General features: G+C 40.2%; 5 protein-coding genes across 5 annotated transcripts; 4 read left to right on the top strand and 1 right to left on the bottom strand.

Annotated features, from left to right (window-relative positions):
• Positions 1-6,776: 6,776 nt before the first annotated feature.
• Positions 6,777-7,382, top strand: LOC123037391. The gene is made up of 3 exons (XM_044457726.1): positions 6,777-7,083; positions 7,116-7,251; positions 7,286-7,382. Exons 1-3 carry the CDS (start codon positions 6,777-6,779, stop codon positions 7,380-7,382), a joined length of 540 nt encoding a protein of 179 aa, XP_044313661.1.
• Positions 7,383-40,801: 33,419 nt separating this feature from the next.
• Positions 40,802-41,938, top strand: LOC108051385 (histidine-rich glycoprotein). Its single transcript, XM_017133476.1, has 2 exons — positions 40,802-40,885; positions 41,290-41,938. Exons 1-2 carry the CDS (start codon positions 40,880-40,882, stop codon positions 41,740-41,742), a joined length of 459 nt encoding a protein of 152 aa, XP_016988965.1. The 5' UTR covers positions 40,802-40,879; the 3' UTR covers positions 41,743-41,938.
• Positions 41,939-51,092: 9,154 nt separating this feature from the next.
• Positions 51,093-79,777, bottom strand: LOC108051410 (zinc finger protein 697). Its single transcript, XM_017133522.2, has 3 exons — positions 78,998-79,777; positions 66,814-66,864; positions 51,093-54,950 (listed from the first exon to the last, which is right to left on the bottom strand). The coding sequence occupies exon 3, from the start codon at positions 54,762-54,764 to the stop codon at positions 52,347-52,349; it is 2,418 nt and encodes an 805-aa protein (XP_016989011.1). The 5' UTR covers positions 54,765-54,950; positions 66,814-66,864; positions 78,998-79,777; the 3' UTR covers positions 51,093-52,346.
• Positions 79,778-97,662: 17,885 nt separating this feature from the next.
• On the top strand, positions 97,663-99,535 carry LOC108051371 (proton-coupled amino acid transporter-like protein CG1139). The gene is made up of 8 exons (XM_017133459.1): positions 97,663-97,760; positions 97,817-97,870; positions 97,927-98,077; positions 98,136-98,257; positions 98,376-98,602; positions 98,675-98,805; positions 98,870-99,048; positions 99,112-99,535. The coding sequence occupies exons 1-8, from the start codon at positions 97,663-97,665 to the stop codon at positions 99,533-99,535; spliced, it is 1,386 nt and encodes a 461-aa protein (XP_016988948.1).
• Positions 99,536-99,813: 278 nt separating this feature from the next.
• On the top strand, positions 99,814-102,598 carry LOC108051377 (glutamate transporter polyphemus). Its single transcript, XM_017133468.2, has 7 exons — positions 99,814-99,881; positions 99,935-99,979; positions 100,056-100,206; positions 100,268-100,750; positions 100,814-100,992; positions 101,359-102,131; positions 102,192-102,598. The coding sequence occupies exons 1-6, from the start codon at positions 99,868-99,870 to the stop codon at positions 101,900-101,902; spliced, it is 1,416 nt and encodes a 471-aa protein (XP_016988957.1). The 5' UTR covers positions 99,814-99,867; the 3' UTR covers positions 101,903-102,131; positions 102,192-102,598.
• The last annotated feature ends 5,138 nt before the right edge of the window (positions 102,599-107,736 follow it).

Raw genomic sequence — 107,736 nt, 5'->3', positions numbered from 1 at the left:
ATAGAATGCCACTAGAACAATATTTCTGTTTGTTAATAATCATTAAAAATGGTTGATATTGCAAATATCTAGAACACAAGTGTAAGCCATTTTTAAAAGGAAGAAATCACAAATTGGTTATACATTTTTGTGATTTTTTTTCGCCTGCAACAAGATCAGAGCCACCATCAAATGGCTGCACCACCGCATCGCATTGGCGGTACACTTATTATATCATTTTTGTTCTTGGCAAAAATCGGAGGGAATGCAGACAACATTTTGCGGTTTTGTCACAGTAATTGGACATATTAATCTCTGTTCACCTAAACTTTTCGGTAAGGGATAAGGGCAGGGGAATGGGGGGTCGGGGGCTTGTTCTCAGCCTGTTGCCAAGAATTGAAGGCGGCGATGGCGAGACGGAAAAAAAACGTTTGGTTATGCCCAAGGGGAATTTATAGGTCTGAGAGATATATCATTTATTTTGCGTATGCGCCCGCCTTTGTAAGAATCTATAATAGACTATTTGTGACAGAAACAATTAAAAGTTTGCTATGGCAATGTTTATACATAAAGCAAAAGAGAAAAATAAATTGATATACATTTAAAACTGTTAGTTAAGCCTCTAAAATTTGGGTGTGTAAATCTAATGTCTTAGCAATTTGATTTAAAATTTTGCCGAAATTATTTATTTTTATTTGATTTAAGATTTTACAATTTCTTTATACGAATTTTAAAATTTTTGTGCTGCTTAAGCGGTCTTCACAACAATTGAGCTTAAAATAAAGTTAGTTATAGTTATTATAAATATTACAAAGTAAAAGAAAAACGATTTTATGTAGTAAAAGAAATTAATTTAATAGTCGACTTCATGAGACTATTGTCTTAAAACAAGCATAATTTAATTTATTTTATTATACTATCAAAAGGGCTTCCTGTTGGCAAAACCCACTCTAGGTGGAACCTCTCCCGCCATCTACGCTCTAATGTTTTCCCACGCCTCAGACTGAAGTCTGGAGTAATTAGCCGAGGAGACAGCGCCAGCCTAACGATGTCACTTTATCAACGGATTTTCGTATTTCTTTTCTACTGATCTCACTGTCTTTGCGGGGACTCCAGGTTCCCCCGAACGACCCCCCGTTTTCTCCGATCTTCAACTGCAACTTCTGCAAGTTGTACCGCTAATATGGAATACGCCTACTCCCAGAGACCGCGACTCCAAGTCGGACTGAAGGCCAGAAGAAACTTCAGTGGAAGATAAAGCCCGAAGAGGCAGTGCGTCTTCACCTTTCCGGCCCCCTCGGCACCCTCCTCACATATCTGCCCCTTGCCATACAAAGCGGAGCACTTTGCATTAGCGACATAATTTATCTCGCCAACGAGAAGTCAAATGAGGCGAAGGATCCAGGGGAGGATTGCGGGTTGGGACGGGGAATTCTCTCCATGAGGAGGGGGTGTTTTCAGCTGGAGGATGACCACGCAGACGCAGCGGTTCCTGCGACTTCCATCGCCAATTGCACCTGCAGCCTTGCCTCGTCATCTTGCCGCTGTCGTTGTCGATGTTGCTGCGGTGCTGTTGCTGTTGCTGCTGCGGTGTTGCTGCTGCGGTGTTGCTGCTGCTGCTGTTGTCGTCTTCATCGTCGCCTTGGACTTCCAAAAGCCGGCTTCTTCTTACCCACTCTGCATCTGTCTCGCGGTCTCTTTCACTCGCCTAAGAGACCCATGTGTCCGTCTCTTTTTGTCTCTTTTTTTGGGGCGCAACAAGTGCAATTATTAAAAATTCCTGAATTCGCAGTTGGCGGGAAGATGAGCACTGAGAGAAAATTAAAGGTAGATTAATATGGGAAAAGGAAAAATAAAACAAGAATCCATCTAGAAAAGAAATCATAATTTTGTTGTACTTTAAGATTGCATTTGAAAACCAAAATAACTTATTATTTGATTTTAAAATGCAATGTAATGTGTTTTAAAGAATAATTTAGATTTATTTAATTTAAAAACAATTAACAGAAAATTGTATGTAAGTAAAAACAAATTACATTATACACGAAATGAAATGCTATTGTTCAAGGTAAAATAAGACTTTGGAATTTAGAAACGATGGACCCGAAAGAATCCTATAGTGTATTTATAAAAATAATAATTTATAATAATCCTTAAAACACACATTTTGTAAACAATTTGCTGATATATAATTATTGATATTTGAATGTTACTGAAATAAGCTTATAACTTATTGATGAAGATAGATTCTTTTTCAAAACAGTTTGAGCTTCTATATTTTTTTAAAGTATTTTTTCCAGTGCATTGTGGTCTGCCTTGAGGTCTGCGTCTGCGTTGCCGCTGTGTTGCGTGGGGAGCTGTTTCCAGTTGGCGATCCTCCTGCCACCAATGCCTCTGCCTTCGACATGTGCCCCTCCTCGGGCTGCGGCTCCCACTTGTGCGATTCGGTTCGGCTTGGAGGAGCAAGTGCAACTGGAACTCCTCGCCTTGGGTTGGGTTTGGGTTCGGGTTCGGGCGGAGCTGCGATGAGCTGAGCTGGGCTGGTTCGGCCTTCCTTACGCATCAAGTGCGTTGGTTTTCGCATTAATTATGCCGCAAGAATGAGGCAGCAGCGGCGGCGATCGAAACCAGAAATTGATGTGGCAGCTACTTCTGCGGCAGCCTCCTCCCCCTTTGCAACCTCTTCATTCGCGGGGCCCACGAGCATTTAATAACATTGCCACAAATCAATATATCATTTGGCGGACTCGGTTTACTTTCTTCGACTGCTCCTCCTTCTCCTGGTCTTCCCACACTTTGGCTCCTCCACTCCACTCGACTCGAAAAGAAAATCAATTAAAATATCTTTCTCCAGCGCGCAAATAAATTTGCCATAAAAATTCCACTAAATCATTGACAACTTTGTCGCTTCTCTTGCCCATTCCAACTCCATTCTGTTCCCGGTTTCTCCCGAGGAATTAGCATTAACATAGCAACAAAGACGGGAATTGTCAGTGGAGATTGATGGCGCTGGAGTCCCGTTAGAGAGGTAGCTGGGAAATCTGTCCTGGGTCATATTACTTCCTGCAAAAACTGAAGAAAGTCAGCTTTATTGCCCCTTAGGAAATTAAACAACAAAACGCGTCTATGTTGGTTATCAGTTAATATCTAAATAAATTTGTAGTTCCTTTGGTTCTTTATACCTTAGAATTTATGTAGCGTTTTAAAATTTTCGTTCTAAAATGGGATTCGTTACATTTTTACTGTCCTGGGTCATATTACTTCCTGCAAAAACTAAAGAAAGTGGCCTTTAATGCACCTTAGGAAATTAAACAACAAAACCTTACAAATTATGTAAAAGAATTTTCTTTTTAAAATGGGATTTGTTAAGTTTTTAATATAGGTTCTAATGGTTTTGTAATTTATTTAAGCTTTAACTTACATAAAGACATTAAAGGATGGGCAGAAATGAACTAAAGAATAAATATGTAACAAAAGGATCCTTAAAAAAAATAAATGCAACACAGTTAAAATAATTATATGTAAGTAAAAATAAAACGCATTCGGTCAGAAAAATAAAATTAAGTAAATTAAATCAATAAATATTTTTTTTGCTACAAATAACCGTGTTCATTATTCTTTAAACGTAATAAAAGTGCCAACATTGTGTGTCTTAGAACATTTATATCGGTTGTAACTTATCATAAATCTTTAAGACTGCTTTTCAAGTCTACAACTACAGGTTATGAGTAATTAAACCGTAATTACTTTCTTTGTGCGATAAGGCCTGATTAACCCGAAGGTATTCTTGGCTGTTGGCTAATTGATTCAACAGCCAAATGTGATAAATGCCAGCCTCTATGAATTAATTGCCATGGCAAAGCTGCAGTTGCTGCTGTTGCTGTTGCTGTTGCAGCCTTTCATGTTGCTGCTGCTGACTATCGGCAACGCCCAGACAGCTCGAAAGCGACAAGCGTAACAACAACTGCCCACGGGCCAGACCAAGTTCAAGACCAACCAGCAAAAAAAGAAAAACAGAAAAAATAGATGTATAAAAAATAAAATCATAATCAGAAGGAGGAGAGCTGCAACTTGTCTAGTGGCCCACAGGCCGCTGTCCCATTCTGACATGCTGTTGACACACACAGCCCAAGTCGGCTGCCAACTGCCGGACATCCCACATATCTTGGCCAGACTCTTGGCCATATATTTGTCTGACTTATGGGCCATAGCTCCGCTCCTCCACACTTTAGGCCGCTCTCATCCTTGCGGGACAATCAAATCGCAATCACCCACAACATTAAAGCGAATGCAGGGATATGAGATGAAATGAAATCCTTGCCGCTCGCATTAACAGCTCATTGGCACTACTGTAGAGGGTCCAATGTGCCTTTATCCTCCTGCAAATTGGCGCCGCCAACGCTTAACCCTTTCCCTTTCTACTCCCCCCGGGGCATATTCTCCTTTTCCCTTTCTTTCCCTCGAAATAAGTTATAAATTTTGCAACCGTTGATGGCGCATATTATGATATCATTTTACAACTTGTGCAGCCAGGCTCCAAAGGGACAGACTTTCTAGGGATGGGTCAGTGACACGAACTTATTGCCGGAACTTAATTTAAAGGTATATTAAATTTATTATTTATTTTAAATTATGTTCTGAAAAGTAGATGGAAGAACTGTGCATTTATTTCTTTAAATATTTAAGTAATTTAGATTCTTTGGACAATGCGCAGAAGAACTCTTTGCTTTAAGATATTTCGATGGTTGAATTCATAATATTTTTAAGGAGTTTAAGACCTTATGTCTAAAAAGTATGTTTAAGTAAAGGACAAAAACAATCAATTATTTTATCTTTACTTAACAAGTATAGAAAGGTAATGATAATAAAACCCCCTTTTGATGATCAATGAAGAACACAAAAAACATTTGAGTAACTTTAAAAAGTTTAAAAATATACTTTCAATACGTATTGTTTAAATTCAAATTTATATTGCAATATCATTAAAGCAATGGGGCCTTTTTTTTAAATATACAATATTATCACGATCCAATGTATAGTTCTAAAAATTAATAATAATATCATTGTATAAAGGTAATGGTAATAAAATCCCATGTTAGTATTCTTATTATAAATTATTAGATTATTATTTTTGTATAATTTTTTATAAAATGCTTAAGTGCTATTAGCTATTATTATTTTTTCCCTCTACAGTCTGCCATCTCTAAAGAGCCTTATGCAAATGTCTCTGCTGCTGTTGCTGCTGCTGCTGTGGCTCTGATGTTGTTGTCGTGCCTGCAAATTAATGTTGCTGCTGAGTTTAAGCGTCTCCACCAGTCTGTCTTCCCCCCTCGCCCCTCAGTTTGGGGTCTCAGCTGCTGTTCTTGTGACTTCGCCTCTTGTCATTGTGCGCTTGACCTTCCCCCACTTTAAGAATTATTGTTATTATATGCGCTACAGCGATAAAAATCGCAGATGTCCAGCTGCCCCTCCCCTCTCCATTCCTCCTCCGCTGGAGACAACCCATGAAATACGGCCAGGGCACCCAGAGAACCCCGGGGAAACGATGTGCCACACATGCATCTGCAAATATGCATCTCACTTTCTGTCCCTGTTTCTCTGTCGCTGTATTAAAAATAATTATAATTGCTCCCACGATTTTCTGTTCCAAGAATGTTGCTGCTGTTGCTGTTGCTGCTGTTGCTGTTGACCACAGGAGCGATGCAATTGTTGCTGTTGGCCATGTTGCTCCTGATGCTCGTGATGCTCCTGCTGCACATGTTGAGGCCATTCCATTTTAACGCATATTAATTTCAGGATTTTTATACTCTGTTATTTTTATTGTGACATTTGATTAATTGACGACATTTAATTACAGCGAACCCGGCTCTTTTCCCTCTGTGTTTTTCGCCTTCGCTCCCTGCTTATCGCAACTCATTTATCGCTGGAAAAATTATGACGCTGCTGATTGCCAAGGCCTTTATCTGATCTGCATTTCCCCCTCTTATTTTTCTGCCTTTTTTTTCGTTGGCCCTTTCGTGTGGGTGAGTTTAAAATAAAACTCTTTATGGGCGGCAGCCAAATTGATGAGTCATTTGTAGCTGCTGATGATGTGGCTGCAACAAGTGCACAAATTGCGAATCGATGATTAAATATTACAAGACAATAAATGCTTTATCTTCATAGCGGGTGCTAAGCAAATTGCCAGCTGCCAAAAAGGAGATTATGAGCCAGACAAGACCACACACTGCCTTTGGGGGAACAGGGCGTATACGTAATGTGATTGCACTTAGCAAAAAAAACCAAAATCCTTACTTATCCATATTTTTCAGAAAATATTTTATTGAAGCTTAGGTCGTGGTGAAATTTTGTAGCATATAGAACATACTTAAATAAAATAACTGAAAAGCAATTTTTTTATTATCCTTGGCATTTTTTTTATTTTATTTTTAAGACACTAGTAATTATAAATTATAAATTAAAATTAATTTCACCCTCAAGATAATTATCTTTATTTTTAAGTGACAATATTATTAAATTACATATGATGTGCTATATTTTTTTCCTGAGTGTGGGTATTTATCCATTAGAAGGCAAGATAAATGAGGCCAAGGAGCTGCTAAAATCCCAAGAAATGTAAGTTCTCAATGAAGAAGCCACGGCAACCTCTTCGACAATTTTAATGGCCTCGCAACGCATTTATTTTGCAGTCACATTAAGATAATGTGCCGCTTGTAAGGAGGCTTTGAGACCTCCTCATCATCAAATGCATCGCCGATCAGCTGCCATTGATAAACGACAACAACCAAACGGGCAACATGTTGCTGCCACAGCAGCAGCACCACCAAAAGCAGCGACTGACAGCCAAAAAAAATGGATTGTGGCCTGGAGCCTGCGGACCTGTAACGTCCACGCGTTCTAGAACATATCACATGATAATCTTCATGCATCACTCCAACGTCAGCAACATGTTGCTGCTGCTGCTGCTGCTGTTGCTGTTGCACCGGAAGCATTTTATTGCCCGTTCGCGATTCGCCTGCGCTGATTATTCGCGGGCAATCGTAAATCCCGCTTTTGTGGGGGGCACGCGCGATCTTGCAACAGTTGCTGCAACATTGGGAGCAGGTGAACGTTTTCTTTTTTTTTCTCTTTTTTAGGTAGCTGCAAGTCAAGGAGGTGCGAAATGGCAAAACGCCCGCTGGCATTGAATTACCAGACAAAGTGTGGCCAGCCCCGAACATTAGATGATGTTGCCACGGATCGCGCAGGTCAACAGCAGCAGCAGCAACAGCAGCAGCAACCGCACGGCAGCAACACCAAGAGCACGGCAGCAATCCGAACGTGTTGCTGATACAATTTGCTTGATAGGCGCACATTTTTACGCTTCAGCGCGGCTCAGCTCGTGCTATCTGTGCGAAATCTAATACATTTTGTTATAGCCACAGCTCCGATTCGGAAAAAAAGGGGGAAAGGAGCTGGAAAAAATCCAAACAAAGGAGCTCAAATCAGCTTGCTGAAACAGAAGCACCGCATTGCAGGGCCAAAGTCGCGTACGTGGTTAGCAAATTTATACGGCCAACAAAATGGGGAAACGGGTGGAAAACCAGGAAGAAACAAAACTACATAAAGTTGCAGGAGGAAAACGGAATTTTCCAGGACCTCGCCGCAACTGGCGCCAAGTGTGTTTTTTGGTTAACCCTCTTGCTCTGCCAACATCTCATAAATTGCATAATTTTGACTGACTTTTGTTGGCATTGCAGTTTTCTTGGCCCGGTCGTAGGTGCCTTCGTTTAGATTTTCCCGTCTTTTTGGCAGTTTCGCAGAGGAAGCTAAATGGAAACAGAGCCAGCCAAAAGCCCAGCCAGATTTGTACAATTTATTTCGCTTTGGAGACATATTTGCTGCCTTTAAAGATGAACAAATGAAATAACTTATGCAATTTTGCTGACAAGAGATTTAAGAATCAATTTAAAACTTTAAGAAATACAAAAAATAAGTTGTTGATTATTAGCTTAAGGCAATATAAATCAATTTATTTGTTAGCCATTTAGAAATAAAATTGTTGTTTGCCATTTGTTCTACATATAATAAATATATTTAATTGATCAACAAATTTATTGCTTTTTTGTCCAAGGTGAAACATTTAACACAAGCATTATAATGGCAATATATGTAATAAATTTCAACCAATGGAAAAGCTTCTGCTACACAGCACAACATTTATTATTTAACACCTTGTGGAGTGAGAATAAAATTAACTCTAATCTAAGCGAGAGTCACAGAAGTTAATTTTATGGCAACCAAGATCCTCAGGCTAGCATCCTAAGCTCGAAATTACACCTGTTCTTGATTACACATTTAATTGAAGCTTTGGGTATAATTAAATGCCAACCTCTAAATCATTGCAAATGGCTTCGCACCTGACTGGAAGTTACGACTGATTCGAACACATCGCCATTATTTTTATTTGCCAAAGATTGGCGAACATTTCCGCTCATCTCGCCCATTCGCTGGTATTATTTTCCCAGGCCTCGGTGGCAGACACTTCCTGAACAAACACAGAGAACACTGAGAACATTGGCCGTTTGGAAAATCGCCAGTGACAGTTTTATGGGTTTTCAAACTGTTTTATGACACGCCAGCGCCAGGCGCGCGAAACTTGCCCATAATGAGCGACTGGGACAAGTCGTTTTCTGCTGCCTGGCCATTGCTCATACGCCATGTGGAACGCGCCAATCAGACACTTGTCCGCCCACGCTCGGCATCAGCATCTGGCCGTCTGTCTGCTATTTAGTTTTGCAAGAATAATGCGCCCAAAATTGAAATGAAAATGATAAATGTGCTACAGATACAACAGGCAGCCAGTCGCATACTCAGACTCAGACTCAAACTTAAACTCAAACTCAGATTCGAGTGAGGCACGCACAGAGTCCGCGATCTCCAGCCCCATTGCGCAGGCGTTTTTGACAGTTTTTTAATAATATCAGCAGTGGAGTGGAGTGAGCCCCCTTTTCCTGCGGACTCCACCAGATCGGCCTACCTTTTCTGGCCCGTATCACACATATTCAGCGATGGTTGTGCAGAGAAAGAAACCTTTATAGTTACAAAAAATATTACTTTTTATTATTACTAAAAGGATTCATTTATTTTTCTTGCATTTTTATTTTTAGGTTATACACAGAGTACAATTACAATTAAATTAAATGATTTAATAGGTCTCCAATGCAAAAAACACCCAAAATTCATTAGATCAAAACGAGACTCTTGATAAAGATCTTATAGAAATAAATGTTTCGAAATCGATTAAATTTTAAGTAATATATTAATCTGTAAAATAAATCCTACATAGAAAATTGGATAGGACTGGTTTGGACAAGTTATGATTAAGTTATGATTAAGTTATGCTTTGTTAAAAAGGCGAAATTTAAAATTATATAAAATCTTGAGCGCATATCAGAACAAAAACAAAGTATATCGAAATGGTAAATATATTTTATTCATTGCTTTTCACATTTCGGTATTTTAAATAAGAAATGTTTGTAGAATTTTTGTAAAAGCTTATACCTATTTTCTAACCCAACATTTTCCTCTGTGTGGCACTTTTCTCACTCTGCCTGTGCTTTTTATTTAATTTTTATTTGTATCTCATTTTGGCATAAATGGCTGCAGACACGGGCGGAGCAATGCAATCCGCCTCAACTTCTGCCCCTTTTCCCTGCGTATTGCATGCCGCACGACATTTTTCGCTTGGCGGTGCGATAATGAAATTTTCTGACACTTTAACCAACACTTTTCGGTGCCAGTCGGAGCTCCATGGCTCCCAGCACTACGGACCAGCTCCATCCAAAGCCAGCAGGCGGAGCTGACAGGTGGGCAGTGGCTCGACTTCCAGCAGTTGATAAGTCAGAAAAGTTGTTTCCTCATTATGTTGATAAACGCCCAGCACAAAAAAAAAGGAATGTCACCCAACGAAATGAGCCTGGTTCAACCGAAATGAAGTGACCTGCTGCCATCTGCAAATTGATTCGTAGCTTATGCACTAAATATGACATATTTCAGATGAGGAAATTCGGGTGACTCGTGATCTTTGGGATTTAAGGTGGTTATTTGAAGAAAAATATTTATTGTTCTATTTGCATGCGATCTAAATTGACAGAATTGGAGTACAAAATATTTAAGTATTTGTTATGTGCTATTTATGATTTTTAATAATGTTTAGTAAATATTTGATCTAAGATGTGTTCAAAGAAATTTGTTGTATTTTTTTTTCTTTAGTAATACTTTTTATTACAATATTTTAAGGCATTAAAAAAAATGTACTGAAAATATATCCAAGATGGCAGCAATGATAAAAGCAATTTCCTGACCTCTTTGATAATAAATTTAATCGGAAAAATCCTCAAGGACCTTAAGGTGAACTACCGTTTCCGTACTCCAATTCCAATTGCAATTCAGAATCCGATTTCAGGTTGCGGTTACGTGCTTTATTACTTATGAGGTGGTTTCCTCCACCGCCAAGCCTTTTGTGTAATGACATGTAATTAAGCGTTTATTTACAGACAGCTTCGGTTTGTTTAAAGGGGGCGTGGCACCGCTGGGATGGGCGTAGCATGGTGTGGTGGCAATTTAAGCAGGCATTTAACAGACGCAGAGTGGCCAAAAATTGACAGCTTAAAAGCGCCCGACCAGATTGCGAAAAAAAAAGACATTGCAAATGAGTTCACAAAATGGACGGGTCATAACTTAAGCCTGAGGACTTTTAAGGATATGCACTTCAATTTATAAAAACAAAATAATAGACGAATTTCTCTATAAATTTAACACGGAAGGTAAAAATTTAATATGATTAACCCAAAAAGCATTTGCTTAAGTATTTAATTAAGCTTAAAATTAATGATCAATTTCGGTATTTTTATGACAGATTTCGTTTTGCAATTAATCGATACTTATTTTTAATCTGAGTATTAAACCCTGTTCGATGCGATCTGTGGCAGAGTTAAGACAAATTCTAGTGGCCGGGCGTGGGCGAAAACCTCCCAACGTCAGCGCAACGACTTATTTGTTATTATGCTTTAATTTATTTGCCTGCAGTCGCCGATTGCCATGAGTTATAGTATATGCATAAGCAGATCTGTAGTGCATATATAGTGGAGCAGACATTGGGCGGACAGGCGGCAGCCCAATGGAAACTCTGCTCTGGGATCCACGCGCCAACGACATTCGAGTGGTGTCGTTGTCGTTGTCGTTGTTGGTGTCGTTGTTGGTGCCGTTGTTGGTGTCGGGTGTCCGTGTCCGTGACTGTATCTGTATCTGAAGCTGTATCTGTATCCAAATCCGAATCTGGCCTGTATCTGCGTCTATATCCCCACCTCGGACCCGATCTGGGGTTCTTTTTGGTAGGCAGACAGCTGGCAGTCATGTGACAGGCGGCAATAAATCAAACGGCAAACGACAAACGGCAATTGGCTTCAAGTGTAAACTAATTTCCATGTCGATTTATAATAACAACTTGTTAGCATTTTGTATTTCAACTGCACGAGACTTCATTAGTCGGGGCGCCAACGCAATCCCACATGGGAACATTTCTATACTTATGTACAGAAGCGGGGAAAATAATAGCACTAAGGATGATTTTCTAAATTATAACGATTTGGAGTATGTGCGAGTTTTGGACTAATATGAAAGTAAGGATTTAAACTCTGATTTATTTCTGCTAATTTTGGCAAGTATTTTACACTCATGGATTTTGGAAAGATTTTTTAAGTTATTTAGGATTAATGCTTATAATGTTAAGTAAAATAAGGAAAGCTCTAAAAACAGGGACTTTCAAATAAAAATTTTCTTGGGGTATAAACTAAACTAAACTGCACCAATTTTTCGATAACTACACACAAGATTTCTTAAACTTTACACCAGAACGTAAAAATGTGTAAGCAATTTATGTGCAATATACAAAAACTATTAATAAAATAAAAGAAATGAAGCAAGATGATTTCACAAATTCAAAAGCCCTCTTAAAAACCTTTGCAAAACTATAATCCTGACCGCCATCGTACGTAAATACTTCCAGCAGCTCTTTTTGATAACTTTTTTTGGCCTGTTGATTTATGCAAATTTCATTCCTGGAGCCAAGTGGAAGCCGCGGCCAAGATCGGAGTAGATAAATACCCTTCAATCTAAATGTAAATGGCTCCGCATGTAATTGCCACAAATTGCCACTGCAGTGACCAGTTTGCGTTGGCAGAATGTCGCTCGTTGTTTTCTGGTCTGTTCCCAGTGTTCTCTTTTCTCTTTTTTTTTTTCTATGGCCAAAACGGAGCCCAATGGCGATGGTAGTATAGTCTGAGCCATGCTGTTCTTGCGCCTTTTTTAATTACCCGCAGGATGCGCGACAACAGCAAACAAATTGCCTCAATTTCCAATGTTGTTGCTCGTCGTGATTCATGTGACGTAGATGGAGCAGCAGCAGCATCGGTGGCTGCAGCAGCAACATGCAACAGCAACAGCAGCAGCAGAAGCAGCAGACATCTAACGGACTGTGGGCCGCTTCCCTCCCCCGATGCAACTGTAAATAACGCGTGAAGTGGCCAAACATGCGTGGCGGCGGTGGCCGAGACTAACGGGACTCATTGGCCAGTGGGCGGCAAGTGAGCAGCGCCTGGCAACAAGCGATAAACAAACGCCACGCCAAGTGTTGCCGTCAGACACCAGCAGCAGCAGCAACGGCAGCAACGGCAGCAACAGGAGCAACTGCAGCAGCAACATGTTGCCGGGATTGGGCAAATGTTGCGTAGAAACGTGTGTTGCGGCCCGCTAATGATGATGATGATGACCGTGTTGGTGCTGCAGGTAGGTGGTTGCTCTGGTTTCGATTGCCGCACCTAATACACTTACAAAAAATTAGAAGAAAATATTCAAATTTCAATTTCAAAATTATTTTTCGTCAGGCCCCTTTAAAAATTTTCGAAAAATGGGCTTTCAGAAAAGTCACCTAAAACCTACACTTCTAAGCCCATAACTTACAGACATCCGATTTCATAATGGCATATATCAAAATGATTGTGGTTTAATTCTCTAATAATCTGTATCTTCACCTTGGTTTGGATTTTTTGCCGATTTTCCGTCATTTTTATGATGTACTTCTAGGCTCATAACTTTTCTTACAGACGTCCGATTTCAAAGTGGCTTACCTCAAAATAATTGTAATTTAATTCTCTAAAAATCTGTGTTTTTAGTTTGTTTTGTATTTTGGGATCGATTTTCCGTCATTTTTATTTCCAACTTCTCAAAAAATGGCTTTGCAGAAAAGTGGCCTAAAACATGCACTTCTAGGCTTATAACTTTTCCTACAGACATCCGATTTAAAAGTGGCACACCTCAAAATGATTGTGGGTTAATTCTCTAAAAATCTGTGTTTTCAGTTTATTTTGTAATTTTTGGTCGATTTTTCGTCATTTTAATGATGTTACCCCTTTCCAAATTTTCGAAAAACGGCTTTGCAGAAATGTGGCCTAAAACCTGCACTTCTAAGCCCATAACTTTTCTTACACACATCCGATTTGAAAGTGGCATACCTCAAAATGATTGTGGGTTAATTCTCTAAAAATCTGCGTTTTCAGTTTGTTTTGTATTTTGTGGTCGATATTCCATAATTTTCCAAATCTTCGAAAAATGGCTTTGCTGAAAAGTGTCAGAAACCTAACACCAGAATAATTTTAAATGTCAAAATCAAAGAATACTTAATGTGATGTTGAACACAGAATTTAATAAATATTTATTTTAGGCATTATAAAAAAACATACACTTAATTTAAAGTGCATTCGACCAAAGCTGGTAAATGAGGGTGCAATTATCTCGCCCGATAAGCGGGAGATGTTTATGGCTCTGAAAACTGGCAGATCGAAGATAGTGCGATCGATGAAATGACTGATGACCGGCACTGAAAGCTTAGAAGGCCGTCGCCGGCGAGCAACATCACCTGTGCCCCGCAGCAACATCACCTGTGCACCGCAGCAACATCGCACGTTGCCCGCTGACAACTCACATTGTTTGCGGCGCCTTTGAGTGCGGAAAAATCGAGTGCAGATTGCGTTTCCCAGCCAGAACGGAAAATGGAGTCGGAAAAGAGAACCAATTCCAGAGTCACCTTGCGAAAAGCCAGCCTGCTTTGCGATTTGATTTATAGCGCGAATAGATTAAGTTAGCGTATCTGCTGGATGCTGCTTAATTAATTTGTATCTGCTGCCAAATCGAATGCCTTGAAATGGCCAATGCCATCCCTTTTTCCCCTCTGCCGATTCGATGCAGTCGTTTAACATGTCACAGGACCGGCTTTTTCTCTTCCGTTTGTCCGAGGTTTTGTCCTTTGGCAGCTATAAATTTTACGCCTGCTGCCTGTCAGCCGCTCTTATTTATTTATTTATCTGTGCTATACACAGTATATGTGCTGTGCTGTGCGTGAGATTCATTCGATGTTGGCCTGTGTAGGCCAGCGATGTCAAACGAATTTGCCGTTGGCAGGAAATCGTTGTTTTTGCATTCGGGCCAATCACTTAGGCATTGATTGGCCCAGGAGCATATGGTTCATCAATGGGCTCGAGGGCAGATAGCCGAGCTTTTGTTTAGGCGCTGCAACACGCAACGAACGCACGGCAACGGAATCGGAATCCAACAAAAAGCCAAACAAAAACCCCAAACAATGCCCGATTTCGAGCAATCAATCAAACAGCTGCAACAGCAGCAACATCGAAACTCTGACATGCAGCCACTTCCAACAAGTGAGAAGGCTTTTGTTGAGATAACGAATTGGAAGATACCTTCATGCCTATAGATGCATCTATAAATCAAAGGAAATAAAATACCGTTTGGTTTGCAATTTTGTAAAATAGAAACCACATTTTTTTCTTTTTTAAGCATTATGTATTTAAGTATAAAATATTGTTTTCATTAAATAAATAATTTAAGTTAAAGCTTTTACTCTACAATTAGTAGCTCATAAAATGTTCTTTCATTTTTAAGTAGGTACAAGGCTTAAATTATACAAAATATTTAAAACTATTTAAATCAATAATTATTGGTTACTACCTCCATATAAATATAGTATATTATTATTTTACAAAGCATGTAAATAACTTATATGTATACTTTCGATCAATTTTTGGAAAATTAAATTAGTTTTTAATACAAACAACATTTTTTGTATTATGAAAACTTATTATTACTTTATTATTTGTTCATAAGAACATACATACGTACTTCGAATCATTTTAATAACTGATAATAAGAGAGTAAGTAGAATAGTAGCAGTTATGTATATATAACTGCTTAAAGTGAACTCAACCATTCAATATAGAAATTCAATATAGCCCAACATTTAGTTTTTTACAGGGTATGACAACAGCAGCAGCAACAGTTGCTTGCGGTGGCAAGCTGTGGCGTCTGCGCCTATTGATGTTGCTGCTGCTGATGTTGCTGCTGTTGGTGCAACGTTTCTCAAGTTGCTCCTAGGTGAGCAAGGTGTTTCGGCTGGCCCAGTCCCAGTCCCAGTGCCAGTCCCATTCCCACTACAGGTCCCACACAATCAATCAAGCCGCCGGCAATTAATCAAATATCTCCAAACATAATTAGAGACGGAAAATCTAATGAGACCGAAGACCGAACACTGAACACTGAAGACTCCACTCGAGGCGACTCCTTAACCCTTCGCCGGTTGCGGGGGCAGCGTGTTAAATTATGAAAAATGAATGCGTGGAACGCGCTTTTAATTGTGCTAATGTTGCGTTGCGAGTGCCAGAAGATATAGGCCCCCCACCTGAACTCGCATCCCATGGCGATCGCTTCCTGCGGCGATCGTGTCTGGAGTTTTGAGTTTGGAGTTTGGAGTTGGGAGTCTGGACTCTGGAGTCCACTGTCTCTGTCTGCATCTTTGTCTGCCTCGGGTTCAGTTGGAAACTCTGCCCCGGGTTGCGACTCAGACTCTGCCTCAGCTGCCTGTTCAGTTGCCCCTGTGATGTCCCGCTAATCTCAATTTGTAAGTTAATCGGAGGCGCTGCTTGAGTTGGCCGAAAGAAAAACGAGCGAGCGATGTGAAAGAGACGATTTGTTTTTTTGGAAACTCGAAATACCCTAGAGGTGGGAGTAGTTGAGCTGGCAATCTTTGGGAATGGAATTAATAAAGGCTAGATGTTTATTTATCTTAGATAAAAAAGATTACTAAAATATATGGTTATGCCATTATTTAAACAACCTTAAACAGTCGATAAAGGGCTTAAAAATATGAAAACAAAATAATTAAAACTATATTTTTTTAAAGGAAAGAAACCTGATAAATAGTCTTTGAAATTGTGTTGCTCAAAAAAGTAAAACTTAAATAATAAAGAAATATTTTTGTACGTGGATCAGCTGAAATTTAATGTTATATATTACTGTAATTAATAATAAATTGCATATTTTTTTTATTGCTTGTTCTGCAACACTATCCAAATTTAAAATTTATTTAAATATTTGTTGATAAAAAAGAAATACAAAAAATGCATAAAATATACATCGTTATTATTATAGCACTTCTATTTGAATTGGTTATAATATATTTTAAAATTTAAATATATAATAAAAAATATTATCTCTCCTTCCGAATTACAGGGTTTGTTTAGGTCGATCACCTCAGTTTCTAGTGATCCATCCGCTCCCTTTCATTACTTTTATTGTCGCTGGCGGAGGGCGAATGAAATGTTCGATTGTGCGTAGCTTGATTGGGCCCGACTGCTGAGAGGAAATCGGGGCAAGGGACTGGGAATCCTCTGCGAGATGGGGCATGGAGTGTTTGTAGTGGGCGCGTCTTGTAATTAACTCCGCTGGCACATAAACCAGACGGCCAGACTCGGCCTTTCATACATAATTTTTCATGAAATTGGCCGCGAAAGTGGTTGCAGCCCATTGAGAAATGGTTTTCGGTTGGCTGTTCACTCCGCTGGGAAAGTCGACACATCGGCGGGCAGGTGAACAATGGACAGAATCGCTTTCGCAAGCGGCAAAATTTATTGATACGTAACCTGAGTAGGCATATTATTTTAATTAGGCGACACTAAAGCCTCGCTATCGAGGCCGTCAGATCGCGCCAGATCGCGATTGAGAGATCGTCTGAGGAGTCGCAGGCCTCAGACAGAGCCTCACAATCGGTTCGTGTATTGGCAAGCCGCGGAGGAGATCGAGACTAAACTGCAAAAAATTAGCACTAATTCAGCTTTAATTAATAAAGTTTAATTTCGAACTTGTATTAAAAAAGTATTATCCTGAATACAGCCTTCGAACTTGTATTAAAAAAGTATTATTCTGCAATGATTCATTCTTTTATTCCCCATTTGAATTCATATTTAAATTCATGGTTCTTAATTTTGTTTTAACAATAAACCACATTAATAACAAGTATTTTTACAAAAAAGGTTTAGGTGAAAGGATAATTAATTTGGTTAACAAATTAAGTTAAACAATTAAGTTATTGTTTTTAAAAAAATTTAAGTATTGCAATAACACTCTTAATAAAAACGTTGTTTTGATTTCTTATATTAATGACTGTTATCGTTATCGATTCAATAATCTATTATTTAGAAAATTATTATTTAGAAAAATGTCCAACTATTTTGAAACATCATCATTTTTTTTCTTTAGGGCTATTTAACAGACCATGAAATTTCCCCCTTAAATACATTTAAAAACATTTTATTTATTTCTTAAGCCCCTATGATTTATGGTAAGTTCTTAACAAACCCTAAACCAAATTCTGCAAATGTATAAATTATAAAATTAAATTATAAAATAATTACACGAATAAGGTTTGGTTCAAAGGCACCCCAAACTAAAGGTGTAAGTCCATTAATCCATTAAAATTGCATTTGTCTGAGTGCATTCCCCTCGACAACTCTTGCCTTGCAGCTGACACTTGACAACATATCCGATTCCGAGTCTGGGGCTTTGAAATTGCGTGGCAAGTGCGATTTGGATGCCGATCCGAGTCCCGATCCCGATACCGATATTGATTCCGAATACGAATCCGAAACCGATTCAGATTCCGATCCCGATCCCGTCGGCGATGCTTGTCTTTGTTTGGTTTGTCTCTGGTTTGTCACTCGGATTGATATTGATGGACTGACAGAGGATTTCCGCCGGCCAGCTCAGATCACTCTCTCCTCCATCGCGCGGGGATTCCCCCTCCTCCACTTGGCCATCTCGGCTGCCAAAATGTCTGGCCTAGACGGGCTTATATAAATTTCAAACATTTTATTGTAACGCGTTTTATTAAAAGGCCGTAAACATTTATTTTATTTCATAAATTAGAATTTTAAGAGGCCAAGGGATTTGCATAAGAGCATGTAAATGTCACTTGATTGGAACTGGCCTTGCCTTTGTGATCTGGTCAGTAACGGTAGTCCAATGGTCCAATGGCGAACCCAACCCATCCCAAATCGACATAAACATCAACGGCGACACTGAAAGGCGCCGTAAACAACACTAACAACATATTTAATTTAATAATATTAACAAAAGCCGATCGGCGAGCCTGAGAACAGATCCATAAACATCAAAGACTTCGAAAGAAAGAAACTCGGACTTGTTGGCTTCACTTTGCCCGGTTGATTATGCGGGAGGAGTGTCTCTGGGGGCATTAATTAGCTCCGATTTAGTCGCGGCACATAATGCCGATATATCTATATATAAATTTATTATATACCCCTGTGTATCTGTGTGCCACGGTGTCTACTTAGATACACATCGCATTTGACTAACGGATCGAAATGAATGAAATTTGATATGCACAACGAGATAGCCCCAATCGAGCGTGGAGATTTAATGCAGGGACGGGGGTTGACAGGAGGGACTATTAAAATATATATCTAGATTAAATTTATGTAATAATTTTAAAAGTTAATATATTAAGTTTTGAATGTAAAAAGATTTAGACTGCTGAATTAAAACTAGGAATACCTACAGTATATTGAATACTGTAAACGAAAAGAAAACAGGGAGAGATAATTATTTAATTCAATCCACAATGTTTTTGAAAACATAATAAGTAATTTTCCTTAGCCAATAATAATAAAGCAAACATATTAAAAATACTACCTAAAAAGAAATCAAACTGAATAAAAGAAATTATTTCGTAAAATTAATATTTATTTATAATTATTAGATCCCTTTTCAAACCCACCCCTGACCATCAAGTCACTTAATTTATTTATTAAGCAGCCGCAGATAGTCAAGCTTTTGATCAGACTTTTTGGCATTTTCCCCGCTCCGACTTGGCCATAAAAATAAACTTCGATTTTGATAGGGAGTTCGGGCGTTCAGGCGTTCGGATGTCGAAATCTCGTTGTCACTTGCTTATCAGCGTCAGGCCCTTAAGACTCGGGCGTCTATTATTGATTTTCAAATGCTTTTTGGCGCTATAAATCGGTGAGCGATGCCGATGCCCCAGACTCAAAAAATAACAAAACCAAACAAAGCCCGCAGAGACAAAAGAAGCACAACAAACGCCAAACACCGAAACAAATGATGGAGTGACGGGCATTTCTCAGGTTAGTTAGCATAAATAGATGCGCAGTGCAGATACAGATATAGCCAAAGATTCCAGCGAGAAGATCTAACTTCTATACGTGGTATTGTGGGTGAAGTTGCGTGACTCCGGGGAGATGGGGGCACCAGAGGGTTAAGGCGAGGGAGAGAGATCTCAACGGGTCTGCATAATTATAGAGGCATGTGTGCATAAAATTTGTAGCATCATTAGGCTGCACCCCCGGCCAAACACATACCAGAAAAAAAAGAGACCCAAAACCCGGCATTCAACCCAAACAAAAGCGAATCCCAAATAACATTTTGGCTTAAAGGCTTTTCAAATGAATCCCTCTCGGTTTCGGAGTCGGCTAATGACCAGGCTAATCATTATGCCTAAGCTAGATAACGACGGAGTCTGGAGTCAGAAATATTTTGACAGTTTCACGCTCAGCCCGCGAGTGCTATATGATACTTTAATTATAGGCCAACGTTGCGGCTACTCGACTCTCTGCGTTTTGTTAGCGTTTTTTTTTTCGATTTTCTGAGGCTTTTTTCCTTTGCCAACAAGAAGTATAAATGTATAATAAATAAGAACAGGCAACGGGTCAGCGGTGAGCGGACAAAAAAAAATTGTGTTTTTCGAAATTCTTTTCAGAAAAAATATTTTAAAGAAATATTATTTTTCGTTTTCGGCCGTTGCGGCGGCGGGCCCGAGAAATCTTTCAATTAAAATTTGCATAATTGTGGCAGCGATATAAAATTTTGCATGAATTATGTGACTACTTGGGCATTATATTCGATCGACAAAAATTGTAGCTCATAAAATAAATTCCGAAAAATTGACAAAATTATAGTATCGACTCTTTACAACAAGTTCCCAAACTGGTTGCTGTCTTTGTATAACGTGAAACCGATCTGAAGTCCAAATATATGACTATGTCTTTATTATTATAAGCAACCCGCCTCCTTTTCAATAAATAAAACCCATATCCATACTGCAGTTGGCAATGTGCTCAAGTCTTATCTATCGAATTAGCAGCTGAATGGTACCATTATATGCGCTATATCTGGTCGATCTCGACGAGGCCATTAGGAAATATCATATTTTTATGATTGTGGCTTTCCAAAAGCTAATTTAGAAATAACTGTCAAAATTTCGGTCTTCGTTGGGGGTATATTTTACAGCCTTCGAGGGCCCTAAACGATCTCTCTCCCCCGTCAAAGATTTATGTCTCCTCCATAACTCAGCTCATCTCATTCGAGGCTCATGTTACCCAGGCGGAGAAAGACAATAAAATCGCGGAGGAAAGGTCTATGAAATTATGATTTCTCGTACTAATTTCCCTTGTTAATAATAAAAGATTTTAATGCCTTGCATAAATATCGAACGGCGAAAAGGCTTAACCCATTACGAACTAAAAATAACTGAATAAGTAAAGCGAAAAACTAAATATGAAAATATATAAATAATGAAAATGATGTCAAGAAAATAGGTTTTAAAATCTTATTATAACTCACTTACTTTTCAATCTTTTGAGGTCTATTCAAATAGTAAATTAGTTTAAATGTTTGTATATTTTTGATCGGAAATAAAATTCTTAGAATGTTTACTACATTTAATGATTTATACTTGAGAGTAAAGTAGGTAACAAATGACAAATATTTAACTATATTTTTAAGTTTAGCATTTAAATTGATTGTTAAAGACCTAACAAATTTTTGAAACCATTTATACATTTAATCAGATTTACTTTATTAAATATAGTATTTTTAAGAAAACGCACAAGTTTTATGTTAATACTCTCGGTGTGATTTTACTCCTTGTAAAACAACAGTTTGTTAAAATATGAACATATGAACTATAATGTTTTCTGAAATCATATGTTATATTTATAAGATAGTTTTGTTTATTTAATACTTAATTATTTGGAAACCTAATCATTTTTAGCCCCAATCACCGTCGTTTAGTTGGGTGAGGTTAGTGCGGTGCGAGTGGGTTAATATGTTGTTGTTGACCGCTTTCTGCTGCCGTTGGTGGTCCGGCGTTTATGGCCGCCTGCCAGTTGCTGGTTGGCTTAGACGCTCGACCGGGCCAAAAGCGACCACACCCCACCTTATGCTAATTGCGAGGGAGACGGCAACACTCGGGGGGAAAGAGAGCGAGCGAGCGAGTGAGGGTGAAAGGGCCGCATAATCAGTTCATCAGCAGCTCTTTTGGCTGGCTGTTGATGTTGATAAACTAATTTGTTTGATGTCTAGGCTAAATTGCAGGCGTTCGAAGCGAACGTTTTTATATAGAGCAAATATTCAGAGTGAGGGGCAAAAGAGCGTCCAAAATGACCACTAAAATATTGTATGAAATTGACCAAAAATGACAGACAAATTGGCTTTTATCGTTCGGTTTTGTGTGTCGCCCGAATCGGCCATATTAGCTCGTGAATAATTTAACCATCCAAAGTGGAGCTAATGGTGTTAGTTGTCGTGTTTCATGTGTCTATTTATTAACACTGCCTTTGTCTAAACACGAGTGTGGTTGTGCATCAATTTACGATGTGGCATCCCATAAAGAATTGCCTGAATAGCCAAATGAGTTCAATCAGCATCCATTTCAACTGGCCGCTGATAAATTTCATATTTATGCTAATGCACTCCGGTGGTGTATCAAAAATCATCCGAAACCACACCGCACACCACACAACGCACACCGCACCACTTTGCACCACCCATCGTTCGCGCGCTATTCTGAAATTCAAATATCCGTCTGCAATCCAAATATATTTAATATATTTCGGTGGCCTGCGGTGCAGTCATCCGAAGTTCGCTATAAACACGGATAAGTTATATATCCGTCGCTTATTTGGGGTAATCTCATACCGTACATCCGCTTGGAGAAACTCGGTCTTCGCCGGAGGTTAATAAAGTATATCAAAATATATTTTCTACTTATGGTATCTATTTCTGATATTGGTAGATAGTCCCAATCGGTTCGTATTAATCTGAAAACCTTAACCTAATACAGCCATAACTTTAAGTGTGATCTTATCTAAATCGTATTAAATTGATACATGTGTATAAAGATGAATTAGTATAATATGCTGGGGTTATTTAACTTTTCTAGACAAGTATTATATAGTTTTAATAATTTAATTATAACCTACATTTTCTATTTGACTTTCATCAGTACTACGTAAATAATTTTTGTGACGCTTTGGAGTGATGCTTTTATAAAACTCATTTATATATTTATTGTTTCTAATAAATGTGTTTGAATTTGTATATTTTTAGATACATTTTGACCACTTGAACTCAGTAAAAAATCAAACATTGCTTCGTATTTAACTCCAAACTTAAAGTTTATACTTTTAAAATACCCACAAAAATCCCATCCCAATCCATTCCCCTTTTCCAGAGCTTATCTTGAAACATTTCCGATGTTTTACAACCGTTTCTGAGCTTTTATGTTTCCGTTGCGCTGGAAATATATATCTGAACTATATGGCCTCAAGTAACTCGGACATGTGTTTCCCTAGACTCGGCTCATTAAATGTCATTAATGAGATCGTTTTTATCACTCACCGGTCGAGAGGGTCTTTTGCCATATGCTTAATTGTCGGTCCGATAAAGCTTCGATCCCAATTAACGAATCTCGAATGCAAATGAGAAGGAAAACACCCCACTAAAACTAACCCAGTCGAACTGAAGCTAAACTGAATCGAAGATTTTACTGCGCCATTTTTAATAAGTTTTCAATTTGGTTATATTTTTGTTGTACCCCCAAATTGAGTCATAAAACCCAGCCCGTCCAACGGTTAATTAACTGTATTTGAATTTCGGTTTGTGTTTATATTGGCCGTTTTGGGGATTTGCTGGGGATTCTAGTTCGCGGACAGCCAACGGCCAACACCCAATTAGCCCGACTTTATTTATACTAAAGTTTTTTTTTTTCGGTGGGGATTTTAATGGCAGTTATCAAATGGTAACTGTTACAAAAGAGACAGGCTACTTAAAAAATATATCAATTTTTTTTCCTATTGTTTTGTTTTGTTTTTCCATTTGAAAATTAATGTTTATGGATTTTGATTTCGATTTTTGAGTTTTACGAGTGCCGCGAGTGTGGGAAATTAAGGCGCCGCCGCTGGGTGCAGTTAATAAATATTCATTGCCAGCGATCATCAAAAGGTTAATCAAGTCGATTTCGAAAGGATATTAGATGAGACATGTGAAGTGCCCACAAGATCGCCGATCGAGTTCCATGGTCTGGGGGCACACACATTGAAGTCGGGGCTCTGGAAAAAAAAGAGTTCCCACAATGAAGAAGCGCGCTTGTGGCACTTGTGATTTCTACGAATGTTACAACAACCACTGAGGCTTCCTCTTCTCGATGTTGTCCGTTGGCCGATGTGGTTGTTGTTGTGACATTGAGGGCGAATGCGTTTGGTAAACGACGTCGGCGACGTCGAAATCAGGTAAAAACAAAAGGTTAACACAAAAGAACAAACAACGAAAACAACTGACAACAGCAACAACGATTTCGCTTTTGGCCTGGTCCCCAAAAAAAAAAGGCAAGAAAGGAGGTTTAACTTCTGGAAGCGAATCGGGTAATACCCTTATATATCTTTATAATAAAAGTAAAAAACTTGAGTTATATATATAGGCAGTTTGCTTAAAAATACTCTTTATAATAAAAGTAAAAAACTTGAGTTATATATATAGGCAGTTTGCTTAAAAATACTTAAAGTCTGCTTTTCTTTTATATTGCGGACAAGAATTGAAATTATCTCCCTTAAAGGGACAGCTTCACAATTATTAAAATATTGACAAGGATAACATTTTAAAATCTTAAAAAAAAAAATAAAAGGAAAATCTTACAAACAGAAGTGGCGTGCAAAGGTTTGTCCGTTAAGTGTCCGTCCAAGAGAGTTTTCCTGTGTTTTGTGCTGTTGCAGCGGTACTATTTCGTCCAAATTTCTTCCCACAACTACAGTAACCCTTTCGAGAGTACAAGAAAAAGACACAAGACGAGAGAAAAAACTACCGAAAAGCCAAACACCATGACATGGACACCAGGCGGTGGCTCGCAGTGGAAGAAACTCGGCTCAAATCGCCTCAACTTCGCTCGGACTCGGACTCGCACTCCAGCTCGAACTCCTCCAACTTCAGCTGCTCCTCCCCCAAGACCCCCCAGTGCCCCCGCCCCCGGCTAACCCGCCAAAAAACCCCGCCTCCTACATCTCAAGTGTGTGGAGGAGAACCAACCATCGCATTTTGTAACTCATGTGCGACATTAAGTGCTTTGGTTTTTTTGACGACGACGTCGGCGATGGAGAGTTGAAAAACAAAAGGAAAAACTGACCCGTAAGTCATCATAAATGCAAGTTTATGGCCACAATGAAATGATGACGGGACTCGGAATCGGACTTGGAATAGAGCTTGTCCGCCGGAGGTCGTCGGAGCAATCCGCTCTACCTACCGACCTACCGCTCGCCAACCATCCAACGCCGCTTCTACGAAATCACATCAAGAGTTCCCGAGTTCCCTCAGAGTTCGACTTTGGCGGCCAGGCGGGCGTAACTCTTTATAGACTCGCATTTGTAGATGTATCTATTCCGCGGAAATCACAAAATGCTACAAATACTTCTCGTACCCCCCACCATCCCGCTTTTATTTCGTTTTCGGTTTCCCTTGAATAACGCCAACGCATTTGAGGTTGCTGCTTGGTATGGTGTATATATTATGTTGTGAATCCATAAGCGATTCCTTGTCAATCATTTGCCATATTAAGGCGCCTGCCCAGTGGCTGATTCGCCGCCCACTTTTCCCTATCCTCCTTGGCGGAGTTTTGAACGCTCGTTAACCAATTATAGCGCTAGCAGATCGATTTGATGGGACATCAGTCGGGCTCGGCAGATGTTACAGTGGTTCGATATAAAACAGGTGTAAAGGTAGGAAAATAATACAAAAACTAGTGATTTTTGGGATTAAATAAGAAGTGATCATTTAAAATTTCATGTCAAAGCCTATTGCTTTTTACAGGTTCAGAAAAATGTTTTTAGTCTGTTTCTTTTTTGCACGGAACAAAATGCATTGAAAAATCCTAATGTTTGAAGGGTTAAATAAGAAAAACATTAAACAAAAAATACGTACAATTTTAAATCACTTTTAGAGAGCAGAATAAAAAAAGTTTTTCTGTTATGAAAGAAATAAAATAATATAGAATCAATTAAAGGACTTTATGATGACTTATGACTTTTATTTTAATGAAACAACTAATTTACCCGATGCATTTAAAATCAAATTTTCAGTTGAGTAACGTCTTCCAGGGTAATACCTACAAATTAAGAGGCATATTTTTGCAATATCTTTTTTTTCTGCTACTAATCTCTTGACAATCTAATCCTCTGCCACTGTAGAAGATGATTTGGGCTTGTTAGTGTCCGAGATCGGAGTCTTCCAGCGGACTGCGGTGACTGCAATGATGATGAATTGTGTGAATTTAGCACATTAGTCGCATCATCCGCGCAGAAGGACAAATGCAGCCGGTCTTCGGCCCGATTCTTCGCCGGATTCCCCCAGTTTTCCCCCCAAAATCCCCCGATTCCACCCGATTCCCGGACAAGGTAATCATATCGCTGGACTGTCGCTCCGCAAAGGTGGGCAGCAACTAGATCGATGGCCAGTCAGGGGCTCGTTTTAAAGTCATAGTCGTAGTCGCAGTCGCAGTTGCAGTTGCAGTCATAGTCGCGGAGTTATGGAGGTAAATGCATTCATTGTGAGTTGTAATTGCAATTGATCTTGATTACGGCCTCTGCGATAATGTTCTTATTGAGGAGCAGCGAGTTGAGTTGCTGGTCACCGGTCAGCGGCAATGTTGGTGCAATGCCGCGATGTTGCTGCTGCGATGCGATTCAATTGTTGCACTTGACGTGGGACAAGCAGCTCGCATGTTGCACAGAATCGAACGTGCCTCAATGTGTTTTCCTCCATTGATCATTGATCATCCAGATTCAGCCCAAGTGGGCGTCGCTCGCAAAAGGCGGGGGGTGAAGGGGCCGATCTTGTCGGTCCGTTTAATTGATATACAGTACCTGATCTACTCACCCTTTACTTTCAAAGTCCCATTTTCCATCACAGAGAAAAATATATTGCAAACTTATGGGTAAAAATGGTTCAATACCGAGTCAATTATCTCTGACATTTCACATAAACAAAGAACATTATTTTACTACAAGAGTAGTTCTTTAAAAACATTTAAAGAAGTGGTTTACATAATACTGATGCTTTAATTATTTCGTTATTGTGAATTTGTAATTTATTATATACTTACATTTAATACCTGATAATACAGGGTTTTCGGACTAAATAAAGGTTAAGTATATATATATTAAATTAAGAAAGTATAAATATAATAATATTAAAAATATATATCAAATTCATGGTCAACAGAACATTAATACTTTTTAGCTTACTTTTACTTAAATTAAATATGATAAGCGCATATCAGTTCATCACCTCTAACCGATTGTAAATAAAATTTTTTGGCAACTCAAACATTTATAAGTAAAATTAAAAAATATTCTAGTTTTCCGCTGTGCAGCCTCTCGTCGAATCGAATTCAGCTAAATTCACACAAGAGTTCATTAGAGTTGACGCTTGCCTTAAAACTGACACACGTTACATTCGAGCCTGACTGGCGATCGTCGTGGAATTGGACTCGGAATTGGGTCCCTAGTGCAATTTAGTGCGGCTAATAAGCAGCCGAGATGTCGCTGCAACTCAGTCGCAGCTCAAATGCAGGCACCCGACATTTAAAAGTCGGGCTCAATCTGCTGCCGATCGATGGCGAATCAAACTAATCATTCAAAATTCAACACAGGCCCCGACTCTGAATCAGTAGCAGCTCTAAGCCAACTAAACTCCGAGCTACAGCTACAGCTCAAATTGTCATCATTAGGAAAAGGCAATCGCTACCGCCACTGAACCACCGAGCCACTGCACCACCGAACCGCCGAGCCACCACCGAACCACCGATGAGCCACCGCTCCCTGCCTAAATTTGATTTCTTCCTGCTCCTTTGTGCGCGCTTTTGTGCGCCATCAAACGCCGGCGACAGTTTGTCAGATTATTATCAGATTGCACTGGCTCACTTTTGACTTTCGAGCAGCGGCGGTCTAGGAGGAGCTCACCGGGTCCAGTGGCGTCGCCCTGAAGGGATCTGCCAATCTGACCCAGTTCAGCTGCCGGATGACGCCCATGTCCACTGCTCACAGTGAGAGAAATGGTCAAAAAGGATGTTTACCTTTAAAACATGTTGATACCTACATTTAAGTTAATTTATATACAATTTTTGAGCTTGCACATAATTTTCTAAATATTTAGTTAATGATACATAAATACAAGCTTCTAATATATCTGTGATCCGTGATACCTTTAAAAAGAAGAATATAATAAATAGTCTGTTTGCTTTATTCATATCATTCTCAAGTTTTATGAGAGTTTTAAAATATTTTTTGATTAGGTTGAAGTTTTTAATTAATTGTATAATAAACATGTGAGGTTTGAAATGTTAAATATGTTCTTAACAACTGCTCTAATTTCATTAAGATAGTCTGTTAGCTGTAGATGCATAATAATTATTAAATAACCTTTGTTGAACAATCTTTATTTAATGTTTTATAAAGTTATCAGATTTTGTGTTTCAGCTAAAGGTTTTGCTCTCATTTGACTTGTGATTGATTCCACTATGAATTAGGAGAGAAATCTATTTTTTTGACAGGCGTTTATATTTATTAGTCCTATAATAATTGCTATTTTTCTGAGTGTACCCAGCCCAGTCCGCCAGAGAGTCGCCGCTGACTCCGTTGACTGTCAGCGATTGTTTTGCTCCCGCGCATGCGCGCGGTGCTCTTCAAACGAAATCACATCGAATGTCGTCGCATGCGCGTGATCAACGTTGTTGATCTCTACCTGTATCCCGCCCCCCTTTATTGGGATCCCCCCTCACACCCCTTCCCTCCTTCCCCACCACCATGATTCGTGGCATGTCGATTTTGGATTTTGGGTGCACTGAGCACACAAGTCCCTCGCTTCAGGTCGCTTTCGTTTTAGGGCTTTTCAATACATTTTTATGGATCTCTTTGTTGACTGATGTCAATAATACCCTTCGTAGATTTTGGGTGGGTGGGCTCCGCTTGCCGAAAGTTTACTTGTTTATTGTGCTGATGGAAAAACAACCTGTTGGAAGAAAACCCATATAGTACAATATATACATATGTATATACAATGATTTCATAACTATTTTATGGTATCTTAAAGTATTTCATTTAAACATTCTGAAATTTTTAAACAATAATGATAGGCATTTGTATTTATTTATTGTTACCATTTAATCATTCTTAAGTTTTGGAATAACTTTACTTATATTTTGAATTTATAGACCAATTTCCAGCAAAAAAAAATGTATTAATATGTGACACTTGCTAATTAGATTAATCCCTAAACTATGCAAACTCTGAAACCAAACAAGCTAAAGATATAAACATTCCTATACACACTATCTTTACCATAATCTTCATAAAAAAATGACTTCCACGCCTTTTCCCCCACAGAGCATTTCTCATTCGGCCACTCATCTCAATGGAATTCCGATTTCTGTTCAGTTCTTTTGGCTTTTACGAGCTTTTTCAAGTGAATTTCAGCGCCTGATGCGAGAGACAATGGTTTCGGTATTGTTCGGATCCGGCTTCTTTATGTGGGTGGCTTCTGTCTGGCGGTACATCTTTTCCGCTCGCTGTCGGTTTTCCAGTTAACTGCCATCGTTTTAAGCCCTTTTTCTGCCCCTTTCCCAGTCGGCGTATGGGAATCGTTAAATTAAATCGCATTCGTTTATGAGGATGGTTTTCCTTTTGGGCGCCTCAACTGCCGCCTGATGAGGCTCGACCTCTTTTGGGCCTCAAATTTGTCAACTTGTAGTTAGTATATTTCTTCGCTGCTTTTTAGTTGACCCCCTGCCACTGCGGCTGTTGTTGCTGCCCCATAAAATACTTATGTTTTAAGAATTTTACGATGCCGCCAGCGTCTTGTGTGTTTTTCTTGTACTTTACCTTTACCTTTACCTTTTTTGTTTGTATTTTGGGTTTTAGTGAAACCGAAAACTGGCCAGATTGCCACCGGTTTATTTTTTTTGGAGAGATTTTTATGCCTACTTGTGACCGATTTTAACTGATATTGCCTGTAGTTGCTTCCGCTCGATTTTCCCTTTTTGTTTTCGTTGCCCCGCTTTTAATTAAAATTTCATAAAAATGCCTCGCACTTAGCACTTGTCTAAGCGCTGGACTTTCCAAGTGCCCGCGGCTCCCAGTCGCCTCCTTGAGGTCCTCCACCTCCTCCTCCTCCTCCGCCGCCCCTGCCTTTTACCCCTAATCCCCCGCCCTCTTCGAAACAATGGCGGTTCGCGGCTTTGATCTTCGTGCCAGCCTGATCGGTAGCCAGCACCACCAACAACAGTAACAGCACCACCAGCACCACCGCCGCCATCAAGACCAAAATCCACAAAAGGTTTATTATTTATTGTTGGCCCAGAAGGGGAGAGCAGGGGCGGAGGCCAGGGGGAAAGCGGGGAAAGGGGGCAGGAGGCAGGCCAAGGAGGAGGGATCGACAAGTGCAGTCCATGCTGCAGCTGCAAGTTGCAACTCGCAAGTTGCAAGTTGCACGTTGCCAGTTGCCGATTGCACCACGAGCCATGGCTACTGGAAACTACGCACGGAAAGAAAATGATTTACAATTTTAAGACCATTAAAAAATCATTTACTTGTTAAATTGCAATTTTTTTAGATGTAGAAATATAATATCTCATTTTCTTAATCAGTTATAGTTTATTAGCATCCTTTTAACTTTACTTGGAAAGGGACAATACTTTCTAATTTCCTTAAATAATAATACCTAAAAGAATTCTCATTAAGATTTTTTTAAAATATCCTTTCATTGTATGCTAAGACCCTATTGTTATGTATTTTTGGTTTCGTTCTTGTTAATTGTAGCCCAATTTAGGTTGTTAAATTGTAAGGAAATATGATATAAATATATAAAATAGGGTATTTATCATAATAGTATTCTATTTCTTGTTTTTGTCCTTATTAAGTGGTTGTAAATAAATCAAAGAACCTTTATAATTGAATTAACCATTATTATGACAATTTAAAATGATAGATTAGATGAGTGAAGATGAAGATGAAGATACACTATTAAGGCTTACTATAATAGTTCTTTAATTAAAAACTGACATTCTACTAATACCTTTTTCCAAGTGCATAAAGCTCAAAGAAAAACAGGAGCCAAGCGAAAGAAGCCAGCTAAAATCTCGGCGTGCACTGGATCGTAACGCCAGAGAAGGGGGCCAACAAGCGGAAAAGGGGGGCGGGGGGCGTAACCAAGGGGGGGAGATCAGACAAAACGTTTTACAAAACGTTCAGTTTGAGGACGTTCAAATAAATGCACTCAAAAATGCCCAAATGCCCGCAAAGAAAATAAATAAAAATGTTATTGATATTTAGCGAGTGGTCTGGTGGTTCCCCTTGGCTCCACAAGCCCCCCCACTCCCCCTCCTCATTCCACGCAGCGCGTGCTGTTGCATCCTGCACCCGTCGATGGTCCCCTCTCTTTTTTCTCTGAATTCTTTTTTTATGGCGCCCATTGCGGGGCCGCCTTTTTGTCCATGATTTGCTAGATAAACACGACTGCAAGCGTATGCCGCTTTGTTTTCGGCTTTCCATTTTTATGCGCTTGCGGAATTCAGGTAGTAATTCCCATTTTAATGCACCCCTCGCGCCACAGTGGGCCCAAAAAAATATTTATATTCGGCTCGGACGTAATCAATTCCTGGCTCTAGGATAGCAGGATTCCGAAAGTGATTTAATAGCCCCGTTTAGTGGCGATTCCGGGGCAATTATGAATACATTAAAGTGAAAGTCCTAAACAGTTTTGTAGAGCCTTGCTGTTATTTATTAGCAGCCCAAATCATTAAATGGGTGATTTACTTCAAGTTTATGCTTTTTGACTTTCAATTCTCAATTTGATGTACTCTGCAAAAACAAAAAAACAAACATTTTGAAATAAATTTTTATAAATCAAAACTCAGACATATTTGTCTAGAATAGATAGCATTTATTTCAATTATATTATCTGTTGAATGTAGCTTTAAAGAATCAATCATAGAATAGACTGCTAACAATTTATATTTAACCATGTATATTTTAAATAAAATCTATGAATATTTACTGAGATTTAATAAGTAAAACCTTTAGTTTTTTACAAAATACAAAGCCAGGTCATTTAAAAAAGGCACCGCACTAAACAACTAAATCTTATTATAAATATATTTTATCAATCATTTTATCTATTTTAAATTGCTTAGAATAACAACTCAAAAAATATATATTTACTTTCGAACAATAATTAAAAACTATCATGAAATGAAAGTTAAAAAATAAACTCTGGTTGGTTTTATAAACTCAATCTACAAAAGTCTTAAAAAAACTACCTAACCGAACATCTCAATCTTGGATTTATCTAATCGTAAATGTAAGCCCGGCTTAGGCAATTAATTTGCCTGCCCGCGGAGCTTTCAAGACTTAGCCAAACGTAGAGCAGCAGACTTCCTTTGAGCCTGGTTTTATTGCCATATCGGGAGGAACACACGATCTCGTGTCATCTACGGCATTTCCGAGGAACTCGGCCAAGAAGGAGACCTCTTGAGATGCACAACATGCGCAGTCAACAAATTTGCAGCAACATCAACGCCATCTACGGTGGGTGTTGCCGCCTCATAAACATCTATCATCGCACAAAGACCTGAAGATCGTGGTTCGGTGAGAGGGGAAAGGGGAGAGGAGAAAGGGGAAAGGGGGAAGAGAATCTTCGTAGACTGAGAATGGCTGCCCGCCTTAACTGTCAACGACGATTAAATATACATTTGCATAAATTAGCCAAGGTATTCTTAGTGCTTCCAGGTCGAAAAGGTGAAAATTAAAGAGCAGGCAAAAGAAAAGAAATCAAATCGAATAGAATGAAATGGAATGGAATGGCTCGGAATCCACTCAAATGAAATGCGTCGAAATCGAATGCCGTAAGAAATATGCTCCCCAACAAAACTCCAACGAAACTCACCATTGTTGCGACTCGGCAGCAGCTGTCACACAATTCCGCTATAAATTCTTATTCAGTTTGGACTAGCTGTTGATTTCAACACCTCAGATAAGCAGTGCCAGCGGTGGAGCGCCTCTTATTTGAACCACTTCGCCTCTTTCCCCTCCACTCCACGTGTCACCATCTCCCCCGCGTCGGCAAACTCCTACGCCTGCGCATATAAACTGCTTGTAATACGCGGCTATTAATTTAAAATTACAGTTTTACAAGCCCCACAGCATTGAAAGCCGCAGAAGGGAGAAACGAAGCGAAACGGAGCCAAAATATACACATATATGAGATGGAAACAGCTTATTGGAATTTCAATTGGTGCGTGAACGAAGGCTTTATACGCTTTTGATTCTCGATTGGTTTCTTTCATTTTATGACCATTTATTCAGTTTATTTGTTGGCTGTTTTGAAAGCACCTATTTATTTAAATATAATAATACGAAATATGTAGTTTCATTTAAGTATAATAATACCAAATATTAGGTTTACAAGTTTAGAAAAAATCATAACTCCATATGTATTTAAAATAATAAAATTAAATTAGAAATATCTTTTAAACCCCAAAACTAAACAAAATTTTTTGTAACTTTTAAATCTTTTCATCCAAGTTTTCGTCATTATTTAGAAGAAATATACAATTTCAATTTAAATCATATTTTTGATTCAATTTCTATGTTGACTATTATCCTTTAATACAAATCAAAGTTAGTTGTTTTCCCATAAATATAAAAACATATCTAAATTAATTGTTGCACACATTACAAAATACAATTAAATATCTATAGTGGCCATTACTTTACACAATCTAGAAAGTAAATCAAAACGTATCCGTTAAATCACAGAAATATTTCATGCCATGACAGATTGAAAGTACCTGCTGAAAGGGTATAAATAAAAAGAATTAATGGCTTACGCACAGATTTACAAGGCCCCGGAATCGATATGCATAAATGCATGGAACGGAGTGAGTGGCGATTGGACCAGGTCCGAAGACCGAAGACCAAAGACCGGAGTCCGGAGATTGGAGATTGGAGATTGGACATCGGAGACCGGAGGGCAGAGAGCGGAGGGCGGAGGCTTGAAAGAGCTGCCCGAATCTGAATCTGAATCCGAAACCGAGTCGGTGTCTCGGCCACTTAGATGTTTGGGCCGCGATAAGAGGGCTCAAACTGGAGGGAGTAAACCGAACAAAACACAGCAAAACATACGCTTAAAAATGCATTTACAGTTAAACTCAATCAATTTTCAATCGATTTCATTCAACGGCTCGAAATTTATGAGCGGACATAAAATGTGTTTGCCTAGGGATGCTCTACGTATTTTTCTTTTTTTTCTACGAGAGGAAGGGACAAGTGCATCCTTATCGATGGCCATTAAAGGTCCTTTGGCTTCCTGAGTGTGTGTGTGGCATCAGCAAATGCTACCTGTTGTCACCCGCTGTGCGTGGGAATGGCAATTACACGGGGAAAGGGGCAGGGTCACCAGGATGAGGTCACCAGTGACAGCTGCTGCTGCTCATTGATGCAGGGTCAATTAAACGGGCCGTGGATCAGATCGCATCTCTTTCACTCAATGCGGATGCCACTGCGACCTGGAACTTGGAACCGCTAACTGTTAGCCAAAGTCAATTGGCCAATTGCCTGATTGCCCCACACTGCTCCACAAATAAAAGTTTAAAAATAACTTAATAATATATTTAATAATACTTCTATCATTATGAAGGTCTTTTAATTATTTAGCCTACATGTCTTATGTAAATTTAAATTCAGAAAAATGCTGGGAAAATGCTGAGAAACATTAGACTTATTATGAAAAATCTTTAACTTGAACATAATATATAACTTTTATTCATAAGAATCTTAGCGAACAGTTAACAAATTTATTTCTATTCTTCAAAAAACTTACCATATATATTTTTTATTTTACTGAAAAGTTGTAAACCTTTTTGGTTTATTCCTCTCAAACAGAATAATAGACCCTGCATAAATCAATCAACCATGATGGCCAGTGTAATTGGGAGTTGATTTTAGCCACGCACTTGGCGGCTGCCTCTGAAGATCTGCTTCTCTCTCTTTTCGAGGCATTTCAATTGGCCGTTCTATGAAATTAGCACCTGTCTCTCCGCTGCACTGCGACTGTGGTCCAATCCATTTGGAATTCCGCAAAATCATTATGCCCCGCCAGATTCGATTCGGGCTGGTGGTGGTGGTGGGGCTGATTCCGAAAACGCTAATAGAGCAATAGCTGATCCTCGGCCACTCGCTCCACTGGCTCATTGTTCGCGTGTAATAACTCCTTCAATCGATCGCTGGCGATCGCTGCAGATCAATTGCTGCCGCCTATCGACGCCACGGTCATGGCATGAAAATTGCATGCTTTCTATTTCAGATGAAATCAACTGACAATGGGCCAGCGTTCTGCGAGTATCGAGAAGTCGAGAAGTCGAGAAGTCGGGAAGTTGGTAAGTCGGTAAGTCGAGGAATCAAGGAATCGGGAATCTGGAGGCCTCCGTTTCACAACCTCATCCATGGCAAACACTTCAATTGAGTGCGCCTGGGCCATTGTTCTGCAGTCTCTCACCGAACTGACGAACTTTCGCAAACGCTGCCTTTGTGCAATATTATTAACAGCAGCAACAGCAACAACAGCAGCAACAGCAACAGCAGCAACATCGCCAGCACGGCGGCAACAGCAGCAACTTTGAGCTCTCAATCGAGCGTTACAATTTTCACAATCTCACTGCGATTGGACATGCAAGTGGGGCCAAGGAGTTGCATAAGCTAGAGGCCAACTCGGCTCAGTTCGGGCCAAGAGACCCACCATCCCACCTCATCCTCAAATCCTTCTTGGCACGAAGGATACCCTTTGCAAAAGTTCGATTAGTTATTCAATTTTATTAACATTAATTTTAAATTGTCTTTCAGTGTATTCCCATTCAAAAATAATTATTTAAAAAGCGTAAAAACGTTTAAAAATTAAACTATTATCGTAAAAAATATATACTATATAAACAAATATTTTTTCAGAGTAAACAGAACTTAAGTTGTTTAAAAATTAAGTGGATTAGCTATAAGCACCTTTGTCGTATATAAATAACCCTTTAATTATTATCACAATATTCCGACTTAAAAATAAAATAATTACATATACAAAACAAAGGCTTTTTTTTATAAATATACTTTTAATTGGTAGTTATACAATTCATAAACAAACTTTGCTTATAGTGGTTAGGAAAATTCAAAGGTTCTAATTATCTGCGGTTAATGGTTAAAATCTTTATGCCATATACATCATTACTCATCCTCAAATGTTGTTTGGAAGACTCAACATTTGTAATTATCTAAGACTAATAATGGTTGTTATTTCGTTACCATTATTTGTATAGGGTATTTCTGGCGTCGCTCATTAAAGTTCCCCTTGTCCTCTTGTTATATGATCATGTATGAAGATCTGAATCAGAGTGCAGACTGCAACGGAGACTGCAACTGAGACTGAGACTGAGACAATCGCAGCCTGGCTAAAGTTCGCAACTCTCGCCTGAATCTCGAGTCTGATCTTTGCCGCCATTCAAGGTGTCTGCTCCTCCCCGATCTCTTTCGATCTTTCGGCCCCTCTGGACTCCAGATTCCTGCCTCTGAAGATCTGCATTTGTGTGCGGGCATTAAGACAATTTATAGCCGCTAATGTGCCAAGCAAAACCCACCGCACAATTGGCCAGAAGGGTAAATGCACAAAGGAAAATGCTTTAAATAATTTGACTTGCCAAAAAAACTGAATTTATATTTATATCAGTAATAGTTTTAAGTGTCTACATTTAATATGTAAGATATAAAACATAAGTAAAATATGTTTAATTAAATATAATTATGCCTGGCAAAGAAGTTTGGGGATTTTAATATCTTAATCAAAAATAGTTAGTATTTCCAATCTTCTGATATTTTTTCTCAGTGCTTTCCGCGGAGGTGGATAGTAAAAGCGAGGAGATCAGATGGAAAAAAAGAGGAGAGAGGCTGTCTGGAGCAGCTTCCGTTCCGTATCATTTGTCTATTTAGTGGCGGGGCCTGCGCTTTTCCGATTAACTTTTTGTTGAACTTCATTACCTGGCGAAAATGCAATAATCGAGAGGGGGAGCTACGAGCTAATGGCAGATCGGTGCTGGAGGGGATGTGGAATGGGCTACCAACTCTCGGCTAGGCAATTTGTATCGGCATTCGGGGGCAGAGGAACCTGGACACGGGCTCATATGAAGATCGCCTCCGTAATGATTAAAAATCGTGCACTGGACCCAATCGAAAACAATATTCGCTCACAAATTGGAACAGTGCCACGTGAAACACCTGCAAAGGCAGCGATGAGGAGGAAGTTGGCCAGCTACCGAACCAACTCTTGATGAAGCTTCCCAGGAAGGGCAATCAAGGGAGCAGCCAATGAGGCGATTACCCATATTGTTGTCTTCCCATATCTTCCCATTGATGATTGCGAAATTAATTCTGCGGGGAGTATGGGAACTTCACTTGAGGCAAAGGTATAAATGATAAATGAGAAAAATCAGTATGACCAATCAGATATGTTTAATCTTAAAGCTTCTGATTTGGAAGGTGTTCAATAAACTTTTTCTAATCTTTTAAAATAAAATACTAAATGGGTTCAAAATCAATTATTAATATTCTCACAATTTTAAACATAAAAATATTCCATTTAACTTATTAAATAACTTTTTATTGGCAAACAATTTATAAATCTATTAGATCACTTTATAAGTCAGACTTCTGTTTATAAATAGTATAATATTTTTGAGATATTTGATGTTTCCTTTGTTAAGTTCCCCCAAAAACACTCCCTAATTGCTTTATTACCCATAAATTTATTCATTTTCCCTGTTAGTCAGCAGACAAATATGTGCAGAATGATGGAAGTCCCCTTTGATCTCTTCCCTCGATCTCTGTTATTTTGATTGCCATCCCCAGCTGAAGTGTTCCAATTGTCTGAAACTGAAACACTCTCTTGTATTTCTGCTGCATATATGCATATATGCTATATGATTTTGTGTAGTGTCGCATTGCCATTAATTTCGCTTACAATATTAATTACCATCAAATTTCTCATTCTGCTGATTTGTGGTCGAGGCGAGGTGAATGTGTGGCAAAAATGATTTCAGCCGCAGATTCATAAAATATCTGCCCACAATGGGGTGGGCTGTGGTGGCCAGACATTAAGTATGCAAAGTGTATAGCCCCCCCCTTTTCCCCTATATATATATATATTCCCCCCTTTTTCAACTCTTCCCACTCATCCTTGGTCAGGCGTTGCTGTTGACATGTTGCCGTCGCTTGTTGTTGCTGATGTTGCTGACGCTGGCATTAAATTAGTTGTTGGCATCGGTATCGGTAGTGGCAGCTAATGCAGACCACCGCCCCCTGGGTCCGCATTCCGCCTCCTTCCCCCCTCCCCCTATCGCCCCATTCGACCCACTGTGCGCTCCATCAACCGACTAACGATGCACTCAATTACAGCGACCAGTGCGGTGACGTCGCATAAATTATAGTTTATTTATTTTTATTTTCATTTTTAATTTCACCGCGGCGCTGCTCTGCTTTTGTTATGCCCCCTCTCTCGATTGCCAGCAGCGGTATATATAATAGCATAATTATTAGCCTGATTTCGTCCTTAAAACTAGTCATTTCATATTAAACAGTCAATTAAAATTTTGTGAATTCGAAGTAGGATTTCTATGTTATTTTGATTTTTATATCGAGTCTATACTTGAAATATTTCTTGTTTTATGAAAAAACTCCTGGATGTTATTGAAAAATTTTCTGACCGATTTTCTCCTTTTCTTTATAAGGGGTTTCATCATTATTTGTGTGAAAATAGGAAAAAAATTTAATTTTTTAACTGAGAATGCCAATCGGTTGGAAATTTTAAATCGAATTTAAATAGGTATGACAATCCAACTTTTGGCCATTAGTCCCAAGTATTTCGATAAAAAAAATCGAACCTTAAGCTGTTTTTTTCGGATTTTAGTTATACAATTTATTTAACAGACATTATATAAAATATTTTTTGTTATTAAATTTAAGTCAGATAAATAAGGAATATTTTTTTAATTTATATTGAAATAATAAAACGTATTGAAGTGGTTTCCGTTTGCTATCCACTATACTATTTATTGGTTTGTTATAGGTGAGACACCGGCGGCAAACAATAAATAAGTATTTAATTATTTTTATTTACTCACCGACCCTTTTTCTCTTTTTTTGCTGACATGTATACGGCCTGAGCAGATATATTGGCTAACTGATTGCCGAGTTATATAAAACCTACGTTCTGGGCAGAATGTTTCACTTTTATTTTGGCCATTTGTCAGGCGTGCACAAATTGCGATCGCGCTTTTGAACCCCAAAACAAATTCGCATCGCGCTGACTTATTGGGGCACGACACCTGTCTGGCATTTCAAGTTGTTCGCACGTAGCACGTGGGTTCAGTATGCCGATAGCACCTCCCCTGCGCCCTGAACCACCCGATTCCCCCCCCTGGAAACACCACCCCCTTTGCCACCTGTTAACCAAGTTCGGTGGAGTTGGCTTGTCACCTGCATACAGTGCGGCTCATTAACACGGCGTCGTTTGATTGACCAAATTATTATGTAATTAGCTGCAGGCTGACCCACATCTCCCAGCAGGTGGTGCGGTGGTTCAGTGGCTCGGTGGTGCGGTGGTGCTGACTCTTATCAGACTGATTTATTCATGTTTCTTGGTGCTGACTTATGGAACGTGTTTTTTGTCGGCACGTCGGTGACAGGAAGTCAGCAGTCCAGGGACTCGGATTGGGAAATTCGCTGGCGTTGGATTGGGAAATCCATATGTACTAAAATTGAATTATTCCGGCGGGAGATTGTTTGGCAATACTAACTCCATTTTCGAACAATTAAAATACACGAGTGTAAAGCTATACGTTTTTGTTCAGGCTCATAAACTTTAGCCATTTATTAGCAGATTAATAAAATTTTATATTCACATGTTTTTTATTACAAGTTGCATAGTAGTTGCATGGTAGATCAAGATAGTGTACAATCAATTGTGATTTTATGGTCTCTACTAAGCTTTATTTAAATTTTATGGCAGACTTAATTAAAAGTATTTAAAAAATCGGAGTGGCTTATTAATATGCAATTATTTAAGTTGTAGAGAGTTGGTTACAAATGTAAGTTATTATACCAACAATTAAAATCACTAGATAAGAATGTGTAATTATTTAAAATATTTTTCGATTTATTTTTGTCTTTTTTGTTATTATTAGTTTAATTCTTTTATTAATTCAACATTCTATATTTTTATGTAAATCCCTTGCTTGTTTTAGTAATGAGCAACAGGCTTATAAAGATGAAACTAATTTGTTAAGTTAATCGTATGCCATTTTCGGTTAGTCCCATGTGAATAATGCATAACATAATGAGTTCAGTTTGCTACCTTGTATTTATTTTACAAGTTTGCACCACTTCGGCTCTAGGTTACGAAGTCTCTAATTGGCATCTTGTGGGAGTGATCTATTCAATTAGCGTCCAATTGATTCTTTACGCGTCGCTCACCTCAACGCGTCTGTTGATCCTCCAACAAAGCGGTTCCAGGTATTTCTGGCACCTCTTCTATTTGCGATCGCCACCAGCACCCACACACATCGCGATTTTCGATTTTGAATCTCCGAGTTGCGACTTGCGTCGATCACATTTTCGCACCTCCATCCGAGATGTTTGCCAAATATTTGGACTGCTCACGTCCCCGTTTGATTGAAGCCCGGCAAAATGTTGGTCACTCATTGTGGGGCTTTCACTGCTCGGATTGCCAAATTGCAGAGTCTACTCATTAACAATTGCACTGGGGCTGTGGGCCATAAAATTATGACACGATCGGGCGGCACCTACTTAAGGTTTATTGACTGTCGGCCCCTCTGCACTCCCCTTACATAATGAGGGAAGACCCTTCATTCACTCGAACCGCCATTAATTCGGATCACGTCCTCGGCGACAATTTCGATTTCGTTTGAATTTTCTTTGCGCCGAGCCTTCTATAAAACGATAGGGTTCGATTCGATTCAGGCACAGTCAAACGACAACAGTTCAACCGACAAAGCGCAAGCTCAGCAATTGGATAACCCCTCAACTTAAGCAAGGAATCTTTAATAATGAAGGTGAGCAAATTACTTTAAGCCTTAAAGGATTTTAGGGTGAAAAAGCTAAGAAATTTATTGCTTAACAGTTTGTTAAAAAAAATAAAAGTAATAATACTAGAACAAAGATAAAAAGTATACAAGATCAGCAGTGACATAATTTTACCTCAGAGTTTTGTAGAATAAAAGTTTTAAAGTTTATGTTCACATTCATAAAATCTTTTGGATTGTTTTATATTCCTTTTTAAGTATTTGCGAAATTTATTAAGACAACCTTATTTTAAAAGAACGTAATTATTATATTATTTTATCCCATTATAATTGATTTTAATAAGCTTTTGGATATTAAGTTTCTAGAAAATAATTCCCAATTTATATCTATTTTACCTCATGTCTTAACTAAAATTCCATTTTTTTAAATCCAGTTCTTCGTGTGCATCTTGGCTTTGGTGGGCGTGGCACAGGCTGGTCTTCTGCCCCATCTGGATGGCCATCATGGTTACCACCACGAGGAGCTGCCGCATCTGTTGGACGCCGAGATCCACCATTCGGATGGCATCCATTTGGGACACAGTGCCGCACTTGTGCACGATGACCACCATCTGAACCACCACCTGGATCACCATTTGGATCATCATCTGGTGGAGTCCCTGCCAACCACTGTGTACCACCATGAGCCGCACCACTACCACTACGCCCGTCTGCATTCCGCTCCGGTGGTTCATCACCATCACGTTGACACCCATGCCGCCGTGGTGCACCACAATGTGGTTCCATCCCACTTCGATGTCCACAGCCACTCGAACCTTCTGTCCTTTGCCAAACATGCACTGCACAACAAGTACGGCAAGGTCAGGATCACCGAGACCCATTATTGAGAGATTCCAAAAACATCCATTGCCCATAAAACCACTGACTAGCCAAACGCTCTTTTATTGTTAATTTATTAAGCACTTAGTTTAGTCTACGAAAAAAAACTCAAACGAACGGGTGAAAATTTGAAAGATAAACTCAGGATTTTTATAAAAATAAATATTTAAGTCCAATGTAAATACAGACGTGTTTTGATTTATAGTTGTGTCATTATTTTCTTGATTTTAAGTTCTTGCAATAATGAATACCAAAAAACAAATATTTTGCAACAATTACAAGACCACAAATTTTAAGAATTGATTTCACATAATATAAACTTTAAAGAATTTAAAATTTAGTGATTCTTGAAACAGATTAACATATTGATTTTTATTTAATTCAATTAAAGACAAATAACCATCAACAATATTTGATAATTAATTAGGAAAATAAATATATTACTTTTCTGATCACTTAACTGCAATAAATAGTTTAAAAATCGATTTCTCTTACCAACTTATAATTGCTACCTTACACCACCCATTGGTTAGTCATTCCCTTTCGCGATTTTCTAATATAATATTGAATTTATTAAGCGTTAAGCTTTCTCACGGAATGTTCGGATAAACGGGTGAGAATCTGTGAGTTCAGTCAGCGAATAATTGGAAGAGCTTGATACTTTCCCATTTCCCTCCTCCCCCTCCCCCATTCACCACCCCGATTTGGATGCATTGCATCCGTCAGAGCCTTCAACGCGGCCCAGACAATTTATCATCCGCTGTGCGAGCCGAAAGTAATTTACTTGCAATTTAAAGATAAACAGGCGCGATAATGTCTACAAAGCATAAACGTGAGTTGACGCCTACAATCCGAGAAGAGGGGCTTCGAAAAGGGGGCCTTGAGAAGGCAGGTGTGGGGGGAGGGGGGTTCCTGGGGCAGCCATGACCATACATCATCGCGATATCGCTGTTAAAGAGAGTGAAGGTGTTGCCGGTGCGGCTAGTGTTGCTGCGGTGTCGGCGGTGTTGCTGCGGTGTCGATGGTGTTGCTGCCGTGCCTGCCTCACGCCATCCACTCGCTGGGGGAAGAACAATTGCAACGGCCGCTGCACGATGCGGCAGTTTCGAGTTGCAACTGGCAAACTGGCAAACCTGCAACTTGCAACCGGCAACTTGCAACTGGCAACTTGCAACGCAGTCGACCCTGACAAACAAACGCTGAGGGCGTCGTGCTTATGTCCAGAGCTCTCGACTTGGACCCCAGAGCCAAGTTAAGCGCATGCGCAACACGTGGCCGAAACACCACTGAAAAGTGGCTAAAAGAGCTAAAGAGGGAATGGGAACGGGAACAGAAATGGGCACCCTCCGACCCAAAAGCTTCCCCTTTTTCGCAAGTGCAGCCAAGCGGCTTCTGCAATTTTCCAGTCGTGCGCCATGGCAACGCGTGCCGAGCTCATTTTCATTTTCATTGAGCCGCCGGAGCAGGAGGACAAGGAGGTACTAAGCTATGAGGAAATTAGACTCATAGCCAGGAGTTGAGGCTTTCTGGCCTTTTCCCCTTTTGCGCTAACCCCATCCACAGATAGCTTTTCCGACACAGACAGCGAAACTTTATCTAATGCTCTTCTAATTTAATTAGACTAGTATTCTAAGTTTAATAAATTAACGATTTAGATAATTATGACCAATTTCTTAGCTACTTAGGATTTATTTAAAAACTTATAATATATGGTTAAGCACTTGGTACCACTCCTCCAACAAGTTGAACAAATAAAATAAAATATATACTTATATGTTAAAGACTCTTTAAAGGAAGTCTTTTAAGTATTTTAGGATTCTAAATAATTTTTATGGTTTTCTAATCTAAGCCAAAATAAAATATATCAAAACTTCGATTAAATAGCCAATTTGGACAGAACTCTTGCTGTTTATTTATCAATATGTTCCGCAAACCAAATAAATATAAATTAATATGCGACAAAAAGTAAATAAATAAAGCCATACCTTTTTAATTTTTTTATTTTCAAAACCAGTTTGTTTAGCTAAAAAATGGTTTTTAATAATTTGTTGTGAATTATCGACTGAAAAAGTAAACAAATCAATTGATTTCCTTTATTATTTATTTTCCGCTTTGATGTCGAGCTATCTAAAAACTCGATTCCCAGTTGTCTTCACAAAAAATAACAAGTTAGCAGCAATTTGTTCTCTCAGTGCCGCGTTGACAAATATTTTGTACAAATGGCCCGACTCTTGGTGCATTTGTGCACATATTCACGGCAATCTGAATGGACTCTCTGAGGCAGAAGCAAAAAGTCGTGCCACACGAAGCCCCAAAACTGAACCAAATGCGGCACGACTCTTTTTGCGGCCTGTCGTGCGTTGAATGGGGCAACATTGTGTGCCATGGGACGATGATGATGCGTCTTGCAACAGCGAGAGCTCAACACCTGCCAAAGCTTCATAAATTCGATAAATCACACTGGGAATCGTAGAAGAGACTCTTTCTAGGCAAAAAAAAAAAAATAGGCTGTCAAAAAACAGTGATGCGTGAACACCCGCCTGGCTTTGGTGGTTTTTCTGTTGATTTTGAGCCGCGAAGTAGTCGCCTCGCTACGATTAAAGCCAGCCTAGTGTGGCAGCGCTAATGGCAAAGACACACAAGTCGCTGGGTGTTCGCAAAAGGGGTAACAGAAGGGGGGTAAGAGGGGGCAAGGGGGCTCACTCCAGACAATGCCACAGTTTATATTGCAGCCTGTGCCTGGTCATTAGCAGCATTGCAGCTGCAACGTTGCTGCGATGTTGCTGCGGTGTAAGTGAGGTAGCAAACGCAGCAGCAACAGCAGCAGCAACTCCAACTCCAGCGTCGTCTGTTTGGCAGCGTAATTGTGTTAAAAATTACTCAGGCATCTTAATCACTTTGGTAAATATTTTGCCAGAGTCGGAGAAGGAGTTTTCGGATTCGGATTGGGAGACTCAAGACGAACGAACGAGGTTAATGCGCTGCAGCTGCAACAGACGCAGAATGTTGCTGCTAGTTCACAAATCCCATTCGGGCCCCTTTTTCCTTTTCCTTTTTTATTTTTTTTTTGAGGCGTGTGGGTGTGCGTGTATATCGGAAAGCCGAAACATGCAAACTCCACAAACGAGCCAAGTTTTCATTCATGAAATTGCCAAGATTGGCAAAAGAGAGGATGGGGGGACGGGCAACTCAACTCAACTTGATTGCATGTTCGGGCTCAGTTCATTTTCAACAGCATCAAGGATCAAATGCATTAAATACGAGAACGAGACCAAGTTTTTTGCCATCGGATGTTGCTGCAGTAACATCAGCAACATCAAGGCAACGCCAACAACAACAACACATCTACTTACGTGCAGTTCGCCGTTTTATCGGGGCTGCTCATCTGGCGTCCTCCGTCCAGGTACGTCCCAGGTACATCCCCAATCCCCAGTACCCAGTACCCAATGCCCAATACCCAATCCCCAGCCACATCCACATCCACATCCTATATACATCCACATCCAGGGCGGGTGGCGCACCTGCGGCAAACTGCTTTGCAATTATGAGATTTTTTGCGCTTCCTCTGCTTCGCTGCGAGGCCAGCGGCGTGGAGCTATGCTAAACAAACCAGGAGCGGATTCAGGGGAACTCGAAAAAAGGAACTATATTAATAATAATAATTCTAATATAATATTTATTTATATTTTCAAAAGGACACATAACCAATGGTTGCTTAGAACCCAATAAACATAATCACAAAATATAAAAACGAAAACTCCCGAAAAGAATAGATATTGGTGTCAAAAAATGTAAGCATATATATTCCAAAGCGTACTTGAAAAAATTTTCCTTTAAACATAATTAATATCTGATTTAAAATAAATAAATATTATCATACTCCCTGGTACACGAAATATTCAAATATATTATATATTTCCGTAAAGTACTTATTAAAGTAGAATACAGATTAAGGGCTTATTTTTAAACATTTGTTCCAATCCAAGGCATAACATACAAACTGTCTGATAGAACTTTAAGTATTGTTTATTTTTGACCCAAAAAAAATAATTCCTTTTTGTTTTTACTAGTTAAGTGCATTATGTTATTATTGTAATAATACCCAATAATAAACCAAATACATATTTTTATTGAGACATTACTCATACTTTATAGAGGAAGTTTCAGACAAGGCTTTAAGACAGAAAATTGACCTAGCTTTATGAAAATTGTATACATATTTTTGATGAAGGTTCCATAAACAGCAACTGCCGGATTGTGAACATGAGTTTTACTTCAGGGGTAATTTTTATTTTAGGCTGTAAAGATATTAAATGATTTTAAATCGTACCCTCGCACTTTTCTGATACTGGTTGCAATGGAACCTCAAAAAATAAAGTGGGGAACCCACTGCATTCCAGCCCTGATCCGCAAAGGAAGAGGAGGAGTAGCTGCTTGCCAGGTCGATGATGTTGCAGGCAGCTTCTGTTGCTGCTGCTGCTGAGTTGATGCTGCTGATGCTGCTGCTGATGTTGCTGCTGATGCTACACTTTCTCTCTGTACAGCAGCCCGGCATCATAATTTAGACTGCAATCATCATTATCGTTCGAGACCAGCGACCCGAGAGCATTCTTGAGCAAAACGCCCGCACGTAGATATTTTGGAGGAGAGCTGGAGGGGAGTTTCCGAAGTCGGGGAGCCGCTGAGTTGGGGTCCCAGCCTTGGCAACTGTCAGTCACTGAGGATCGGACTCAAAAACCCGGACTCCGGAGCAGTCAGTGAGTCTATCATTCAGTCAGTCAGTCAGTCAGCGCAAAGTTGCCAGCAATTTGCTCAAATAAAAACGTAAAAACGAAATGCAGCAGCAACCCAGGAAGCTGCGCATGCGTCTGTGGCAGCATATAATTGTCTCTTGGGCAGGGACTCGAAAAGCGAGGATCCACTGACGGAGCCACACAGCTGTGCCTGCCACTGTGCAACTCGCTTTCGGTGGTGCGGTGCTGCGGTGGTTCGGTGGTGCAGTAGTGCGGTGGTGCCGCTTCTGCCGTCCATGTCCGGCGGCAATTGTAATTACCGCAGTTGCGCCTCCCGTCCGTCGGGGCCAACGCCTTCGCCAATTCCACACTGAGCAAAACTAAATTTAAATATGATCTCAAACGAAACTGTTGATTTAGGAAACATATTTAAAAGATTAATAAATAAGAATATATTTATCTGCAATCCATAGATTTCCATTAGATGCTGCAAATAATGTTTGTCCTCGAAATAATGACTTTATCTGAGATGACCTAATCTTTAAAAACACATTATTATTGGGGTCACCAATGACCAGAATTAGCTAATCAAAACTCAAATAAACAAATTTATATTAAGGACAGCTCAACTGAATGAGGAATTTTAAATTTGAAATCGGACTTTAATAGTTAAGGACTGTTAACATGTTGCAATGCCACATTTCGGAAAATTTGAGGTCACCAAACCCTATCTTCGGCATATGATAACTTTCAGATCATGAACCGTTCTCACCTTAGCCTTCATATACTATTAAAAACTGGTTAAATACAAGTACCTATTAATGTTTCCGTTTGAATTAAAGGATTCAATATTTTTTTTAAAAATCAAGATTCTATAGGAGAAAATGTAAAGTAGACTCACCTTTTTTCTCAGTGGATAGCTGGACAAATGCGCAGTAGCCTGGCATTTCAGTTACGCCTGCAGTTTGTTATTACGCGCATTATTTCTGCCGCAGCCCTTCGGTGTCCCAATGCATCCTCGTCCTCATCCTCATCCTCCCATCCCGATGTGGAAGCCCCATCCCATCCCCGCCTGATTGCATTCAGTTAAGACTGCAGGGCAGAAGACATTTTACATTAGCTGCGCATTCCAAAAATCCGATCCTCTCAAGCTTTCAGTTTTCGTTTTCGTTTCGTTTATTTATTTTCGTATTTTTGCGATGGAAGAGAAACTAATTAGAGTAGACTTAATGGAAATACTCGTAGTTATTCATAATTTAGTTAAACGTTAGCGTAGAGAGTTCCTAGAGACTTTAGTACAATAATGGATTATGTTTTTTGGGCAGCTAAGGATTCTCAGAGTGTTGAGGGGAGTGAAGAAGGGGAACTTAAACTAACCAAGCGTTTTTTTCACTGTACACAGCACCGTAAGATAAGATTGAACTAAATAGCACCTTAATCGAATTGGAAGATCGGATTGGGGTTGGGATTTGGGGGCTTGGATTTTGGGCATCCACAGGATCCCAAAATGATAGCATAACTAGCAGTTGGAAGTGATTCGATTTTGTTCTCAACTAATATCACAATGTTGCTCGCTGATTCTCTCCACTTCAATGCAATTTCGATAAAATTGTTTTATTTTATATCCATAGCTTATCTTTGATTCTGGAATTCTTAAGACTAGAAGGCAAATGTAAGCTAAGAGTTGAAAAGTCTTTTGATCGATTAGCTATTATAGTTATTGCTTTAATTTACATAGTTTAGATCTTTTGATTTCTGATTTAAAAGTCGAAAAGCGCTATAAAAATATTTCTGAAAGCGATTCGTAAATTTACTTGAGTTAAGTTGAGTGAATAACTTTTTTTTAAATGTTAAAAGTTTTTTTTTTGTTTTACTTTTTAGGCGTTTGTTTGAGTCTAGTAAATGGATTTTTAGTAAAAAATACTTGACTGGATGCGTTTAGCATTTAATGCTTAAAATTTTTAACTTCTTAGAAGCGTTAAGTTGAAAAATCTTATTGCTATGCTTTCTTTTCGTTAAAAATATGTTACGTATTTCTGGTAAATATACTTTATATATATATATGCCCTTGCATGGGCTAACCCTTATCATTTTTTTTCGTTTATCATTAGTCAAAAAGTTGATTTAGCCTGGCAAAAGTCGCTCAATGTACAAGGCAAAAAATTCTATCTTACAATATCTCAATTTTAGTTGTTGCTTAGTTTTTTTATTCTTGTTGAGTATCAAAAATTTTTTTGTTGTTGTTGTTAAGGCACTTCCGTGTGACGGAAATATATAGCACTATATCTAGGTATAAATCTCGATCTATTTCTCTATTTATGGATGTGTATATACAATATCGTTAGCTGGTTTTCTGTGAGCGGTCCCAGCTTAGTGCCCGTAAATCTCCGCCAGGCGAAACAATCACTTGGAGCTGATCCAAAGCCAAACTGAATTATGTTGATGGAAACAATGCATAAACTGGCGAACGGCGACAACCCTGTCTCCCTGTCATCCCGCACCCCTGACCACCCTGGCCAAACTTCAAACTCAAACTCAATTTTCGCGCTACAATTACAAATGACGGCGATAAATTTCTCGAGTGGAGACAAAAGAAAAGTTGGATGCCAGCCATCCCCCTGAATCTGAATCCCTGCACCACCCCCCCACCACCCCGCCCCAGGATTTGTGGAGAGGAAGTGATAATAAACGCACGACACGCGCGCCTTGTTTAGAGATTTATGCGTGCCACAGAATAGAACCGAGTGAAAATAGAGGAGAACGCGTAAAAATAGTATAACCGCGATATCCGACCACTAGATGACCACTTGAACTGGGTGAACAAATATAGGCTAACACAATTTACTGCGGCATAAAAATATTGATAGGAATAAGACATCTGATTTCATCTTTTTCAAGAAAAATTTTACAAGAGAAACATATATTTCAATACAAAATAATTTGATTAGAACTTCAAAATTTATAGGTATTTTAAGGAAAATAAATAAAAAAACTTTCTGAGTTTATGTAAAAGAAGTAAGTAAAATAATAATATTTTAGCTGCAATATTAAACAATGAGACAAAAATTAATTTAAAAATGAAATGCATACCTAAAATGATATATTGCAAATGTTAAAACAAATTATAGAATTAATTATTTTTTTGCAGCTCCTTAAAGTTCGTTTTGATAATAAGGCAAAAACACCACATTGAGGGTCTTAAAGAGTTTGTTAACTAGGTATCAAAGGTCTTCATTTCACAAATATACTCCCCTTTTACTTAATGGAGGGTATTTGAAAAAGGAGAAAAATCCGCTGCAAGCTGCAAATAATGTCAGGCGATGGCGATGTTGACCAAAATGATGCACGACCCGAGCGGATTATGCAATGCGGCATCATCACATCTAGGCCCGGCTAATACAGTTTGGGCCATAAGTCACCCTCCACGGAACCCCCTTTTTCCGCCCCGCCCCGCCCGTGAAAAGTGATGGAGTGCAACATGCTAGCTGCAACACGATGGCTACTTAGCCATAGTTGCGGCTGCCCCTCGCCCTGATTTATTGCCCCAGAGATGCGAAACTCCTCCATTTTCCGCAGCCAACACAATGTCTGTCAATTGGGGCATTTTCACTGCTTAATTACACAAGCAGAGGGCGGTGGAAATTCCGGGGCGGGGGGTGGTTAGGTGTGGGTGTGCCTGGCAAATTCGCCAACTGTGCCACGTCTGCAGTTTCGTGTTTGTTTTGCAACCGCACTTATTAAGGAATTAATTTAGTCATTGCAAAACAAGGTCAGACATTAGCCGCAAACTGCAATGCAGCAAGTCCCACCGCAGAGTAAGCCCCACCCACCCCCCACACAAACCACCACCCATGGAACTCCCACGCCTGGACGGCCTTCTTCGTGTTTCGAGGCCATTAGGCCCCAAGAAAATTTCCATGCGAAGAACAAGGACTTGGAATCGGTGCTCTGCTCCTCCAGCTCAGCACCCCCGCATCCTCAGCGTGGGAAAAACCAGCCGAAAAGCGAGGAGTGGGTGGGAAAAGCGGGGGCTGCGTGCCAAAATGCAGTTTCGTGACCGGCGAAAGGAGCTGACTGCGCCTTGTAAGCGATTCCCATTGCCTAAAAGCTTGTAAGCCAGTTTCCGGCTCCGGCTGCGACTACGGCTAAATCTACGACATCGTCTCCGGCTAAAACACAAAAAATATGCCAAAAGTATAGGTTTTAGGGTAGGCCAAAAAAATGCTTGAAAAATCCACACTGCTAATCATTGAAATAATTACCGAAATGGGTGGACAGCTGTTAAAACGAAACGCTTAAATATATTAAAGCTTGTATAGAAAAAGAGTATTATTTAACTTAAATGCTTCAAAAATGTGATCATTGTAATAATTGCTCTAAAACTTGCTCATAGAGTAGCTTTAATGAAAACTTTCAAAATAAAAATCTTTAAAGTATAAATCATTAAAATTTTAACAGCTCTCGTCCATCCGTTATTGCAGTGCACTTACTTAAAAACATAATTCATTCCATGAAATTATATTCTTAAAATCATAGAAATCTGAAAGTATAAAAATCTGGAAACCAAAAAAATCTGAAAATAATAATAACCAATTGAAATAATAACAAAATGCGTTGGCTTTAAATTCTGTTTTGTTTGACATTGTCCATCTGTGTGTAGACTTTGTTTTGTTTTATTTTGTGAAAAACGTTTTTAACTAGGAGCTAATCATAACCAACTAGAATAACATAAGTTAATAATTTATTTAAACGTTTAGCTAAGAACTAATAATCAATAAGCGGGAGTCGGGGCTTTGTTTCTTTTTTTTTTATAATAAATAACGAAAAACTTCAACTTGAAACATGGAAACGACCCCGAAGGGAATTTCCGACCCCGGGGGGACAAACGGGTTAACCTGTCCACACCTGGGGGATCGGAGAGGGGTGAGGTGTGTCCAATCCAAAGATGGTTTATGAACTAAAGAAAACTTAAAGGTTTTTATTTCATTTCATGAAAACAAAAAGTAGTAAAATAGTAGAAAAGCGAGCATAAAATCAATTACAAAGATAATTTAAATTTAACAGTGTTTTTGTTGAACAAAAAAAAGGAATTGTTTTTTTGTTTGTTTAGCGTTAGCTTTTCTTTTAAGATTTCCATACAAATGAGTTTGTTTTGTGTGTTTGTTGTTTTTGTTTTTTTTTTGAGCCCTAGGGAGAATTCTTTGTCTTTTGTTTGTGTTTTCATGTAGGCTACAATTAAATTAAATAAAATAGAGTAAAATTAAATTAATACAAACTGTTGTGGTATAAGTTTACATGCTGCTGAGTAATGTTACAAATAAATTAAGAGTTAATTAAAAGTAGGAGTACGAATCTAACGCCGACTGCCGATGTGGCATTTCCTATTAGCCTATGTAGCGAGTCTAGCTTAATAATTTCAACGTTGCTCAAAATGCTGAGAGATCAGATCATCGGGGGGATCTGACCGCCTATATATCATGTATATATATATAGTATAGCCTAAGTGTGGAACATGGAATTGCTAGCTGTATCGAAGATCCCGGCTATCTAAACTCCTGGGGGTTCATTTAACGCGAGGGGATCTAGCAACTAGAACTAGTTTAAGTGCTAATACGTTGGGTGGTCTTGAGTGCAGCCCTCTGTGTCTTTTAAAAAATTAGTTGATGGTTCTTTAGCCTATTTAAACTGTAGGTAGTATTAAGGTTCCTCAGTCTTCGCAGAGATTTCCGGTACAAGTACAAACTGCTCTAGTTAATATGTTTTGTTTTGTTGTTTTTTTAGATTTTCTTTTTTGTAGCACTAAGCTGGGCCCGTCAATGGATGACGTTGCCTACCTAACAGGTCATAAATCGCCTGGATGCTGCTGCATATAGATACCGTTAGGCGCTTTCCGTCTTGACCACCAGAGGCATGGGTCCGCCGAGGGTCAGGCCAGGCTGGGATTTCTGCAGCAGTTCCTCCTGCAGCAGACTCATCGGATTCATGGGCAGGCCCATGTTGAGGCCCATTCCCATGCCCATGTTCATGTTCATCTTCATGTCGAGCAGTGGATGTGAACTGGGCGACTTGGGCTCCTCCATTCTATCGCCGCTCCTGCGTGATTCGCGGCTCTCCCTGCCCTCGCGTCCTTCGCGCCCCTCCCTGCCCTCCCGCGATCCGCCCCTGGAGTCGTATCGCGTGTGGGTCCGCATGTGCCTGGTGATCATGTCCCGGCGACATGCCGCATACGGACACTGCGGACACTTGTAGGGCTTCTCGCCGGTGTGGGTCCTCTGGTGGGTGGACAGGTGGTCCGAGCGGGAGAACACCTGGCCGCACACCTTGCACGTGTACGGCTTGACCCCCGTGTGCAGGCGCATGTGGCGGGTCAGCATGTCGGAGCGGGCAAAGGATCGCCGGCACACTTCGCAGGAATAGGCTTTGGCAATATCGTTGGCGGGATTCCGGGACTTGTGACGCGAGGCCATGTGCTTGGCCAGGCGATCGTGCAGCGAGAACATCTGTCCGCAGGTGGGGCAAACGTAGGCCACATCCGAACCCGGCGGCATCTCCTCCACAACGGGCGAAACATCCAAGTTGTATCGCCAGGCCACCGTCTCCTTGGTTGTGGGCGAGGCCACATCGCCCTTGATCACCGGCACACCCACCGTGGTGGTGGGCACCTGCGAGTGGTGCATCTGCTGGTGGTGCAGCGGATGCAATGGCATCTCCATCTTGATCATCGCTGCCGCCGCCGCCGCTGCCGCTGCTTGGGCAGCGTTCATGGCATTGGCATATGGGGAATTGGGCGGAGGCTGGTGATTGGGCGTGGCAGCGGTGGTGATGGGCATGTGACCCGAGTGGCTACTCGATGCCGGGGACAGGGCACTCATGCTCTCCAAACTGCTGGCCGCACTCAGAGCCGGCGGTGGTGGCATCATGGCCGCCGAGCGGGATTCTTGAGAGGATTTCGAGTTGGACTTTTTGTACTTCTTGGTCTCCACCTCGCTGCGCATGCACAGATCCAAAGGACGCTCCTGCGGCGGCGGCATCGGCTTCTTCTCGCCCTTCTTGCCCCTGGGTTTGGGACTGGTGCGCTTCTTGGTGGTTGTGGTAGTGGTGGTGGTGGTGGCCACACTATTGCTCACCGAGGATTCACTGCGCGGTGGCGATGGCAGCGATGGCGGCGGCGAGTTATTGGCCAACAGGGCATGGGGCAGAAGATGATTGGAGTTGCTCTTGCGCTCCTGCGAAGTGGGCGAAGTCTCCGTCTCGGAGGCTATCGAAGATGGGGTGTGCTGCAGGGGCGAGGGATAGAAATCGTGACGCCGGCGGAACACCTCGTTCAGATACTTGGTGTGCAGGTAGTAGCCAAAGAGAGGAGATGGTATCGGGAAATACCTATCATAGGGGCTGGGGATCTCAGTCTTGATGTCCACATGCAGCGGGTTCTCTTTGTTGATTGCTTGATTCTGATCTTGAGGCAGATTGCTCTGGGAGGCCTGCAATTGCAGGGGACTCATGCTGATCCTGGGGCTATCCTGATCGTTATCATCGCTGTGCGACAGCTCGAGATCCTCGCCGGAAATGTCCTCGTTCTCGTTGTCCATTTCCGGTTCGTTCTCCTCGTCCTCGCTGACGGGCTGCTCGCTTTTGATGTACTTGCCGGGATCCTCCTCCTGATCATCATCCTCCTCATCGGGTATGGATTCGTCATGATCCTCCTCATCCTGTTCCTGGTCCTCGGCCATCTCCTCCTCCATTTCCATGGGTTCCGCCTTGCAAGCGAGACCATTGGAGTGGGTCTCATTGTTATTGTTATTATTATGGTGGTGCAGTTTGTCCAGCACCGCCGAGAGTCGCTTGCGCTTACGCTGCTTCCATGGAACCACTATATTGTTATTGGCCACACTGGCCTGGTTGTTGTTATTGGAGTGGTTGGTGGCCACCGCCGCAGCCACCGCCGCCGCAGCCGCCGCCTGTTGGTGCAGGCTCAGCGCCAGTGGCAGGTGGTGCTGGTGGGGATGGTGGTGGTGGTGCTGTTGCTGCTGGTGGTGCTGCTGCAGGGCATGCGGATGCGGATACTGCATGCCGCCGTAGTGGGAGTGAGATTGGGCCGCCGAAGCGGGCGCAGGATACATGTGCGGAAGATACTGCTGCTGGTGGTGATTGAAATTGAGGAGCTGTGGGGGCGGGGCCGGCGGCGGGTGGGGCAGGGGCAGGTGGTGCGGGTGGTGCTGCGGCGGCTGGGGCGGAGGATTGTGCGGATTCGTGTGGTGACCATGCCCCATGGGGTCGGTGCCTTCTGCCATCGTCATGAGGTCAACTTTTTGTGGCTTCAGCTGCGTCGGCGGCGGCGTCTCCTGCGGATTGGAGGCTTCTGGCTGGGATTGGGTTGCGGTTTGGGGGCGTGGCAACTTCAATGACCTTGACGGATCCGGCCCCAAGTATTCCAGCCTGCGTGGGCTGGGATTCTTGCGGGATAACTGGCGAGACCGTGTGGCCTGCAAATAAAAGAAAACAATTTATATAAATTAATTATGGAAAAAAAAACATTTAAAAAATTAACTTTCTGTTGTTAAAATAAATTAATACATGTTAATGTTAATAATATCTGTTAGATATTTAAAATATAGTTAAAAATTAGTTTCGGATTTGAAGACACAAACAACTCACGTAAAAACCAATTCTTTTTCACCAAAAACCTAACCTACAAATATTTTTTCTCCAATGACTTGCATTTTTTGTTCTTTTTTGAACAAGTTAACCAACATTTTACATTTAAACCTGAAATCAATAAAAATTTTTAAAACCATGTATTAATTATTTTTAACACATGAAGTCTAGATCATATTTTGTTGTCGGCAGAATTTTGTGAAATGTAACACCCACCACCATTTCTTTTAAAGAATTTTTGCGCAGAATATAAGCCATTATAGAAGACACAGATCACTTTAGTTAACTATAGAGAATCACAATGGTAATTTTGCAAGTAGGATGCTTGATTTAAATAAAGATTTGCGGAGGCGAAAAATTTGACTCCTTTCGCGAGAAACTTTCGGGAAAAAGAAAGTCTAGCTATCTCGCTTTAACACGCCCATGCAGAAAAGAACCATCTAGGCATCTCTTTTGCACGCGCAGCGTTGCCAGATCACTGTTACTCCTACGCTAAGCTTACAAAGAATTGGGTTAAGTAGAATTCTGTTACGTAGAATTGTGGGGGTTAAGGGAAATTAAATTAAATATACAAATATTTTCGGTAGCAATCAGTCAAGCATCAAAATGCAGCAATTTCCTCGGCATCCGTTTGTGTGTTGGCTTTCAGTCAAACAAATAAATAAGATAAATTTTGTGCTGAAGCTGCCAAAAAGAAATAACGTAACGAGAAGACAGATGACAACAACGGCGGCATTTACGCTGCGTTAGTTTTATGCGTTTGTCTATACGGGTGGGAAAGGGATGCACAGATGAGAAGAGCGTAGTACAAGGGGGTCCTTTTTTGGGGGAAGGATTCCTGGTACAGTCTCCAGACTCCAACTCCCGCTGTGGGAATTTTTATGGTGCTGCCAGCAGATTTTATGGCGCTCAAAGTTTATGGGGCCTTTGGATTTTGGCGCTGCCTTCGCCTTGACCGGCGCACCACCCCCTTTTGGTCAACCACCCCCCTCCCCCTCCTCACCACTCTAAACTTCTGGTCAGCGAAATCAATGAAGGAAAGGAGACAGGATGAAATGGGCGACAGTCCTGGACAGGATCGCATCGCATCTCGCCGTCTGGCGCCAACATTCGCAAATAATTAAAAGTTACCACACACACACCAAGAGCATGGGCGCAGAAGGGGGGCGGTGGTGCTACCGCTACTGCCACTGCCACTTCTGCTACCAAAACGAAAGCAGTTGGCTCGGGAAAAGGACAAGGCACCACAAACGACAACAACAACGAACGGCACGTCTGGAAGGACGTTTGCTGCATTGCGCTTATCCTTGTGATATATGAATATTGTGCACACACGCACGTAGCTGCGATATGGGGTGGTGTAAGGCAGGGGTGGTGCCAAAGGGGGGGGTGGTGGTGGTGCAGCAGGAACAGGAGCAGAGCGAGGCAAAGCTTTGTGCTGTGTCTGCCATAAGCCGTCAGTTTATGGGGGGGTCTCTCAGTAGTCCACTAAGAAAAATATCTTGAAGCTAGAAAACAAATCTTACAAAAATAAAATTATTCTAGAAAAGAGTGTCTCGAATTTAACCATTAAATCTTTATCTTTATATATTTTAAAGTTCAATTTTTACTATTAAAGAAAAGGTTATTCTTAGTTAACCAAAATAAACCTCAAAATGTAAACAAAAGTCAAGAATGAAAATCATTGAATTTAAAGAATAGTTTCCCTAAAATTAATGAAACTTAGAAAAAAATTATAATCGCAATATGTGTGATAAGTGTTTAAAATATAAAACCAACTTTTTGTCAAAATATTTCTTATAAAATCTATGACTGCCTCCTCTTTTTTTCCAGTGCACTCGTTGTCATTGTCCTTCTGTTGGCAATTTGCGCCTACAACTGAGTGGGTCGGGATGTGGGGTGGTCAGGGGTTAAGAGTAAGGGGCAGCAGGAGTCCATGTCCTTAACGGTCACGTGTTTGCTTTACGTGTTGAGAAAATGAAAAGAGCCGGACCCGTCCGTTTCCGAGTGTGCGTGTGTTGTTGTTGTTTTTTTTTTGCAGGACCGAGGAGAGGTGTTGATGGGCCAGCGACAGGACACCTGTGTCCATCTGCTCATCCTTCGGCCTTCGGCCCCAGCCAGCCCCCTTTCACCTTTCACCTCCTGCCAGTTAGTGGCTTGCTATTGCTGTTGTTATTGTTGTCGCATATGTCTGCCCCTTTTGGTTTAATGGAGTGCGTGTCCTTTGTCCTGGACGAAGACCCCCGTATCCTCGTCCTTGCCCTGGCCCCCTTTAAAGTTGTCTCAACTTTTTCGATTTCACAACTTAAATGGAAAACGGAATGAAAGTTTTTTTTTTGCATATCATAATTCATGTTCTATTTCCGGGAATAGGGTCACCACCTCACCTCCCTCTCCATCACCCTAGCTTTTTATTATCCACCCGAAGGGCAATTAATATTCTTAATTAGGGTAATTAAACAGCGCAATGCTGACAACTATGCGAAAAACTTTACACCAGCAAATGTGGCCAACGGCATTGGCTCTTGCTTTTCCTGCTTTTCCTCTCCGCTCAACTTTTTCTCACTTCTTTTGCTGGCCCCCATACACCAGAATATATATGTATATATGTATATGAATGTATATTCATAAAATAAAGTGAACAAAAAGCTGAAAAAAACATAAATTTTCACGCCAGTCGAGCGCCGCGCGTTGGAAGTTCTCTTCTGGGTTCTCCAAGGTTCCGCCGCTTTGGGGCCTTGTTAGCACGCGAAATCGGGGATCGGATTCGCGGAGGAGGTGCAGCAGGGAGAGTGTCGAGATTTTTGATTTATGGCCGGCAGAGTTTGGATAAACACAAATACACATATATCCGTATAAATGTCCATACCCTTGCCAAGTGTTAATTAACTCGCAAAAGAAGTTGCCACTTAAAATCGATGAAGTTGTGGACTGAAAGGGGTTTTCCAATCGTTTTTAAGGGCTTTACTTGGTCAAAAATAATACCTAGATTTATCCTTCTCTTAAGCTTAAAAAATAAATATATAGCTGACTAAATATTGTTTATAGACTTATCGTTCAGATATTTTAAAAACCCCTAATTTTTAAAACATAATTTCCATTATTTTTCTTATTTAATTAGGCAACTAACAAAATTGTAATAAACAAAAAGTGTCTTCTCATATTTTTTTTTTTATAAAAGGGTACCGCTAACTTCGTTATAAAAACCCCCAAAAATTTACTTAATTTCTCCTTTCGTTTATGGGATTTTTTTGGCCAGGCGCGAAAGATTACATAATGTGAGAATGGAAAAGACAGAACGGACTTGTCAGGCGATGGAAGAAGAGATGGTGTGAAATTATGCTAAATGAAGTGTTAATTTTTGGCTACGGGTGGAATGACTCCGCCAGTGGCCAAAATAAAATGGGGGAAAGCTCGGAGCAATCACAGATTTAATTAAGCATTTTCTAGAGTGTAAACATGGCGCTAACAAGTCGCCAGCTAAAGACCAAAAAGAGCGGACAGCGAAACATGCTTGTAAGCAAATGTTTGGCAAAGTGGAACGGCGAATGCCAAGTGCTCGTAAATGATCTGAAAACTGAACGCTGAAAACCGAAAACCGAAAGCTGGAAAAGTGCAAGCCAAGTGCAAAGTGATGGTGCGACTGAAGACGGAAAAGCGCTGCTTAATTACGCCAAACAACGAACAATGAATAACAACCGGCGAACAACGACAGCAACAACAACAACAACAGGGGCAAACAACTAGGAAGCGCATTAAATGGCGCTCATTTGTTGTCAACAATGGCAAAAACGAGAACCCAGATTCGCCAACTCGGCTTTGTTATTTCGCTCTGCAAAACTGCGAGCAGAAAATGTGCAATGCCATGGAAATATGATTCACGGCCAGTTTTTGAGGCAGTCCAACAACCATAGAGGTGACCATAATAATTATTATAATTACGCGACGCACTTTGCCAATAAAACAAAAAAGTTTGAAACGAAATGGGGTTGGCAAATGAATTCCAAAAATGAGTAGGTTTTTAGGACACAAGACAGACACACGATCTAAAAACGTTAAAAGGTCAAACTAGGACTTTTAATTTAATATTATTATATTATATAATTCAAAAAAGTTAATTTTTTAATAAAATTGAGGAATCTTTAACAGTTGAAAACAATTAAAAAAAAATATTTTAAGAACTTTTCTTTTATATTTTTCAATAATTATTTTAATGTTTGTGGTTAGAAGTCGTTAGCTAATAATGTGGCTTCAGCTGTAAAAGATTGATCCAGTTTTATATTTATAATAGTTTATATTTTAAACGAATTTGATTTTCTGATTATTAATTATCTCAACAAATGCCAGAGTTATTCCCCGCGGAGTGACCACTGTATTTGCCTGGCATTTGTCACGCTTATTACACACAGCGAAACTTGATGAAGTTTTCCAGTAGCACCCGTCAAACACATTTTTCCGCCCCCCTCCCCCCTTCTTTTGGGACCCACAGACGCCGCTGCGATAAGCCTCGTGCCATGTGCCTCCTTTTCAGACCCCCCTTTACCCCACTTTATGAACCCCCTTTTCAAAAGCGACGACACTTCGCAGAGCTAAGCTAATAAAATTGCAGAAATTAAAATGTAAACAATTTGGTTGGTGTGCGATTGCAGTTGTTGGTGTTGCCACGCCCCTGTCGGTCTCCCCTGCCCCCCTTCGACTTCGGGGGACTGTGGCCATTAATCTGGCAAATGTCTCTGACGCCATTTAAGCCACACTTCACTGGAGTTTACTTCACTTGTCTTTGGTCGTAATAAACGACATTATAAACATCAGCATTCAACGTGATATGCATTGATAATGGACAGTTGGGTGGAGAAAAATAGAGGGGGGAGGAGGGAGGAGGGGGTTTGTATGGAGCCTCAACTTCAATCACAAGTGCAAAGACAACACCAGCCAACAGCAACAACTCGCTGCCCGAAGGCAAACAAAGCATGACGGGGCAGAAATATGGCTAATAAAATAAAACGCCATTTGCTTAGCCACGACACAACGACAACAACAACAACAGCAACAATCTCAACTGCTCATCAAACGAGAAATAAAAAAATATAAAAATAAAGTGGGGAAAACTCTTTGTACGCCTACAACAATCGTCGCTGTTGCTGGTAGCCAATGACAGCAGCAACATGTTGCTGAGACCGCCCCCCGCAACAACACGAGCTTGCAACTGGCTGGAAAAGCTCTATTTTAATTGTTTTCGTTTGAGAAACACACATCAAGGAGTTTATCGAGAAAGAGGTGCAGGAAAGTGTTGAGTTAAAAAATAGTAATAGTTGTAATCAAATCCACGATCTAAGTTTATTGATATTTCATTCATTTTAACTTCCAATAAATTACTTTTTAGGCACCACATATTTATAAATAAATATAAATCTTGTTAAGTGTGTTGTATTTTATTGTACAAACTGGTTCTAAAAAATCAAACTATAAATTAAAAGCAATTACAGTAGTAATTTCAAACTATTAATGTGTAATATTTAATTAAATTGGAATAGAAAAGTTAACATTTTTATTTGGCAAGCCTTTGGTATTGCCTTTATATCAGCAAGAGATCTTTGATCTCTATTTTGCCAGATGCATTTCTATAGTTTTTGCGTAGTTTCCACTCTGATTTGAACTCTGATCTCTATATCTTCCATTATATTTCTCCCTATTTCATTATCGCCTTGCTCCCCCGCGTGATCATTGCCAATGAGGCGAACTCATTTATTATAACTAGCTTGGCTGCTACTGTTGCTCGTTTGCTTTCAATTGGAGCCTCAGTCTGAATGTGAATCTGAATCCGAGCTTGGCGCACTGCAATTAAAATGATCACTGTAATTTGAAAACTACTGCGAATTGGTATGGACCAAATTTGACGTCAATATGTGAGCTAACTATATGCTAATTAGTTGCCACTGCTACCGAGCTGTGGACTCGGATCATTAATTAAGAGGGGCTCTGATCTGGGGATTGACGTGGTTGCAGGTTGCAGGTTGCAGCCTACGCTACCGTTGGCCAAGTGGATAATGCCAGATAATGGCGATTTCCTGCCACCAGGCCAATTGTTGCTGCCGTGCCAAGGAGCAACACAACAGCAACAGCAACAGCAAAAGCAACACCCGAGCAACATGCTGCCCCTGGCTGACCGCAGCTTAAATAAAATTACATTCAAATTCAATTGTAAATGCATTTTATCTGTTGGTTTTGCTGCTGCTGCTGCTGCTGGGGCTGTAAACTGCAATCATGTTGCACATTTTTCTCTGGCAGGCCGAGGTCCGATCTCGAGTCCCCAGCCTAGAGACGCTGGCCTTTTACAATCAAATGTAATTATTTTTGCAATATACACCTTCAGCTGCTTTTGCAGTTGCCTTTGCTGCTGCTGCTGCAGCAACAAGTTGCTTAGCATACTTCCGTTTGAGCCACAAAAGGCCGCGCCCGAGAACCTGGAGCCTGCAGCCTGGAATCGTCTCTGAACTTGGCTATATAACTCGGTCCAAGGGGGATCGCGTGATCAAAGTCAATTTAGCTGCGATATACAGACACATTTGTTTTGCTGTTGCTGCTGCTGCTGCCGCAGCAACTTCTGTTGCACGTAGGCCGGGCCCAACGATCCTGTCGTCATCTGCTGCTGCCGCTGGTGCAGCTAAATTAAACCATTGCCGCCTTATCGTTGCCGACTAACTGAGGCGCCTAAAAGGGCCACAAAAATTGGGAAGGGGTTGTAGCGAAATAAAAATAAATACAAAACAGGTTTACGCACGGAATTGCAGCAGGTTGGTCACACTCTTTGAAGAGGAACTCCATAGTTTTAATATTCATGGTCTTAAAATAAACGTTAATCCTTATTAGGCATATAATTTCATTTGCATTCATAAGAAATGAAAAGGGTTTAATCAAAAAATAATAAATATTCAAACTGGTCACCCCACATAATTGCAATGAACTGCATATTGGTCACACTAATTAATGTGGTACTTGCACTTTAATGTGCTTAAATTCAAAACAGGTTAAATAAATAAATTACAGCAACCTGGTCACATTCTGTAATGTGGCACTTCCTCTTTCGGTTTTCAATTCTGACTTTGGCAAATGCTTATCATAATTAGGCACACGATTTGCTGCTTAATCGCTGCATTAACATAAATAGCAGAAAAGAGCTGAAAACGAAATGAAATGTAGGAACTAGCAAACTAAAAAAAAACCAAAAATCGCCACAAGCGAAAAGTGTTCAGAAAAATGGTTTCTTTGACCAAACTAAAGATCCCTGGCTCATTTCATGCTAATTATATATGTGGCCGGGCTAAAATGAATGGCTGGAACGCCCGCCATTTTAGCCTAGACTAGAGAAGCGCGCTTCGACTTCATTTGGAGTCGGAAATTATTTAATTTTAACCTCTGGGGGCCAGCAATCATCATTAAGCACGAGCTTCGAATGCCGCGTATTTGTTTTTTTCTCTCCCATTTCAGTTTTTTTTAGTTTCTTCTGACTTAACGTAGAGGTTTTTGGGCAAAAGGTTTTGGGTCAGCGCCAAGAGGGCAAACCTCCGAGTCCGCCCACTCCACCTTCTCCATATCCGTCCGGCCCTCTCCAGTTCGTTTATCAGTCAAAAGTGATCTTTGCAATTAGCCTTAAACGCTTTTTGGCTCAACACGAAGCCCCGAAAAAAACCGAAAGAGCCCTCAACTGGGTCACAGATCCAGCCTGTCTCATCCTCCGCCAGTCACATTATCAGAACGAAATTATCGTATATCAACCTTCGGCCGAGTCGAGAACTGCACTGCTGCATATTTATTTTTAATCATCTTTGTGAAAGCAGGTGAAATTTTTGGCATTTATGAAAGTGCAGCAGCGTGACTCGGTTCAGTTCGGTTCGGTATTCGTATAAAAATTAATATAGATTGCAAGCGGGATACGCAGCAACAGCGGCATCAGCAACAGCAACAGCAACAAGTTGAAAGTTTCTGAGCGTTTTGCGGCACATTTTCCCGTTTCTTTTTCGCTTTGTGTAAAATTTATTATGCCAAAGGCCGATCATTATCGGGTAGCCAAATTATATATGCGCGCGCGCACATGATGCGCATTAAAGGGTTACCAGTTACCAGTTCCCAGTTCCAAGTTCCCAGTTCCCACATCGATCCCCGATCCTCGATCCTGATCGCTGGTGTTTTTTCAGCTCGATTTCTTCTCCTTCTTCTCGGCCAGGTTAACCGCAGGCTCTCTGGGGCCAAAACTATAAAATGTCGCAGACTATAAATCCACTTGGTGCAATAAATTTCTCAAAATGTCAGCGCAGGCTCCCGCATTAATTACAGACTCCGTTCGATGTTGCTGCTTGGGACATTGCTGTTGGTGGGGGCACGGCAGCAACATATAGCCATGTTGCTGGCACGCCAGCAACACCCGCATCTGGGGTCCACTGCTCCGGTAATGTGAGCCGTTCCTTAGCATGTAATCAATAGTTGTAACCACCAAAAGTGCACCACCAACACCACCAGGCAATATCTGAGTTTTCTGACTTTCTGAGTGCTGTTTGTGACCGCAAAGGCAAGTGCAAAGCATTCAATTTTTGCCCCGTTGACTGCAACAAGTTCTTTCAATTTGCGTTGCCAGGTGGAGTCGACAACAACAACTAAAATAATAATAACAACACTACAAGGAACGATAACAACAACAACCAGCAACAACAACCATCCACAATTGCAAACTTGCGCGTGTTTCGGCTCGCATTTTGATTGCCTACAAGCCGTTGCTGTCACTTTGCATTATACGAGTCCACGAGTCCAGAAAGGGGTTTTTAATTGAAGGCTTGGGGGGGTTTTTCCGGGTTCTCAGAGGGTTTAAGGGGGCTTGTGGGTCGCAAGGCCATTTGCGTGCAATACCTTTGCAAAACGCATTAGCAAATGAAATAAATTGTTAAGATCAAAATTAAGGAAAACAAATTATTAGTTACACCATTTGATTAATGTTAAGAAACAGATAGGAAATAAATTAAATAATTTTTATCCATTCAACAAGATATTGAAATTAAAATTCAATTATTTTAAATATTTTAAACATAATATTTTAAACATAAACATTTTAAATATTAAGGAACCCAGAAACATTATTCTTGTGATTATTATTTTTTCAAAAATATTATTATTTACGTTTCATAAATTATTTTTACGCTTTCAACAAGATATCGAAGTTAAAATATAATTATTGTAAAACATTTTAAATATTAAGGAACCCAGAAGCATTATTCTTGTGATTATTATTCTTTTAAAATTATTATTATTTATTAAGTATAGCTCTTATTACAAGTGAACTTCAAAGCTACACCTAAAGAATGTTCGTTTTGTTTTCTTAGGAAATAAAAGGGCACTAAATTCGAGATAACGCAGTTAACATGATAATTTCATGCCGTTTATCATACTATTATCATGTAAGAATTTAAACAATTTTTCTTAAGCTCCAAAGCAAACGTTCCTTTATAAAGTGCAGGTTTTTGAATACCATTTAAAATAATCTTTGTTGTCATTGAAAATTTCAAACAGAAGAAAACTCAGCAGTGACAAGAGATGACCTTAAGCTTCCTTGGGTATTTTTCTTTTCAGTCAACTCGACGGGGAGCCCTTGAAAGTCATTAATTTTCTGTGTCCGATCACAGTTTCAGTCTTTGATTTTCTTACTCGTTTTATTATTTTCGGGGGGAACCTGGCGCGATTAAAGCGCAATTATGCTGTGTTTGATATGTTAATTTTGCTGGATCGCTTGAAAGAACACACAATTATGCTGTGGGGACAGCTAATTTATGCAGCTCGTGTGAAAGATCAGTTGATCGATGGTGGAACTCATCACCGGCAGGTGTTAATTGATTTCATTCGCTTGTAATTTGACTCGTTTGTTTATGGCCCCGTGTATTTACCGTTTGCGTACCGTTTTCTCGAACCAACCGCACTGAATCCAAATCTCAACTTAATTATGTTGATATTGTGGTGACAAATTTCGGGCGCACAAATAAGACCAAAAACCAAAAGACTCCGGCGTTGTTCAATGGGCGCTCGAATGAATGGAACTGCGCCTCCGCTGCGTGCTGCTGCGGCTTTTCTCTCGGCTTTTTGTTAATTAAGCTGTATTTCATGCAGCTGACGGATTTATGAATAAAGCGCCACCACCGACGAGACTTAAAAATCCAAAAACCGAAAACGCGCCAAAAAAAAAGCGAGAAAAGCCAGCAAAAAATTGTGGAAAAAGTCGAACGCAAAAACTGAAAAGCGAATGTGATGACACCCAAAAAATCCATGCAGCAAAACGTTGGGCGTGTCGAAAGAAATCTCTCGCCAGCCGATGGATTTCTTAGCCAGCATCGAGACATTGGAACATTCGGACATGTGGAACGCTATTCTGGCCTTAATCGCCACTGGCCAGGCCAAATCGCAAAGGTCGGTCAAAATCGGCCAATTGAGCTGTTTGCTGTTGTTGGTGCGCTTGTCGTTGACGTCATGTTAATTTTTTGTCTGTGTGTTGCCAACAAATGCCGATTTTTATGGTCAGGTTGCCAGCTTTTTGGAGGCAGCATCAAAATCAGGCAGCAGCTTCAGGGGGCAGCCTCGCAAACTCGCGACTTGCGACTTGCGACTGTCGCGAGCAATTAATCTTCAAAAGTGGCCAGGTCCAGCTGCACTGGCTCGAATCGCTTTATTTTTTATGTTTTTTTGGTCGATCTCGTACGAGACGAAACTTGGCAATCTGTCTACAGTGCTCAGCCTCACTCGCTTTCAATGGCACTCGGCGATTCCTTTGGCGGGAAGGTCGCTCAGACGACGCCCCCGCCAGTGGTGCACCTGCAACACGATACCTGCAAGCACTCACGAAGGAGTCAATAGTTTACTGGTTCCATGCAACAACAAAATTTTTTTAATAATTTTTTTTTACATTACAATAATATATCAAAAAGCTATCGGTATTACTCTATGATTCCTTTTGAGGTCAATCTATTTCTATGTAATCATTGTAATAAACCAATATTTTAAAATATTTTGGATTTGTAATCCGTTTATATTTTAATAAACAAATCGCAATAGTTTTTTATTTTTCGATTTGTAAATATTAAAATTTTTAGATATGCTAAGGCTCTTGATTAAAAAAATTAAAAATTATTAAAAAAAAAATTTTTTTACAAAAACAAATAATATAGTTATTGAAAAATATTGAACAGCCTTCTCTGATCTTATCTCTTATTAATGGCGAAATATGCTTAGATATGCTATAGCTCTTGATTAAAAAAAAGAGTTATATTTAAAAAAAAAGTTTTTTAACAAAACCAAATAGTATGGTCAATAAGAAATATCGAATAGCCTTCTCTGATCCCATCTCTTATTATTGGCGAAATGCGAGTTCGCCAAGAGACGACACTGACTTGTGGCAAAGTTGGACAGCCAGTGGTCGCTCATGATCGATCCGAAGGGGATCCAACGCACACCACCCCCCAACCCACCCACACCCCCGCCCATGAGTTGTCCTCGTCGTACGCATTAAATTCAAAATGCGTTTCAGCTTTTTGTGAAGGTTGCCCGGCCAGGTGGAGCTGCGATCGCAAAATAAAGCAGCCAGGCCAGGGTTGTCATTCGCAGCCAAAAAAAAATAAAATGAGGCACAAGCTGCAGCAGCTGGTGCGCTAAACTTACCTCTTTGATTTAGATGGTGGCCGAGTCCAATCGCTGCAGATCTGGCATAGTCTGGAAAAACAGAAGAAAAGAACGGGGTGGAAAGCGGTTAGAGATTGAAGATTTTGGCGATGATGCTGCTATGTGCTATGACAAATTGTGGCAGCTCGCTGGCAGAGCGGATTTTTCAGCTGCTAATTGCTGCGGTAATTAAAGCAGAACACAGCCGAGCTTGGAGATCATTAATCAAGCTGGAAATAGTTGGCAGGTTGGACAAAACTCTCGAGCCGAGAGCTCATAAATATTTAATGGTCTAGGCAAATACCGATCGCCTGGTTCTCAGACTGCTTGGCGATTTAATGAAAATTTAAGCCAACTTTTAGTAGAGCTACCTGGCTAGGGGTTCCCCCTCCCCTCCTCCCCCCTACGCACACACCCGAAAGACATTGATTGATTGAAGTGTTTTAATATTAGTTACAAAATTAGCCCCCCCGAAAAACAGTGGTTACCACCCACAAATCCGGGCAAATTAAGGGGGCGTGTCGGTCACCGAAAAAAAGGCTATAGAAAGAGATATCAAAAAAAAGCCGCGGCCTGATTGGCAATCGAAGGCAACTGATTGATGGGGGAAGCGTTTAGAATTGCCTTCAATAAATTATACTTATTTTTTTTGTGCTCATTAATACAGTAGCCGCAACAACGGCGATAAAAACCAACAAATGTCAGACTGCAATTGCGGCTTTTGCCTTTTTTGGACCTGACAATTGCGGCTATTATTTGCTAATTATTTAAGCAATTTATAACAAGAATTGTCAACATGATTTGCATTGAATAGGGAGAAGGGGGAGGGGCGGAGGGGGTTTTATATCTAAATAGTGCGGGTGCTTTGTTTTGTCTGCTAATTGGCATGTTGCTGGCATAGCTGCGACATGTTGCTGCTGTCGATTGCCACCTGTTGCAATTAGGCATGCAACATGGCATGTTGCGGTTGCATGTGGCATATGACCAGCAGCAATGTGACCAGTTTTCAACTTCCAGCAGCTGTGCGACCTTAACAAATATGCGGCCCAAAACCAAAACCAAAAACCGAAACTTGTTGGCACAATATGCGAGTGAGTATCTGTATCTGTGCCACACAGCTGCGCAACTTGGGTCCGCTGATAAACTCTGGCTCCCGCTTATCGCACCCACAACAACAGCCAGAAGCCACTCTTATCTCACGAACCTTGGCCTCTTCAATCTTAAATCTGAATCTTTGTGCGTGAACTGGACCAAGGCACTGGAAACTATTCGACAACGCCTACTCACAGAAAACAAAAAAAAAAACCAAACCGATCCGAGCCGAAACCCCAGATAAACATCGTTTTGTGTGCGTTATTGAAATTCGAATTTCAAATGAGCCACGCAACAGGGAAAATCTATTTCAGATTTTTCGTTTTTTTCTAGAGCTGCGGTGGGAATTTATTTTGTATTTTTTTTTTACCCCGGCTACCAAGCTTTTTTGGGTTATGGCATGCACATATCTGAAAACCGTTTGACTTTTGCAGTTAAACTTTCAAATGCAATTAGCTGTGGGCATAAATTACATAGAACCTCGGACTGACCAACGAAAGAGCTGTTATTAAAATGATTGCGATGTGAGGGTGACCACCTACTACAATCAACGAGGCGTGCATGCAACGTAGAAATTGCTGCCTGGCAGCAACATCGCCAGCAACACACAGCAACACAGCAGCGGCACAAAATTAGCAGCGCGTGCTAAACAATTGCCCCAAGCAACAGTAGCTGCCACATAGCTGCTGCTGCAAAAAAAAGAAACAACAACACACACACCCACTCTAACACACCGAGTTTGCATATTGTTTTACCAGCAATATGGCGGCGGCACAGCAGCAACTAGCAATGGTAATTGCAACAATTTAACGGTCTGTCGCTTGGCTCAGCACTTAAGTGTACTTCGGTTGCAGTGTCTCTGGCGAATCTGCAGCTTCTCTTGCTTTTTTCGGCAGCCTACAACTTAATCAAAAACTAATTGCATTTGCATAGAGACGCAAGAGTTGCTGCTGTTGCTGCGTAGGCCCCTTCCACGGATGTGGTTTTCAACGCTTGGCTGTGTCAACTTTCAATCAAAGTCAACAAAAAAAACGAAAAAAAAAAGAGAAGAAGGCAACCCACTGTGGTTTACTTTAACCAAGCCCCAAGTCAGCTTCCTGGCAGCAACCGCAAAAAACACCGGCAACAACTTCTGGCTAGCGGGTGCTGGCCAAAAGCCATCTCAGGTGGTCAAGTTCTGCTCTCCGCCGCTCAACCGTGGGAGCCTGGCCATAAAGAGTAAATTAAAAACACACACATAATACTGAGTGGTATCCCTCAGATACTTGGATACCTGAGCATGCGCAGCTCACATTCTAATTTATAAGGCGGACGCCCGCGCAGGCTACGCATTTCTTTGGCTCTGTTTTTTTTTTTTTTTCTGTGGATCTGCATTTCTGCACGAAAGCCAAAGGCTGGACAGGATTGCAGTCAGCAGACGGGAGACTGCAGACTGCGACTGATGGATCACCGTAGATAAGCGAATCTTGCAGATAATCGCATCACTCACTGGGAGTCGTCTCCTTTGGAGCCTGCTCCTCTGGCAGGTTGCAGGTTCCTCTGGCTTTTCGCTCTGCAGTTGCGGCCCCGGAGACATGCAATAATTTTCAAACAGCAGACTCCAAGTAACTCCGCCAAGATGCATGATGATGCATGACAGTGACAGTGCGTTGTTGTTGTTGCTGCTGCTGTTGCTGTTGCTGTTGATGTTGCTGCTGCGTCTGCTGCTGTTGTTGCATGACATTAAGCATGTTGCAAACAGACGCTGCCTCGCCAAACTGACAATGAGTCCTGCTGCAGCGAATTGTGGGTGCCTCGGAAATTAGCCACAAAAAGGGGAAGGAAAAAGGGGAAAAATACACAGAAAAAAATAACAGAAGACTTAAAGGTGCACTTTTATTTTGAATTAAAAACTTATGTATTTAGTTTAGGGCAAAAGTAGGTTTTAAGCTGAGGAAATGTATTACATTTATTAGTTTAAAATCTAGTTTTACTGATGTATTGCATTTTTTAGCTTAAACACCACTTATAGTTTATGATAAAGACAAGAACACAAGCGTAAAAAATATTTTAAAATTGTTAAATATAAGTAAAATTTTGGTCATATACTTTTGGTTGACTATAATTTTTATATATTTTTCTGATATAGTAAATCCTACTGAACTTCCCATATTTTCTCTCACTGCAGCGCGAAACTTATTTTCATGCTTCATCTGCTTCAGCAGGCGGGTTAAAAAGCAAAAAGGGAATCTTTACAAGCGCAACGAAAGCTGAAATGAATTACAACTTCTACGGCATTCCCGGGCTTTGTTTAGAGCGAAAAAAAAATCAATTAAAATTCATAGCTTTTATGCACTCCTCCATTCGAATTCTTTTATTTATTTATTCTTATTTTTTTTTGGGGGAGGGGGCGGGGGAGCGAGGGAAGATGGAGCTGCTTCTGCCCAAAAAGAAGGGACAGCAGCTGCCTGAAAATGAAGCTGGCGCCAGTCGAGTTGAGCTGATAAAAATCACGCCGATGCAGCATCAACAAACCTGGCCAAGATTTTCTCTCGGCCTTACCTGTTTGTATTTTATTTAGAGGAAAGCGGGGGGAATGGAGGGGGGGTTTTATGTCTAGCCACCGACGCAGTTGCATGGGGCAACGTCAACGGGGCCTCATCATTATCATCATTAAAATGTCAGTTAATAATTTCTACCTACCTCAAAAACCCCCCCAGTTCCTCTGAACTTTTTTGAGTGGTTTACGGCATTCGAAAGGGTTTTCTGATGTTTTTCTTGGCTACCTGGTGGATTGAAGATGGTGTCTGTGGGTGGCCCGCCACCTCCACCCCCTAACCTTATTTGGGGCATTAACACAAAACAGAGAGAGGGAGATAAATAGAAAGAGAGAGCGAGAGCGAGGGGTATATCCTGTCGAGTTCGTTGCTTGAGTCTTTTGTTTTTGGCGGCCGCAGCGGGGAAATGCGAAAAATGCTCAAATTGCAGTGTGCAATTTGAGTGGCCCAAGCAGGTTGCTACTGCTGCAGCTACTGCTTCGAGTTGCAAGTTGCTGTTGCACCTGCAGACAATTGCTAATAATTATTTATGCGGCCCAGGGGCAGCTTGCTGGTCGCCTAGAGAAGAGTGGCTGCCACTTTGGCATTGGCTACTGTGCCACTCCCCAGCCCCTTTTTTCTTGGCTCATCAGGCACTTAATGACCAGTCGACGTGGTCATCGCCATACTCCAGCCAATCCATAATTATGCCTGCACATATATATATATATAATATAGCGATACAGAGAGCTGCATTGGTGTTTTCGGTGGGTGGAGTTACACCACACTCCCCTCCTCTCAGTTTTAATTTAATAATATTTTGTTACTTTATAGGCCGAAGCGACAAGCTTGTTTACAAGCTCCAAACATGCAACAACTTTAATAGTTGTTGGCCAAACGGCGTAACAAACGCAAGGAAATCAAAAAAAAGAGAGAAAGAAAGAGATAGCTTAAGAGGTCTGAACTGCTTAGCACATTGGCAGCACAATGCGGTCGTAAGTTGTGGCATTTTGCGCACTTCCTGTCGCCTGTCGACCCAAGTTCCCTCGGTATCCTTTTCGAACAACACATGGGCTCTGGGCTCTTTGCTCCTCTCCCGCCATCAGTCAGTACGTCAGTTAGCTCCCCCACTTTTGCAGAAAACTTTTTGCCACACGCACGCATTGCAGTTGTTTTGCATAACGCCTTAAACTGCACCAAGTCCCCCAGTTTTCTCATTTTCCCCCAGCCATTTTCCATTTTCCATTTTCCATTTCACTTTGCCACCACTGAGCCACCACTGAACTCCCACCAACGTAATCCCCACATAGACACATTCAACTTGTTCGCTTTGCATGCGATTAGTTTGGTAATTTGATTGCGCCAGTGTATCTGTATCTTTGGAATACCAGTTAAGTTGTTAAACTTTGTCCTTGCACTCGGTTTTGGCTTTGCGTGCTGGCTAATTGAAAGGATTTGTGGGAAATACATAGTTAACTCCCTCCCTCAAACTGACACCCGTTTAAAGAGCTCCCCCCTTTTTTCCGACATTTCCTGCTTAGGTTTTCTTGGGCCTGGGAAAAGACCTTTGGGCGCAATTAGTCGACTGGAAGAAAGGGAAAATCTGCAGCATCATCTAATCTAATCAAAGGGAACTGCAGCTTGCGTAATAACTTCCGTTTAAATCAATAACTGGCTAATCAGTTTCTACTTCGATTCGGGGGCCTCTTTTCATGATGCATATCCGTTTTGGGCTGAAATCACGATCATCATCATTGTCATCATATAGGCTCTGGGATCCATCCTTTGCCAAGTCATTATCCCAAGTCTTCCCCGTGTATTTCTTCTTTGTTTTTTTATATATTTTTTTTTTTTAGTTTTGACTTCGCCCCTCGCAGTTTGTTCTTTTGGACCAGTTTGACAGGTGTTTTCTTGCCGCTGACTGAAGCCCGATTCTATGCGACGTCTGCGCCTCTTTGGCTGTTTATTTGTTTTGTTTAACCGTCGGTTTTGGCCTGGCTTTCGGCTTTGACTGGGCCTGGAGTTTTGGTTTTGGTTTTGGCTTGGTTTCGGGTCGTGTGGCGGCGTCGGCGTCGGCGTCGGTGTCGGCGTTTTGAATGCAAGCGGTTCTACTCGTATTTTAAATACGCTCTGACATCAGAGCCCCACCATCCGTGTGTGTCTGCCGTGTGTCTTCTCCTTTTCTTCGTCTGCTTTAATTATAATTTATCTGACTTGTGCCTTAGTCGGCATCGACGACATCCAGCGTGAGCGTATCTCAAAGTTTTTGACTTTTATCTGCTGCTGAATTGATGAGTATATAATAAGACTTTATTGGTCGAAAAGCGGCTTTCAGGAATTTCTTTCAGTCAAGTGGAATGGGAATGGGGTGTCTCCGTCGATTCTCCATTTCCATCTTCCATCTTCAACTCCATCTCCATCTGCATCTGAATCTGAATCTGAATCTCCTCCTGTCGCCTGTCGTGGGTGTCGTTCCTCTGCAAAGATCCTTTCTCGTTCTTTTGGGCGAGCGTGAGAAACAATCTGCCCTCCGATTCCTTGTGGTTTCTGTGGCAATGCATTTCTCTTGTTGCTGCTGCCACAAATTCTCCAAGTGAATTTCAGCGAAAAAAAGAGACAAGTGGAAGGTAAAACGTCTTGGAATTTCGAAACTTCAGCCCTTTGCGTTCCTCGGTGTTTGGCTCTGTTTTTTTTTTTTGTGCCATCGAATAAATTGCAAGCGGAAATCAGCTCACAGAACTCAACAGGCTTCCCTTTTCCTGTGGTCAACTAAAGTCACTTAAAAATTCAACAAGGGGGCATATACTAGTCCAACTTAAGCACACACGTGCCAGCAAAAAAAAAACCAAAAAAAAACTGAGAGTCAAATAGAAAACAAATAAACAAACAAGAAACACATTTGTTAGACGAAAGCCGCTGGAAATATGCATAAACATAATAATAACAAGTCATTTACATATTCATCCAACATCGGATTGAAGCCTAAAACCATAAGTCAGGCATTGAGACCTAAACTTATTGGAATCATTCGCCAGATACTTAATATTTGTAGAAAGGCGAAAACTGTAAAAATAATCGCGGGACAAATTTATGATTAAATGAGTGTTATACCCGTGACACTCCCCCTGCATTTTTTTTTCCACCTGCCCTATTGTGATTGTCATCGATCGCTTTTCATTGTTTCTGAGGGAGAAAAATCGGATTTGAAAAATGTTTTAGTGACACTTTTTTTTCTCTCTCTAGATTGTTGGGTAGGGGAGGGGGGTGGAGGGAGTTGGGAGGTGTCGTTGTTTGCCCGAGACAACAACAAAGCGGCTTACACTTTGTTTACAATGTTGCCTGGCTATTTTACAGATATTTCTCTCCCCTGCCCGGCTGCTGCGTCAATATTGATCCATAAATAACAGATCCCCCGGACCAAGGCTTTAAACTCCGGGGCCCAAGACCGAAAAAAAAAAAACCAAAACCAAAAACAACTCGAACGTTAGACGGCCAAAACAAGAGGAAGATCTGGCCGAGCGGTCACGTCTCAAGTGAAAATGGTTTTTAAGTGGGCAATGTCTAGTGAAAATTAAACTGTCCCCTGGGCACGTCAACGCCATCATCACAACTAAGCCTCGGCCAAAAACTGACCGGAGTTGACTTGAGCAGAGATGAGCTGGACCGGCGGACATCTTCTTTAGACCCTTGCATCCAGGGATCACGAGAAGCCGCTAAAACAAAGGTGGAAAATGGGAGGGGTTGATGGAACTAATATGAAAGAGGTAAAAACCTTTTGACACCCTTTAATGCGTATTTAAGAAATGCATCATGACACTTTTAAAAATTTTAAATCATTTTAAAGTTACTTTTTAAAAGAGTAGCTATAAATCCTAATAGTTTTCCCATTACCTTCCAGTTGCATTGATATACTTTATAATAAATGGCGTATTTTTTACTTCAATATGCCACTTAATTGATTCTAACTGGTCACTATTAAAAGTATTAAAAACAAAGCCATAAATCTACATTTATTTAAGAAGTCAATAACGATTATTCTATTGTTATGAATTCCGACAAGTCGATAAATATTTTTGTTTATAAATGTGAATGTCAAATACAAAATCTTTATTTAAAAACAAATTAAACTTGTGGGGGAGTAAGGAGAATTTATAAAAAACTGGTTATATCAGCATCACAAAAGTAAATTTGAAAGATCTAAATAGTAGATAGAGCTTTGAATTTTGCTTGTAACATATATACATTATAATATATAAATCTTTTTAAGCTTTTTATATTTTCTTTAACATGAGAATACTCCCTTAATCACTGAGAAACCTTAGGTATCTTTAAAAAAAAAAAGAAAGAAACCGAAAATACAAAAGTGTCAACTCTAATTGTCTTTTGCTTGGTCTCTGGACCAGGTCCATTTCTTCCCGCAAGAAGAGAGTCTGCGGAGCTGGGAGAATGCAGATGCCTCCCCCGCCCACCCTTTACCCTTTTCCCCTACCGACCCCGACACCGCCCCCGCCCCCTGAAAAGTCGGGCTCTTTTGGTCAACTCTGGTCGTCAAATATTTGAGGTTGACTTTGGCTTGCGCTTGCGCAAATACTAATAAAATTTCGGTTAATTTTTTTAACTCGACACGCACACACACTCGGCGGTCTGTCCGTCCGCCTTTCTGTCCATACATACTCGGATATTTTTATTTATTTGCTGTTGCTGTTGTCGCGCACTTGACTGTAATGGATTTGTTGGCATGAAGATATTTCTTTATTATTATTATTCGGTTTTTTTCGCTGTCGCTTACTTAAAACAAATTTGAAGGAACTTTCCTCCGGGCCAAGTGAAATGACAAACAGTATGGGGTATTACATAAATTAGGCACTCGTGGAGACAAGATCCGAAATTAAAGTGCAATTCATATTTGAGATACTCGCTGGATTTATGGCTGCCATTAGTTCGGGGGTGGTGGTTTCGGTCTGGAAATGAAATCGGGCAAGTGGAGCTCGTAAACAAACATTACAATTAAGTTTTATGCGACAGACATTTGCGCTTATAAACTCAGCGAAAATATTGGACTGGCCAGTAAAGCGAGTTGCAAATTTTCAGGTGGAAAACTGGACTGTTGGTGAGCAACAGGTTTTCCGCTTTTATGAGTTGGCCTAATCAAAAAAACGGTGCGACAACAATCGAAAGATCTGCACGTTGTGAGTATTTCTTTGGCGCTGACTCAGAAATAATCAGGAGGCTTTATGCAATGCCCCGTAAAATTCCTAACTCGATCCACACACCCACTGACCACTCCAATTGCTTATCAAGCCCATTCTTATCACCTAACCCAACCAGCCACCCACTCAAAAGTGGGCGTCCGGTAAATAGAATTGGGTTTTCGAGGCGAGAAATCCATGAATTGCGACTCGCGACTGTGACGTAAATCGAAGGACAGATAGCCCACCGGATCGGGGGGCTATATGTGCGTATATAGCCGATAACACCCGACCGTGTGCGGTGGGTGGCCGCAATCGCGCAATCTCCGCTCACGATTTTAACTTTGTTTTCGTTTCTATTTTCAATACTCACACCCAGCCCAACAATTCCGCACTTGTTCATATATACTTTTAATGCTCATTCAATCCGTAATCAGCGATCTATGTAGTCCAATGACGTTAATTGAAACTACTCGAGATTAAAAGTTGTTTTCAAGTACGTGCTGCGGCGGTGGCCCCACCGAAAAATAATTCATTTCATTGAGGACTGCGTGCGGTTGCCTGATATGCCAAAAAAAAAAGAAAGAAATTTTATATATAAAATTAAATAATGCCCGCGATGGGAACTCGGCTATCTAAAGCAAACCCCAGACTTCAAAAACGACTGATAAAATGGGTGTTAGTCTGGGAATATTTAAAGGCTACGAAGATAACAATTTTGTTTTAAATTTATGTATAACTCACTTCAGGGGAATTTCTATAAATTGCAGTGGGAGGAAGTTAGATAACTTTGATATACCAAAAATTTATTTTTTATCGCATTCACAGTTTCCGAGCTAATCTTTGCTGACTACTTGAATTATATTTTAATAATGATGAGTTTTTGTTTTGATAGTAACTTTTTGATATAACTTTGTGTGTTTGTGTGTATAATGTTTTTAAATTATAGATACTGATATCTGACATGTAAATTAATCATATAAATGGGCTTTTTGTTATCCAAAGTTATAAAAATGGAGTTATATATCTAATAAATCAATCTAGTTTTAACTCTGCTTTAATATAAGACAAAATGGCCATTGAAAATTCCGAGAAACTAGAGATCAACTTTCTGCTAATTAAAGGGGTGTGATCCGTCTGCGATATCGCTTTAAAATGTATACCAACTCCTCCGCGGCGGGGCTCTAATGAAAAACAAAACGTTTATCAAATGCATGATAACGACGCATGTCCAGGGGCGATATTGTGGGCCCTATCAGATGTCGAAGATGTCGGCTTTAACCGCAGATCCAAAAGGTGTTAAGTCTCTTGGCAACTGCGGCAGACATCGCAGTCTTTGTTTTATTGTTTAACGCATTCCAATTAACATCTCCAATGATCTGTCTGATTGTGTGTCTCTCTTAACGCACACGTGATGATTGAATTTTAATTTTAGCCCGGCTTGGCAACTCTGGGGCCAAAAGCTTTAACCCTTTGAGCCGAGGGTCCACCTCCACCACCTTCAATTTTTTTTTTTTTTTTTTTTTGGTTTTTGTCTTCTGAACCGGGCACGACTAATCCAAATCAAATGGCTTCTCCAAATCAATTCGTTTTCAATCGTTTAAAGTTAATTAACGCGCCAGAATTTTATTTCACTTTACACATTCCTCTTCTTTCACTGCTCCTCAGCCCGTCTCCTTTGTTCTGTTACACGCTTTTGTTTTGCTGTAAATTTATTTTATGTTTTTCCTTTTTAGCTTTTTGTTTTCTGTATTGTGTGCATTTTTTGTGTGTGTGGTTTTTTTTTTTTTGTATTTCGCTCAACGTCTCAATTTCAATGCGCGCTCTTTTGTTGTTTGTATTAAAATTGTTAATTTAAGGCTGTGTCAGAAATAAATTAACCACTGAACCAGGGACCTTAAAATCGACCGAATAAGAGGGGGTGTGGTGGGGTAGAGGGTTTCACCTAGGGAGCCAGGCTCCAAGTGCTTTTGTGTGGAAAATGCAAATTGCAGTTGACTTTGGGGTCTGAAAATGGCGTCGTGCGGGTGAGTCTGGAGCCAGCGAACCACCTGAGACACCTTCGCTACCTTCACTACCTTCACTACCTTCATCACCTTCGCCACCTTCACCACCACTAAACCACCGAGTGAACCACCGAGTATCCGACTGTTTTATATGCCAAATGCAGTGGGACAGCGGCAGACGTCGCCGTTCGTCATATAAGGTGCGGTGCGTATAAGTCAGCCGCGTTGGAGGAGCAGAGAAAAAATCACTCGACATATTGAGAAATGTGCAATAGCCTAATGCCCATTTAAGGCAGCACTTTTCATGGCAAGTTGCATTTATCGCCGATCGGATCGGAATCGGAATCGGTTTAGAGCGATCGATCAAGCGTTTGGCGTTTCGGAGACAGGTCAAAAGCAAAGCACTGAATTTTGGTTTCAGTAATACGAGACTGATAGAATGACCTAGCCTATGCTAATGGGCGAGTGTGTAAAACATCTTGGTACCATCAGCTAAGAACTATCCTTGGCAACCCCTTCTCCACTCATCATCACTACCGACATGCCTTTAAATGGTATAAATTACCAATGAATGACATACGATTTAATTGCCTCGACTAAGTAGCAACTAGCAACTTGCAACCAGCGACCAGCAACTTGCAACCAGCAACTAGCAACTTCTGCTGCATACAGATCAGTTGATGTTGCTGCCGTGTCTCGAGTTGCTGGAATTAATTAATATTGCACTTTTGAAGCGCGTGCATACAAATTTGTCAGCTAGCCGGCCAGTTCTGCGGCTCAGGTGTAGACGACAATTGGCATAGTTCACATAGAGAGAGAGTGTGGTATGGGATGGGCTTCTGCGCTTTTGGCCAGGATGGGCAATTAAAATTCCCGCGCGGCTAAAACTGTTGGAGAACTGTGGAAATTGGAAATCTGGAACTGGGGCTAAGGGTCTATGTCTACTCTATCTGGCAGGCTCTATCACTGGCTTTTGTGTGCGTCAATTTGCCACTGGCACACGATCTGCAGATCGGCGATGTCAAGTCGCTGTTGACGTCAATATAGATAGGGAATCGGAATCGGATTCGGATTCGGAATGGAAATGGGAATGGGAATGAGAGTGAGAACGCGATGAGATGATGCCACCGGAGGGGGCCTGTGCTGATATGAACTCATCAGTCCAGTCCATCATTCATGGGTGCAATCGATTGCACATATAGCCCGATCTGATATTACGCTGAGGCCGTTATGGTAAACCGATCTATTCGTAACTGGAGCTAAGCTTTTGACACATTTTGGCCAAACAGCTGAGCTAGCGTTTATCTACTATTTTTTTTTTCATTTTTTGGCTGGTCGCATGACTAAGCCGTCGGCAAATTGAGCGATCTCGCAAACTCACCTTTTCTTTTTTTTGGTTTTTTTGTAGGAGGGGAATTATCCAAGCATTATCCAATTTTCAATTTTTGCCTTGCGGGGGGCAAACACATTTAACAAATATTTTTTAGGCTGCGTTGTGTAAACTCTAATTGCTAATATCAAAATATCACACTTTTTCTATGTATTATTTGTGCTTATGCTGCGTTTGCGTGTTTGGCTTATTGTGTGTTGTTTGCTCGGCTTTAATTGATTTATATTATTTAATGGGTTGTAAGACACACACTTTTCACTTGGTTTTAACTGATTTTGGCAAGTTTAGTTTTGGATATTTTGGGTTACATATATTTCATTTGAAGGGCTTGCCACTTAATGTATTGCTGTTGCACGCGCGATCATAATTGCCGCTGTTGCCGTTACAGTTGCAATTGCTGCTTGCAGTTTTGTCGTGTTTCGCGGTCTCGTCGCGTCAACGTGCGAATAACAAATAACGAAAACGTACGAAAAGATTTCCACTGCAAGAGGTTGGTTTTCCCGACGTGGCGTCGTCGTCGGCGTCGGCAGAGCTTCGGCAGCAGCGAACCGAACCACCGAATCGAAAACCAACCACTGAAACTCTCTTCGGGGAGAGAGAGAGAGTGAGCGGGGCGAGAGGTGAGGTGAGAGAGAGCGCCAGCGGGGGGTGGGGGCGGGAGTCTGCAAACGCACTACGAAGATTTTTGGCCGAAAAAGACGCGTCTTGCTTTTTCAGCAGCACTGAAGAATTCGAGGCAGCGCGTGCGGAGCGGAGCGTCGTTGAACCTGAACCGACACTGCCCAGCAAGAAACTGACTTCTGAGTAGAATCGCCACTCGTTCGCCAGCGACACCAATTACACACATACACACAGGCAGAGACACCCACACCGAGGCAGAGTGTATCTGCGGGTGTGTGTGTGTGTGTGCCGAGTGTTGGCCTCTCATTCGCCGGATAAAGTCGAGGGAGAGCGAGAAAGAGCAGCACGTGCATTGTAGATTTCTCGAGTTTTTCTTTTCGCTCTCCGTGGGAGCTGCTCCCAAAGCCTCTCCCCCCACCACCTCCCACTCCCCCGCCCCCTTGGTAGTTGTTGTTTATGGCTGCGTGGGCTTCTAATTGCTCAAAACTCTATGCCAATGGGGGCACTCGGCTGCATTTGGCGCTTTTGGGTCGCCAGTTGCGAGTTGAGCTCCGAATAGGCGCCTCCCACTTCCACCGACTGGCGTTATATAACACCGCCGAGCGAAGATAAGACAGCGGAATCCAAGCGGGTGTCTTTTGCAAGGTCCCACGGGGGAAAAAGTAAAGAAAAGCCACGGGTTAAATCCTAAGGGGAGTTGCCCTCTATTCTTGGCTGTTTTTCAGGTCTCATTACTACAACATTTGACATAAGAGTCACCAAAAGCTACTCTTTCTTGAAAAATACCTTTCAATTTCTAAACAAATATAAAAGCTTTCTTAAAATGTATTTATTTTCTATCATTTGGTTTTATAAAAAGAAATAAACCAAATACCAAAATACACGATTTGGTTTACCAATTTAAACAACCTTTTTTGGGGTTCCTTAAATGTAAATTATGGACTGCATAAATATTTAAATGACAATAAATATTTAAATGACAATAAATATTTAATTGACAATATTCTGTCCGATATTATTATTTCCTTTTTTTAAAACTTACATTGTTGTAGATCCCTAGTCTACCCTTAACCACAATCTAATAAAAATAAGACAATTTAAATACATTTTCCTGTGGTTTGAGTTATTTTGAAATTATTTTGATATTAGCATATATTATGGTTCATACTTAGTGTTTAAGAATTAAAAAAAAGTAAGGTATTTAATTTTTAATGATTAAAGGTATTCTTGAAATAGTAATAATTTTGCCAAAGTATAAAGAGCCTACAAATGTATATTTGCACTTCTGACCATGTAATTAATGTAGAACATGTTTTATGTTATATATACATTTCGTAGCTCACATGATTCATAAATAAGGACTTTTTTAAATCAAATTATATTACAGGAAAATCTTAGCTGGCAGATTTCAAGTCGCGGAGAAGGTCCGGATAAAATCGACGGATAAACTCTCTCACCTACGCTACACAGACACACCACTCACACAGATACACTTTCTCTCTCTTATTGAAACTCTCTTTTCGCTCTCGTGAGAAATGCCGGCAAAACAACTTCACCGATGTGAACTTGAAATGCCGATGCAGTCACCGTGAGAGAGAGAGAGCGCTCTGTCGCTTGTATTTGTGTGTGTGAGATTGCGACGCAGCTGCCGAGGAGTAAGTGTATCTGTGTGCCCTGCCGTCCAGGTGTGTGCGTGTGTCTGTGTGTGTTTACAAAACAAATCCGAATTGAGAAAAAAAAACGGCAAAAGCATGCCAAGGCAGCAACAACACAATTTGTGAATGAACGAATAGTGGCGCACTCACACACACACACTGATAGCCAACCCACACCAGGAACTCCGCAAGTGTGTGTGTGTGATTGTGGGCAGGGAAAATAAACGCGTTTACGCGATTCGTACAAAATTCGTGGGTCTTTCGAAAGAGAAGCACTGCAAAGAGCCAAAAGCCACCGAACGTAGGTGTTCGGCTATAAGTTATATGCCATATGCTATATCATATATACATATACATATATATATATGCCATATGCAGATGTATCTGTGTGAGGCAGCAACAACAATGAGTTATTGAAATGAGACAGCGACAAAAGAAACGAAACCAAAATGGTGTAGGCCAAGTGATCGGAAATCGGAGATCGGCGATCAGACAGATATATCCATAGCGATAGCGAAGGTGTTTTCAGGGGGGAGGGTAGGGGGATATGGGAAGTCAGCAGCCAACACAATCCGCAGATTGTCACCGCTGATTTGTTGATTAAGTCGTTCGTCGAGCTGGCGACATTTACTTTACGGGCCAACAGGGCGTATTATTTTTCAAGCTGATGTAAACCTTTGCTTGGCGAAAGATTTTACCCTCATATTAACAAATTAATCGCATCAAACTATTGTGTTAGTTAGCTATTTATAAACACTTACTTTTGAATCTTTGGCGACACATGTTTATGTTTAACATATGTTAATAAACCTTAAAAATAACTTTGATAATCTGAATTTAAATATGAATTCCTTTTTTGCGGTATTATTTTTTTTTTTTTTAAGCGTAAGTTGGTTTAAATGAATGACTAAATTTACGTAATTTAAAAATACATCTATATACAAATGCTTTTATTATCAAATCCATACTATCTTAATTATCTACTGTGTCTTATTTAAGTAATTTGATTTGATATTATAATAAAAAGAAAACTATTTAGCCTTGACTTGTGTCCGCAACATAAATAACCCAATAATTACTAAGATCATTAATATTCTTAAATAACATTAAAACTTAAAAGTTTATGAGTACCACATTACTTTTTTAATAAATGGTATCCTTAAGTCGAACAAACTTATGTTCGGCATAAGTACGAGTTTTTGGAAGTACAACAATTATAAGTACGCTAAGTACATTTCAGTGTCGCCGATGCCTACGCCCGAAAATGAGATGAAATAAATAAAAACCCCTCGAATTGGCAATCAAGGTAAAAGTTGTCGCCTCGGATCTGTTGTGATTTCAATGCGATTTGAGTGCAGCTGCAAGGGAATTTCGCAGCAAGATTCCTTTGCTTTTGTGCGGCAAATCTTCCCACGGTTTGGCCCAGTCATCGTCGTTATTTTTCGCCCTCTCAGGCTCAGACTCAGGCTCCTTATTGTTGTCCTTGCGCCACCCCAGCAGCACCGCCGCCACCACCAACCCATCGGCAACCCACCCGATCGCAACCCACCACCACCGACCATCCGGGATCTCAAATCCCGTTGTGCAACCCCCGTACGTTTTTTGGCGGGAAATCTCCGACGAACGTCTTCGCGCACAAAAGGCGGCCCAGTCAAGATCTCGGCGAGATTTTGTGTTCTTGTGGCCTGCGGCAGTGGAAACATAGGACTTCAGTCCTTATCCACCCAAGTAAATCGAACCACCCTTCGGGCGGAAGTTTTCTTTCGACTCCTGCTGCTCCTTTTTACTCCTTGGCCCATCCTGCCACGCCCCCCGTCCCTCCCCCATGACGCAGCCTTTTAATCGGCATTAATAAGTCGCAGATCGCAATGGGAGGGCACACAGGGCAAAAGCAGGGGGTCTAAAATTATGCTGAGAACTTCAATTCTAATAGAAAAAGTTTTCTCAAAAAGGCAGCAAAATCTGCACAAACGAAATTATCATAACTGCTGATCGATAATATTAAATATTCGGTTTAAGCTCATAAGAGCTCTTTATGCATATTTATAAATAGGATTCATAAGCGTTCACCGTTTCTTTTCAATTTTAAATCAAAATCATTAAACAAAGCGTATTCAGTGTAAACTGATATGTTTTTCTTATAAATAAAACATAGGTTTCGAAGACAATCACCTAATTCTTATTTGAAATTTAAAATCAAAAACATTTGAAACTAGCTTATTAGCTATTAAATTTTTATTTGGCAAAGACTCTCTTAAATACAGTTTTCTGGAATATTTAATTCGTTTTAAAGAAGCACTTCCTAATTTTAAAATTTTGCAATATTATATTATTATTTGTATTATTTTAGTTTTATATTAAAGTAAATTGGTTTGGATTAATAATTTTGTATGGCTTTCTTTTATCTAAGGTTAGTCTAAAAGTGAAGTGATAATAATGCCAAATAGCAAAAATAATTTCAAATTCATTTTAATCGGTTCAACCCTTTTAATAACTCTTATTTATCTTGTAAGGAAGTATTTTCCGATTAGTTATAAGAACCTTAATGTTTATTTAAACCTGGAGATTCATTTTTTCCTGTGCAACCGCCAGTGCGTTGTCGTCTTTGACTTTCCCATTCATTAGAAGCGCCGAAACACAATTTTCAATTAAGCACGCAAAAACGCCAACATCCCAAGCGGAGCGACCAATGCCAGTCGCAATTTGCATTTGCAGCAGCAACTCGCAGTGCAACAGCAGCAACATAATAGTGGCAACAGCAGCAACAGCAGCAGCAGCAACACAACTGCAGCAGCTGCCGTCGCAATAACCATAAAAGCGAATGACATCTCAGCACCTTGAGGTGACGCCAACGGCAGGAGATCAGAGGAGATCCGCAAGAAAAGCCCAGATCGGGCCAGATACTCTCGCTGGGCGTTATTCTGGGGGTCAGGCGGAGATGTCGCCGCTTATGCGCCAATTAAAAAATCTAATTTGCATGCGAATGCTCGGTTTCTCACCTCTGAGATTCCCACGGATAAGCGCCTTCAGGAAAAACAGCAGACACATGATTAAAACCGAACAGCTGCTTTGGATTTTAATCAGAAAAACGGATAATAACTCTACCAAAAAACGGAACAAAACTGTAAAGAGAAAATATATCAAATATCATGGCAAGAAATATATAAATAATTAAAAATTCCAATAAAATATTTAAGTGTTATTATTTGTTTGCTTAGTACATTCTTTATGATCTGCAGAGAAATCTTGTTGCTTATAGAATCTTATTAGTTCCAGCAACTTTAAAATTCCCAGAATTTCTTAAAATAAAGAAATTAACTAATGACTCTTCCCCACTTAAAACTGGAACAAATCTTCTTAGGTAAAATATATGCATTTGATATTATTGTAATGGTCGAAGGGAATCCCCTTCTTTTTGTCCCCGAAATAAAAAAGCTTTCTGGGAAAGTTGACTTTGCCTCACATGGTTTGATTGATGATGCCACTGATGATGGCAAATTAAACTCAATCAAACGATTATGGATTCAATGGACGATTTACTATTTATTGTGGCATCATTAATTCTCAGGCACCCTCAAACAAAAATCAATAAGAAAGCTTCTTCGCTTTAACCCAAAAATATGCTCGTAGGCATTTCAATTTTTACCCAACTTCCTCAGAAGCTGCCCCTCTCTATAAGCATGTTTTGGGATCTATCATAACCTGTCCCGTCTGTTTGGCTTTTTTAAGCAATTAAGACTTTCTTGCTGCTCATTTTTCTAAAGTTTTTTGTTTTTTTTTTTGGCACAGCTTGGAGATTTTATCATAACACTTTGCACTTCCTCCAACACACGAGTTGCTATTGCTGAAGTTGTTTTGTATGTTTTTTTCTGAAGTTTTTATATTGTTTGTTGGTTTTGTGCTACCAACATGAGCTTAAATCACGCGCACGCCCCGAAATCTTGGCCAAGATCTCGCTGGAAGACAAATTTCGAATGATTTACCTACAGCGATGAGATGAGTTAACCTTTACTTTTCTGATGAGGTGAGGGAAGTTGGCGGCTTGCGGGTGCGACTCCATTTCATTCACAAAAGTGTTGTCTTAATGAAAATCTTTTGAGTCGCTGAGGAAGTGGGAAGGTCGCCTGGGATTCGTCTTGAAAAAAAATGTTTAAACAAAGTTTAACGACATGGCTGGAAGGCGTAGACAGAAGCCAATTTTGTGTTCTCTAAACATACGCAGCTCTTGAATTGCCTTGTCTGAGTTTGTTTAATTGATTTTGTTGTTAGTTAGGCTGCCACCGATAAAGGTTTAGTGTAGTCATTAAATCAAAGTGATTCTACCATTGTTGCCTCGTTTCTCTTCTAGAAACCCACTGTTACACGCAGGAAAAATTAATGTAGGTTAAGAAAAAGTGATCTTAAAACTGATATTTTGTAAATTTAGCCCAGAACATATTTTTCCCACCGTAAATAGAAAAACTGAATATTTAGCACATTAACATATATTTACAATTTATTTTATAAGGGTTTAAAACCTAGAAGGGCAACATTCTTCTATTTTTTTGTATTTTTCTTGGAAATTGTTTAACCCCTTTATTGACAAGAGTATGTTTTCATTTCATTATACATATTTTAGGGTATCCTCTGAACCTATTATTCTAAGGCATATGGAAAAAATAATGGAAATAAGTAGGTTATTTTTTAAATTCTGGCAGGGGTAAAACCTTGAACCTAAATCGAGTCGTAAAAACACTTTTTATGTTCCCCAAAAAATATTTTAAAATTAGCATTTATTTATTAGCAATATTTAAGGCTGGTGTATAATTTATTTATGATGGCGAAAATGTATATAACAACTTCAGAGATAGTTAAAAAGTAGCTAATATTTACAATATTACAATTAATTTATGATTCTCTTTTAGGGTACATAATTAAAATTAAATTGAAAATTTCTTCACTACTTATAAATTTACAAATTGAGCTGTTTCTGTGGTAAAAATTGCAAATCCAAGTGTACTTCAAATATGTTTTTCCAATCGTTGTCAGCATTTTCTCACGTCGCTTAAATGGCTTAATAACCCAATCCGAATGCAACATTTTGTGGCCGAGCTTTAAGTTGTTGGTAATCACTGGCCTCCCCCCTCCCTCGCACACCCCCCTTTGGGGCAGTAACTCGCTTCCGGTCTGCGGTCCTCTGGTCATCAATGAATGAGTGAGTGAGCGAGTGAATGAATGAGTGAATGGGGCTATCGTGTGGTTTGTGTGTTAGAAATGCCATAAAAAGTGCAACAGCGGCATAAAATTGATTTGATTGCCAAGAAGATGATCAAGCAGAAGCAGAAGCTGAAGAATCACAAAGGGGAGGGGAGGGGAGGGGGGGCTTGAACAGCTACCAGAGGAGCATCCTACACCCGCCTCAGAGTCTAACCGATTTTGCCCATGGCCAGGCAGGTTGCAGATCGTAAAACCTCGGACCCCAAGTCCCAGATGTAGGCCGAACCACTTTGATGAGCTCGGATAGAGTGGCTTCCTCAGATGATCGAGTCGCTCTATGGGATGGAGTCGAAGTAAGAGACAGGGACTGGGACTGGGACAGACCTCGGCACATTTAGAGATTAACTGGTTTTATTGCCCGATTGGCTATAATATCTTTTATTTACGAGTCTCGGGCTAATTTGAATTTTCAACGTTTTCTTTTTGGGCTCTTTGGCTTTTGGCGCGCTCTCCTCTTTTCTATGGTTTCCCACACTTTACAGGTGAATGGGGGCCCCAAGTATTTTGTGAAAGATTTTTGATCGCATGATTGTTATATTTTATTGATCAGCTTTATACATATATTGAAACGCTTCGGTTTTTTTTTTTTTTTTTTTTTTTTTTGGTGGCCATCGTGTGTGTTTTGTGCCCCTTGTGTATGTTAATCGTTTATGCGTCCGAAGCTCATTTCTCCGCTCTCCAATCGCATTTAATAGTTTAATTTTTTATTTGAATAAACAGTTAATTTTATGCCAAGTGGCAAATGGTAGCCAAACAATATTCTCCTGCTTGTGGGAGTCTTTAAAAGCGTGTGTAATCCTCCGTTTCTTTCCCTTTGGTCTCCCAAAATAAACATAATTTATGCTGAGAGCTGCCAATCGAAAGACTTAGGCAGCGAACTTGAATTGAAGTTTATGCCTTGACGATGATGATGTATCAGTGTTTATGCTGAGATTAAGATAGTTTTATAGATAGGCCAAATGGAAGGGAGTGCTGTGGGATACTTAGAAAAAAAAAAGGGAATGGTGAGATCTATTTCCCTCGTTCTTCGATACAATGGAAATTAGTTCCGCTCACTCACAAAGCTCATCAAATGCCAAGTCCCGAGCCAGCTGGCAAGCTTTTTTTTTTTTATTTCTACTGATTCCCAAACTGCGCAACAGCGGCAAAGACTGGAAAGTAACCAAAAGATTGTTAAATTGTTCATTAACAGGCGCAGCTGCGTTGTCTGTCTTCCCTTCTTCGAGTTTTTTGTGTCCTTTGCGCAGCGCAAATACCAAGGGACTCTAAAGAGGGAGGATGATGGCAAGGAGTTGGGTTCGCTTGGGTTTTCGGGTTGGGTGGTATGGGGTGGAAGGAGGAGGAGGAGGGGGAGGGGGAGGAGTAGGAAGGGGACCTCTTTATCCGCCGGCAGTGAAAGAAGCAGCCGCTCTTGTCCCGCCTCACGGGGTGGCGTTGGCGAGCCTCAGGATAGATCCTTGAAACGGGATCTCCGGCAGCCCCTTAAGTGCGCAATAAGCGATTTCCCCGAAGGGTGGTGGTGGGTCGCCCAACCGCCCTTTCAATCTCGGCACACCTTTTCCCACTCGCAACTCGTTTTCCCGAAATGGACAGCTGCCTGCTTTGCAGATCCTCCGTGGCTGGGCTTTCAAGCCGTGACAGATTGATAAATATTTCCAAGATTTTCTCCAGATGAGCAGCATTTTCCTTAAGAGAAGAGGGAGGCCGACGGATATCCACCCGCCATAGCTGATGAGATCTGTACACAGTTAAAAATGTGAAAGATTTTTATTTCAGAACTTATTTACTTGAACTCTAAACTTTTAAATTTCACTTAATCACTTATTGGAACTATTTTATAGTAAATATCACGAGAATTTAAATAAGGTCTTGTTTTAAATGTTTCCAGTTTTTAAAGATTTTTTTGAAGTAATTTTTGGTTCTTTATACTTTTTTTAGATCTTTATATTTAGTAACAGAATGTAAATTTGATTTTAAAAAAATTATATTTTATGTTCTTATTACTGCTAACTAAGTTGTTAAAAAAAAGGATACAAAATTAGTTGCTTATTCCTGAACATTTTTAAAAACCCTTGAAAATAGCTTTTGCAAAAGTCTATTCTTAATTTGTTAGACCTCTTAGCAGCAAGCATTATATTTGAATAATGGTAAAATCTTTTTTTAACCTCTTTAATTAAACGTTTACGCGTAACCAAGAAGTGATTTTAAAATTAGCTTACAAATATTTAAAAAAAAGCCAATAAGTGCCTAGTATTTCAGTTCTAATTGAATTAAATCGAGGTTATCTTAATTCACTATTCTGATCAAGTACAATAACGACTTTTTTCGCCGTGCTAACCCGCTCAGCGTATATATTTATGTCATTAAATTTAAGCATTTTCGTTTAGGCCATTCAGCTGGCCAACCTGTGATTAAGTTGGGCCCTGACTTGGCTCACTGTCTGAATTCTGCTACCCTTCCCTCATCGCTCTTTTGGCCAATTGCATGTCCCGGCTAATAGTTGCAAGCTCCGCCACAAGAAATTCATATGAAATTATAAACGTTTTAGTTTTATTGTGCGTTTCGAGTCGGACTGGCCATTTGAGTTGAGTTAAGTTGAGTTGGTGGCGGAGGTGGAGTTGGAGACCCCATAGCAGTGATAAATGTTTCCTACGCCGAGGTATTTCACCCGCGGCATTCACAACGGCAGGAAAAAATCATACAAATGCAAATTTAATTGTAGTTCGCCGCATCCCAGTGGCACATAAACGCACAAATATCTCTCGGGGAGTCTGGCTGCAAATGAATGCTTTCAACGTGGCACGCAATTTAAGTGGGCGGGGGGCCCGAGGGCATGGTCCCGACTCCGCTGTATATATATGCCAAAAACCGAGAACGAATTCATTTGAATTTCATTTCTTTAAATGTTTTTTTATTTGCGCCGGTGTCTCTGTCTTTGGTTTTGACTAACGGTTCTCCAAGGAAACCACCAAAAACTCCACCTACTAATCTTTTTACCATTTTACCAATACTTTTTCAGCGTCTGGCGGTTCATCGATTAGGCATTTTAGTTTTTTTTTTATTAATCTTTGCAGCACCATCCTAAGTATTTAATAGGTACTCAATTTTTTATGGGCTAGTATTCATGTTATTTTTAACCATCAAATAGCAATAAACAAATATTCATTTTGAAATTAGAAAGCCGTCTTTGATTTCGAGCCAAGGGATAGTTGCACATGGCATAAAATAAAATTACAAAACATTTTATCATTTTTCTATTTTATAAAATAAATAGAAAAATGATAAAATGTTTTGTAACCTGAGAGTTTATTTTGTACGATGAAAAGGTGGTAAAAATACAATGGGTACTATTCAATGTGTATATTATTGTCAGTTTATGTCATGTAAAGGATTTTTTGATTTATTTATACTTCCAAACATAAAATAAATGTTATATTTTAATTGCTTAATATTACATATTTAAACTGACTTTATGAATTAAAGCCATAATCTTATTTATTTGTATTTAAAAGCTATTTGTTTAGTTTGTTTAAGTAAACAATAAAAAAGGATAATTTAAGAAAATATAATTTTTCTTTTTTTTTTTAATTTATAATGTTTAAAATGCATCTCTGTAAATAAAAATGTTACCATAATAATTAAATAAAGAGTAAAGGTCTCTCACGACTCCCCACTTTTCTCCACATGTTACTCCTAAAAGGAACACTTGTTTCCTTCATAACTCCCTGTAATTGCATTTGCAATTAAACCTTAAATTACCTTCACAGCTGTTTGCTACAATTCCGACACCTTTTCCGCTCTAACCGCAATAGGATCAGATGCGATCCTTTCGTCAATTCAGCTTCCTTGTGGCTCGTGCGTTTTCCCTGTCAGCTGTTCTTTCTCAGATTTTCCTCGGCTCGACTTCTGTTCCGGCGGCTTCTTCAGCTTCTTCTGAATTATTAGTCGCCCTCTGCGCGCCAAGGACTTCTTAAGTCGGATCCTGATCCCACCAACAGCTGTCCTGGTATTCTGCTGCTGCTCCTGCTGCCCAAACAAAGGATACCCTGCAGGGTCGTCGTTGGTTTTGCTTGTTTGACGAGAGGTCAATAATCTCAGATGGGGTGGCTGCAGATTTCGGGGAGAGAAGCAGGAATTCTTGCACAAATCTTAACCGAATTACTTCTTGAGTGCAGAAGAGGAGGCCCTAAGAAAATAAAAATAGAGAAAATTAAAATTCATCGAAATTGTAACTTATTTTTATACCCTTGCAGAGGGTATTATAATTTTGGTCAAAAGTGTGCAACGCAGTGAAGGAGACATCTCCGACCCTATAAAGTATATATATTCTTGATCAGGATCACCTCCTGAGTTGATATAGCCATGTCCGTCTGTCCGTCTGTCCGTCTGTCCGTCTGTCCGTCTGTCCGTCTGTCTGTCCGTCTGTCTGTTTCTACGCGAACTAGTCTCTCAGTTTTAAAGATATCGAATTGAAACTTTGCACACACCCTTCTTTCCTTTGCACGCAGTATATAAGTCGGAACGGCCGGGATCGGCCGACTATATCCTATAGCTGCCATATAACTGATTGATCGGAAATGCCATAACTCTGCTGTTTGTTAAGTTAGGAAGTTGGAATTTTATATGGGTTTTATATTTGGCCAATCAATCCGACCTACCAAATTTCATAAAGATCGGCCGACTATATCCTATAGCTGCCATATAACTGATTGATCGGAAATGCCATAACTTTGGTGTTTGTGAAGTTAGGAAGTTGGGATTTTCTATGGGTGTTATATTTGGCCTATCAATCCGAACTACCAAATTTCATAAGGATCGGCCGACTATATCCTATAGCCACCATATAACTGATTGATCGGAAATGCCACAACTTTGGTTTTTGTTAAGTTAGGAAGTTGGGATTTTCTATGGGTTCTATTTTTAACCAATCAATCCAACCTATCAAATTTCATAAGGATCGGCCGACTATATCCTATAGCTGCCATATAACTGAACGATTGGAAATGCCATAACTTTGGTGTTTTTAAAGTTAGGAAGTTGGGATTTTTTATGAGTATTAAGATTGCATCATATGAATAATTTTGGAGAATATAATTTACAGCATATTCTGCAAGGGTATATCAACTTCGGCTCCGCCCGAAGTTAGCTTTTCTTTCTTGTTTTGTTTTTAAATGACATATTCAGGAGTGCCATATAAATATCCTCTAAAATTTGGGTACAATCATTTCAACCGAATTGGAAGAGGTATGTGTTAAACCAAATGAGTATATATAAGTAGTTAAAAAACACATTTCATTTATTGCGAGTAAATAAATGGCATATAAAATATATGTTTCCAAATGTAAAATTACTTACTTACTTTTTTAATTTTAATAATATTTTAAAAATGTTAATATGTAGTTTTTAGTTCAATTTTATTCAATATTATCTTGATAAAATTAGAAATGGTATTAAAACCTTTTTAGTGTGAAGTTTTCTTTTAGACTCTTTGTCGTCACCCGATTAAATCTATAAATTCTTTATATTCTTAAAAGCCGAGTTCCTTTTGTTCCATATTCAAAAGTGTATCTTGCAATTCCCCGATTTGATCGCCCCCTTTTTGTGGGTCTCGCCCTGATGTCATTAGCGCTGAATACAAATATGCTACATTCACCGATCAAGGATGTGATGCGGGTGATACCCCGGCTCCTTTCTCCCCGAAGAAAACTGCAAAATCAGAGACAAAGTGTAGGTAGAATTTTAGGTAGCCCTAAGAAAGGTAGGAAATTAGATGTTATTGTATAAGGACACACCGGGCCGTGGATAATAACAATGATGAAGGAGGATGAGTAGCGCGCGCCAAGGAGCGAAGAACAGCTGATGTTTCAGAGGGAAACCTTGGATGGATCATCTGACAGTGGATTCAGGTGCGGGGGTGTTGTGATTTCGTCCCAGTTCCTTTTACCTTCCTGTCTTTTCTGATCATTTTTTTTTGCCTTACAGCACGTGACTGCCTTTGGCGCCCTTTTTTTTGTGTTGCTGTATGCTCCTTGACAAATTATTCGTTTGAAAGAGTTGAGGCTGAAAGCGGAGATTGATTTGGGATCGGGTTTCGTAATCTGGGGATACTTTGTTGCGCCCACACCGGAAGCACAGTGGAACCTCCTTGCGGGGCTTCGCAGGAAAGGCAACCCGGTTGGTATCTGTATCTGCATGCAAAGCCTTGCAACATCGGCAACATGATCGGCATAAATCGGCAAATGGGTAAATCAGCAAATCGGCTATTGGACGGAAGGGGGACTGTCAGATTGCCGGCTATCGGCTATATTCAGCCAGGCCCAAAGACGGTTATAATTGGCCCAAGGCAGCAACAATTTATCAACGCCGATTGCCATTTGTGTTGACAACTAACATAGTGGACATTGGACAGTGGATCAGGAAAGGAATGGGGCACGAGTTTGAGTACGAGTACGAGTACTCCCTGGTTTCAGCGATCTGTAGTTGGCATGAAGCGTGTTGATTTCGCACTTTACAGCTTGTAAAACCAGCAAAGGCAGTGGTCACTGCTATACCAGCGCTATGAAATTATTTATTTAATAATCGGACGGCGAGTCATGGAAAATGGTCAGCAATTGTCGTTAGTTGCAGCCGCTAATTGTGCACGAAAAGCAGCAACAGCAGCAACAGCAGCAACATCACAGAATTTATTACGTTTCAATTATGTATATGGGCAAATGTTGCCACAGCCAATTGGCAGCGCATAAATCTCGGCGGAGTCACTCTCTCCCTCGCTGCAACTTGGCCCGGCTGTCAAATTAGCACGCCAGCAACTTGGCCATTAGCAATCGCCACTGTTTGGTTTGGCAGCTCTGATCTGGCTAATCAGCTTCCTACTCCTAAAGCGGCTGCACTCCAATGTGCCTCTTCTTTTTCTGTTTTCTAGTTGCCACTGGCACGGCAGCAACACGTCGCATTGCTGCTGCTAACTGCAACATCGTGGAATATGGCAGCACTGATTTATTCCAAGAGGTCTAATCAGTTCTTATCAGTTTCTTGTTCGGATGGGCTACTTTTCTAGTATTTTATCGTTACTCTCTGCTTTCCAGAAAAATTGAAAAAAATAAATATGCTTTGTATATTTTATACATTGTCCTTACTAAGGTTTTGAAAATGCATTCCTTTTGTCATTCAACCACAAATAAACATATAGAAACAAATAAAACTTCAAAATTCAACTTTAATAAATTAAGAATTATTTCTTTTAAAATTGAAGATAGTACTTTGATTTTTCTGTCGGCAATTTAAGCCTTTAAAGTCATCCTATTGCCCCTATGCCATATTGACACAACAGCAGCAACATTGGTTGTCAGCAACTCTCTAAACGATCTCTATGTAGTACTAGTTCTAGAGGAGAACTCACTTTCCAATCGGTTTTCCTGGGAGTCTAAATTAAGTTGAACAAATGGAGGGTTGCTTTCGGAACGCAGTTGCTGCGTATTTCATATTCTGCCGGCAGCAGCAGCAACTTAAGCTGCCCCACCGGCAACATGCAATATGTGTGGTCTGCTGCTGCTCCTGCGGCTTTCGCTGTTGTTGTTGTTGCTGTTGTGGCTGCCCCTTGCAGTTGCAACTTTTGTCGTTGTCCGTGCATAAATCGTGTGAAATATCGCATTTCGCGCATTTTCGCTTCGTGTTAACGAGTGTCACATACGCACACATGAAAAACAATCGCCTGCAACAAGCATTTATTTGTCTTTTTGCTGGCGAATGTAGTTGCTGTTGTTGCTGTTGCTACTTGGGCCGGCAAGTGCTTGTTGCTGTTGTCGCTGGGTTTGCTCTAGGCATTTGCATATTGACAGCGCAGTGTGATAATGCTGTTGACATTGATATAGCTTCAAAAGTCTGGCTACAGACTGTGGGACACAGTGAGTTTGTTGCTGCTGTTGCTGCCCCGACTATTGTTGCTAGTTGCTGGTTGCTGCTGCTGCAACGCCCACCAAACAATTGACAGTCAACAACATGCCGGCGAGGCAGGCGAAAAAAATTACAGAAATAATGCTAAAAAGAGCGCAGAATCTGATAAAGTTGCGGCTGTTGCGCATGCGCATGTTGCACGCCTACAAAATCATGTTGCACGTCAGTTGAGCGGGCTTTTTGCCCTCAAAAAATATTTGTGCCCCTCTGTGTGTGAATGTGTGCTTGTGTGCTCGGCTCATTTAAATTCTGCAATGATTTTTGCCAAGTACTTACTTGGGATTTTGCCGTTCAAGGCCGCCTTTTCGATCCGCTTGTGTGGCATCCGGCGGGGCTATCTATATATGTATATATATATATGCAATATGGTATATCCTATATGCTGACAGACGGCAGCCGAGAAGGCGGGCTCGGCCGATATCGGATTTCCAGCAGTACTCGTTCGTACTACTGCTGGGCGGCAATTGATTCTTAAAAAACGTTGACAACTTACATGTTGCAGCTACATGCTGCCGCCGCGTTGACAAATTGGCCGCATGTAGATGCAACATTGAACGGAAATTGGAAATTACTGAAAAATTCTCGAAAAGCAGAGCAAACGCCCACCAAAAAATTGGCTTGCGGGTAATCCCCGCGAAAAAAGAATGAAGATGAAGTAAGAGCCGAACACCCAACTAATAATCGCATAATACACGTACCAGGCTAATGATTAACCTGCATCATTATCGCTCGAAGATCTCAGATGCTCCTCTCTCAGATTTTTGTTGTGTTTTTTGTTTTTTTGCCCATCGAAAATTAGCTGCCGTATCTGCAGAAGCTCTTCCGAGTGCCGGAGTTTGGGCTCTGGAATGGACCTGGATGGGCTGGGTCCAGGGGCAGGACAACAAAGCATCCTGCACTTTTACTCGCCCCATTCAAGCAGCAAACAGGAGGATGATGGCCCCGAGGCAAGACCTGCAATCTGGCTTTATTTTATGCGCGGAGCGCGCTTAAAAATGCAGTCAACGTCTCTTTGGATGGGGCAGACAGGAACCTGCCGCTTAGGCGAATGCCTCACGGGCCCCAAAAAGGCAAACGGCCCGACAACAGCAGCAGCAGCAGCAGCAACATCTACAGCGGCAGCAACAAATGGCATTAAAAAAAAAAAAAACCATCACTGCGGGGCGAGGAAAAATTCACTGCATCCTCCCACTTTTTGCTGGTACGCGAATGTTGCCTCTAGATGGGCCTATTATGTTGCTGTTGCTGCTGTTGTTGTTGTTGCTGCTGCTCTCGATGTTGCTGCTTGTCGAGCACTGTTGCTGCTGTTGGCCAATCATTAAATGCGTTTTTCATACTGTTGATTTGGGTTTTACTTTTTTTATGCGGGAGTTGCTTGCTGCGATTTTTGATTTATGAAGCAGCAAATGAGTTCGCGAAAGGAGAACAGAGAACAGAGAACAGCGATCGGACCGCGAATGTATATCAAATAAGTATACACCCACACTTCCGGCTGTAAATTGAATTGGGGGCGTGGCCGGAGGAATGTTGCACCCCATGTTGCCGGCGGGCAGGTAGATAATTATGCGCATGTTGCTGCTGTCTGGTCGATAGTTTTGGTTTGGCCAACATCCAAGTGCCAGTGGAAGAAGAACGACAGCGACAACGACGACAAATCGCTGAAAGTTACAGTTTAAGTTAGCTGCCGCAGCAGCAACAGTTGCTGCCAATCACCGCAACAGCAACAGCAACTGCAGCAGCAACTGCAGCAGCAGCAGTGGATAATCAGAATTCCAGCATTTTCACCTGTTGCTAAAGCTTGTGCAGACTGACATGTGCGGCACATGCCGCGCTGCCATTTGTCTGCACTTTAATGATGCGCCACATCTAACTGCAACTGCAACATCAACGGCAGCAGCAGCAACATCAACCGTTCCCTCCCTGCACGCAGAAAAAATCAGTCATGTTTTACTGAGGTTTATTTATTGGAAACAAGATGGTAAAAATTTATTAAGCAAGTGTCAAATAAATAAATACATTTTAAATTGTTAAGTTAGTTAAGTTTTGTTTTCTCTTCAATAAAAATATAATTTTAAAATATTAAATTTAGTTTAACAATAAAACTATCTTTACATTTAAAGAAAGCACAATTTTGGAAGACGATTTTTATCAATTAAATAAACAAGTATGGGAAAGCTTTCATCAATTAATTGATTCAAAGAGAGTGTTTACCAGTTACCAATTTGTTGCAATTTAAGTCGTACAAAAATATTCTAAAAATCTATTGAAGCAATCATTACACTCGATTTTTTGAATGAGAATTGGTTACTTGTGAGAAGAGGGTCAAAAATTTTCAAAACTTTGATGAGGTTATATTCATTTTAATTATCCTAGGTGTAAGTATTTTAAATAAAATAATAAATAAAATAATAGTAGTAAGTACCTAAGCCTACCAGTCGAAGTTTAGAGGTCTAAATTATCTTCATTTTCTGTTCTGCCAGATATAAGTACGAGGTCAAAGCCGACTTATCACGTAACATTAAAAAATATCGCAAATAGCAAAAAGAAAGAGTAAAATAAACAAATCAGCTTAGTTGACTTCTGGCCCCTGGAGAGTACTTACTTTTCGCGGTTGAGGGGACATTTGCATTTTCGATTCGGCACTGCAAAGTAAAAAGGAGGAGGTGGTTCACAGCGGGCAATCGGCCCCACACAATGACAAAGACAGAGATAGTGAGAAGTGGGAGGTGGAAAGTGGGGAGACTTAACTAGAAACTGTAGATTGTCCGTCCCAAGGCCGGTGAATTTATGGCCAGGTGCCAATTGGGGTGGGGGGTTTGTGCATTTGAAAAATGCCCGTACTGGCCACACTAATTAGTTTGCCCAAGACCCCGAGGCCATTGAATAATTTAGGTAGCGAATTCCTTGGCCAGGCCAACAACGCCCACACACCAGCGATGAGCTGGATTTTTTCCTGGAATAAGTCGCCGCTTTGGGCCATGCTAATAACTCCACCTCCACCTCCACCTTCCCTTCCTGGAAGATGGTCCTCCAACTCCAGATCATAACCAGAGATCATAACCCGAGGGATCTGTGATCCACATTTGCATAATTGCAGACCAAAGTCGGCGCTGACTTCCCCTCTCTGAAAAAAATAATAATTCCCTTTCGAGTGATTCAATTTTCCACAAAATGGAGCGTAAGAAGAGGAAGTTGACCAGCCACCGACGCTTAGACCAGGAGCTGCCCTTCCACCAGAGGCTTCTAGGTGGTGTCCAAAAGAGTTTCGGGTGCGTCAAATTGGGCGTGAGTAATTGAGGTGCTTTTAATACGAAATCTCCCACAGATCTCCGCTGGCCTATCAAGCTCGTTTGTCCTTGGAAAGGGATAATAAAATGTCGTAAGGATATAACTCCACTTCTTGTTTAGTACCTAATATTGAAAACTTTCTTTAAGAGATTTTGAGACCTTCATCAATGTGCTCAAGTGTGGATTTGGAACTGGGTGTTTGGCCATGCCACAGGCTTTCCTGTTTTCCGGATGGTTATTGGGTCTTATAAGTACTGTCGCTCTGAGCTTCTTTGTACTTTATGCAATGCATACTCTGGTAATGGTATTACCTCTAATCAGATAACTTTTCATCAAAGGAGAACACTCTTTTCCAGCTCGAGCATATTAATTCCCTAGGAGAGCGCTTTAAGATGCCATTACTTAATTATCGAAATGTCGTGGAACTGGCTCTCAGCATTGGACCACCAAAGTTTCAGTTTTTAAGCAAACCTTTTGGGTAAGTTTAGATTAATTTCTCTATGGAATCTTAATCTTTAAACTAGCTTTAATTTTTTAAGATTTTTGTTTAACAATTAGAATACATTTTCTTGCTATAATCAAACTTACTCATTTAGATACCTAGTGGATGTCCTGCTCTGTGGTTATCACTTTGGAGTGGACTGTGTCTATGTGGTTTTTATAGCCAAAAGTCTAAAGCATTTAGGGGATATATACTTGTGGCCTTTGGATGAGAGACTCTACATGGCTTTGCTCGCTTTGCCTTTGACCTTAACGTTTATAATACGAGATCTGAAGAGTCTTGTGCCATTTGCCTTAATAGCCAATATTCTGATATTCGTGGGTATGTTTTTAAACCTTAAGATAACATGTTTTTTTATACTTATACTTCTTTATCTTAATCTTTCAATTCTAGGCTCTTTTATAATTTTAAGCTACTTCTTCCGGGGTCTTTCTAGGTTTGATCAACTTCATGCCATTCAGCCGTTGAAGAACTTTCCTTTTTTCTTTGGCATCGTACTGTTTGCCATCGAATCGGTTGGAGTGGTAAGTTAATATTTAAATGAATTTTTAAAATATTTTTAGCCACTATTTTTCATTACATTTCTAGCTCCTAGCCCTTGGTCGCAATATGCGAACCCCAGATAATTTTTTGGGTACTTGTGGAGTTCTCAATCGGGGAATGTTTGTGGTAATTATTTTTTATGTGGTCTTTGGATTTTTTGGTTACTGGCGTTACGGACAATACACGCAAAACTCGGTTCTGCAAAACCTACCAGAAAACGAAATGTAAGTATTCTTAGTCTTAACAATACAATATTTATTTTATGAAATTATTTTCTTTTTCAATAGCCTCCCCCAGTTGGTGGCTGGAATGTTTGCCCTGGCAATATTCTTCAGTTATCCTTTGCAAGGTTACGTTACTGTGGATATTATATTCAGGAGTTATTTGGAGCCGGAACTGGAGGATGGTGCTTCGAAGGCAGTGGAGATCCTGGTGCGAATCGCTTTGGTTATCGCCTCCGTCCTGATGGCCATCCAATATCCGGACTTTGGGTTGCTCCTCTCCTTCGTGGGATCCTTTTGCCTGGCCCAATTGGGACTGATCCTGCCGGGAATCGTGGATTTTTGCGCTCACTATGAGGAGGGATACGGACCTGCAAGGATCCTTCTTCTCCGATCGATGCTTTTCATCTGTGTGGGTTTGGCTGGAGGAGTTGCCGGTACAGTGGTCACCCTGCGGACGCTCCAAGCTCGCTATCCCATTTCTTTGTGATCTTAGTACATTTTATTAGACGGGAGTTGATGTACCAATTAAATAAACTTTGCTAATTGAATTGTAGTTGTTTTTTATTCCTGTAGTTTATAAAGTGTTAGTGTTGTTGACATCGTTAACGGATTTATAAAGATCAAATTTAATTTTTTTTATTTATAAAGGCAACTTTAGATGGAATTCCTGAATAAGCTTTAAATATATCCCTTTCTTTTAAAAAAACCCCAGTACCATTGAAAAGAATGTCAAGTCTTTGAGACATATACACTCTATTAGTTTTTTTTCAAAACAATTCAATCAGTGCTTAAATAAAAACACGAAAATAAATTTTGATCATGGCCGATAAAGGGTAATGAGAAATGCAGATTGCAAATAACTTTTTACTGAACTTTCAATCCACAGAGGCTACAATCCTTATGAGAATCGAAATGTGGCCAATCCGATATCGTAAGATTTTTGTTCGATTATTTTATTATTTTATTATTTTTTATTATTTTATTATTTTTTAAAAATTTTTCTGCAGTGATTTTGGAGCCTTTATACTGCTTCTGAAGTGCGTGGTGGGAACTGGGATTTTGGCCCTGCCCTTGGCTTTTTACTTTGCTGGCATCGTCAACGGCGTTGTGTTGCTGACTTTGGTGTGTATCATGCTAATCCATGGCATTCAGTTGCTGGTGAGTTTTTTAGATGACTAAACATATGATTATTTAGCCTTCTTAATCTATTTTTACATAGGTCTATAGCATGGTGGAGTGCTCGCGGCGAATGCAGGTGGGATATGCCACCTATCCGGAGTCGATGGTCTACTCCTTTAGCCAGGGACCCAAGTGCTTCCGGTATTGCGCAAAGGCCGGAGGTTGGATTGTCGACATAGTCTTGTGTTTTTCGCACTACGGCGTCTGTGTGGTCTACATCGTGTTTGTGTCAGTCAACTATAAGCAGATCTTTGACTTCTATTTGGGAGTGGTTGATCTGAGAGCTTTCATTGCCGTCGTTGGACTACTCATGATCGCCCCCTTTATGATTCGCCAACTCAAGTATCTGGTGCCCTTTAATATAGTGGCCAATATCCTCATATATGTGGGATTTATAATGATGATGTACTATCTGTTTACGGATCTGCCTCCGATATCGGATCGAGCCATATTCTTTGGCGCAGTCGAGAAGTTGCCCTTGTTTTTTGGCATCGCACTGTTTTCCATCACATCGGTGGGCGTGGTGAGTCCTTGAAGTGATTGTATAAACTTTATAGAGTCCAAAACCTTAAAAACACTTTCCCAGATGATGGCCATAGAAGCTCAAATGGCCAAGCCAGAACATTACATCGGTTGGTTTGGCATCCTCAATAGGGCCATACTTTTGGTCTTGATCTCATATATTTTCTTTGGAATCATGGGCTATTGGAAATTCGGGGATAAAATAGAGGGCAGTGTCTCTCTTAATATACCCACAGATGAAATGTAAGTTTAACAAAATCGATAAATTATATAGTTTATATGGTCTCTTTCTGGAAACGCCAGAAAAAAATGGGTGTCAATTAAGTTAAATTACATTTTTTTGTTTTGCAAAATATTCTGATAAATATTAAATAGGTTTTCCTTTTTTGTGTTATAATCTTAAATTTTAGTGATCTTATCTTATCTAAATATAGTATGTAAATAAGACACATTATGTAGTCATATGATACATGACTTAACAAATATGATATAATATTCCATCACATTAAATATTTTAAAGATCTATGAGTACACTGAAATTCGAATAGCATATCATAATAATTAATAATGGCCTGTTTCTCTGTAACTAACCACAAATCAAACTGATAGAATTGCACAGATCGCCAAGGCTTTTATAGCCGCGGCTATTTTCCTGACATATCCGCTGTCCGGTTACGTGGTTATCAACATTATAATGACTCATTACTGGAACAAAAATGGGGAACTGAAGAATCCGGTGCTAAAGGAGTATATTCTACGTGTTGTTTTTGTCTTGATTTCCACAATAAATGGGATAATTGCCCCGAATTTGGGACCCCTGCTGTCGCTGGTCGGTGCCTTTACCATATCGCTGCTGAATCTGGTCTTTCCCGCCTTGATCGAGATCTGTTTGTACTATCCACCGGACTATACATACGGAAAGCTGAAGTGGAAGCTCGTGAAGGACATATTCCTTGTAGTCATTGGCACAATTATCCTGGTGCAAGGCACCGTCTTCTCGATATTTGACATGATTAAGGAGTATGGCGGAGGCGACGAGACCACAACTCAGGATGAAACCGATGAAGACACAACCGAAGGCACCACCGCCGCGATCATCACCACTCTTGCTGGAGATGCACCCGCAGAAGAACCTGCTTTTAGATTTTTCTAAGCAACATCATTTGAAATAGATATTTTAATATCTTTTGTAAGTTTACATACATATGTGCTTACAGGTATTTTCATGTGAAAAATTTGCACAACTTTGTTGGCAATTAATGTATTTAAATTCAAAGTAATAGTATGGAATTAGTAAAACTATTCCCAGAAATTATTATTTGTGATCCTTTGCACAATACCTATGAAATATTTCTTCGGCTTTGTGATCTCAAATTGCACTGGTAAGTAAAATTTTAGAACAGACTAATACAAACACTCTTTTCAATAACTCAATTCGACAGATAATTCAAAATAATTGGACCAAATTTTGGACCTATCCTGTCGCTGATCGATGCATTTACCATTTCGCTGCCAAGCTAAGATGAAATTCCGCGAAGGACATATTTTCCGTAGTCACTGGCACAACTATCCTGGTGTAAGGCACCATCTTCTCCATATGAAAAATTATTAAGGAGTAAGGAGGCGAAGGTGATACCGGGGTAGACCCCACAACCGAACCGCCTTTTAGATTTTTTCAAGCAACATCAATTGATATAGATTCTTTAATATCATTTGTAAATTTACAAATTTGCATGCAGCTATTTTTATTGGAAACATTTTCAAAACTTTTGACAATTAATGTATTCAAATTTAAAGTGATAGTATGAAATTAGAACGAGTAAATAAAAGTACAGAAAAGTCCATTGCATTATATACAAATTTGTATATTCAACTTGGCTCGTATTTTGGGGTCTATTTTTCGTTAAGTTTTAAGATGTCACCCCTTCCGCAATTTTCTAAAAATGGTTTTGCCGAAAAATGTCCAAAAACTGCACTTCTATGCCCATGACTTTTCTTGCAGACATCCGCTTTACAAATGACATTTAAATGATTGTGGTTAAATTCTCTAAAAATCTCTGTTTTTAAATTGGTTTGTATTTTGAAGTCGATTTTTCGTCATTTTAATGCTGTTACCCCTTTCCAAATTTTCGAAAAACGGCATTGCAGAAAAGAGGTCCAAAACCTGCACTTCTAAGCCCATAACTTTTCTTACAGACATCCGATTTCAAAGTGGCATACCTCAAAATGATTGTGGTTAAATTCTCTAAAAATCTGTGTTTTCAGTTTGTTTTGTATTTTGGGTTCTATTTTCCGTCATTTTAATGATGTTACCCCTTTCCAAATTTTCGAAAAACGGCTTTGCAGAAAAGAGGTCCAAAACCTGCACTTCTGAGCCCATAACTTTTCTTAAAAACATCTGATTTCAAAGTGGCATACCTCAAAATGATTGTGGGTAAATTCTCTAAAAATCTGTGTTTTCAGTTTGTTTTGTATTTTGGGTTATATTTTCCGTCATTTTAATGATGTTGTTATCCCTTTCCAAATTTTCAAAAAATCGCTTTGCAGAAAAGTTATCTGAAACCAGCATTTCCAAGCCCGTAACGTTTCTTACAGACATCCGATTTCAAAGTGGCAGACTTATAAATGATTGTGGTTTAATTCTCTAAAAATCTGTTCTCACTTTTTTTTTTGGGTCGATTTTTTGTCTAATTCAAATTGCAAATTTTCGAAAATTGTTTAGCAGAAATGCGTCCAAAAACTGCACTTGTAATCCCATAGGCTTGTTCTGTTCCATTATCATATTTCAACGTTTTTTAAAATATTTATTGTTTTAAAAGTAATTTTTGTGTTTTGAGTACTGGGCCTTATAAAATAGTTACACCTTAACCGACTACAGAGCATGACATTTCGAACTGTAGTTAACTGAATCATTAAAGGCACGAGTTGAATTATTAGTTGAGTGGCCCTTTAAAGTCCATCCAGGCAGCAGGCGCCAGCCCCAAAGGTCATCCTCCCCCCCTCCTCCACCGATTTAAACCCCACTTGAGGACGGGCACAAGCCATTATCGATGTGGCATTGGCATTGCGGGTAATTCCCTCATTAGCTGTGGGAGTTAGGTGGAGGCAGCCGCCTGGCATGTGGCAAGTGTGCAAGCAGCAATCTGCAGCGAGCAACCTGCAACCTGCAACATGCAACATGAGGCAGATGGCAGACGGCAAGCAGCAACCTGTAAGCCTGTTCCAGCACACGTCTTCTGCGATGCCGGCCACTCGTCAGCCCACTTAACGATGTGCTCCGGAATTTATGCCGATATGGTAATGCATCTACTCTGCGACTGCGACTGGGACTGGGACTCTGAATCTCGGGACTGCCTCATTATGCCATTGATGGACTGCAGTTGAGCATTTGGATTGCGTAATTTATTGTTTTGGGTCGTTTCGGCCCGATAAACTGGTGTTTGTCGGCCGTCTATCCCGTTGCCACTTGGACTTCTTTGGCCAAAAACGGGCAACGGGTCCGCTGTCATTTGTGTGGCATTTTTTGCCAACGCCTGCCGGCAATCTCACTTTCCGCCGGGGGATTGCCTTGGCCACGCCATTTATGGCTCTAATTAGCTACGCAGCCGGCATGCAAAGCGATCATATCTAATGCTTTTCCGAGGAAAAGCGAGCCACACGTGTTTACTTCTTCTATACTATACTATATATCGTATATTTCAGCCCATTCGATCCCTCCCAGCGAGGAGGTCAAAGGGTTAAGCAGCGAACCCGAAGAGTTCTGCGTATACGCAACTGCGACTGTGATTGCAGCCAAAGTGCAACAAATCATTTCCCATAGCAGGCTTTGCAAAAAATAAAAAATAAAATAAAAGAAAATAAAAGAAAGATCTTCGAGGCAGCCAATTTGTGTTCCGTTGCTTTGCCGTTTGTATAAATCAATTGGCAATGAGGCAAGTACTGGGATGATGCTCCTCGGGACTCGAAACTGGCGACTACCCGCTGTGCGTTGTCTATCCTATAAATTGCACCCCCATCCACCAGGGTTTATACCATGACCATGGAGTTCTCCTTCGGTTGAGATCGCCTCTAATGCGCTATGTGTGTTTGGACTATGATTTTTTCACTTGTTCGCGGTGCGTGCACTGGGTCTGTGATTGGTCTATAAATTATTGGGTTTATTGCGCTGCAAGGTCCACAACCCCACCCCCGCATGACACTGATCGATTACCCGAAAAAAAAACAACAAACCCTTATCGGTATTGCGCAAATATTTGCCCATCAAAAACGCCCGTTTCCTTTTCGGCTATCTCGGGGCGAACGAGTGATGTATTTGCCTGACGACTTTACTTTCGATTTCAATTTCATTTTCGGATCCCAGATCGACGGCCACTTCGATTTGTGGTAAAATATTTGCACAACTCGAGGGTCACTGCTGGGGATCAACCAGCGGCGATAAAGTTCTGGTTCAGAGTATCCAAGTGAAATGACACATAACTAAACAATTTTGGAAATATTCCTTGAAATAACTAAACACCAATAAAATATAATTCAAAATCTTATCGTTAAAATAAGCTTTGTCCTGAAAGATTTGTCATTATTTTTTTATTCGGGTACAAGACTTTTATTTGTATTTTATTTGGACAATTTATAACAAGAATTGTTCGTGGTCCCAAAAATTCTTGTAATTAAGATTTTACATATATTCATATTTATATTTTACTGATCTACTGTTAAAATAAAAAAACTTTGCTGTTATTTGTTCCATATTTGTTATTTGTAAGACTTAAGACTAAAAAAGCAGATCGTTTTAAAACATGCAAAACAATTTGACTTTATTTTAAACAAGAAATCTCTAAATAATAAAAAGGAGTTAAGATTATACATTAAATAGTCAACATTATCTGCAAGTTTTTAAGATTATTAATAATTTATTGTAATAAAAAAATCAGTAATAGCTTCCTTTCTAAAATCTAAAACATGACTAGATTACCGAGTTAACTAACAGTTTATTGACAATGTTTAACAGGATTGCTCTGGCGAGGTCTGACCCAAAAATCTATGCCAAAATGCAGCAGCAACTGCTGCTGCACGACAGCAACATCTACTGCAGCAGCAGCAGCAGCAAACCGCAAGAGCGACGGCCGCATTAATATTAATTAAATAAACGTTAATTCAGCGCATTAATGCGTAATAAATAATGCTCTTTTGAGCAGAAATTAATGCATAAAACGCTACTTATCGCCGCCGCCACGCACTTATCTGTGTCAACACAGAGCGCCAGCAAGATGGAAGGGGGCAGGGGAACTAAGGGGGAGGGGGGACGAGTGGCCAAGTGGGGGAGTGGAGCAGGGGGTGAGGGAGGAGGTGCAGGGGGCCAACAGTAGCGGCCATCGCGCCTGACAAAAGTATTGTCAATACCTATAGATCCGTCTGCACAAGAAAAAATATTAAGTATCATTCTACGGGTACTTTTTTAAAATAAACATCTAGTATTTAAAGATGAATAATTATAAATACAAAAATATCTAAAAAAAAATCTAAGCTTTAAAATAGTGAGCCCTAATCATATTTTTGAATATTAAATAAAATAAAAGGTAAAAAGCAAAAGAAATAATTTTGTACTATTCAATTGATTTTATAAAAGTGCTGAATACTTTTAAAGCGAACATATTTTTTTTTTTTTTTTGGCACAAATAAGTTTTAAATATTTGTCATATGTTAATAAAATAATATTTTAAATCTATATTACAATGCAACATTCAATTTATTTGAAATTTATTTATTAAGAATAATTTGTCGAATATTTAGTTTTCTAATTAAGTGATACCAATTAACCGAAATAAAATGTGGTCAGTAGTAAAGTAAATATCAGATAATGAAATATAATATAATGAAATTTCAGATAATGGAATTTTATGTGAATTAGATGGATACCCATATTATTTTTTCCAGTGCTCCCGAGTTGCCCACAGCGATGGAGTCGGATCGAAGTCGGAGTTGGAATCGACGATGTCGTTGGCGCGTTGCAATTACATGTCTGTGACAAGAATTTTAAATGAAAATCGCTGCGTAGTGCGCTGGACAAATGATTCAAACTTTCGCGTTACGTGTGGAAAATGTTTAAAACTGAGCCGGGGCCATGGACACGGACCGACTGGCGATCTCAATGGAGGCGCCATGCCAGGATTGGAGCTTTTTTTTGTGCGCTTTGCATGGCAAAGCCCAATGGCAAGGAGGCAAGGAGGCAACTCGATGGCGACGCATGAAATTAGAAAGGCATTATTGCAAATCTCCCGCTTTATTTATCAGCAATTTGTCAGCAAGTGTGCCGCGGCTCATATTAAAGTGCCAGCCGCCGATCCGTCCGTCGATCCCGTCCCGACTTTCTAATGCAATTCATCTGACACACGCACAAATCGCCGCAGGATTGGGCAGCTGGAGAAGGTCTTCGGAGTCGATCCCAATGGGGTCAAGTGCGTCCGCAAATGAATTCCATTATTGGTCAAATCGGTGTCAGTGTACTTTTTTATTGTACAGGCTTAACAATATTTTTATTAAGTCCTTAAACAGAGTGTAGGTTTTGCCTAGCTTAAGGTGCTAGTTTTTTGGATAATTCCAGACCAATATTTCACAACTTCACATTATTTGCTGTTTTTTGGGTAAAATGAGGAAAAAAACTAGACAGGTTGTACTGATAATTGATTAGCAATTTTTTTACGACCTCAACAACCTCGGACAGTCCAAATTTGGTTTCATTTTCTGCAAAGCAATGGCAAAAATACTACATATTTTTGGTAAGAAATCATTTTTAGGACTTTTAGTACAATTTTTATGAGTTGTTTCGTTGTAAATTTTTCAAAAATGCACTTATAGTCGAGCAGCGTATTGTTTTACACAGCAGGCGACTTATACTAACGTTTCATAAATTTACATGATAAACTTATGCAAAAATGCCAATCAATTTGCAATTTTATAACGAACTTAGAGAGGTTATGACATTCCATT

The sequence above is a fragment of the Drosophila rhopaloa genome, unplaced genomic scaffold (genome assembly GCF_018152115.1).
Source record: "Drosophila rhopaloa isolate 14029-0021.01 unplaced genomic scaffold, ASM1815211v1 contig_163, whole genome shotgun sequence".
Lineage (NCBI taxonomy): Eukaryota > Metazoa > Arthropoda > Insecta > Diptera > Drosophilidae > Drosophila > Drosophila rhopaloa.
This window is presented reverse-complemented; position numbering and strand designations above follow the sequence as displayed.

What these genes read in the sequence shown, in the direction of transcription:
- LOC108051410 (XM_017133522.2), bottom strand. Translation starts at nt 54,764, where the DNA reads ATGACGATGGCAGAAGGCACCGACCCCATGGGGCATGGTCACCACACG.
- LOC108051371 (XM_017133459.1), top strand. Translation starts at nt 97,663, where the DNA reads ATGGAGCGTAAGAAGAGGAAGTTGACCAGCCACCGACGCTTAGACCAG. An exon ending in TTTTTAAGCAAACCTTTTGG is followed by an intron (nt 98,258 to 98,375) that starts GTAAGTTTAGAT and finishes TTACTCATTTAG; the next exon opens with ATACCTAGTGGATGTCCTGC. An exon ending in CCATCGAATCGGTTGGAGTG is followed by an intron (nt 98,806 to 98,869) that starts GTAAGTTAATAT and finishes TTACATTTCTAG; the next exon opens with CTCCTAGCCCTTGGTCGCAA.
- LOC123037391 (XM_044457726.1), top strand. Translation starts at nt 6,777, where the DNA reads ATGTTGCTGCCACAGCAGCAGCACCACCAAAAGCAGCGACTGACAGCC. An exon ending in TGCTGCAACATTGGGAGCAG is followed by an intron (nt 7,084 to 7,115) that starts GTGAACGTTTTC and finishes TCTCTTTTTTAG; the next exon opens with GTAGCTGCAAGTCAAGGAGG. An exon ending in CAGCAGCAGCAGCAACAGCA is followed by an intron (nt 7,252 to 7,285) that starts GCAGCAACCGCA and finishes ACCAAGAGCACG; the next exon opens with GCAGCAATCCGAACGTGTTG.
- LOC108051377 (XM_017133468.2), top strand. An exon ending in AATGTGGCCAATCCGATATC is followed by an intron (nt 99,980 to 100,055) that starts GTAAGATTTTTG and finishes ATTTTTCTGCAG; the next exon opens with TGATTTTGGAGCCTTTATAC. An exon ending in AATATACCCACAGATGAAAT is followed by an intron (nt 100,993 to 101,358) that starts GTAAGTTTAACA and finishes TCAAACTGATAG; the next exon opens with AATTGCACAGATCGCCAAGG.